The sequence below is a fragment of the Python bivittatus genome, unplaced genomic scaffold, assembly GCF_059951505.1.
Source record: "Python bivittatus isolate LINGU-HERP-01145 unplaced genomic scaffold, Pbiv_v1 ctg000520_np1212, whole genome shotgun sequence".
In the NCBI taxonomy this organism is placed as follows: domain Eukaryota; kingdom Metazoa; phylum Chordata; class Lepidosauria; order Squamata; family Pythonidae; genus Python; species Python bivittatus.
Window position 1 is genome coordinate 158,681 of NW_028277080.1, and position 127,575 is coordinate 286,255.

General features: G+C 39.2%; 4 protein-coding genes across 7 annotated transcripts; 2 read left to right on the forward strand and 2 right to left on the reverse strand.

Annotated features, from left to right (window-relative positions):
* The first annotated feature begins 9,442 nt into the window (after nucleotides 1-9,442).
* Nucleotides 9,443-36,985, forward strand: IGFBP7 (insulin like growth factor binding protein 7). The gene is made up of 5 exons (XM_007427011.4): nucleotides 9,443-10,032; nucleotides 30,398-30,507; nucleotides 34,657-34,773; nucleotides 36,216-36,339; nucleotides 36,809-36,985. Exons 1-5 carry the CDS (start codon nucleotides 9,582-9,584, stop codon nucleotides 36,826-36,828), a joined length of 822 nt encoding a protein of 273 aa, XP_007427073.1. The 5' UTR covers nucleotides 9,443-9,581; the 3' UTR covers nucleotides 36,829-36,985.
* POLR2B (RNA polymerase II subunit B) lies at nucleotides 36,965-60,520 on the reverse strand. Its single transcript, XM_007427010.4, has 25 exons — nucleotides 60,365-60,520; nucleotides 59,077-59,149; nucleotides 57,483-57,633; nucleotides 55,555-55,667; nucleotides 55,153-55,372; nucleotides 54,446-54,604; nucleotides 53,763-53,927; nucleotides 52,468-52,664; nucleotides 50,016-50,135; nucleotides 48,790-48,976; nucleotides 47,595-47,738; nucleotides 46,662-46,801; nucleotides 46,457-46,568; nucleotides 45,905-46,059; nucleotides 44,503-44,701; nucleotides 44,211-44,379; nucleotides 42,883-42,979; nucleotides 42,342-42,436; nucleotides 41,745-41,995; nucleotides 41,562-41,651; nucleotides 39,659-39,766; nucleotides 39,076-39,189; nucleotides 38,818-38,978; nucleotides 38,126-38,321; nucleotides 36,965-37,237 (listed from the first exon to the last, which is right to left on the reverse strand). Exons 1-25 carry the CDS (start codon nucleotides 60,381-60,383, stop codon nucleotides 37,148-37,150), a joined length of 3,525 nt encoding a protein of 1,174 aa, XP_007427072.1. The 5' UTR covers nucleotides 60,384-60,520; the 3' UTR covers nucleotides 36,965-37,147.
* Nucleotides 60,521-63,617: 3,097 nt separating this feature from the next.
* Nucleotides 63,618-85,430, forward strand: NOA1 (nitric oxide associated 1). Its single transcript, XM_007427014.3, has 7 exons — nucleotides 63,618-64,916; nucleotides 67,703-67,867; nucleotides 68,631-68,836; nucleotides 75,420-75,551; nucleotides 78,787-78,903; nucleotides 80,854-80,971; nucleotides 85,073-85,430. The coding sequence occupies exons 1-7, from the start codon at nucleotides 63,713-63,715 to the stop codon at nucleotides 85,291-85,293; spliced, it is 2,163 nt and encodes a 720-aa protein (XP_007427076.2). The 5' UTR covers nucleotides 63,618-63,712; the 3' UTR covers nucleotides 85,294-85,430.
* A 7,716-nt stretch (nucleotides 85,431-93,146) lies between these two features.
* REST (RE1 silencing transcription factor) lies at nucleotides 93,147-113,354 on the reverse strand. Of its 4 annotated transcripts, none has more exons than XM_025165930.2 (4): nucleotides 113,222-113,354; nucleotides 108,595-109,511; nucleotides 104,529-104,612; nucleotides 93,147-100,064 (listed from the first exon to the last, which is right to left on the reverse strand). In XM_025165930.2, exons 2-4 carry the CDS (start codon nucleotides 109,499-109,501, stop codon nucleotides 98,356-98,358), a joined length of 2,700 nt encoding a protein of 899 aa, XP_025021698.2. In that variant the 5' UTR covers nucleotides 109,502-109,511; nucleotides 113,222-113,354; the 3' UTR covers nucleotides 93,147-98,355. The 4 variants fall into 4 exon arrangements, with proteins under 4 accessions (XP_025021698.2, XP_007427074.2, XP_025021697.2 ...); XM_007427012.4 differs by lacking the exon at nucleotides 113,222-113,354 and adding an exon at nucleotides 112,739-113,045; XM_025165929.2 differs by lacking the exon at nucleotides 113,222-113,354 and adding an exon at nucleotides 112,732-113,045.
* Between the last annotated feature and the right edge of the window lie 14,221 nt (nucleotides 113,355-127,575).

The following is a 127,575-nucleotide window of genomic DNA, read 5'->3' on the forward strand; positions in this document are numbered from 1 at the left end:
AAGCAAGGACCATGCGGGTCATTAAGCGACTTCTGACTTCCTGCTGGCTTCCCCATTGACTTTGTTTGTGGGAAGCCAGCAGGGAAGGTCAGAAATTGCAATCAGGTGACTGTGGGACACTGTGATGATAGGAAATCTGGGCCGGTTGCCAAGCACCTGGATCAAGATCACATGACTGCAGGGGCACTGATGGCTGGAACCTCGAGGACTGATCATAACTACCACTCATTCAGTACTGTCGCAAGTTTGAATGGTCACTGAATGAGCGGTCATTAAATAAGGACCACCTTCTTCATAGTAATGGATACATTAGGTCAGAGTTGCAGAATTGTTTTTGGCTATAAACCATACTTTGCTTTTTGGCCTGCTAGGTGTTGCCCTTTGAAAAGTGGGTGAACCCCAGACAAAAATCTATATTGCACATTGAATTCATTAAATATATTTGATATCATTATTCACCATGTGTGGAATAATTTCCTCCTCCTTTCATACTAAAATCCGTAGCTCACTAGAGAGCCTCAAGCTGGGCACCTCCTTAGGCGCTTTCCCAACCCTCCAAGACCACCCCTTGGCTCTTCGTGGCAAAAACGGGGTCTCTTTTCTTAAGAGAGGCAGGAATTCTGCCTGGATTTGGATGGCCCCATCGCATCTGCTTTCTCTCCTCCAGGGGGAGCCATTTAGCTTGCTTATTCACTGTTCTCTGTGAGGTGTCCAAGCTTTTTTGTCTGTTCTTTCATTATGTTGTATGTTGGAGTCCCTGGCAAAGATACAATTGGTTGGAGCGGTATGTCAGGCTTGTGTATTTGGACTAAACTACTTCAAACTAAACTAAACTAAACTACTCAAACCCTGGAAACAAAGAGGTACCCGAACCAGAATGGGTAATCAACATGTCTAGCCAGCCACTATCTGCTACAATATCCTCCAGAAAGGCCTCAACTATAACATGGACGATGCCAATCAACTAGATTTCTGCGCAGCTCTAGAAGCAGCATTCAGAATGACAGGACTCAACCCAGAGACCCAAGAAAACATAAGGTAGACAATCATACCACAGATCAGAAGAGCACGATATCAACACCAACTCAAAGCAGAGGACAGAGCAGCCCTCAAAAGCCTAAGGAAGGACCAAACCATCATCCTCCTTCCAGCAGACAAAGGCTGAACCACAGTTATTATGGATAAATCACAATACCTGCAAAAAGCCAAAAAGTTATTAGAGGACAAAGAAACTTACATCCCTGTAAACACCAACCCAACCCAATACAGAAACTAGACAACCTAATCAAGAGAACCCTCAATGACCTAACTAAGAAAGGCCAGATCACAAAGGAAGAACAGTGGCGGATGAAAAGCAGTGGACCCATCCTCCCACACCTCTATGGACAACCAAAAATACACAAGCCTGACATACCGCTCCGATCAATTGTATCTCTACCAGGGACTCCAACATACAACATAGCGAAAGAACTGACAAAAAAAGCTTGGACACCTCACAGAGAACAGTTAATATTCTATCAACTCCTCACTACAGTGCCTGCAGAAAATCAAAGATGTACACATAGATGAAGATGAAATTATGGTCTCATTTGATGTCACAGCACTCTTTACGTCCATAAACCCAGAACTAGCGAAAGAATCCATATGAGCAGTACAACACATCCGACTTAACCAAATACACCCAGATCAAAATACCCAGAATCATGGACCTCATCAACCTCTGCCTCACTACCTATTTTCAGTTTGATGGACAAATATACCAACAAATCAGAGGCACACCCATGGGATCCCCACTCTCAGGACTCATAGCAGAGATTGTAATGCAACGCCTAGAAACTATGGCACTTCCACGCATACAACCAAAGTATGGATCCGGTATGCAGATGACACCTTTGTTATAATAAAAAAGGAACAGCTAGAGAAGATGCGTGAAACCATCAACAACATCTTCAAAGGAATAAAAGTCACCAGAGAAGAAGAAAACAACAACACGCTACCCTTCCTAGATATCCTCATCAGCAGAGGAAACAACAGCGAATTAGAAATGCAAGTTTATCAGAAGACAACCCACACCAATCAAGTACTCCATTACCAAAGTAACAACCCAACTTCCCACAAGAGGAGCTGTGTAAGAACATTATTCAAGCGAGCACAAATGCATTGCAGCAACCCAGAACAGCAGAAAAAGGAAAAAGACCACCTATACAACATCTTCCAACAAAATGGATATCCACGCAACTTTATCAAAAAGTGCCTAACCGCTCAACCTACTACAACACAACCAACACAAGCTATGAAAAGGATCACACTGCCATACATCAGAAATGTCTCAGAAACCATCAACAGACTATTGCAACCACATGGCATCTCTGTAGCACACAAACCAACAAAATCACTCCAAAACATCTTAAGTAAACCAAAAGATCCAGTAGGCCAAGAATTAAAAACAGGAGTCATCTACAACATACAATGTAAGGACTGTAACAAACACTATGTAGGACAGGCAGGCAGAAGACTGGCAGAGCGCATCCACAAGCACCAACTAGGAGTCAGAAGACATGATGAAAATTCTTTAATCTCACAACAAATGGACAGACTTAACCATAGTTTTAACTGGGAAACTGTCAGCATTTTAGACCAAGCTAAATCCAAAAATGCGAGGAAATTCCTGGAAGCTTGGTATTCAGGCAAGGCAGGCATCAACAGGCACATAGAGATAAACTACATCTACACACTATTCAAAAGAGACAATAGAAAGGAAAACAAAGGACCAGAAGATCGCCTCACCAGCAGGCATCACCCAGATAACCAAAGGTTACCACCAGGCACACAATCAAGCAGTAAACATATGCTAATCAAGGAACTACCAGAGGAGCAAAACAAAACCCCCACCCCCACCAGCACTGGCAAGGCAGGCCACAGTATATAAATAGAGAGCAAACCCCATCCCATTTTAGCACTGAAGATGTTACCTAGCTGGGTCATGAAACGTTTGCAAGAAAAGAACCAAGTTCAGAGAACCCCAAGGACTCCACAGTTCAACCCTGAGCCACACATATTAGCCTCTATTGGTAGCACAAAGGGCATTTGACATATACTTAAAAAAAGCAATGAGGCTAAGCTTTTCAATTACAGCCCTCAAACCCAGCAAATAAAAATTAAAAAGTTAAAGACCAGTGAATTACTAGAGCAATCAGAGCAAAAAGCACTGGCTTTTTGCCTCGTGATAAGCGACATAACCACATTGCAAGAATTCTGAGAACTTACTGAAACAGCCCCTCTATTTGTCCTCCTTTGTTCTAAAGCCAGCCACTTTGGCCTCCACATAATTTCATCTCAAAACTTAGCTTCTCAAGTCTTTGAAATGAAATGTTTTAAAACAATCCTTCCCCCTTCTTCTTTCTCACTTGCCTTTATATCACATATTTTAAATTGTAAGCCGCTAGACATATATTGTCATATCACTGATCTTCTAAGCCACTTTGGGAGTTCCTATAACTGTGCAGGCTCCAAACTCTGACATTTACATCTGGCCAACCTTACGCCAGTCGGTCAATTTGCATCTGCAAGTGTGTTCTTGGTCACACAGAGAGGGAGTCTCCCCAGCCTCTCTCCTGCTAGAGATAGAAAAGGTTGAGTTTTTAAAGAACGAAGCATAGTTGAACTGGGGAGGGAGAGCCTAAACAGTATGGTGGTTCACTGTCTCCTCAACAGCCTCTGATCTTTGAGTCTAGCCCAAAAGCTGAAGGAAATTCAAGTAAATGAAGCAGAGAAATTGCTATTTTCTTTAGAGATAGGTATATGTTTAGCTAGGAAATTGTGTTAGATTTTTAATTTCTTTTTCTAACAGTTGAAGAAAAAATAGTAAAATAACAATACGTCGGTGGTCTGATTGGGATGAAAGCTATCATGGCTGAATTTCGAGAAGACCCTACTCCAGTGTTGTCCAAACTTGGCCACTTTAAGATGAGTGGACTTCAACTCCCAGAATCCCCCAGCCACCCCATGCTGGCTGGGGAATTCTGGGAGTTGAAGTCCACTCATCTTAAAGTGGCCAAGTTTGGACAACACTGCCCTACTCCTTTGTATGGGGGAGGGGGGATTTTTAACAAATGAAAACCAACAACAAAGAGATGGAATGTCTTGAAAAACCCACTTCTACAGGGCTACTTTAGATTCCTCTCTGTGCAGGTATCGAGAATTCAGAGTGAATACTATGTTAACCCAATATTCTGATTTTGAATGACACAAGCAAGCACCTTAAGGCAAAGGTTAAGGCAAACACCTACAAGTTGTGATAAATTACCCGTAAGTAATTTAGCAACAAGGCAGGTTGACCAAACTGTGAGTTGGCAACATGGAAAAGACCAGATAAATCAACTCCTTCACCAAGAGCGAGTTTGAGCCCCACCCAGACTTGCCACTTCTACTATAAACTTTTACTCAGATACTAATAGCAACACAAGCTTGAAATTGCATGTAAGATTTGCATACGATTTCACTTGTGAAAATGTAAAAAAAAAATGTAAAAATGTGTGGCATTTCAGTCTAAGCAAACCAGTCTCTTCTTAGTTTTGTATGTTATGACTGTCAAGTTTTGTTTTCCCTTATAAACCACAGCACCAAAAGGAGAACACATTTAGATAGATATGGATTAGGAATCTATCATCCCTGGGTACAAATGGGATAATGGGAAGTTTTGATATATTTTTGTAAGGCAGCAAGATTATTGATTTATGTATCAATATGTATGCTTCCTCAATTACTGAAGTAATTAAAGGTAGTCCTCACTTATCAACTGCCTCATTTAGCAATCATTTGAAGTTATGATGGTGGTGAAAAACTGAGTTTATGACTGGCCCTCAAACTTGCAGCTGTTGCAGCATCCCATGGTCATATGATTGCCATTTACAAGCTTCACTGCCGGCTTCCAACAAGCAAAGTCAATGGGAAAGCCAGCAGGAAGTCACAGGTTGCAGTCATGTGATGTTGCACTTAACAACCTGCGGTGATTCACTTAATGACCACAGCAGAACTGATGTCATAAGTCCAGCATGGTCATGTGACATTTCACTTAACAACCATGTTGATTAGTGATGGAGTTGCCAGTCCCAATTGCAGTCAGGAAGTGAGGACTACCCATATAGCTGACTCTAGGGCCTGCTGGAAGAGTTGAGTAAGCCGAGCTGGATTAAGGCCATGCAAGCTTCCACAGAGCAGGCACAGTGATAGAGAAGTGTACTAGGTGGGTTGTACTACTTTACATAGGTGTTACTCTTTCCTGCTAAGTATCCAGTGGAGAGACGATGTTTATACAACATATTCTACTTGGTGATGGAGATAACTTGCTTTCAGGGTTAACAGTACATATACTAACCAATTTGGCTAGTTTCACACAACCGCCTAGACCACCACAAAAATAATTAAGGCTAGAATAAGCCTATTTTAGCATGTTGTATAAATGCAGCTGCACATGCTTGAACATGGTATGTCTTGAATTGCTAAGTCTTGAACATGCTTAGCATGTGGTACAAAGTCAGCCAATATATTTCATTTTTAAAAGAAAGTTCCCTGCATGTTAAAAAAAGCATGTCAGAGAAAAATGGTTAACTCTTCTGCTAGATGTGCTGCTCTCTGCACGCAAGAGAAGGATTCATATGCATCTTTATTTTAAATCCGGAGCATTCCACCTTGCATTCTGAAGTGCTCTGCCCAAGCAAAGTATTGTAATAACAGCTGTTAGCTTGAGTGCCTTTTTAAAAGGAATGGGCTGTTTCATGGAGAACTGAGAATTTGCTTGATCAGCAGCTGCTACAGACAGGCTATGCACTGCAGTGTTTGGCAGAAAGGTCAGTGTATTACACGTTCAACCATTGTCTCAAAATATAAGAATGGACATCCATCAAGGGTCCCATAATTTCAACTATCTCATTCTTTATCACACTTACTGACCAGTCCAAAGTAAAACAGAACAAACAAAATATTATTATAATCACACATTAAAAAGTATTTTAACAATTGGACTTCCCCCAGGATTCTCAAATCTACCTCATAATAATCTATATACTACTAAAACTCTCATATCTGTAACATTCAACTGGGTGAAACGGCGCATCATAGGGCAACAATTTTTGAACCAAGGTACCTCAAATGGGCTAACTTACAGAATGCGTCCAAAATCTGGGATCCATTATTCCTGTGGGGTTAAAATTTGGGAAATTTGTGGCTGCTTCAGCAATGCTGTGATGCTGTGCTGCCATGGTCAGCCACGTGATCATCATGGGCATATCTCTGACCTCTTTCTCGCCTCCCTCTGTCCCCTGCACCCAATTAGCTGGCAGCAAGGCCCAATGGATGAGTGGCAATTGTTTGCTCTGGAAACAAGACAGAAATTTGACATCTCTTAACAGCTGTGGGCATTGACGGACTGACGGATGCCTGCTGGTGAGGTAGGGCTGGCTACTGGATGTCAGTGGTCGACAGATGAGCCCTCTTCCTCCCTTGAGGGAGGGGACCCTTGGGGACATGCTGGAATGGGGAGCAGGGGTGCAATTTTCCTCATGGTCTGTGACTCCCTTTGTTCCACCTCCCCCCAGCAAAGTGGCAGGCAATTCTGCAGGTCAGTTGAGGAGGAGGAGGAGGCTTCATAGGGACCCTCCTGAGGAGTGAGGGGAAGGCAAATGACCCAAGCCTATATTATATGTGGGAAGGAAGGGAGGGAGGGAAGGAGGAGGAGGAGGAAGAAGAGGAGGAGGAGGAGGGAGGGGAAGGAAGGAAGGAAGGAAGGAAGGAAGGAAGGAAGGAAGGAAGGAAGGAAGGAAGGAAGGAAGGAAGGAAGGAAGGAAGGAAGGAAGGAAGGAAGATGTCTGATGCTCCCTGCCAGCTTCCTACAAGCAAAGCCAATGAAGAAGCCGGCAGCAAGTCGCAAGTTGCTCACACTCCCACTGCTTTTTTGCCCTTGGTCATTCTGTTTCTCTATTTAGGTAAGGAAATATATCTGAAACGATGACCCAGTGGGTCACAGGTTGTCTACTTTAACCTTTAAAATTGTACTACTTAATAGCTAAGGATTATTTAAAATATATAGTTTCAATTCTTGCACCAAGCAGGAGGTTGGATCCGATGGCCTGTCTACCCCTACTTCCAATTCTGTATAAATATACATGCAGATTTTTAATGACCATTTAATACTTTACTATTTTCCAACAATGATCTCAGGCTGAACAAACAGATGGGGTGGATCTTGTTTAAAGTTCTTGGCAAGAACTTAGAAGTATTATTTAGATCAAGACATTATTCTCACAGTCACTCATGCCTTAGTCACTTCCTGTTTGGACTACTGCAATGCACTCTACATGAGACTGCCCTTGAAGACCACTTGGAAGCTACAATAGGTCCAGAATGTGTCTGCAAGAGCAGTTAGGACATTCCTCATTTTGCCCTATAACCCTCATTTTGCCCATTGCTGCTCCATGAGCTGCGCTTGTTACCAGTGGGATTCCAATTACAGCTCAAGGTATTGGCTGTCCCTTATAAAGCCTTCATTGCTTAGGACCTGGTTACATATGGTGCCATCTTTCTCCCATTATCTCTGCATGACTAATAACATCTGAAACTGCTGGAACACTCCAGCACATTGCTAATCTGGGGGACCCAGGAACCATGTCTTCTCTATTACCATGCCTGCCCGGTGGAAGCTTCTATGGCCCTGACCCTGTTGAGTTTACTCAACTCTTCCAGCATGCCCTAGAGTAGGGTATACAGGTCATCCCCACTTACCAACCACAATTGGGACTGGCCACTCCGTCGCTAAGCAACACGGTTGTTAAGTGAAATGTCACATGACCACGCCAGACTTACATCAGTTCTGCTGTGGTCATTAAGTGAATCACTGTGGGTTGCTAAGTGCAACATCACGTGACTGCAACTTATGACTTCCTGCTGGCTTTCCCATTGACTTTGCTTGTTGGAGGCCAGCAGTGAAACTTGCAAATGGCGATCATGTGACTGTGGGATGCTGCGACCATCGTAAATATACCCCAGTGGCAAAGTGCCTGAATGGCGATCATGTGACCATGGGGATGCTGCAACAGCTGCAAGTTCAAGGACCAGTCGTAAACCTACTTTTCAGCCCTGTCATAACTTCGAATGATTGCTGAACGAGGCAGTCAGTAAGTGAGGATTACCTGTAATTACTTCAGTAACTGAGGAAGCATGCATACTGATGTGTAAATCAATAATCTGGCTGCCTTACAAAAGTATATCAAAGCTTCCCATTATCTCATTTATATTCAGGGATGATAGATTCCTAATCCATATCTATCTAAGGTGTTCTCCTTTTGGAGCCACGTTCTATAAGGGAAAACAAAACTAGACAATTAAAACATACAAAACTAAGAAGAGACCGGTTCACTTAGACCAAAATTCCACCCATTTTAATGTTTTTTTGCATTTTTACAAGTTGAACCCATATGCAAATCTTAAAAGACGGCAATTTCAAGCTTGTGTGGCTGAGGGCAGCCCCTGCCTTGGAAAAGAGCAACTTTTCCTTTTAGGATTGATGGATAAACAGTTAAAGAAGAGCCAGGTGGGGAGATTACTATACGCACAAAAATGGAAAGATTTGGCATTACCCACCATTGGATGAATTGTTGGTGAAGTTGACAGAACTTGCTGAGATGAACAAATTGACTTCTTTGATTACAGAAGCATCATTATGGACATTCATCAATGACTGGAAACCCCTTCTGGACTTTTTGTGTGAGAAAGAAAATGATTCTGTGGTTTATGGTTTTGATGATTAGAAAGAAGGGAGTTGTGATGAAATTGGAGAGTGTGATTTGATTAGAATTGTATATATAACTACCAAGAGGGATATTGGAAGCCATTTTTTAACTTTTTTTTCAAGCTTTCTGCTTTTTTATTTTCTTCTTCTCTCTTCTCTTTTTTTCCTCTTTTTTCTTTACTATTCTTTTTTCCTTTTTCACACCTATCTTGCTATATTTTTTCTTTTTTCTTTTTATTTGAATGTATTTCTTATTAACTATGTAAAATCTATTAATAAACTTCACTTGAAAAAAAAGGAAAAGAGCACTGCTACTGACAGAGAGGTTCTCCTGTGTTTAGATTCGCTCTTGCTTTCCAGTCGGCTGAAAGTAGCACAAACAAAACGAAAGCCTGGTTAATTTCCAGTTGACATATGATCCATCAGCTCTTTAAAACTAGCAGTCAACACACATCTGGCGGCAGGGAATTTCAAAAGCTAATAAGCTACGCTAATAACACGCCTTGCGAAGTAACTCTTTCTGTGCCGTTTAAACTTACCGCCCAGACCCCCGATTTATTCTCTTCTCCCACCCCTTACCCCCCCGCCCCCCCCCCCACAAACCCGCTCTCCATCATTTCTGTTTATAACGGCGAGCCTGGGCAGGCGGAGAACGGGGCGGAGACTTGACTCCAGTCTTATTTTCCTGCCTCTTTTAACGCAGATCTTGCACTAGCAATTAAGATCCTTCGCAAGCCCTTGCCAGGAAGAGGAGTCCCCACCACCTCAGGCCTGTCCAGCCCAGCCTCTCTCAACGATGTGGCGTATCTGGTGCGCTCCATCTTGCCTACTCTTGCTTCTCTGCTCCGCGTCTCTGGCGGAACCAGGCGTTCCCGCCGGCGATTGCCCTCCCTGCGCCCCCGACGATTGCCCGGCGCTGCCAGCCTGGGGTTGCCCTCTGGGCAAGGTGCGTGACAATTGCGGCTGCTGCTGGCGATGCGCTCGCGGCGAGGGAGAAGCGTGCGGCAGCGGAGTCTCGGGCGGAGCCGCCGTCGTCTGGGGACGCTGCGCCGCCGGCTTGGAGTGCCGCCGCCGAACCAAAAGCCGCGGGGCCACCGGCGTGTGCGTCTGCAAAAGCCGCTACCCGGTGTGCGGCACGGACGGCCTGACCTATCCCAGCACTTGCCAGCTGCGGGCCGCCAGCCTGCGCGCCCAGAGCCGAGGCGAGCGCCCCATCGAGCAGCGGAACAAGGGGCCTTGCGAGCAAGGTAGGCGGAACAGGGAGGGGGCAGCGACTCTCGGGGATTGAAGGTGCGAAGAGGCGAGGTTGGGTTGGGGGCCGCGGGCGGTGAATCCACGGAGTGGGGCTGTCGCTTAGATGCTGGTCCGCCCGCCTTCTCTTGGATGTAAGCCCAGTGAACTCGGTGGAGCTGATTTCGGCGTAAGCGTATAAACAAGATCTAGCGTCCAGTTGCGCAATTTCTGAACAAGTCTGTCCTAGGGCATCAAGCAGAGCAACCCGCTTTTAAAAAAGCAACATCCAACCAACCATTGATGGCCGTTTAATCTCATAAGGGATGTAAAAAACGGTTTGTGCGTATATGGATAAGAGTTTACAGTAGAAGTGGGCAGCTTTGGGTGGGGCTCAAACTCCCCCTTGGCGAGAGAGTTGATTTATCTGGTCTTTTCCATGTTGCCAACTCAAAGTTCAGTCAACCTCCCTTGTCGTTTTTTAGGACAAATTCTGGTGTCCTTAAAATAATGGGTGGTTTGGATGGGGAAACTTAATTAATGAATAAAGTTAAGCTTTTGCTAAAGGCTTAATTCTTTTAGACTTGATTGACAAATTGAGCAAAACCTTGGTTTCAGCTTTCTGCAGTGGGTACACCATAACTTAGATGACTTTTTACTGATTAATTTCGGGCTGAGAATATTCAGGCCTTTTATCATTTGTCTCCAGTGGCTCCCTGCAATTCTGTTATCTGCACCAAGCTTAACAGAAAGTGGGATTTCAACCCCATAGTCCTAAACACCCTTATTTGGAAGGGAATCGTGTGGCTAATTTTGTAATTTTGGCTGTTATGTTGTATTTCTTACCCTGCCTGCTGGCAAATAGGTTCAGCTGAATTTTATAGAATTTATTTTGAGGAAAACATCTGGTAGGATTGCGCTACTAAACTTGTTAGTCTCTTCAGGTCAAGACTTTAAGGAAAATTCTCAGGAAAAGTTATCATTCTGGGATTGGAGGTAGGGCTATGAAAAAAAAAAAGGAAACCACTGTGTGATCTTCACTGAATTGTTGTACAACCATCAGGGATTAGGTGTGGCTGCTTGGTAATTTCAAATTATGAAAACTACTGAAATGTTGAGGTAAACATCTGATAGGATGGTATGTCTGTGTTTTGCCTTGGAAAAAACACTTGCTAATATATCGTCAAGATGTCAAACCTTTTATAAATTGTGCCTGATTTGCTTTATTCTTTTTTTTTTTTTTTTGCTCATCCAGCAGATGGTATTTTTTCCACCTTTGCCTTGCATACCAGGAATGTTAATATGTGGGTGGAAGATTGAATGTTATGACAAGTCTGCCTGGTCTGATTATCTCCAGTGCAAAAAGCCATTCCAGGTTAGATTCCAACACAATGTTTCTCAAACTTCAGCAGTTTAAATGTTTGGATAATGCAAGGACCACTCAGTTAAACAAAACCTCTCCTTACTTTTTGTCTTTAAAGGCATGGACATTCACATTTTTGGTGATTAAAATAATGATTATGGTTACATTTGTATATGCCTTCTCATGCCCTCCATTTTAAAAGGCCTTTTAAAACTTTTATACCAAACCATTTACTCCAAAATTAAGTATTTATTCACCATTTACATTTTCTTTTTTGTACTCCATGCTGTATGATACCAACACTTAAAACTTGCTGGTGAAGAATGTTCTTTGAAAGAAATATCTGAATACAAAGTTTTTGTATCAGTGAAAGCTGTTTCTGTTCTTTTATCAGGAGGTTAGTACCTGGATCAATGTTAGACAGGAACTACATGTCATCAAAAGAGCTGATTGGTGGTGAACATGGAGAGATAGTGGCTGAAGTAGGACCTAGCCGGATGACTGGCAATGAATGTAGTAAGGTGGAGGCTGAGCTTCTGACTGATGACTACAGGGAGACAGCAAACCACCATGGTACTCCATAAACCACTAATGGTCTGTGGACCCACTTTGAGAATCACTGTTTTAACTTATAGTGAGACTTTTCATCACACAGTTCACGTGATATTGGTATCATGGAACCATCCTGTGCATATTTTCACAGGAAAGATAATCAGTATGAATTAAAATACACAGACCCTGTGCTTTATTAAGAAATAAATTTCTTGTCATGCTGTGACTCTAAGAAACATCAGAAATATATCACTCAACTTACAGTACTTCAGTCTTTTTGATTGATTTTGTGCCATCAATCAAACTTATCAACCACATACAGCAGATAGATTTATTTCCGTGGAGTCCTTGGGGTTCTCTGAGCTTGGTTTTTTTCTTGCAAACATTTCATGACCCGGCTAGGTAACATCTTCAGTGCTAAAATGGGGTGAGGTTTGCTCTCTATTTATCTGCTGTGGCCTGCTTTGCCAGTACTGGTGGGGGTGGGGGTTCTGTTTTGCTCTTCTGGTAGTTCACTGATTAGCATCTGTTGACTGCTTGATTGTGTGCCTGGTGGCGACCTTTGCTTATCTGGGTGATGATTGCTGGAGATGATTGCTGGTGATTGAATGCTGGTGAAACATCTCCTGATCTTTTGTCTCTTGAATAGTATGTAAATGCTGTTTATCTCTATGTGTCTGTTAATTGCTGCCTTATCTGAATACCAGGCTTCCAAGAATTCTCTTGCATATTTGGATTTGGCTTGGTCTAAAATGTTGACAGTTTCCCACTTAAAACTGTGGTTGAGTCTGTCCATGTGTTGTGCAATTAAGGAATTTTCATCATGTCTTCTGATTGCTAGTTGGTGCTCATGGATGCGCTCTGCTAGTCTTCTGCCTGTCTTCCTACGTAGTGTTTGTTACAGTCCTTACACTGTATGTTGTAGATGACTCCTGTTTTTTCTTCTTGGGCAACTGGGTCTTTTGGTTTACTTAGGATATTTTGGAGTGATTTTGTTGGTTTGTGTGCTACAGAGATGCCATGTGGTTGTAATAGTCTCTTGGTGGTTTCTGAGACATTTCTGATGTATGGCAGTGTGATCCTTTTCATTGCTTGTGTGGGTTGTGTTGTAGTAGGTTGAGTGGTCAGGCACTTTTTGATAAAATTACGTGGGTATCCATTTTTTGGAAGATGTTGTATAGGTGGTCTTTTTCCTTTTTCTGCTGTTCTAGGTTGCTGCAATGCGTTTGAGCTCACTTGAATCATGTTCTTACACAGCTCCTCTTGTGGGAGGTTGGGTTGTTGCTTTGGTAATGGAGTACTTGATTGGTGTGGGTTGTCTTCTGATAAACTTGGGTTTCTAATTTACTGTTGTTTCCTCTGCTGATGAGGACATCCAGGAAGGGTTGAGTGTTGTTGTTTTCTTCCTCTCTGGTGAATTTTATTCCTTTGAAGATGTTGTTAATGGTTTCATGTGTCTTCTCTAGTTGTTTCTTTTTTATTATAACAAATGTCATCTACATACTGGATCCATATTTTAGGCTGTATGTGTGGCAGTGCTATAGTTTCTAGGCGTTGCATTACAATCTCTGCTATGAGTCCTGGCAGTGGTGATCCCATGGGTGTGCCTCTGATTTGTTGGTATATTTGTCCATCGAATTGAAAATAGGTGGTGAGGCAGAGGTTGATGAGGTCCATGATTCTGGGTATTTCGATCTGGGTGTATTTGGTTAAGTTAACATTTATTTCCGTCACAATCTGTCTCCAACCTGGTCATTCAGGTCTTCCAACGGTGCACCCATCACCACTGTAACTGAGTCCATCCACTTTGTTGCTGGTCATCCTTTCTTCCCTTCCACCTTTCCCAGCATTATAGCCTTCTCCAGAGAGTCTTTGCTTAATGTCCAAAGTAGGATAATTTGAGCCTGGTCATTTGTGCCCCTAGTGAGAACTCGGGGTTGATTTGTTGGATGATCCATTTGTTTGTTTTCTTGGTTTTCCACAGTATTCCCAGGGGTCTTCTCCAACACCAAAGTTCTAAAGTGTCAATTCTTCTCCTATCCTGCATCTTCAAAGTCCAACTTTTGCTTCCACAGAGTGTCGCAGGGAATACTAGCCACTTCTGTAAAAATAGCTAATTCATTTTCTGTCTTATAATTAACTGAAATAAAATTGCATCTACTAAAAGGTCAGTATAAAGGCCTTTTTAAAATAGTGAAATAATGGCTAGCTAAAGTTATATTTAATAATTTAATATAAACAGAAGCAACTGTGTATTGTTAGAAATCAAGGCTGTCTTTTAGGCCTAGTGCAAATGCCCTGATGAATTCTATCTTAGATATGAGAGCCACAACCCAAACACCACATATCAAATGACTGTTTTGCTATGCTGATGGTAACGTGAGGTGCCAGTTTAGGGCTGAATAGATTATTATTGTGCATATCCCTGATATTAATGTCTCCTGCTCCTGTTGAGTACCATTTAGTTGTTCACTTGTATTTTGACTAAAAATTTTTTTAACTAAAGTAAAGTTTTACCTATGTAGGCATGATAGAACAGGATGCTAAATGAGCTTGAAATCACTGAAAATATGCAACCTTGCTTTGTGTAATATGCTTGGAGTTTGCATTTGGGTAAAAGCAAAATTAATCTTTACAAAAATTCAAAGGTACCCACTAAACTTGGCACGTACCTGAGGTTCTCTCCTAATCCATAGCATACTACTGTACTTGCTTTTGAAGAGATCTTCTGTTCATTTTTTAAATGTTCAAGGTGTCTTTGTTTGTTATATTTATAGCCTGCTTTTCCTCCAAAAGCTCAAGGCAAAATGCATAACATGCCTGCCTCCAATTTTTCCCCACAGCAACCTGTGAAGTACATTAAGCTGAGAAAGAGTGACTGGCCCAGAGTTAGCATGTGAACTTCCACTGCTGAGGGTGGACCTCATCTAACACCATAACCATTTTCAGAGTAAACTATCATACTTGATAGTTGAGAATGAAATCCGAGCTTTTCAAAAGGTATCAAAATTAAATGAAAGGATTTATTTGTTGCTTTGTAATGCTGAGTCTCACAGACCAATAAAAGGAAATGGGAGGACAGGACCACACAGGCTTGAGATATGCTTTAAAGTTGCCAAAGAAAAAACTCTAAGGAAACAAAATACTTAGTTGAGCCTCAGATGACCTCTAGACCCTACAGTAAGTCAGAATATTTGCAAATGTTGTTAGTGATTTAAGTCAACAGTACTCTGAACAGGAAATCTTGTAGTTGAGAAATAGTTTGAGGAATACCAAGTCATTGCTGATAAATAGGGCTTTAAGACTTGAGAAGGTAGCAGCCCTCCCCACCTCCCCAAACCAAGTTTCCAAACCTATTATCACTTCCATGTATCAAAGTTGAACAGATGAAATATAATAACAATAACATTCAGATCTATCTGATCATGCATACTAAGAACCCCCATAAATCAAGACTGTAGTCAACTTGCAGGTGGGAGGATCTTCCAAAATGGTTTAGAAGCTTTGTGATAAACATGGCAGTTGCTTTCTTGAGTTCACCGAACTCTTCAAAGTATCCAGTATCAATCACATCATAATCATTACTGTCTGTGGCTAATGTGGCTATATAACCTCACCTAAGTTGATACAAAGAAATATTTACAGTAACATTGGAGACAAAAAGGACATTTTTTTCCTCTTAACGAATACTCAAACAGCTTCTAATATATACAGTTTAGTCTTCATGTCCTATAAAGGTGACATTTTTACAGTATATCCTTGTTGCTAAGTAACAAAATTTGGCAACCAATCGGTCTGAAATAAAGTGACTTAAATTCCTTTCTTTGACCAGGCAAGTTTTTTGTTTTGTTTTTTTAAGGAACTGAAATTTCTTTGTCCCAAATAGGAATAAAATACACAGCCTAGAAAAACATGCTCCATAGATTTAGCTTTACCTGATGCATCAGCTTGGTGATAATGGAGTTTTGCTAAATCCATCCTCCAGAATTACTGAGGGGGTTTCTCTAAAGTTTTAAAGCCATGAAGAAGGTTCATCAATAGTTACAGCAAGTAAGAGATGAAAGATATTTTGCTGGGATGAACCTTTAGGTTTCCTAATGGGATGGTGGGTCTGTGATTTAGCTCAGCTGGTTTGGAAGTTCAGTATCACCAATTTCCTAATTATGTACTTGGCCTGATCCAGCCTCAATATTAGCAAAACTGAAGTGATAAACCTCTGGAAGAGAGTTTATTTCTAATATTTGCCCACCACTTCGTTCTATAATTATCCCTTGTAATTAGTGAAAGCAGCCCCATTAGGGCTGGACTGAGCTTCAGCCAAATGAAGAGAATTGATCCTGGCCTCTTTTCTGGGCAGTCCTGCTTCCAATCTGAGTGTTGCATTTAACATACATCTCAATTTTTTTTTTTAAAAAAAGCATTCTTAGAAAACCAGATTATACTTCCTTGCAGAGGGACTTGATGGTACCGAATAATAGCCAGTCCCTGTCATCATCTTTGCATACAACACTGATTCTCTTGCCGCATAAACAGTCAAATTAATGGTGCATTTTCTTTCATTCCCCTTCTGTGTATACGTATAAATAGATTTATGCATGAACCATGTAACTGAAATAGACCTTTTTCTAAACAGACGCTCACCAAATGGATCTCCAAATGGCCCAATCGCTTTTTCTTTAATCTCTTACTTCATTTTCATCTATCCATTCATTCATCCATAGAACAATTCCCTCCCTCCAAAAAAGCATTCATTCAGAATGCTGCATAATTTCCCCAAAAACTCAACCCTGTTTTTTCCATCATCATCACCATTTACAGAAACATAACATACAACTCTCACCAGCTATGGATTCCTACAGTAAGTTACATGACCCCAGCAGGCCCACAGATACTGATCTCTACCCTCATGGCTTTCACATAATATTTGCTAGCAATATCAGTTTAGTAATATTGAGAAGGTATAGAACATTCCAGGCCAAACTGGAAAATTAAGTGAGGGCTATCTGTATTTCTATGGAGAGTAGGATTTGGGCCCATGGCCAACTAGGACATATGCCTAATTAAATTATAAAATGTTAATTAAAGTTTATTGCAAATTTTATAAGGCTGGAATCACATTATACAATTTGTAGCTGCATGTGTTGTAAAACTCCTGTTTAGATCATCTAAATGCTTTTAGACCATATTTTACAAGTACTCCATCCTTGAACTATTCTTGACAAGGGTGCAGAAATGTTCTTGAAGCATTAACAGTAAGATAGGGCTGAAAACAATTCCTTGGCATCCATGGCCAGCCTGTACAAGAGGCATGAAAAGTGCGGAAGAGATTAGATCCTTCAGATGTTTTTCAGGCTTGTTTCAAAGAGCTTTTTGAAATGTTTCCTAGCTTTCTTTGGCACTAAAAATTCCAGGACAAGTTGTCTTCTAAGTCCCAGAGATTTTTTTGAATTTTTGAAGTGGAATGCAGATAGACTTATAAGGCAGAGTTAGTTAACCAAAACAGTGTCAGTCTGAGAAAGTAAATAGCTGTGTGTGTGTGTGTGTGTGTGTGTGTGTGTTGCACAGTTTCTACTAGTTTTTGTCTGGGTTTATTTTTCTTTTTCATTCTGCTTTTCTTTCCTTTCTTTCTTTTGAGGGTGGCTTTTTAAAGTTTTTAATTTTGTCTTGATGAGTATTTGGATGGAAGATCTCCATTGATTACTAGGGCTAGACTGGGAAATTTAAAAAAATATCTCAGAGGAAAACAGTGGCAAACAACTGCATTTGTTGCCAAGTAAATACTGTAACATGAGTCAACTTCCACTCAAAGGATACTTGATTTCTTTAATAGAATCAATAGCTAGCTGGAAATTTGTTGGCTTTTTTTCCTGTTTTATTTCCAAATGAAAGGAACAGTTCCTTCCTTCTAGCATTATGCAGGGGAAAGTTGCTTTCAGATCCTTCCATGTCAGGATTCCAGCTAAATGTTAGCTTTGTAGGATATTAAGGAATTACCTACGCTTCAACATCAGCTAGGGTTATCAGATCTGGGCTGCAAAACTCTGGATGACCACTATGTGGCAACAAAGAGCTTTGATCCAGAATTTTGAAGCCCAGAGATGGTAACCCTAACTTCAGCCCATTAGACTTGAGAAAGGACTGCCTCGATGAGTCAGTGTGGTGTAGTGGTTAAGGCACCAGGCTAGAAACCAGGAGACATAAGTTCTAGTCCCGCCTTAGGCACAAATCCAGCTGGGTGACCTTGGGCGAGTCCTTCTGTCTCAGCCCTAGGAAAGGAAATTAGAGTAAAGTAAACTTTACAGTGCCAGAAGGTCACATTGCTTGGACTAGTGAAATGAATGACATGGTTTGAATTCTGGGAAAAGGAGATTCCTGTGCAACTGCAATAGAGGAAAGATGTTTGGATCTACTGCAGCAGTTAAGTAACCGCTAGATATGTATGGAATAACAAACTGGCACCTGAGAGTCCTAAAGACAAATCTATTACATATATAAATTGATTCTGCAGCAAATGACTAGAAGCTGCAGACTGGGGTTTCCCAGTGCTATTATCATGGAACAGCAAGCAAGCTGTTGTGACAGGTCATCAGGGCCGCCCCAAGCAGGTGTGCAAGTTGTGCACTGCACAAAGGTGCCATGACTCGGGGGGGGGGGCAAATAGGGAACAATAGTAGCCCAATGCCACATTGCAGAGTGCCAGGCTGGGGGAAGAAGCCCATCCAGTTACTACTCCACACATCTGCACATGCACTGTAGAAGAAAAAGCACCAGGAAGCCACAGCTGCCACATGATGTGACTTGACCTTCTGGTGGCAAAACACTTTTTGCACACAGGCGCCTTACAGGCCAGCAGCGTTCCTGTAGGTCATTACTCCCAGCAACACTGCTAACCTTTTTCACTCTTGGTGGCTTCCTTTGGTTTCCTATGACTTTACTCCTTCCCAGCTTACTTCTTTACTGTAATACAAAAGGGTAGACAGTAGATCTCTATTTCAGTGTTCCTCAACCTTGGCAGCTTGAAGATGTGTGGACTTCAACTATGCTGGCTGGGGAATTCTGAGAGTTGAAGTCCACACATCTTCAAGCTGCCAAGGTTGAGGAACACTGCTCTATTTGATCTGCAGGGTATCAGCAACAGTTTCTGGCTGCCCATTGCCTAACTGTATCAATAATTTAGCTTTTAAATTGCTGAAAAAGAATGTTCTGGGGGATTCTTGAACAACTTTGGTAGTTACTACACATTGCTAAACTAAAAAAACCTTGGACAGTTTTTTCATAACTCAATAATATTAGCTTTCGTGGAAGAAGAGGAAAAAATGTCCCTTTTTTAAAGATTGCCCACTGTTCTGTAATGTATTAATGTATGGTTATCTCCAATAATCCCCTAAGCATTTCCATTCTTTAGATATTTTCAGAAAAGCATGCAAATGACCTTTGATGAATCAGGATTTGGATTATGCTGAGTCCACATGCTTCCTGGTTTATGAAGTTGCTTGTTTTCATTCTTTAAATCCATGGTGCATTTGCATAGGGACTGAACATTTGTGCTCTATAAAAATGTTTCTGAGAGAAACAATCCACTTTCTCTAAATCCAGCTGACATTGTTCCCAGGCAAACTACTGGATTATCCAGACCTCCTCATGAGACCTTTGTGCTGGCCTGATTTGAGGAGGCGTTCAGACTGGTTAGCTTTCCAGATGCTACAATATACTCTCACAGTAAAAACTCTCTTCTAATCCTGTTGCTTTCTTTCCAGAAAGCACGATAGTTTTCTGAGCGACAAAAGGGGGTGTGATTTTGGAATAAAAACAGTAAAGAGTTCCCACAAACAGATGAAGGATAATCAAATAAAAATAACTTGTTTGTTGGGGACAGTTCTTCTAAGAGCAAGGTCTAGAGGTGTTTTGTCAAAGATTTCATACCACTCTTTACCTTGGAAGTTTACCAGAAGAGAACCTGCTGATGATTTCCAGTCACAACAGTTGAATTTTGTGGATAGAGTCAGTGCCAGCTGCAGAAGTGTGTTCAAGATGCTTGTCCTCTGAATTATAACAAGTGATTGCTTACATGCTTTTCAGTAAGGCTGCACCAAGCGTTCAACAACTTTCATTTCTGTATTGGTCAACTGAAAAAACCCAAATTAAATGGAAAATCTTTCACCAAAAAAGTAGTTTTATCTGCAACAAGCTTTTCACAGTTTGGTTTCCATTTATGAAAATTCAAAATTTATTTGAAGAATGTGATTGTTTCTTTCTAATGAAATTGGCAACATTGTGGCAATAGTTATGAAAGCACTTTGTGTAAAGGAAAAACAAGACATTTATCCTCTTGACAAAAAAAAAAAAAAGGAAAAACATTCTGGAAACTAATAAAAGAGACATTTGGTAGACAAATTTAGTTACCCTTCCTCAACTTAGAACTCTTTCAATTTCTCAGATTCCAAGTCTTCTTATCCATAGCTATCATGGCCAATAGAGCAGTGATGGGAACTACAATCCAACATGTCTGGAGGAATACAGACTGGGGAAAGCCACCTTTGCGTTCATCTGCATTGGAGAGGACAAAACTCCATAGCTATTTTCCAGTGATCTTCTCACAGGACTAGTAACTGATTACTGTATATCCATTAAACTTGTTTTTAAGCCTGGTCATAAAACTTCCAGAGCTGCTATATATTAGTGCTTGCCCAAGGCTTCAATTAACAATCATATTAGCAGTACAAAATTTGATTCTATAATGACAGGGCAGTAGTGATATTAGTGCAAGGATTCAGAATAGGCATATGGAAAAGATTATTAACATTTAAACCTTCAGATTCAATATTTATTTTTGTCACTTATATCTTGCTGCTCTCATCACTCACATATAATGATACTATGTCTCTATTCACATTTCTATAATGAAATTGGTATGCATCTTTTGCCTGATTGTCACTTTGATCATGGGCAGAGCTTTCATATTTCTGCTTCAAATTCTCTGAAGCCTTGGGTCTCAAAGAATGTGCCTTATCAGATGTGGAATCATCCAGATCTGTTAGACCTGACTTTTTTATTTCTCCAATCAGCATAGCAGTTGACACCAAACTGAGAAGGTTGCTTTAAGGTTCACTGAGAAAAAGAATACTAGGTATATTTTGAATACAAGGTGTGGGCAGATAAATTGTAGAGAGACAAAGACCTCCAGTAGCTCAAGCCAGAGCTTGGTTGTAAGAAGTTGAAACTCTGCCTGAGGTCCATTAATCCATAGATGGAGAGCTATGGGTAGACCACAGGTGGCAACCCAATACTGTACCTCAAATCACACCACTGAAATTTGTCAAAATAGCAGAATTTGGGGCACATTTTTAGGATTTTGCAGTGTTTTAAGGACGGAAATGTGAGAACTTTGTCTCTGAGAGGCCTCTTTGTCTCTCAGGCCCTTCTTTAGCACCCACTATACAGCTGAAAATGGACAAAAATCCCATATTTCTTCCAGCAACATTAGTGTGTCAACTTATGGATTCCTGTTGCCTTTCAGAAGGTTGAGAAGTTGAGTTGTAGTCACTGAACCCTCAAATACTGCCTACTCTGGCTTAGGCCGACATTCCATACTTCCTTCAGGCTTGAATCCAAACAGCTTGACCTAGTAAAATAAAATTATTGCACATTTCCCATATGTATTGAACTGTGACCCCATTAGGGTATAGTAAGGTCTTAATCAGAAATTCAGATCTCTTTTCTGGGAATCACCCATGAAGCTTTAAAACTCTTCCAGCAGAATTGCTTCACACAAGTATACATAACTTGGATCCAGTACACAATAATATGCAGCTGATTGGAAGCAGCTTGAATATCTTCTTGCATCATTATAAAACCATTCCAAAATGAAAAAAATATAGTTATTTGGGGCTATTTTGCCATGTATTAAAAGCATTATTGTCGTCCTCGTGGGATAGGAAATGCCGCTTATGGAACAATTCCATAAACAGCAGGATGTTAGTGGAGCATTTGCATCCTGTTGTGTTGTGCTCAGAGCCATAACTGTAAGAGGCTACACCAGTGTTGTCCAAACTTGGCCACTTTAAGATGAGTGGACTTCAACTCCCAGAATTCCCCAGCCAGCATGCTGGCTAGGAAATTCTGGAAGTTGAAGTCCACACATCTTAAAGTTGATAAGGTTGAGAAACGCTGCTTTAAGGCAATCAAACAACAGTCTGAAGCAAAGTTTTAAGCAAAAACTGTATAAACAATAGAACTGAGACTTGATTTATTCCTAGACCAGGACTATCTTACTCTATAAACTTTTCATAAAGAGAGCAAAACATATCATGTTTTTTTCCATGTTTCTTGCAATATTGTGCACAGATATTGAAAATTAACCCTAACAGTGATTCCAGTACTGTCAAGATTCCAATGAAGCCAATTACAGGTGGTCCTCGGGTTACAACCATTCGTTCAGCTACCATTCAAAGTTATGATGGTAGTGAACAAATGGTATTACCAATCCTTGGAGTTCCAGCTGTTGCAGAATCCCCGTGGCCACATGACCACAATCCAGGCAATTTCTGACTTTCCCTGCTGGCTTCCCACAAGCAAAGTCAATGGGGAAGCCAGCAAGAAGTCAGAAGTTGCAATCACATGAGGTCCTCACTTAACAACCTGTGTGGTCCTCACTTAACAGGGCATCTGAGACTGCCAGAATTGCCATCACTTAATGACACAGTCACATGACATTGCACTTTACAACCGTGTCACTTAGCCAGAGTTCCGGTCCCAATTGTCATCATAATCCGAGGACTGCCTGAAATACTGTAACACCCAGCTTTAGCCAAAAGAGGAGTTGAATTCAGAAATATTTCATTACAACTTACAAACAAAGTTAAAATGAAAGTGTGAAAAATTAAAACCACCTTCCCCAGCATGAATCAATAATTTATGCAATGAAAATCTACCTCATACTAAGAAGAGATTGTAAGGCCAAAAGAAAAGAGAGAGAATCCATGGTGTATGTGTTCATTTAAAGTTTTTAATCAGGAGGAGGCACACCAAGCAACAAATCATATATTAATAATAAAAAGTAAACTTTGTGGTTATATATATCTTTGCCTGGATGTGCACAACAGCAAATCAAGGGACTTTTCCATGATTGTGTTAACATACGTTTCTCCAGTCCTTGAATCAGCAAAAAAGTGTGTTGCTGAAAATGTTCTTCCCCAATTCTGCCTCAGTAATGGGGCCAGCTTACACCTTCATGTGGGACAGATTATTTATTTTCATTCCTTTCCTAGGCTTATATGCTGCCCCACTCATATCTGACTCTTTGCAGCTTACAAAACCACCACTCAGTAATTAGATGAAAATGAGATTTAGAAAATATCCCGAACAAAATCTCCAACACCAAGGACCATCCTGCATATAGAACATTCACTCTTGGGAAGGCAGAAAGCAAGCTACCCCGTAAACCCCAAAGGCTTGCTGGAAAAGGCAGGTCTTAACAGCTTTGCAAAGGCCAGGAAAGCCTGAAGCTGTCTGATATCAGAGAATGTTCTGGCAGACTGATGTTCCTCTACGCTGGGCAAGACATCACTGGCTGATTGCTGGAGAGATGGGGATAGAGCACAGCCAGCATCTTCCTGCTCCCTGCCAGGGTGCTCCAAGTGACAGTGAATCCTTCCTTCCTTCCTTCCTTCCTTCCTCCCTCCCTCCCTCCCTCCCTGGTGTGTCTGCACCTCCATAGTCCTCTGTCCTTGGAGGCCACCACTCTGCACAACTCCTACCAGCCCCTGCCTCGTTTTAATGAGCCTCTCAGGAGATGGGAGCAAGGAACCACATTTTCTTGAAAGTGTTGCTGAGGTTTTGAAGCTCACTGCTCCCCCTCTGCAGTAGTTCCAGGGCTAAGTCTTGCCCCAATAATTCTCTTTTCGTTCATGAGGCACGGCCCAAGCCATGAAAACAGCATCACTGACAAGATGCAGAGGGCCTTTCATCACAGTAGAAGCCACCAGCTTTCCATATGGGAAATAACAGCACCCCCATGCACACATACATCCCTCTATCAAGGGAACAAGGGAATCGTTTTTAATATTTCTTTCTCTGTTTTGAAGTAGCTGTGTAAATATCCAACAAGCACTTGGAAAGCACTGATCAGGCAGAGGTGAGCAGATGCCTGCACAGAAGTCAGGAGTCCTGTCCCTCCCATAGCCCAAGCCAGCATAATCATGGAGGAGAGTGCCCAGTGAGACGATGGGAGGTGCATACCCACAGCAGCCTAAAGGAGCTGGCCACAACCAAGCCCTGATTGCATCATCACCAACTGTAGAGGACTAAGGAGATAGCCTCAAAGAAGGAATTCAACTGCTATTAGGTAAAAACCAGCTGTAATGGTATGCAGGGATGACCTTGGGAGACAAAAGGAAGAGTTGCAGACTAGACAATAGTCAGATAAGAGGCAGATGAGCCCGCAGAAGTAATGGGGATGTAGCAAACATCTCAGAAGGGACCCTTCTTAGCTTCTTGGACTGTAAAGGTGAGGGGGCATAGATGTACTTTCAGACTTGCAAGGTTCTGTTAATGTAAACTTGCAATAAAGTTAGAGCTAGTACTCCTCGGTGTGCTTCTTGTCTGCACTACTTCTCGAGGCTGACACTAGCTGGAAGGGAGGAGGGAGTAAGAAAAAAAGTTGATTGTCCCACCTTGATTCTCTTTGGTATAATGCGGGGGGAGCAGGGAGAGAAAGAGAGAAAGAATCTTTGTCAAGCTTTCAAGATTTTGTCTTCATACCCTGCATCAATGACCAGAGAGTTCTAGTAGTTGAAGATGACTTTAAGCTGCCTTGCTTCTGGTTAGGGATGAGAAACATGAAAACATGTTCTTTAAAATAATTAGTGAGGCATCTTTGGGCCACTCTTAGTGGGAATGAGGATGAGCCCTTTGTCTATCAGTGTGTTTCTGAAACTATGTTCCACTCAACACTAGAGCTCCCCAAACAATTTGACATTGTTCCATGAAGACCTTCAATGGCTTTTTCTGTGAAAAGTGGATTTTCAACACCCACTACAACCAAGACCAGGTAACCAACCAGGCAAAATGTCGCAATGACCGTAGGGCTTCCTTTGACAAATGAATCATGCATATTTCATATTAAAATATTAATGATGTATACTTTCATGCTTTAATATGAAACATGCATTTGTTTTAAAGTTTTTCTCTTTTTTTCCTCCTTTTTAAAAAACAATCATTTGATGTTCTCCTATGAGTGCGAGAGAGAGTGTGCTTGGTGTTTGTTAGTGTTGAAAAGTTTAAAAAATGACAATATCTTTGTAAACCAGAGTTATGGTAACCCAGTTTAACAACATACTAATTTCACTATTAAATATACACTGTCTAAGGATCAGTGACCGAAATGCTTATTATAGGAATATAACAGCTCTCAGGGGGAAACAGATATAATGTTCATCATACAAAAGTCACTAATTTCAGAGTCCTGAGAATTTCTTGGTTTCCCAGACTTCAGCTATGCATATTTTAATTTCCCAGAGAGATCCCAGCAGGTCTGAATTCCTTTCTGCCTTGGGAAGGCTGCGCATAGACCATAGGCTTCTTTATGATTATAGAAGGAACAAGGAGCTGTCCTCAAATGTCTTAGGCATTGCATTTAAATTAAACAGAACTGAAAGGTGTAGGAGAATCTGTTGCACTTTTTCAACATTCATTAATCTTTCATCTAGTTCCCCCCAAATCAAGATTTTTTAGATATGGCAACAGAAGGGCAACTTATGCGACAGCCCTTTCCCCGCAGCTCAGGTGAAGGGTCAGCCGTCACTCTCTGGGCAGCAAACTATACCAGTCTAATGTTTGTGGTCATCACTGTAGATTACTTTCCTGACCCTTTAGCCTCTGCCCTGTGGCTTGCTGATGAATGGTGGCATTCTGATATTGAGGTTGTAGGATGTGTTAAGCCAAGCCATTTCTTAAAGTACTATAATTGGCAGAGAGTCTTCACAGAGGGCTAGACCGTAGGATTAGCAATCAGTCAAAACTCACCACTTCTACAAGCCTGCTGGATGGCCAAGCACTGGGCTGGGGAAAAGCTTTTCCACTTTACCAGGCAGCCTCCCTCTACTTGGTCATTCCCTCAAGGGAAAAGGAAGGGAGGGAGAGAAGGAGAAGGAGAATGAGAAGGAGGAGACAGAGACCTGTGCCAGACAAAATCCTGTGGACAGGTACCAGGAAACAATGAATATCCTTTCTCACGGTGCTTCTGTGCTGCAATAACTGAACAGAAAGTAAACTGTCCTCAGCAACACTGGAGAATCACTGATTTCTGGAAATGAGATTTGGGCAGAGAAGCGAAAGAAAGAGAGAATCAGTACTATATTTAAATATTATCAATACATTAATGGGAAATACACATGCTGATGCTTTTAGATTTCTGCTTTGTCTGAAGGCTTCAGAACTAGACTTTAACTGACAGGATCACTAAGTTGCAGGCTTCAGGCCAAGAACTTCTAGTGGGTCTTCTGCTCATTGAGGTCCTTCTTACCAGAGGTGCTGGGAGCTAAAATTGGAGATTTGTAAATTCACGGCATTTTGTGATACTATTTTGTAGATCATTTTGAGCTTTGGAGAAAAATATAAACATAAGCCATTTTTACAACACAGTCTTCTCCTACTGTAAATATTTGTCACACAATATATCTGGACTGGAAGCCCTTGGGAATAAATTGCAGCTGAGAGTGAAATGTGAATGGATGCTGTAGAAAAGTACAGTTTTTCATTAAACCTTTTAAATGAGGGGAGAGGGATGCATTTCTATTTTCTTGAGGCATGGGATGATTTTCATCCAGTCCTACCTACAACATCAGTCATACCTTCTTCTTGAGGATAATCTGACTGAGCATGTGTCAATATCAGCAGGTGTTCTAAGACACCAAGTGGACAGATCAGATAAAAAGCTCAGAACTAGGCCACATCACTTCCATGAAAATCTCCTCTCTCTACCCAGCCTCTTCGATAGAGCAATCTGACTCATGGTGTTCGGATGCTTTGGGTTGGCAGCACTTTCTCCTGAAGAAAACTCTGGCCGATTTAAGTTGGAAAGTCTGTCTCTTCCCATGGTAATAATATACCCCAGGGACATACTTCCTTGCCAGTGCTGAAGGAGATCAGAGCAGCATAGAACAAAAGGTCACAGCTATGCAACTTCAGCTAAGCCACAAAAAAATCTAGTAATTCTGGCCAACAGTCTCAAGAACAGGAGATTGTCTCATATTGCATAAAACTTGATCTCAGGATAAGAAGTCTCCTTTTCTTTAGAACTTAGAACTAAGTTCTAGAACTAAAACTAAGACAAATATTCCTTACTGAGAAAAAATAGCATACACAAACCAGGTTGGTAGATATCTCTGAATACCAACCTCCCTAAAGCACACTACAAATTTTCAAAAGGAGAGTGTATCACTGATTTCATCAAAGGCACAATACAGTAGTGCTTACAAATAGGAAACAGCCATTCCTTTTTGCTATCTCAGTTCTGCTGCTTAGGTGAATCTGAGGCTCTAAGCAAGAGATGCAATAGATTTCTTTGCATAGTTTAGGAGCTAATTGGGCATCGCTCAATCAGTAGGTCTGAATATTACTTCCAGGTTACTTGCAAGACTGCCTATCCCCTATGGCAGTGTTGTCCAAACTTGGCCACTTTAAGATGAGTGGACTTCAACTCCCAGAATTCCCCAGCCAGCTATGCTGGCTGGGCAATTCTGGGAGTTGAAGTCCACTCATCTTAAAGTGGCCGAGTTTGGACAACACTGCCCTATGGTTTCTAGCCATCCTACTTTTTTTTTTTATAAAAACTTTATTAGGTTATTAAAAAGCATACAGGTAAAAGCAAACAAGAAATAATAATCAAAAAGAAAAGCAGACAACAAAAGAGTTAAAGATAAAAAAGGAATACAGAAGTGATGAAAATTAAAGAAAAAGGAAAAAAAGAAAAATTACAAAAAGAATGATTTCTGACTTCTTATACAGCAGATATAAATGAATCATAAATTGACCTCTTAAGCTACATCTTAACATACATATTTTGTATAACCTATTATTTTAACTCATCATCAAATCCATAAATCATGATTTCATTTTTTTTCTGTCTCCTGCAAAAAGTCCAAAAGGGGCTTCCAATTGGCAATAAAATTAGTCAATTTTTTTCTCTAAGCAAAGCTGTCAATTTTGCCATCTCAGCTAACTCCATCTTCTTCACGATCCATTCTTCCATTGTGGGTAATATTGAGTCTTTCCACCTTTATGCATATAGAAGTCTAGCTGCAGTTATCATATATAGAAACAAAGATCCATGAGTTTTTTCCAATTGTTAGTCCATCAGTCCCCAAAGGAGAGTCTCTGGTTTTAACTGTACATTAACCTTCAAGATCTTCTGAATTAATATATGGATTTGAGTCCAAAATTTTTTAGCCTTATTACATGTCCACCAAAGATGATAAAAAGTCCCTTCTTGTTGTTTGCATTTCCAACTTTTCTACCCGTCCTACTAGATGTGGCAGGGTGGGCATGGTCTGGGTCCCCTTGATGAAACAGTGTCACTGGTGGTGCCTCAGAAGCATGCCTTCTCTGTCATGGCTCCTGCCTTATGGAACAGCCTCCCCCAGAGTTTCTGACTGCCCTGACCCTACTGGCCTTCAAGAAAGCGGTGATGACCCAGCTTTTACCCAAGGCACTGGGGCTAGGAGTTGACAGAGCTGGCATAGGATGATTGATGGATGGATGGGAGATTTTATTGGGGCCTCAACATAATTTATTGTTTTAAATGTTTTTTTAAATTGTATTATGTTTTTATTTTGTTTGCCACCTAGAGTTGCTTTTGGTAGATGGGTGGCTATATAAATTTATTAAATAAATAAATGTCTGTCTATGACTATTAGCTATTAGAGGCCAAGCCAGAACAGATTTTTGATCCCTTTTAAGGTAAAGTTTTATGGAGAGAACATGTCAGCTCTTCGAGGTAGTCCAGACAAGCACAAACTCTGAGTACCAACACTATCTTTATTGTAAGGTTATAATAACAGAATCTTGCACGTCTGAAAGCTCTTCTCCCTTCCTTTCCTTTTACTCTCCAGAAAACTAGGGAGGGTCCCTTCTGAAACACTCCTGACACCCCCTTTTCCTTCTATGGGCTGAGATACCTTCTGCATGATGGTTGTCTAGGCTGCAGTTCTTCCTCTTGTCTTGTAAGATCATTCCCACATACCATTACAGAGCAACAGTTGGGCTCAGCTGTTGAAACTTGGTAGAACAAAAAAGTAATGTCAGGGAAATGTCCTGAATAGTTGCTTGTTGTTTTAAGAGCAAACAGTGTTTTCATTTAAGGACTAAAGGTGGGGGTGTCTAAGTTTTGAAATGTCATAACAGAAGTCCCTGAAACAATCTGTGTTAATATTTAGCTTCCTGTTGGGAAGTCAACTATGGGCTTGAAGGACTGTTATGCATGGATTGTTCTCTATCAGTGGTCAGTGCTCTGTGTTGATGCTGATGTTTGAAAATATTTAATGCTTATGAATAAGACCATAGGATAGGCTTGTGTGAGCTTTCTGGGTTGTAGAGGAGAGTTGAAAAGCACCTGTATGTAAAGAGGATACAAGACACAGCTCTTTGGTCCTTATTAGCACTATGTATATCTCACACTCACATCTTTCTCTCTCTCTTGCTTGTTTTTTGAAGCCACATACTTCCTCACTCATTAATCCCCCCCCCTTTTTAAATTTAAATCCAGTGTGATTAGTACAGCTCCCTTTTCATTGGTCAGGATGAGTACTTTGACTTTGATCTCTAAGATTAGTTGTCATGTATTAATAAAGACACAAAAGAGGAAGTGTTGGCAGGCGGAAGTGATCTTAACTCAACATGTCAAGCAGCCCCTGTCAAAATTCTCTCAACTGCAAAAGGGGAACAGCATCCCCTCACTCTGCTTCTGGCATTCCCACAACAACATAGCTGTCTGCCTGATTATCTTGGGGGAACTTAAAAGCAAGAACTCAAATAGTTGCTCTATTTTGAAGCAGTCCAGTATATATTCAGTAGTATTGGGGAAAATTGACTTTCTTTTGAGGGCAGTTACAGGACACAGTCCAAAAACCAAAGAACTTCTTCAGGTGCCCCCAAGGTCCCAGGCCTGTCCTGAATGAGATCCCCCTCCCATTTAAAGAGCAGACCAGAGCCATCACTCAAATCCATATCACAAGCTGCTTTCAAAAGTCCTCTCCACATCTAAAGCACTGAGCTAGAGAAACAGAAGATTAAATCCTTTCAGGGCACATGGAACTAGTTGATTCTTGGGCTTCTGAGTATGGTCACCAAACAATAGAGAGGGATTGGTTTCTGTTGGGCAATCTTTGGCTAATAATAAAATTGCTACTTCTTTTTCATAAATACATGTATACCCTGTTTACTCTTTTAAAAGGTTTCTTTTTTATTTCTAGGCCCATCCATTGTGACCCCCCCTAAAGACATCTGGAATGTCAGTGGGGCCCAGGTTTATCTGAGCTGTGAAGTCATTGGAGTTCCAACTCCAATTCTCATCTGGAACAAGGTTAGTGGCATCTGAGGCAAGTGTTGAGGATGATCCACCAGAAGATTCTCTTGGTGAGATTCATTTGAATAAATGAGTGCCATGCCAGCATCCTGCCAAGTTCATGCCACAAAAGTGAAGGGCACTCCCAGGTTCCCCAGCACAAGGACACTTTAATTGCAGTGGGTCCTACACATAACTCCCTTAAAAGCTGTGCTGTTTGTGATGCTGAGGGGTACAGAAGTAGGGCAGAATGGGGGGGGGGGGAGAGAACAATTCATCATATTAATGGCTCATTTAAAACCATTCTAAGTACATAAGGAAAGGGATTAGAATAGGCATGATATTACATGAATTGGGTATTGGATAGAGGGTGCATTGCCAAGCCAAACTTTCTGTAGATCCTTGGAAGTGTTATTTAAATTACTAGACTGTTCTTTTCAAAAATAATGCTACCACCTCTGTGAAGAAAACTAGTTCTGGATTCAGTTCTGTTTATCCTTTTAAAATGAGCTCTGTTACACTTCACCATATTAGGTCTTCAAAAGGAGCAAGTACTAAGGAATGACTCAAAAAGAACACCAGTGTGTTTCTGGAGACTTTGAAACATTTCAGGCAACAAATGCAAAGGCCTATTTGTGATGCAGATTTCTTTGCTGCCTGTGAGTGAGGAAAATAGAGGAACTGGAAGGGAATTGTTGCTTCAGCAGTATGAAACTAGATAATATAATACTGATGCCCTTGATTTGTTGTGGCTAAGAATTTGAGCCATGTGTCAAAAAGACCTTGATTCCCAAGCTTTACCCATCTCCCTAGTTTCTAGTTTCTCCTTACACATGAATTTAGCTTGACTTTCCTCATGAGAAGCCAGAATCTCAGCCTGTGCTCCTGGATGTTCAGAGAGGTAGATAGTCGACAGGGTTACTGGATCTGAGCTGCAAAAATCCAGTTGATCACTACACATGGTACTTCCACAAATGGGAAATAACTGCTCTAAAGTCACTGACTGGGGTGCTGCCTTCACTCTATGTTTTAAGCTGAAAACCATGTTTGCAAAGATGTTAACTTGGGTTTAAATAAAATACTAGCATCTAGCCAAACCAACTTTCATGGCTTACTAATTGTGCAGTTAGCGTGCACTGTCTATGACAACAATTAAAGTTCAAAAATAAAGGCTTTTATATCATCACATGTAAATTAGAGGAGAGTAAAAACCTGTTTATTTAATATACCAGCCCTGTAACATGTAGACTAGTGTGCACTTCTGATAGCCTTAGAAGACAGAAAGCAGACAAACCATGGGAGAAATTATGTTGGGAATAAAGAAGGCACTATGGAAGTGTTTAGCTCAAGTGCTGCTGATAAAACACACAGTAAGTAGTGTGGTGTAGTAGTTAAGGCAGTGTTCCTCAACCTTGACAACTTTAAGATGTATGGACTTCAACCCTCAGAATTCTCGAGCCACCCGTCTTAAAGTTGCCAGGCTGAGAAACACTGAGTTAAGGTTTTAGACTATGACCAGTGAAACCTAGGGTTTTTCCCCACAACACATAATTAAACTTTGGAAGATGCTACCATGAGATGTGGTGCTGGCTACCAGCTGGGCTGGCAGCTTCAAAAAAGGGGCTGGACCAATTCATGGAAGTCATGGAGATCAATGGCCATTAGCCTTGATGGCGATTGTGACTGCATCTGAAGGCCTTCTGCTGGGAAACTAGTGGGCTTCCTTGTGCAGGTGGTTGGTCACCATGAGAACAGACTGCTGGACTAGATGGGCCAGGGGTCCAATCCAGCAGGGCCCTGCTTAAGTCTTTATGCAGGTTTGGGTCCAGCCTCAGCCATGGAAGCTCACTGGGTGATTTTGGGCCAGTTGTTCTTTCTCAGCCCTACCTCCCTCATAACATTGTTGTAGTGGGGATAAAATGAAGCAAGACCTCTTAATATAGAGATCAATTTAATTATCTCTATATCAAGAGATGAGTTAAATTAATTAATATATAATTTAAATATAATTGCCTTGAACTCATGCACAAAAGGCAGGTTATAAAGCTGTAAGAAAGGATAACCACTTTCAGAATAAGGAGAACACAAAAGGGTCTCACTTCCTAGTGGGCTCCAGATAACCACAATTTTATTATAGAGAGGCCTAAGATACCTTCTGATTTCTCAGGATTTGATATGAATTTAAAGTGAGCAGGACCCAGGAAGCCTTTAAACAAGCCATGAAAACCTGACTGTTCGCCCAGGGATGGGTGTTGGGCCCTTTAGGTTGGGTGTTGTATGAGAAATAAGGTGTTTATTGTTTTCCCTCTGGGCAACTTCCTAAGTACTGTGATGTTTCTATGTTTCTTCCTTTTTTTTTTTACTTTGCAAGCCTCTCAGAATCATTGTGGGGTCAGGCAGCCTTGGGATTGAGAGAGAGGAACAAAGAGAGAGGGGGATGGATAGATGCCTTTGAATATGAGGTCACGGGTGCACAATGTTCAGATGTGGATTGAGACACAAGGCAATAATGGGATACTGAATGGAGGCTCAGCCTTAATTAGAAGACATAACAGCGCCAAAATAGGATTTCAAATAGAATCTCTTACAACGGGGCTATTTTCCAAGGCATATAACAGAGAGAGGCAAGGGCACTACGGACAGAAGAAAAGCAGGACTATTTTATCACTTCTGCTGAGAGACCAGCTACATTTGGCTCTTCCTCAGTTCCTTCTAACAACCTAACCTATTTCAACTGTAATTTTAGGAACTGATGCCTGTGTGTGTTTTCTTCCATTTTTCCACTCCTCCACCCACCCACCCACCCCCAGGCAGTCTTTTTTCTTATGAGTCATGTGAGGAACCGTCTTAAAACTGGTATTTATAAATCAGTGTGGAATCCTTTTTGACTAAAGAGAAGGTTAAAAAGAAGCTTTGAAGTTACTCAGACGTCCACAAATAAGTGGTTGTGTTTGATTTGTGATCCCTTACGGCAGCTCCCACAAGGCTCTCATTTTCATGCTTAGTAAAGTTGGCTTCCAGCTGACTGATTGCATGGGAACATTCTTGCTTATTTTTGGCAAGAGTATGGAAATGGGGTTTTGACCTCTCCTTCCAGTCTACAGTTTGGTATTCCTGGTGGTCTCCATCCAAGCACAAACCAGGCCAGACCTTGCCTAGCTGCCATCTGCTTGACCAACCAGCTGCTGGACCATCAGGGCTCTCTTCTGGCTCTTAGTGGCTTCTAAATTATTGCCTTGCCTGATCTTTCTGGGTCAAGGAGATAGTGATACCAATTAAATTGCCAACCACAATGACTGTACTCATTTCAGTATTCTAGCTTTCTGCTCAATAAGCTCTTTGTCAGAGGGGTAAAATGCCTAAAAATGCCTGTTTGGCCATGCTGAAGGCGAATTCTGGGAGTTGTAGTCTCATCTGAAGGGCACCAGATTGAGGCTGATCTAGGGGGGATTAGCAAGGCTTACATGTTGATTTTCCACAACTGGGAGTGGGTATCAAGTTATTTATTTATTTAAAAGATTTATATGGCTGCACACAATTCTGGGCAGCTAACAACAGTGATAAAAACAAGGAAGGAAGGAAGGAAGGAAGGAAGGAAGGAAGGAAGGAAGGAAGGAAGGAAGGAAGGAAGGAAGGAAGGAAGGAAGGAAGGAAGGAAGGAAGGAAAGTCTGCTTTTATTTGAACACTTGAATTCACTCATTCTCTTACTTACCCCATGAAGGAGTGAGTTTCTAATGCCTTGACTGCAAAGTATTATCTAGGCAATAAAATGTGGTGCATCTCCAGCTCCAAAATAAAAGCACAAAACCAGTAGATAATTGTTAATATTCACATGGCTGCTTTTCATTAGTCACACTGCTTACTTTCTCTTTGAGCAACTGGCAATGTTATATAAGCAATTCATCTATTTTAAAAATGTAGTTTGTTGCATAACTAAGGAAAAAAGTTGCTTTTTAAGGAAAGACTTGTCTATTCTAAAGCCCATTGGGTCTCATGAAAATACCCTTGTGTTCTAATCAGCCTTAACCAACCTTTTCAGTGTTGACGGACTGAAACGTTTTAACTATATGGCATCTTAAGCATCCAAGTTCAGTCCTGACACGTCTAAAATTCTTCCTTCCCCCTCCCTCCAAGTCTTTACTCCCATCCTTTCTTCTCATATACAGGTTACAAGAGGACAATTTAGCATCCAAAGAGTGGAACTTCTTCCAGGAGACCGAGACAATTTAGCTGTTCAGACTCGGGGTGGTCCTGAAAAGCATGAAGTGACGGGGTGGGTATTGGTAAGTAGAATTCTCTTTCAGGTTGAATTGTCATTTTGAGAATTTTGCGGCAGGTGGAGAAATAAGATTTTTCTTCTTGGAAGTTGGCTGAGGAATGTTAGTACATCATGAGGTAATGAGATGTTGGCTTTCTAGGCCTGTTGGATGATGATCTTTCACCTAAGGCTTATTTGTATATAATGTACTATGGTTATGCCACAACTGTACAATTTACATGTAAGATTACTGAAGTGCAGGCGTATATCCATAGGACATACTGCCAATATTGCATCCAGATGTAGACCTCTAACAGATCTAAGGACAGAACAAATGCAAGCAAGGAGGCAGGTACCATCTCATTTTCCCCAGATCCGTCAACATGTGTTATAACAATTGGGGGATGCTGTGAAATACATGAATACTTCAAGGAATGTAATAAATTGCTTCCCTTTACCACTGCCACAATTAATTCATTCACTGTATTTGAATTTTTCCTCTACACTGTCTCACACACACACACATATAGTGCTTCATTTTTTTATTATTGTCCTTAATTGCTCCGTGAAGGACTATTCACTTCATATCTTCCAAAGCCACATGCAAAATCCAAGTCTGTTGAGTGTGTTCTTGGAAGCACTTTGTGAAATGAGCTAGTATAGTTGAAAGGTACTTACTACATGAAGTTCAAAACTATTCTAACTGCTAATCTGCACTTGCTTATCATAGGAAACATCTTTTCCCACAGGGACACTTAATCCCATTTCTCCATCTCCCCCCAAATATACGCTAAGATTTTTCTAGTGAGGCCCAGATTGTTTTCTGACAATCACCAGTTCTATTTCCTATGGGAGCTTCATTTTGGGGCTTACTAAATCAAGCTGTGCAAAGGGACTTTGAAAAGAATTGTTTTTGTCTTTTACAGTGAACTGTTTAAGAGGCTAGAAAAGTAAAATGGTGGATGTAGATTATTGCTAGAATCCAAACAAACATACATTCATATATACATTTTTCTGTCCAGCTCGTATGCCTTCTAGTTAATGGCATAAGTGGGTGGGGGATACAATATGAGAAACATCCATGAAGAAAAGCCCTACAGCCCCTAGTTCTATGTTATATGAGAACACAACTACTCCATCAAAATGTTGTCCAGAGCTGCTTCTAGAGTTTTGCTGCAGATGTTTCTAGAAAGTCCAACATGTCTATTCTGTCTTCTCCCCACTCCATATAAAGCAGCTGAGGGTGGGAGATCAGTAAATACAAGGCTGAGCTCTTAGCATCTGATATTAGATGTTAGTATCAAATGCTTTCCACTATTAGCAGCAACTGCTGAAGTTGTTCTTAATCCGCTTGGAACTAGTACATAATGAAGATGCAACGATTTATTGAGGGCCATAGCATGTATGATACAAGGGCATTATCAACAACTTTGAGGAATGAAATTAACTATAATTCTACTCTGACAGATATCCCCATTGAGCAAAGATGATGCTGGAGAATATGAGTGTCATGCATCTAACTCTAAAGGAGAAGCCACAGCTTCTGGAAGAATTACTGTGGTAAATTCCTTACACGAAATACCTGCAAAAGGTAGGTAGGTCTGTGTAAGCACTCCCTTCTACTGGATCTGATTATGAAAAAGAAAATAGCTTGAGTTGATTAACAATTGGTAGCACATTTTGTCATAGTTTCGGACCAAAATAGTGTCTCACATCTTTTGTAAGCTTCAACTGGCTTGATATATTTATTATTGTACACCATCTCCCCATGAAATTCTTGCTCCATCTGGTGGTATCACTGCATCCCTGTTGTGTCCCCTACTACCAGCAGCCATTGAAAAAAAAAGTCAAATACAGAAAGTTTGCTTGCTCATTATCTATGACTTTTAAATGAATTGGAAATAACCTGTGGAGGAGGAAGGAACTGTTATCAATTTCTGTGATTTTTATTGCTTCAAGGAAATACCTTGGATTATCTCTAGAGCATCTCATTTCTCTGAAATGCACCTCAGGAATAACACATTTCCTTAAATTAAAGCCCACTCTTATTTTCTTGGCAGGTGAAAGTACTGAGCTGTGAAAGCTGAACCATATATACTGCATATAGAGAGACAGTGGCTTTCATCTATAACAAGTTTATTTTTTGGAAAACTACCAACCAGTCATGCCTCTCTAGTCCCTTAATTCCTACTATTTTTGCTGTAATTTCAATAAAGTATTTAGTGAATGTCTGAAAAGCTTTTATTTCTATTTACATAAAACATAAAACTCACACATACATAATCTGAAAAACTTCAACAATAAAATGCAACACCGGTTGGGATTTAAAACGCATTTAAAAAGAAAGATTAAAGCAGACAATAAGAATTTCAGGAAAACAGTCGGGAATCGTTTGAAGGCTACACACTCATCATTCGAGGTGCAATACTCATCGACATCAATTCTTGGAAAAGGAGTTTGCAGGCATACGGCATTCTCACCAGAGAAATCTGAAAAATGAGATTAACAAATATTAACAAAAACATTTCATTCAAAAAATGTACTTTATCTTCAGTTTAAAAAACTCATAGATGTGGGTAGGGAGCTCAGAAGAGAACACCATGAAATAATTCTTAAAAGGCTTCAAAGGCCATGGAAGTAACAGAGTGATAGAAACATCTTCAGGAACAAGCTGAGAAATGTAAGCAAATTTAGAAAGACATTGTCTTTCTACTAGTTCTAAGCTAAGCTAAGTGGGGCTTAGCATTGGCCAAGCTTCATTGGGCAGGCCTTCAACATACAGCATGCTGCAAATGAGAAAGCAGCAAGGAGGTATCAACCTCCTAGTCTGGATGGGGAAGGACTTAAAGGTGATATAACATTTTGGCTGATTTATGTGATACACCCCTTGAGGTATTAGGGGTTCCAAGGTTTTTTCAAAAAGACTTTGAAATGTACATCTAACTGGCCCTGGACCTGCAGCCAATCATTGCTTGGAAGCTGAGTCCTGTCTCCCCCCACCCCCCACATCTGCATATCAACTTAGCACCTCCACTCTCTTTGAAGTGAAGGTGAAGTAGAGCTTGGTGTCATCACCATAGTGTGTTAAAGAAAGATACCCTTTAAAAGCAAAGAGTATTGCAGTCAGTGACATTTTATAATACTGTAAGATACGGTGTTTTCCATATTTTAAAATTCATTGGCATTATTTCAGAGATCTCCCTAACTCCTCTGAAAGGATCGGTTTTATGCTCTCCCTCCTGCAGCTAGTGACCTCTGAATATAATGGATTCGTGGTAGATAGACAAGTATTGGAAGAAGTACCTCAAGGGGAGATGAAGATGAATGTTAAAGGAATGGAATGGAATGGGCAGCATTTTCCTACCCTCTTTACATACCTGTGTCTTATTACGACAACCCCTGCATTCATAGGTGTGGGTCCTGGTGTTTGCTATTGCCATTAGCCCACACAAGTTGCACACGTGAACCTGATATGGATCTGAGGCTTCAAACAATCTTTCTCTTAAGAACTGCGCTGCTCCATGAGCAATCTGACAATCTCGTTCCATCTCTCCAAAACGAAGTCCTCCATCACTGGGGAAAAAAAATCAAGTCCACTTCCTTACTTTTCCAAGTTAGAAGACGACCAATTGTGCTGCCCATCATTCCTGCCCCCAAATAATGCAATAAGCTATCAGAGGAGAAGCCAGCTCATGCACAAAAAATGTTTCTAATGAAATGAAAACTTAAAAAAAAAACAAAAAAACAAAACAGAAGATACCAAAAGCTCCAAAGAAGTGCTACATGTGCACATTGTCAACACAAGCTACACAATGGAAAATCATCAAAAGGACATTCTCTACCATATACTTTAACACTCCCATCAAGGTTCCTGAGCATTTCTGGTCTCACTGTTATTATGTTCCTTGCCCTCACAATTGCAAATATATGACTGAAAGCTATGAAAAGGTCTGGGGAAATCTCAGAAATCAGGGGCATTGTTGAATAAGATTGCTAAGGACTATGGCTTCAATACTTTACTGAGATAAAAACAAATTGGAAAGCATATAAGCAGGCAGCTATTTCTTACCGAGATCGACCCTCCATAGGTTGCCTGTTAAGGATCTGAATAGGTCCTCTTGCCCTGGAATGAATTTTATCATCTACCATGTGTTTTAGTCGCTGGTAGTAAGTGGGGCCAATAAAGATCTGTGATGTGATTTTGCGACCAGTAAACCCATTGTACAAAACCTGCAAAAAGTAATTACTCCATGAATACCGTTATAAGAGTGTATCAATGCAGGGACCAAATAGAATGAGACTCATCACAGCCATTGTGTCAACTTACCTCATTTCCTCTCAGGTGGTAGCCATAATCAGAGAGCAAATTTGAAATCTTCTGCACATTGACCGCATCATTGAAAGGTGTAGCATCGCCTATCTCCCCTTTATTTGCTGACACCTGGAAAAAGGGAAGGAGAGATTACTACAATGTACCTCATGATAACAGTATGGACTGAAACTGGGAAGATTATATTTCAACTCCCATTGAGGTGTAGCACTCACTGGGTCACTTTACTTAAACTGAAGTGCTTCTGCAAGCCTAAAATCAGGGGAATGGACTATATAGTACTTACTCTGACTTCCTTGGAGGAAGGGAAAAATGAACATATAAAGAAAACGTTAAAAGGAGTTTAGACCATATTATGCAAGTTTATGGGTTGTGTTCAAGCCTTTCCCCAACATCTAGAATAACGCCACAGTCCAGAGAGTTAGCTTTTTAACTTGAAAATAAAATGGCTTCAGATTGCAAGAGGTAAAGACAATCTGATTCAACCTTTGCTGTGTATGCTAGAGTCAGAGATGCCCCTGGAAACTCTCAAAGAGAGTAAAATGAAGATAATATCTCAACTCTAAGTAGCAAGACCTACCTTTCCTTGAAGACATTCAATCAAGTGACCAATGGTCATTCGTGAAGGGATAGCATGGGGGTTGATTATTATATCAGGGGTGATACCTTCACAGGTAAATGGCATATCCTAAAGATGAAAACAGATCAGAATCACGCTTCCTTTCTTCACAGCAACATCTTATCTCAATTATAGTTTGCTTAATCTATAATCAGCCTTCTGCTTTTTTGTATGATGTAAGTCACAAAGTAAACTGTACAATTTCTTTATTCCATCAGGTATTTGATCTATTATGAATTTCCCACTACCTAGCGTATACAGTATACTCATGGATAAGCTGAGAATTTTAGGTGCCAAAATACACCCAAAAATTGGGTTCAACTTATCTACGGATGGGCTTATTCTCGAGTATATACAGTACAGTTAGTTCTTGTTTAGCAACACAATTGGGACTGGCAACTGGGTCCTTAAGCAAAGCAGTCACTAAATGAAAAATTGCATGACCACAACTGTGGTTACAATTTTATTTCAGCTTATGTTTGCTTTACAGCATCAGAAGGATATGACCTCAAACAGCCGGGTGAGCCCAAACAGGGAAGGTTTTCAGAACTTGACTCATGAGGAAGATGGGTAAAGGGCAAATCTTATAGCCCTTTTTCCTCACTCCCCCACCTTTGGAATGCTCACCCCGACACTGGTATAATTAGCAAGAAGAGAATTGATGTTTTTATTTACATTCATTGAAGAGGAAGGGATTACAAGAGAGTAAGCAGGCACAAAATGGGCAATACACATTGAAAGGAATACACTAGCACCAGCTGTTTGCCTAGCTGGAGGTAGCAGCTTAGGAGGTAAACAAAAGCCTTTAGGGTGAAACTAATTAGCATCTTGTCAATTTCAGGCAGCAGCTGGAAACCCTGCTTTAGGACTTTAAAGGAGAAAAGCAGCTCAGAAAGAGATAGCTTGCTTAGGCAATCTCTCTGTTCTGGGGGGGGAGAGAAAAAAAAGGGACAGGCACAGGGCAACACATATTAACTGACTGTAATGGTGAACATGTGGCTGAGAGAGATGCTGCGAGGGTCGTAAATGCAGTTACTTTTTAATCACCATAGTAACTGTGAATAGGTATCTGAAGCAGTCACTAAATGAGGACTACCTGTAATACTTTTTTAAAGTACCTGTATATTTTCCGTATATACTCATGTATAAGCCCATCTGCAGATAAGCAGACCCTTGAATTTTTAACCAATACATGAAACATGTGGGTTGGCTTATCTGTGGGTGCATTTTTCATGGTATTTTGATTAAAAATTCAAGGGTCGGCTTATACACAGACAGGCTTATATGTGAGTACATATGGTATATGCTAATTCTATTCTTACTGTAAAATATTTTCCATGTTTTGATATAGAACAACCTTTGAATTCTCTAATCTCTCTCAGAATTTTAGCAATCCAGTCTGAATAGAACAGGAAACATAATAAATTGATATTTGTGTTGGCTTCTGGCATATTTCAGACCTGGTTTAAAAGCCCGGTGATATCCTACATGGCCTAAATAGCCTTAGACCAATGTCCCTTCTTCATATGAACTTTCCTCGACCTTAAGGCCCTGCTTGGTATAGTATTTCAAATAGGCCCTTTTCAGGAGAGGTGCAGATTCAGAACTCCTTATCTCACAGAAGTCCACAAAGTTCCTTCACTGACTTCTAAATGTATTGTTTTCTACTGCTTTACTGTTAAGGTGCTTTTGCTGGCTAAAAATTGTAATAAAATCGATGTAATTGTTAAGGTGGCTTGACCGCACTTGAGTACCGATGTCAAAAAGGCAACTGTAATGTAATGTAAAGACCAAGACATTATCTCAAATCCAATCTTCTAAACACGATGTCCTCTATATCACCAATAAAACTGGAGGCATTTACCTCTTGCCTATACTGGATACCACAGGTACCTTTCTGACCATGTCTACTAGCAAACTTATCTCCAATTTGTGGTATTCTGACAGACCGGACCTGGAGAGATAAGCAAGATAATCAATTACCCCAACTATTCATGAATGCTGGATTTATTCTTGCAGACAAATCATGCATACCTCCTATACTTACTCTTATCTTACAAAATTTGTATCCTTCTTGGTTCAAGGTAACCATGACCTGATCAACAATACCAGTTTCACTAGTTCGTAGAAAAGTGCTGCAATCCCTCTTGGTGTAACGACGATTGGTACTCTCCAGTTCATCTTCGTTCTCAGGCAAAGTTACTGTCTTGCCAATGATGACATCATCTCCTGAGACGCGTACGCCAGGTGCAATCAAGCCATCATCGTCTAGCTTGTCATAGATGGCATGCCTCATCCCTGAGAAAAGAAGAAAATATTATGTGCTTCCAGACCAGTGCTTTTGATTGTTCACTCTTCTAAGAGGTTAACATTTGAAGGCTAATACTGTTTGTTTTTACTGCAGTGTCATTCTGAATTCAGAAAGAAAAATCCACTTCTGCTAGACCCCTTTATAGACTAATGTTACATCTGCATAACTTTGTTGCTGTCAGTGACATTCAGTTGTAACCCTTGTGAAATCATATTCTTCTTTGCAGATTATAGTAACATAAGCATGTGAAACTTAGGAAATTCTATAACTCAGCAGCTATCTACTGTCCCTGTCTTCAAGGGGTGTTCCTAGGCACTGTCTGGCTATTCTTACCCTGGCATGTTTCACGACTAGGCTTCTCAAACACTTCTTCTTGATCATATCCTTTTTTGGACTCCTGTTCTTTGTAAGAGCGATAGAACACAGACCTAATTGAGGAGAGAAGTGACATCATCAGCTCCAAGTCAAACAGCACTCTTTCAATTCAGGTTGAGGCACGATCTAACATTCTTCAGCAGAGGGAGAAAACGTGATGAAATGTGACGTAAATTGCTAAAATATCCACTGGAGTTAGAGATTTGAAGCCTCTGAACTAACACCACTCCCACAAATAATCTTTAATCTAAAAGTGTAGGGAAAAGGTAGGTTTCTGGCAAAAAAAAAAAAAAAAATTAAAAAGTAGTTGATGATTAAGACCTACAAAGAATATGTTCCATTGAGGTGAAACCTTTGATAAAACAGAATGCTTCAAAAAGCATACCAAGAATGTTTGAAAGCCAGTGGCATATTTCCTATAGGCATATGAAGTATTTAATTTATCTAACGGGGTAAACAGAAGTGGGATAACGTGAAATATTTATTTAACAGGCCAAACCTGAAAAAACCTCTGTCAACAGCAGAACGGTTCATGATAACAGAATCCTCCTGATTATATCCTGTATATGAAGCTATGGCAACTATAGAGTTGATGCCTGTAAGAGATTCAAGAATATACTTCAGTTATCCTACACACACCCCTCTTCTCACTCTACAGAGAGAATATTAATGCCAGATGAGCTCTAATTTCTAAGTTATGTGCTGCTTTCTACATCATGATGGGATGGGCATATAAACACACCCAATGATCTCCTATGGAGCAACCTGGCAGCATTATCGGTAGAAGTTAGTTCTGGTGTGGAACAGGCATGGAATTTACTACTCCTGAATAGTCTCCAAACACCGTTCCTTTGCTGTCCACAGTCCAAGAAGACTGGACCGTCTTGAGTGTAAACATCCTGAGAATTTTAAACTGGCTAATTAAGCCATACCTGGAACTTTTATAAATATTTTATGCTTGTTAAAACTGAAAAACAAACATTGCCTTCTGTGTAAAATGTAATAAGAATGGGCACACCCAAATACAATCAATAACTGAGATAGGTGTGAACAAGATGCATAAATAGAAAGAATGCATCTAAGGAATACTAATAACAGTTTTAACCACTGCCATGCTACAATTTATGCCAATTTATGCCCTGACAAATATATCAAACAAACAGGGCTAATTTAAGGAGCAAGCTAAGAATTATTTCAGGTACAAAAGTTGTTAGCACATATGAAATGTGATTTACAGATTAACAAGAACATATTGTGGAAATTTTGAGAAACTGTGAAGCAGAAAACTTGATTATTCTTCTGAATACTCTTCCCAAAAATCCAACTCACTCATATCAGCTGAAATACCTTTCTGCTCTAAAACAAAGAAAGAGGGCAATCTGCAGAGAGATGGTCCAGGAAGAACAACATGCCCACTGCAGGAAAAGCCAAGTTGTAATGCTTTTTCTCTGTGATCCAGACATACTGGTGTTAATGCTTCTCAATGTATTAATGAAACCTAACTGATTTATGGTACATGGCAAAGTTATATTCTTAGCTAGCCAATCTTGTTGAGATGAACCTCTTCTCACTACCAGTGTTAAAGATAACACAGCTGCTATTGCTAAATCATCAACTGAGAAACACCCAACCATCAAATCCAAAAAACATCTCAGTGATAACTCATTACTGGTACTCTGGAATCATCAATATTTATAACAATTCAAAAAAGACACTTTGGCAGATTCCTTTAAGAAATGGAGGCCAAGGATGCTGGATTGCTTCTCTAAATGTCCAGTTTTTATACCTGAAGTATCAGTAATACTACTCAGCAACTTGCAATCATACCTGCTGGCAACTCTCTGAACCTCAAATATTCCATAGAACGTGTGGTCACAAGGGGTTTCTGAGGATAATATAAGACATGGGCAAGCGTATCCATACGGACATGGAAATTGGTGATATAAACTCCCATAGCCTGTTTCCCCATAGCAGATTGGTATGTATTCCTAGGAGACTATTAAAAAAGAAGAAATAGTGTTAGGAATGAAAAAAAAAAACTTCAAAATAAATGTATAATAAAACATTATTCTATCAAGATATAAACTCTTAATTTACCATAAAGTAAAGTCCAACAAACCTGATTGTGATCTGGAAATGGGATAATAGATGCACAAACTCCTAGAATCATGGAAGGGTGAATCTCACAGTGTGTATATGTTGAACAATACGCCACACCTTTCTCCTGCAGGTCATCTGGAGTCATAGCCAGCATAACAGTCTCTTCTTCTAGAGTGTCAATGTATTCTACTACACCACTGGCCACCAAATCCTGCCAGCTAAACAAAACATCTCAATTATTTTAGGACTAGGATTAGGATTAGGCATGACCCTTTTGAATCCAACTAACTTGCTTTCTTGTTTTTTTAATTAATTCAACTACATTCAGAGCTCTCATCTATCTCTCTCTGAGTTCCAAGAAGATGCATATCATTCAGTTTAATGAAAAACTAAAAGTGTAGCATGCACATAAGAAATATTACGATGACATTACACATAATTTTGTCCATGTACAACTACGAACAGGTATTTGCCCCATTCCTTTATTAATCTGTGATTTTGTTTTGTTTTTGCTTAAAGCATATACTGCAGAAACCAATGTCTCAATTTCTTAGAATTCAATGCATTTCTTAACTTGCTCTACCTTCTTAGCCTTCCAATCCACGAGAAATCAAATGTACTGAATATTGCCACACTACAACTCTGAACATAAGAATCTGTAATGAGCCCATTTATCCAGCTGGCTATCAAAAGAGGATTGCAAAAGGGAATCTCTAAAGCAAGCTGGGAAAAGAGACAGGAAGGGGAAGTGCTGCAACATCCAGAAGTTCACATATATTTCCTATCTTTTGGCAGCTTCCATATTTAGCATACAGTAACTCTGGTGGTTTCAAAAATGCCTTTGTTGCTTTGAGGAATGGAGGAGGAATGCAAGCAGGTAAAGATAGAACTACCTTCCACTTAGTGAGGAGATCAGCAAATTGGCTGCTTCCTACCACAACTCTCCAAAACGGTGGCAGGAATTGCTCCTAGTAGCACTTGGGCTGTACTAGCAAAGTCAAATCACTCTAGAAAATGCCCACTGTGATCTTGCAAAACAGTGCAGGGCCTTATCACACAAACAAAAGCTGTTTAACCTCAATCCAGAGCAAATGTTTCAGACAAAATATTTCTCATTCCTAAAACTGCATTCAAAAGGGAAGGCTTTATCCGCCTCTTCTATAATTTGGACCTTAGACTAAATCATCAATAACATAACACTCTTTTCAATTCCTATCCATTTCCACGCAACACTGTAGCACACACAATTAATTTCCCATGAGCTGAACTTGTTTGGTTATGCACTTTCATTGGCTAATGACCCTTCCAGCTCATGCCTGGAATTTTCTCTTCTCTTCCCATGAAAAGCATTTTCTTTTCATGGGAAGAGGAAAGACAAACATTAATTCCCACAAAAAGAGAATGTCTGGGGATAGCCCCACCTGTAGTTGTTATATTCACGTTCTTTCAATTGGTCAATATGCCTCTTCTTCAGCAGCAATTTTTGTTTTTCCACAATTAGAAGTGGGCGGCAGATCCTACCAGCATCAGTGTAAATGCGAATTTCTCGTTCCCTGATATCTCTGATCATGGACACCTGCGTGAGAAGACACCATTCTCATAAACACTTTAAACTGGTCATTTTAGAAGGCAGGCCAACACAATGAAACACCATGTCCCCAGATGTCCTCCTGACATTTTGCAAGTTGGGAAAATGGTGGTCTTCAGGCAAGCTTTTGAAGCTTAATGGTGATTACCAATCAGATAAAAGCAAATGAGTATCTGAAGAGTCAAGGGGAACAGCCCAAGGTTTTGAGTCACACATGGCCTTCAGAGAGATAATCATACTGTTTTTAATTCATCAAAATTAAATAAAAATTAAATTAAATCGCAAATCTTTTTCTAGCTCCACATACTTTATTGTCTGTCCCCAGCCATTTTTTTAGTCTAGCATGACACCTCTACAGGACAGCTGGAATTACAACAAAATTTACCTCTGATACAATGATGTCCATTTGACGCCGCAGTTTCCTCAGCGTATTCATAAGCTGCTCTGGGTCTTTGTGAATTCCAACCCAGCAACCATTTACAAATATTTTTGTGGCACTTAAGGAAAAAAGGAAACAGTTAAGAATGCTGCTTTAGAGTGAACCATGTAGAAGTTAATGAAATTCCACTGCATTTAACTTTTATTCTTACTCTGCAATTGCTGCTGGAGAGATTTCTTCCAGGTTTTCCATACTCCATTCTTCTAAAAATTCCAGAATTGGGGATGGTTGAGACCCCACAGAGATATAGGCCATTAGAGCAAGATTTTTCACAAGCCCTACAGCATGACCCTAAGGACACACACAGAATGGCTTAGTTTTTACAGTCTTCGCAAGCTCTATTATGCACAAAAGCTCTGACAATTTTCAAAGTTGTAACACCATTTAGGGCAAGACTCAACAGTTGTATGACAACAGATTCTGAGGTACATTTGGTAGCAGGCAAAACCTGTGAAACCCTTTTTTAAGGTTTCTGGAGCACCCCCTAATAGTTGCCCTGAATTTTGGCAGCTGGTTTATTAAAACATTCCTGCCATTCCAAGGTAGAAACAAACAAGAAATGTGTGGCAAAAGCCTGAAAATAAAACTAACATTTTTTAAAAATCAGAGAAATCCTCCAGGTTCCCCAGAAATGGGAGAAAAGGAATATCCTAGCCTAAGTTGTTTTGCATTACTGCCACACTCGCTGCAAGACTTCTATAAATGTTCCTTGTGGCTAACAAAAATGTGCCTGCCTCTGTTCAAGGATAATACTCAATTCACAGATCCCTTAGACTAATTTACTGGGTTTCATTACCACCAATTATAACCTGAGAAGATGTTTAAAAATCTGAAAAGACACTCTACTAAATGCTGCAAGGGAAGATGATAATAATAAGGGGAAGGCATCTTTCATGGAAACTCTTACTTTCCACATATTCTTTTTCACCAGACATCATTTATACTGCAATTTTCCTATGCAAACCAAATTACCCTATGTAAATTAGCCTAATTTATATGGAAAAATCTTACAGTTCCAATTATGGAATGGGGAAATTCCATTCACTGATGGTATAGAGATACTTAAATACAATATTTGCATTACCTCTGGAGTTTCAGCAGGACAAACCATTCCCCACAAGGTGTTGTGCAACTGCCTGGGCTTTGCTAGTTTACCATCTCTTCCAATAGGAGAATTTAAGCGTCGCAAATGGGAAAGGGTAGAAGCAAAGGTGAGACGGTTCAATACCTTCAAGAGATGCAATCAAGGACATTTTTAGGCTTGTTCATAAGATACAAAACCTAAATCTTGTCACTACCAGCTCTAAAAGATATGTTACTAAGGTAAGGATTACGATGTAGTTATAAGAGTTTTATTTGCAGCATTTATCACACATAACTTAAGCATCACATTTTACTAATGTAATTAAACATAGTTTAATTCTGACCTATTGAATGATCAAGAAGCACCAGGGGGCACACTTAATCAAGAATGAAATCTAATTAATCTCTCAGGTGGAAGATCACTTGAATCCTATCACAGAAGTGCAATTTTATTTTCTTTTTAAAGAAGGATGCATTCTCTGAACATTGTAATTCCTCAGCTGAATTTAATTTTCCTCACCCAGGCAAGATTCATTCTACAATTCCTTTATAACTGCAGCAAATTTCTTGGGCACCCATAAAATTATCAGAATGAATCAGAGAGCCTCAGCCATTGTCTGCAACATGGAAGATGGGGAAATCTAGAATTTTTAATTCTAAAAAAGCTTCTCCCCTACAGATTAAAATACTGGCTATTCTTCCCACCCCCCACCTAAATATCCGCAGTAACAAAAGAGGTCACTTTAAGTCCTAAGAGGGAAGGAAGAGGCACAAACATAGATATACAGTACAACTGGTATTAAGAAAAGTTTGGATGAAAGCTCCATTTGGAAGCAAATAATCTCATGCCAAAGAATTAGGACTGCTGCTGGTAAAAGGAAGGGGTTGACTCAGGGTTAAGATACTGAGGCCCTGAGAAGAGAAGCTAAGGCAGAGGGAACAAGTAAAGGGTGGGCAGAGGATGGGGCAAAGAAGGCTAGTAAAGAGCTATTTATTTAGGAAAGAACAAATCAGGGAAATAAAATTAAAATTCTCATATTTCAGCCAACCCATTGACTAGAATAGCTAGCATTCTCTAAAAAGAATTCTGGTGATATAATCAGGTCTCCTCTGAGCTGATAACATTAAGAACCTAAATTTGAATGGCAGGAATATCTAAAACAAACACAGTTTCATGCAACAGACAATACACTTACTTGTGATACTCCAGCTCTAGCCTGGTGAGCTTTCTTCTGATCTCCCCAGTTGCCAGTTGCTAATGAGTATTTCAAACCGTCTGATATAATCCTTGTTTTAATTGCCAGCTCCAAGTTAAAATCTTTGCCTCTGTCAATAAATTTCTGGGCATATATTCTAACCTCTTTCAGCAAATTCTTGAACATTCTGTTTAAGAAAACAGAAACATTGTATAACAATAAGTCCAGTTTTGCATATTTCCCCATAATGTTCCTCACAAAATACTAAACAGAAAGGTCTCTATTTGCAAAAGATTAACCACAGTTAAAACTAGACTGCGATGGGACTAACATTCTCAGGATGGATATTGGATGAATAGTCTTTTCAACAATCCCAGAGCATTTAAAGCACTCAGATGCAACTATGAAACCTCACATTCTACAATGAAGTATTCAAAATAAATAAATCTGTTCAACTGTTATGTTTCAGAAAAAATTCTTAAGTAAAACACCAGGCTGAGCTGCAAACTCTTTCATGCCTTCCACTATTTTCTATCTCTTTGATCATCTAAGCAGTGTTTAGAAAGAAGAGTTGAACATTCTTTCAAATGGTCCAGAAGAGCAATGTGTTTCAATAATCCTGATACACCTCAGTTGGTTTGACAGTTAATGCACAATTAAAGGGTCTTAACACAAGACTTCACTGGATGTAAAGTCAACAAGCCCTGAAACATGCATTATTCTATTCTTCCAGGATAAGCAATGTTATGCAAAGGACAAGGGGGAAAAAAACTAGAAAGCAAAGACATTAAAGGAAGGAGATAAAAGAAAAGGTATAATTAATAGATTAGTTTACAACTATACTATGAATTATACCTATCCTACCCTGGCAAACCAGCTTTGCTTCCATGCACTTATCAATGTACCAATTCATATATTGCCCTGTATTCTTTAAACTTGTCATTTCTCTCTTTTTGAGGATCCCATTAACTCTAGCTAACCTCCAGCTTGACCCATTTACTCTTCCTTCATATATTTGTCCCATGGTTTGATCTTCTATGATCAAACCACCTCAATGCACTTCTTTCATACTCCTTTCATACCAGTAACTCATTTTTGTATTCAAACCACATTCATCCATCAACCATCTTACCCTGCAGGCCAACATATTATTTATGCATAACTTTCCAACAAAGGGAAGTATACTTACATGATCTTAAGTAATAATGACCACTTGTTGCACTTACCCTCTGAAGAGGAAAGCAAGTAATGGTCCTGCAAGGTCAAGCCGTTTGTTGCCATAGTGATCTCTGTCATCTAGCTCCCGCCTCCCTAAGGCTGCTAGCAACAATCTATGAACCATGTACCTGAGAAACAGAGATTGAGGTAGGTTACAGGAAGGTAGAAGTTCAGATTTCAAAAACTTACATAATACAAATCAACAATTTACCCCAATGAAGGAATCTGCCCAATCTATCCTCTATTCAGGAAAACAAATTGTCATCCCATCACAAGTATCTCACTGCATGCCATTTAAATCTGCTACCAAAAGTTTTAAAGCTCTACTTAGCACCATTCAACTTTGTTTTTAATGCAGTTCTATCCAAATCACACAATTCATTCCTGCAAGATCACTGCAGCCTCCGTTATTGCTCCTTATGTAAATCCACAACTACTTCAACTCCCTTGAAATTATGCAGTATGAACAATTCAACAGAATCAAGTCACTCTTCCATTCTTATTAACCTCTTTCTCCACATGAAAATTCATGCCAAGGTAAGATGATAGTATGACATTCTCATATATCTCTTGCTATTCTCACATTTGGAGATTCCTTACTATTTTTATATTACATACTAATTAAATATAATGAGAATTTGAGCTCTCTAGGCAATCTCTTGAATATGGTGCTTAGAATCATGAAGGACCAGGAATTTTGTAGATAACAAAACTCTGAATATGTGTACAGTCATTCAGGTATACAGATTAAATTCAACAGTAGAATCTATAGTAGAAGGAAGAGATTTTATGCTACTTAAAGTTGGGTGATTATTCACTATTTACATATTGTGCTAAGTGACAATTTGTTTCATGTTTTTTAATAAGCCATAGCTGTCTAGTTCATATAAAATGTTAAACTATAAACCACGGCTTACAAATCAAAACGGTTGGATTCATACAGTATATCACACTATACAGAATCAAACTTAATGGCTTAAAGCAATGTTTAAATCCAGTATCTGAGGACATACTCCACCCTTACTGATGATTTATCCAATGTGAGATCTATAGTTTTTTTAAAAAAATTAATTATCTATATACTACTAAAACTCTGGTGTCTGTTTGTAACCTTTAACTGGACAAAATGGTACATCATAGGCCAACAATTTTTGAACCAAGGTACCTCAGATAGGCTTCCTTACAGAATGTATCCAAAATCGAGGACCCATGACCCCCATAGAATTGAAATTTGGCAAATTTTATAAAACATTTTATGACATAAAATTATCATAAAATATTTTATGACATAATACAAAATGTCATAACACATTTCCTATGTCAGCTCCTGATGTTCGTCTGTGCTAATCAGTTGAATATGAATGACATGGGCTATTTTCAAGGCAGATACATCTCTGAATTTTTAAGAACTTTTCCAGTGAAGGCAACAGATTAGAAGCTCTGCCATTATTGAAGGCATTGAAGAATCTGGTAAGGCACTGAGGAATCTTCTTCCTTTGGGAGGGAGGGAGGGAGGGACTCGGGGAGGGTCTGCGCGTGAGGAATTGGTCATTCTGTTTCTCTGTTTAGGTAAGGAAATATCTCTGAAAGAATGATCCAACGAGTCACAGGGTATCTACTTTATAAATATTTCCAACTTCTTTTTTTATATCAGATTGTCTAGCTTCTGTTTTCTATATATCAAGCAAGCTTTCTATGTAAGGATGAAGACAGTTATGATTAACTATGGATTTTCTATTTTAAAAATATGCAGGATGAATAATTGTTTCCAAAACAGAAACCTTAGAAAGCATCCTACATTCATCTGGAGCAGTCCAATTTCAATGCCTACACCAACCTCCCCCATTTCATCTTAGATGATGATTTCATGAATTATAACAAGTCTAAATAAATACATAGGTCTGAGCTTGCACAACTTGAGTTCTTCTTTTTATCCTTTTCTGTGCAACCTGCAGCAAAGTCCAAATATTTTCTGTAAAATTCTCTAAGAAGAGAGAAGAAATCCTCAGGGAATCACATACTATCAGATGCAATTCTCCGTCTTCTTCTTTCCTGTTTTGATTTTGTTCACCATGTACCTAATGAGAAGTTCTGAAGAATATTAAGACTTATACTCTATTCTGGGACCTCTGACTTACCTAATAAAGATACTGTAAGTAGGTCAGTTTTCCTTTCTAAAACATTAATGGTAGAATCGCTTTTAAGACACCATTTCACTGCATCACACTGAATCAGTTAAGGAACTTTTAAATACATTGGATCATAAATAAATATACTTTTATATATTCTCTCCCAAAGCAGCAAGAGGATGCTTCATTCTTATAATTTTTCTCCCCCAACAGGCCTCTGACTTCATATTATAACACGAAACCCCCCACCCTTTACCTATGTTGATTTCAACTGTCATAATCCCTAGCCAATATGAGCACATAAAGAATAGTATTCTTTATCAATACATACCCAAGAAAATAAGCCTTTTTTGTTTCACAGAAGTCACTGACTCCAACATGTGGAAGCATCTCTTTCTGTAAAACTTCTTTGGCATACTTGATTCTTTTCTCTTTAGTGACACCAGGCTTTGCACCTCTTGAACCAATGAAATTCAGTGCAACGTTCTGTTCTTGAATGACAAATGCTTCATCCAAAGAGGGCTTAACCTATTGCATGCATAAAAGGAAAACGACAGAGTTACCATCTACAGGGAACTTCTTGGAACCTAGAAATATATTATTAAATGCACAAGAATAGCCAAGAGTCACAAGTTCCACTTCTCCACTGTTCATCCTTGTGAAACAAAAGTTTATCAATGGTTACAAGTCATGATAGCAATATGTAATCTCTAGGTTTCGGAGGTAAAATTAGGAAATTATAGTTGGACTTACTATAAAGTACCTTTCTGGTCATAAGAAGATGAACTCAACAGGAAAGAGCTAATTCTACCTCTTCTAACTAGAAGGCAGGGCTTTAGACTGATTGATTGATTGATTGACTGATTGATTAAATTTTTCAACTTCCAACTCTTAGGCCACTCTGTTTGGCCATGGGGCCCTCTTGGCTGCATGATTCTCCAGGTGCCCTGACAACACAGCAGAGAAAGCGCTGGTGGTCTCTTCTCTCTTCTTTCTCTTTTATTATCAGCCTATTTTTTTCAAGACAGAGTTCACAGAAAGCCACTCCTTCTAGAAGGCAGAGCAAAAGCTTAAAGAGAGGTGGTTTTCACAGGAAGCAGCTTCAGTCTTTGTCTTGTAGCTAGAAGAGGAGTTCAACCTTTCCTGTCAGCTTCATCTCAGGTGATCAAGAAGATCACATATTCTAAGAACAAAATCAGGCATTCTTTAGCTTGGAAAAAAGGGAGCATGGAGGAAAGAACAAACAGAGTATAAAACTGTGCATGGCATGGGAAGATCAGTAGCATGGGTGCTATGTAGCAGCAATCAAAGACAATGTCACAACAGCTATATATCAGTAGTACCAGAGCTGGTATGCCTCTGTGGGGAACTGTAAGGTCATACAAAGTGGAGGATGGTTGAGGAATTTCTAGGGGAATCTGGTTCACCACTGGGAGAGTCAGAATTCTAGGTGAGACAAATTTGTGGTCTGATCTCACATAACTCTTCCCATTCTGTATGGACAAGGTAAACATGAAATTGTATGCCACTCATTTTGATTTTGGGGTTTCATCATGCAAGAAAAACGTATCTAACAATACACACTGTTTTAAGTCAGCAATTAATATACAGAATCATGTACTTTACCATTTCCATCATCTCAGGATCTTCAAAGTCATAAATTATATGCTCCAAGATGTCTCTGTCAGATACAAAACCTAATGCACGGAACACAATAATGATGGGCACCTCCTGCTTGATATATGGCAAAGTTGCCACAATGCGTTGACCTATTGCACTCTTCTTTGCACCCTAAAGACAAAACAAATACAACACATTTGCAAGACAATAATAGTCAGGCTCCCTCCACCCAAGTCACCACAAAGTATCCACAAGAGTAACCAATGCAGTTTCTGCCCATGCCCAGGTTTGAATCCAAAGTGCCAAAGGTCTAGATAACCCACATCCACAATTCAGGAATTGTTGTAACTGTCCCATTTGAGGGTTTTAAGGGTGAAATGGTGCCTTAAGGTACCCAGTTCTCCTTTTAACCTTCTAAAAAATATATAAAACCAAGCAAAATTGTCCTTCAGGGAGGAGGGGAGAGACTCTGGGAGATCTAACAGGACTTCTAACTGACCACTTTTGGACCTTGGGCTGCATTTTTTACCCCTGCAATCTAGACTGGGAAGGTAAAAAAAAGATGAAAGGAATCCAATATCCTGGCAAATCAAGGCAAGCCTAATACCAACAGGAGAGTCAGGATGATCACCTGTCACTTGATCATTTATCAATCCCTAGGTTTTAAGGTATGAATTGAAAATTCTCACCTGCCCACCTCTGGCCAGCATGCTAACCCATATGGTACTTGTTGGTCGAGAGGAGTTCTCCAGGCAAGAACGGCACTCTCCTGTGTATGCATATTTAGAATCTTTCTTTGCAAACACATATACTGTGTTTGTAGCCATTTTCTCTTGAGCAATCAGAACCTTTTTGGAAAATATAAGCAAGCATTAAAATTGTTTAACTGCTAAATGTTTTACTGTTAATACATAAATAATCCATTGGAATACTTCAAACTGTAATCACAGAGATGCTGGGAGTCATAATATACATACATTATAAATGTAATTATTTATTTATAATTACATTTATATTATTATTATTTTCACTTGTGAAAAGAACCATGACAGAACAGGCATGGTACAAAGAATTCTGAGTCCCAACCTCCAGTAAAAAATGAAGCACTCTATATGCCTTTCAACCAAAACTGCCTCTCATGTTTATTCTAATATTCTAAATAACTGTGAAAAACTTGCAGCTTCCTCACATAAAATGTAATCTTAGACACCCAGACACCTAGAACACTAGATGGTTAATCAAAGAATACGGTAGGATTTTTTAATCATTTCTTTTAAGAAAAAAATGTAAATTTAAAAGTTAAAGATGAAAGTTCAAAAGGGACTGAAGCTATGATATAGCAAGCACATAAAAGATGCTTATTCGTGCTTTCTTCCTGAATATATCTAAACCTTACCTTTTCTGATCCATTAATAATAAAATAGCCCCCAGGATCAAGAGGGCATTCATTCAGTTCACAAAGATCACGATCAGTCAAACCATTTAATAGGCAGTATGTGGATCGCAGCATGATTGGAATTTTTCCTATGAATGTTTTTTGATGCTGTGTCTGCAACTGGTCTTCTCCTTCCTTAATAACTGTCTTGGTTATGTCCACATACAGTGGTGCAGAATACCTTTGGAAGAAAAATTACAATATGTTTCAGAGAAAACGTTAAAAGTCAAACAAATATCTTCTCAAATAACTCATCATTTAAATACCAATATAATCAGGATTCTTTTGCACCAGTGTACTGTACTTCAAATAAATATATAACCCTTGCTTGTTATAATAAATAATAGAGGAGATGGTTCTTACGTAAGATTTCTGAGCCTGGCTTCATTTGGCATCATAGGTGAAGGGGCACCATCTCTTTCCCAATGTGTAGGCTTGGACAGATAAATTTGTTCAAATTTCAAAAGATAACGTGGCTGAAAATAACAAACACTTGGCATCAATTAGACATCTCATTCAACAGTACCTTTCTCAAAAATATGAAGTGAGGAGAAGCTGTACAAACATTTTCATGAGGGTCAAGAAACTGAAGATGAATCTTGACAAAAAAGGAACATTTTGGAGAGCCAGTTACATTCTCTGGGAATTCAGAAAGTTATATCATCTGCTTTGGAAGAGCTTGCACTGGATATATAACTTGGTGTTGCTCCTTATTTATTTATTTATTTATTTATTTATTAATATTTCAAATTTGTCACCACCCATCTCACTACAGAGCAACTCTGGGCAGTTTACAGTAAAAGCAGAATAAATATTAAAATAAAATAAATATTAATTAATTAATTAAAATACACTACAATAGCAAGATTCCTGTATAATACTTCCAAGAGGCTGATGTTAATTTGGTGTTAATAAACTTGGGGAGCCCTGCATGCGGGTTACCTATGAAGTTGGCCTAGTAACTGTAACTAGTGCAATATGTTACAGCTATACTGATGAACTGGATAGCCTAACACAAACATATCACAACTGTTTTGGGGGGTTTTTTAATATAATTGTTATTAAAGATTTCTAAAAAGGAAGATAAAAACTAATACAATGAATATAAAGTAAGGAAGAAAAAAGAAAAAGAAAGAAATCAAAGAGAAAACGAAAAGTGCAAGGGGGGAAAGGTAAAAGAAAAATAGAAAAGAAAGAAAAACAATACAAAGAAGTAACTTCCAATCTTCTTTACAGCAGTTATAAGTACAATTATAAATTTATCTCTCACTCTATGGTTACAACATAACTCTTCTTTCTATAAGCTGTCTAATCATCAAAACCATAAATCATAAGTTCTCTTTCCAACTCTCTGTCTATAGCTTCTGTCTTACTCTCCAAAATTTCCACTTTGTCATTGATTTGTTTTAGATCTCAAACACTTGTTTTACAGAGCTTTCCATCTTCTTAGCTTCTTCTTTCAACTCCTCTTTCATCTTTACAAGTCTTTCATCCATTCTTTTTTCAAAAGCTGTCAATTTAGTATCAAGTGATTCAGCTTACTGACTAGTTCCTCAAACATTTTCTGAAGCAAATCTGGTGTAATTCCTCTCTCTGCAGGCTGCTCTAGCCATCCTCTCCTCCCCTCCATTTTTGCCTCCTCTTCCTCACCACCATAATAGTGGTTGCCATTACGATATATCCAAAAATGAAAATGCCTCAAACAAGGGAAAAAGAAAAGGCAAGCTTAGTACACCTGTTCTGAAAGCACTCCACTCACTGCCAGTTTGCAACCAAGTAATTTTCAGGATCCATATAACAGCATGGCTTAGGACCCAGATATCTGGCAAAGTATCTTCTCTGATATGGATCTGCTGAACACCTAAGTTCTAGAAGAAATACCTAATGGCTATTCTTGTTATATTTATAATTTACCACCCAGATGTCTTTTTGATGAGAGGCAGCATGTATGTGGGGGTATATATGTATGTACGTGTGTGCATGATTTCCTTGCTATTTTGTAACTAATATGCTACAACCTGCTGTGTGGGGCTTTTTTAAAAATGAAATAACAGGGTGGAATATTTGAACTAAATAACTGTTAATGCCCTGCATAGCATACTGCCCATAATTAATCAAATCAGATTTATTTTTTAAAAAATGGCAGAGTTATATCTTCTTCTTCAGACTGCACATTTATTCTTCCATTATAAAACTCTCAGCTAGTACTTTTAGTGTACACAACAAATGGCTGTGTGCAGTCATCATAACTTGTGCTTTATACTGTCTTTAAAAACAGAACTGTCTCTTACCGGTTCTTCCACTTCACCAGTAGCATGTTGAGCTTCTGCTTGTAAATCAATTGGTGGGGCATCTTCTACAATTCTTTGCACAGACATCTGAATGAACTCATCAAAAGAATCCAGCTGCTGTCGAACTAGACCCTTTTCATCAAAATAGGAGCTTTGGAAAATATTTCAGAGCCAGTCAATGTTTAGATTCACATCTTTATTATAGCACAGACAATCTAAAAAGAAGCATTCCCACCTATATGAAATAAGAGATGAATACATCTTGGTGGCACTTGCTATCTAAATTTTTTACTAGTAGCTGCTTTAATTTATTATAGCTTACAATCAGCAACACTTTTAAAATGTACTTTTGTCAAATAAGCATAATGAATGGATCAGTCAAAATTATAGCTGTTATTGTCAACATATAAAAATATATAATCTACTTTTAATGCTCTTCAAACAGTTTTTTCCCTGTTACACTGGCAACAGAATAAAACATGTGTCTGTGGGTAAGAGGATTTTCACCAAGAACCCAATCCTATTCACTTTGTCATAGCCTTTTCTCTAGACCAACAATTGTGCAACAAGCTTTCTTTCTCACATATATATATATTTGAAATGACAGCATGACATTTAATCAAGATATTTAGGCACAGAAGCCCTTAACAAAGGCATTCTGGGAAAATGTAACAAAACACAGAATCAAAACACTGAATAAAAAACAAAAATAACATTTAAATGGATTAACATATTCATTTTAAAAATTCCTCTAGAACTGTTTTGAAAGTAAGCTCAAAAGTTTTCATATCAAGTATAGTGAAAGTATTTAGCATTTTACACGGAATATAAAGTGATTTACAGAAAACAGAATAAAATGTACGTAATTTTAAGCAGTGTACAATCAGTGATAACACAATGCATATCCCCAACCACATGGCCTTGAGATGTATTGCCATTACAGTTTCTATAAATTCCAACATGGCCAAATGTTTATGCTGGAAGTACAATTCTCCAAAGGCACCAAATTAGAGAGGATTAATATAGTAGATAAAATGTACACCTCACTGGAGTATAATCACTGTTTTATAATTATCATTTCAAAATATGTATTATGCTACTTTATCAACATACTCCTGCCTTGATGCAAAATATCATTGCCTCTATTGAGAAATACTTTTCCAATCTGGCCTAAATTAAGGGCTTCAAACCTGTAATCCCATGCATATATATTCAGAACTATGGCTGTGTAATGCATTCAAAACACAAAAAGTAGAACAAAATGACTGGGCATGTATATATATGCAGAGATGGTAATAAGCAGGCCAGCTTAGTAAAAAATTCAGCTATTTTAATAATTAAAAAATATATTATTTGTTTACGCTTGCATACTCCACAAGGCACTTCTTTTGAATATTTTGCTACTCGGGAGTAGTTTCTACTGAATTTAGTGCAACGTCTTTGAATAAACATGCATCGTTAGGTTGCCTGCCCTGATTTTGGTTGAAAAAAGTTGTGTATGTGGTTTTCTTTTCTCCTGAAATGTAAACAGGTTATAAAAAATCTTTAATTCTGGGAATACAACATATTTTATCTTTGCAATATGAAATGTTACCTGATGACAATCCAGCATGCTTCTTGCCACAGGTCTGGAGTGATTTCATCATCATCCTCATCATATTGCATATCTGTCAAAAAAAGAAGGGGGAGAGAAAATGCAAGGAAGTTATGTAGCAGCTTTCTAATCTTTTGCATACAACGTATTATTTTTAATATTAATAGTTTATTATTCTTGATGTTTATTTCTAAAATCTTTGGCTAATAAAGTCCAAGTAGTAACAACTTTTCAGTACCTTGAACACAGGTATAGAAACAGAATCTGAGATCTCTTTATAAATTATTTACCAGTAAATAATTTAAGTAATGCATTTGTTTTTAATATTACAGAAAATTTCTAACTATATTACTACTACAGGAGTAAGAAAATGTCTTCTGCAACTATCTGGGAATAAGTTTCATGTAACACAATAGGACATTTCCAAACAATTGTGTGTGCATTTGTCTGCTAAAGCAAACATGACAAATACAGATTAAAAGTTACAGAAAGATTGAATAACTGAAAAGAAACACTAGATATTGTTTCTGGTCCGGTCTGTACCGGTTGAGAAAATTAATACATATGTTAACTTATAAATCCTATGCCAACAGCCTTCACCATTTGTGCCAAATATCTTTTTTCTAACCAAAGGAGGGCCTTATAGTTTGTAAAGTTTGTATAGTTTGTTATAATATATTGGTGAGAGATCTGAAAAGAAGTTTTAAAAATCAGCTCCCACAACAAAAGCAGACACAGCTGCACAGAAAATGCCATGCTATCACTTAACTGCAGCACAGCTATTCTCAAGAGTTTAGACACGGCATACTTTACACTATTATGCATTAAAACAGACACTTCATAAACCAGGCTTTGAAGTTGACTTGTTTTCCTGAAATACAATTAAAATACCCAGTTTAACCTGAAGTTGAACAATGACTCTTATTCAAGCAACTTCACTTATATCATTGCATTACAATTCTACAAGGAAAAAAAGCCTATGGGATTCATTGATCAGCCCCTTGGACCTATGCTACAGTATCGTCCTCCAAGCCTAAAGCACAGAGTAGCAATATCGGCCTGACTTGATTAGATCTTATAATAATGGCTGCAATAATGTAATCGAAACCCTTTGGATTCTCAAAGTGTATTCCCACGATCTTTAGCAGTATAGTAGAATGATTAATAGGCAGCCAGGCAGCCTCGGATTCCACCAGGAAAACCAACAGTTTTTAGGAACCAGAAATGTTGTGGAACAAAGCCCCCATATAGAGGTGAAGACAGGCAGCTTTCTTAATAAAAGACTCACCTTCGTCCGCATCATACATCTTGGCAAAGGTACCTCAGGGCTGGTCACAAAATTACACGCAAGATCACCCGAGAGAGAGCTGCCACAGAGACCGCTCAGTTCTGAAACAGAACCACAGAGTTATTACCACGCTTGCGCAGAGCTCACATTTCTCAGCTACTTCCTGTCGCTTCAAAACGTCACTTCCTTTTCCAGGACGGTCGCGCAAAGGTTTATGGTCTTTCGGCTTTTGAACGTGCGTAGGTGAAGAGCAGGGTTTCATATCCCTCCTTTGCCCGTTATATTGAATGAATGACCCACCGGTGCACTGCAGACTGAGGAGGGGCTGCATAGGCGTCCCAACATCCCCCCTTCCTAATATGCATTTTTGTGCGCAGAGATAGAAAGAATCGGGGTTAGACAGATATTCTAGGTTATGGTTTGATTTAGGATTTCTCCCTGCTAAGCAACGGTAAAAAGCAAAGCGTCCCATATGCAAATGAATGCCGCCCTGGTTTGGCGGGTGAGAGTCTAGGTAGGTCGACATTTGCTGCAGCCTGAAGTATGTTTTGCTTTGGCGATTTTCAACAAGACTGTGATTATATGTTTTTCTCCCTATCTTCCATAATGTGATGTTAATAGTAGTTCATTGCGTTTACAGAATTCCCCTAAAACACGGTCCATCTAGAGCAGGGTTTCTCAGCCTTGGAAACTTTAAGAGTGTGGACCAACTCCCAGAATTCCCCAGCCAGCATATGCTGGCTGGGGAATTCTGGGAGTTGAAATTCACACATCTTAAAGTTCCCAAGGTTGAGAAACCCTCCTCTAGAGTCATTAAGTTTATTAGCTGGAGCCAGAAATACAATGGTGCCTCATGAGTCACAGTCTGTTATTGATCCGCCTCAGCCATACAAATAGTGTCCCACATGAATACAAATAACAAATGTTGATCAGGGACACTAATTTAATTTAGATATTTAAAAGTGCTATTGTTAAACAATCAGGGCTTGAGAAACTTTCCTATTCTACAGTAAATTTTCCAGAATCTACCTGTAATTGGAATCAATAAAACCTAGATATATGAAACAGAACACCTCCTTGGCTTAAATTCTTGACTGTGGAATGCCTTGTCCTGGGAGGCCAGGCTAACACTAATACTGGCGGAATTTCATTATGAAGTGAAGACCTGATCATTCACCTAAGATTTGGGCCTTGGTGACCATAGCTTTGCCTTGCTATGTGTGATGATTTGTTTTCTTGCTACATATTGTATCTGTCTATAGGATTACAGTTAGGGGTACAGAAGCGCTGATAAGGAAAGGGCTATAAATATTTTAATAAATTAGGAAAATTACTGTAGTCATTAAGGAGATGTGACAACTACAAATTAAAATGGGAAAGATAGAATAGCTATACAATATTCTTTGGCTGGTAACACTACACATCTGGAGGCACCCTCCACCCTGTTCAGTCTGCTGTAATGCTGGAATAGAATGCAGGGGTGTCATAAACCTACTTTCAGCAGCTTTTTCCACCACTTTAGCATATTTCAAAGTGTCTTCAGTAAAGCTCACCATTTCTCTGTTGTGTCCTCTGATATCTTCTGTACCAATATCCAGTTATCATTTTGCTGTCAAACTAGTAAATAACTTAAATCTAGATGGAAAAATTGTTTATTCCTTCAAGAAGAGCAACTGTTTTAATGCTCTTTAAGACATCCCATGCTTAAGAGAAGCAATTTGCTTAAGAGAAGCAATTCCTGTGGAATGCAGTAGAGTATGCACTTAAAATGTGCATTTGGGGAATTAATTCCCACTATGTTCAATGGAATTTATTCCTAAGTAAGTGAACAAATGAGTTTTAATACTCTAAATAAAAAAAATAAATGTATTTTCAAATGAGCAAGCAATACCTAGACCTGAATCTGCTGGTCACAGATTTCTGATTCCAAATTGTGGGTCAGTAGCGACAACAAAGGGTCTTCTATGCCCTGTGCCCCAATACTGATTATGTGCCATCAAGTAGTTTTCAATATCTAGAGACCACATAGATTTTCTCCATGATGATCTATCCCTAACATGTTCTTTCAAGTCTCCCAAGAATGTATTCATTTCTACTGTACAGGTAGTCCTCAAGTTACAACTGCAACTTGGACCGGGATTACTGTGACTAAGCGAAGTGGTTGTAATGTGCGATGTCATGTGATGGCAATCCAGGCAGTCCAGGTTGTTGTGTCCTAATGGGTCATTAAGCGGGAAGTGGAGGGAGTCCCAAGTAAAGAGCACAAAGTTGCCACAGAGGGGTGGTGGAGGCCCTGGCAGGCTGCACCCAAGTTGGGGGGAGGGGTTGCTTGGTGCAGCGTGAGCCCAGGGAGGCCAGGGAATGAGGGTGCAGGGTGTGTGCAATCGCAGAGAGGCCATGGAAAGAGGGTGTGGGGTGTGTGCAAGCAAAGGGGGGAAGGAGGGCATGGTGCATTCAAGCAAAGAAAGAGGTGGGGGGGAAGACTTAGCGACTTGCAACCTTCCATTGACTTTGCTTGGGGGAAGCCAGCAAGGAAGGTTACAAATGGCCATCATGTGATCATGGGGCACTTGGTAACCTGTCATAAGTGCGAACGGGTTGCCAAGCACCCAGATTGTGCTCACGTAACCACGGGGGGGCAGTGTGCTGGGATGGCTGCAACCTTGAGGACCAGTCGTAAATCTCCTTTTTCAGCACCATCATAACTCTGGTCACTGAACGAATGGTCGTAATTTCATAACTTGAGGACTACCTGTAACTAAGTCCATCCACCTTGCTGCTGGTCATCCTCTTCTCTTTCCTTCCACCTTTCCCGGTATTAAAGCTTTTTCCAAGCCTGGTCATTTGTGCCTCGAGTAAGAATTCTGGGTTGATTTGTTTGATGATAAATGTGTTTGTTTTCTTAGCTGTCCACGGTATTCTAGGAGTCTCCTCCAACACCAAAGTTCAAAGACGTCAATACTCTTCCTAACCTGCTTCTTTAAAGTCCCACTTTCACTTCCATACAGAGCCCCAGCACCACAGGGCTGAAATTTTTCAAAGCTTTCAAGGCAAGAGAAGTGGATCGTTGTCCGGAACCCTTGTGAACTCTGTTCATTTCTAGCCCTTAAAACCAATTCCTGAACTCTGAATTTTTTCGGTCTATTTGGACCTGTGTTTGGCGTCGAGCCATCCCACTCCCCTCCCCCCCCTCCCCAAGACGACTCAAGCCTGAAGCCCGCCCACTCCTGCACAGGAAGGGGACGAGCTCCAGTATTTCGCTACCCTTCACTCCTCCGGCAGGAGTCGAAGGTGGCCGGAGCACCGCGTGGTTGGCTCGGTTCCGGTTTTTGCAGTGCGTGCGCGGCGATGAACGTCTTCCGGCGGGTTTTTGCGGGGGGCCTTCCTCGCTTTTGGCAACCGCCGCCGCTGCTTTCCGCGCCTGCTTGCGGCAGAAGGGTCGGCGCGCTGCTTTGCCGCGCCTCGGTGGGCGGCCCCCGTCACTTTCCACTCGGGAAGGAGCGCCGAAGGCACTGGGAAGAGGCGGCGGTAGCAGCGTCGCCTGAGTTGCGAGAGGAGGAGGAGGAGGAGGAGGAGTTCGTCTTCCCCGAATATGTCCTTGAGAAGCCGGCCGTTGATGAGGAGAGGCAGCGGTTGGAGGCGGCGGCGGAGGAGGAACTGGAGCAGCAGCGGCTTCAGAGAAAGCGGCGGCAGCAGCTCCGAGAAGGACGCCAGAAGGCACCACGGAGTCACCAGGCGGCGGGGCGGCCGGATCCCTCGGTGCGGTCGAGCGGAGTGAACTGCTCGGGATGTGGCGCGGAGCTACACTGCCGGGACCCGGCCGTGCCGGGATACCTGCCCAGCGAGAAATACCTGAGCCTGGTGGGGCCTGAAGTGCTCCTGCAGGCGGAGGAAGACAAAGGAAGGCCGAGAGAACCGAAGGAGGAAGCGGAGGCCGCGGCGGCCTGGAAGGACTCCGTCAGGAAGGCGCTGGAGGGGACCGTGTGCCAGCGCTGCTGGCTTCTGGTGCACCACCAGCAGGCCCTCAAGGTGGAAATGACCCGGGAGACATACTACAACCTGGTAAGTGCCGCCTTAAAACGGCCTCCTCATCACGGGCGCTCACCCCTCGTGCTCTGCATGGTGGATGTCCTGGACCTACCTGACTCACTTCTGCCTGACCTGTCCAGGTTGGTGGGGACCCATCCCCACATATTTGTCCTAGGCAACAAGGTGGATCTCCTGCCTGCTGACTCACCGCAATACCTAAAGCGCCTCCAAGAACTGCTGTTGAAGAATTGTACAGATGCTGGCCTTGTGGATTTGAGCCAGCCTTCAGGAGCCCCAAACAAGCATGTAATTGAGGCACACCTCATCAGTGCCAAAACAGGCTATGGAATAGAAACGCTGATCTCCAAATTGCAGCGGTCTTGGAAACTAAATGGGGATGTATACCTTGTGGGAGCAGCCAATAGCGGAAAATCAACTCTCTTCAATACTCTGTTGCACTCTGACTATTGCAAATCCAGGGCTTCTGATGTGATCCACAAAGCAACCATCTCACCTTTTCCTGGTAAGAAGTTAAGGCATGCTTTGACAACTTACTTACTTATTTATTTATTTGATTTATCTCCACCCATCTCCCACTAATGGGGGGCTCTGGGTGGCTCACAATACAACGTTTACTTATTTACCTATCTAACAATTTATTTATCATTAACTTATCCTTAAGACTATTCAGGAGAACCCAAATGGAACTTCTGAGCACGCTGATTAAATGTTACAGATTGTATGATGCTGGAACTACTCTTGAGAAGATTATGCTTGTCCTGTTCTAGGCATACATACGGTTGGGAGAAGATTTACATATTTTACAATTGATTTTTTTATACAGTCAAGCATTACTTAAAGACCATCCAGGGCATGGTCTTTTTGTACAGAAATCCATTTGCTGAGATGAAATAGAATTGTGTCTCAGCAACTGGTGCTAAAAAAACTTTAAATCAGAAAAGTGGGAAGTCATATACCCAGTGCATATTTACATGAGCTTTTAGTAACAGATAGCTTTATAGTTCTTGAGGATAGTTGTAGAGTTGCTTTGTTTTATTTTTTAACCATAATGTATTGGCATAAAGTTGGGGTGATTCCTGTTCATATTGGAAGCAGCTGGATCTAAAATGTTTGATATTGAAACCTAATGCTGATAATTTTGGAACAAGTATGTTGAGAAAGCTTGATGCTAGTTGTAAGTTTCACAGTGAGTTAACCAGTAAAATGAAATGTTATTGTTGAATTCATTTATGATATATGGTTGTGGAGAAGATAATTTCTGAAAGAAAGAACTGTTAGACATAATTTTGACATAAAATCTCTTAAATGGAAGTTATTCTGAGACCTGTGAAAGCTTTTGTATGGTATCCCTAAACACTTATGTAATAATGTAATGGATACCCTATAAGTATTTTTTTCTAAAAATCACTTTTTTTCTTAAAACTCTTACATTATTTAAATTTCTGCCTTTTGAGTAAAATAACAATACAGTAACATGTGAATCTGGCTAAACTATTTGTGGTTTTGTCCCAGTAGGTGGCACCACCTAACCTACTATACTGATTTCAGAAACATTACTTACAGCAGGCTTGGACCTGATTAGTACAGTACTCGAATGAGGGACCAGCAGGAAATATGAGATTTGCTAGCTAGAATGGGAATGAGGGGAGAAAAAAGCTAGAAGGAAGCACTGGCAAACTCATTCTGTGTTCTTGTGAAAATAACTCACGGGCATGTCCATAAATTCACTTGGAGTAGAGTTCAACTTAGCGACTTTATTCATAGATTAGCAAACTAGGATTACCTGTAACTGAACAACACATTAACCAGCTGTCTGTTACAAATTGCTACTGAAAGCTTTGAAGGGGAGCACATAACTCCAAGATTATTTAATTTAAAAGTGAGTAGGTTGCATATAGTTCCCACCATGCCATTTTTGGTCCCTGAGTTGGTGGTAGTGATTTTTTGGAGTTGATTGTTTAGAGATGGGGATGAAAGGGCAAAATCAGTGCACTAGGTTTTACTGCATTAAGCTGTCCATTGCCCTTAAAAGAGGGGGGCTAAGGGACAAAATGGCCACTTATTGTGTCTCCCGACAAAGCAAAAAATATTCCCACCTCTGTTCCATTGATGTCAGAATATCACTAGCCACAGACTCTGGAATCATCAAACTAGGCAAGAAATCATAATGCAGCCCTAGACCAAAAAAAGTTTATCAACTGCTGCTTTAGTTTGTGAATATAATGATAATGTATGCTTTGTAATTACATTTGGCCAGTGTAAAATAAGCCAGTATTATATTGATATTGCAGACTTGCTTAACACTAGTCATGGTTGAGGCAGGATTTGAAGTAGGAATTTATTGACCCAATATTTCTCTTTTTAACAATTATAATATTGTTGGGTTCTCAAAATAGCAAATCCTTGATCAAGCTATTGCTATCCATTATCTCATTTTCTTAATAGAGTTACAGTTTCTTTCACATACTTCTTGTCTGACAATACTTGAGATGCTAACAAGAGCTGTATAACTCACATAACATTTTTGTGGCCTATATTGTTTAAACCTATTCTAGTATCTTAATTCTCGGCCAATTTATTCATATATCAAATTTGTCACTGCCCATCTCGTCAAAAAGCAACTCTGGGTGGTTTACAAAGGAGATAAAATCAATTAAAATACAATATAAAAACAATCTTAAAAATAATGAATACATTCCAAGAATGATGGAATTGGCAAATAACTCAGGGTGACATCAGGGCACCAGCCACCCCCAGGATTGATTAAAACCCCATGCAAGCTGGCAGAGCCAGGTCTTATTCCTTTCCAGAAAACCGGGAGGGTAGGGGCCCGCCACCCTTCTGGGGGGAGAGTATTCCAAAGGGCGGGGGCAACGACAGAGAAGGTTCTCCTGGGCCCCACCAGCCGACATTCTCTCAGTGACAGGGTCTGCAACATGTCCTCTCTGCCTGACCGGGTGGGATGGGTTGATGTAATGAGGATGAGATGGTCCCTCGGACAACCTGGACGTATGCATGTAGGGCTTTAAAGGTAATAACCAACGCCTTGAATTGGACCTGGAAGCAAACTGTCACCCAGTGCAGCTCCCGCAACAAAGGTGTTATATGTGCCATCCTAGGGGCACCCAAGATTGTTCGCACAGCTGCATTTTGAATCAGTTATAGCTTCCAGATATTCTTCAAGAGTAGCCCCATGTAGAGTGCATTGCAATAATCTAACTGGGAGATTATTCAATTCTGTATAGACTTAACCATGGACATTTATGTGTTTTTATTTTTTTTCCCTAGGCACTACCTTGAATCTCCTGAAATTTCCAATTATTAATCCTACACCTTATAGAATACTCCGGAGGCAAGAAAGGCTAAAAGAAGATTCAGAGAAAAGTGAAGAAGACCTCAGTATAAATGAACAAAAGCAGCTTAATATTCTCAAAAAGCAAGGATACTTAATAGGTGTGTACAGTACACTTTAGGAATTGTGCAAGTACTGTAACTCACAAATATTTCATAGGTCTTTCCAAGACTCTGCAATTTAATGCACAGATCCAGTTGAAGTTGGATATTGTTGAATATTCAAAGTGGATCTTTTTTTAATTATTGGACTTAATAATCACTTAAATAATCAAATTAGATGGCTCCAAATTGCTTTGGACAGTTTAGATGCTTCTGTGCATATAAAGAACCAGATTTTTCTAAATTGATTCAGAACTTAAAAATTACCAATTTGAAAATTTTATCTGAATTTCCAAAACAAATCAAATCAGTTTTCCAAATCAAGTATTTGAATTAGATTTTTCCTGATTTTCACAAGTGCAAATATATTAACAGAACCTGAATCTGATTAGAAGACTTCACATCTATACAGTCAAAATGTATTTTTTAGTTCATTCATCAGAAGATAAAAATATGAGGAATGTTTGTTCACTGGAGTTAGAACTTGTAGAGTGAGAGACTGATTGATTGTTGCATCTGGATTCCATATTACTTTAAGCAATGGGTTGTTTAATCTTTATTGAATGAACAATTGATTTGTCGCAATATACTATACCACACCAAAACCAAAAACCCTAATATAGCCTAATGCAATGGGTGAACAAACTCTAGGCGTTGATTTTTGGCTGAATTGTTGTTGCATCTGCTATCCTCAGAATGACATATCACAAAAGAACAGAAATCATCTATATGTACCTGTGTATTTCTCCCTTTTTTGATATAGGAAGAATTGGAAGAACCTTTAAACAACCAGAAAAAAATGAGGAAAAATGTACAGTTGATTTTGATGCAGAAGCATTGTCTTTTAGTATGGAGGAAGAACCCTCCCCTCCACTCAAAACTGCCACCACAAAAGTTGAACTGACATATAATGAAGTGAAAGATTGTCGTTGGTTTTATGACACACCAGGGATTATAAGAGATGACTGTGTAAGTAAATCATTATGTTTGTTTGATATCTAGAACAGAAACAAAACCAGTATTTCAGCAGCTTCCTGTAATCTAATGTCTCCTTTGTTTCAAATATTGAGGAGCTGAAAATGTATTTCATATAAGGAATGGCTGGGCTATTTGGAGCATTTGTGAGAAAAGTCAAACTATAAATAGCATAACCATGTATAGAAATAGAATAATTGTAAAAGTCCTTGTAGCATTTTGTAAATCCTTTGCAAGCATTTTCAAAATAGTGATAGCTACTACTTTTATTCCTCAATTTACTTTCAAATCTCGCCAGTTATTATCTTGAGGAAAACATCTGAAATAATTTAGTATTTAGGTTTAAACAGCTTAGGCCCAATATTAAATGTGAGATTTCTTATTACATATATGATCTATCAAAGCCTTGCAAAGTTATGGTTATACAGTTGCTGTGCTTTGTAAAAGTGTATGAGAAAGGTTTTTCCCCTTTTCTCTGTACATTATTCCAAAGATAATAGTGGAAGCATGGATTTTATGCTATTTAATTACTGAGTGTCTAGCTCGCTTTCCACCAGTGATCCACAATGTAAATAAAAAGGAAAAAGATAGAAGTCAAATGAATTCAGTATATAAGTAATATAGAACTCTACAGTTAGTACTTTTACATAACACTTCTGAGTAAGAGAAGAAAAGAGTACACTAGGTTGCCAGCCTTAGTCATGCCTGTTCCATGTGTAGCGTTCCCTGCTGACAATAAGGATAGTTCCTGTCAGCATTAGTATGTTTTGACCAACTGCCACAAGTGAAACCAAGCTAGTTTTATCCCATGTTCATGGTATTCTATGCAAGCTAGGATCTCTAATCTAGACTAATTTACAAGCCAGCATACTGTTGCCTGTATTCCACTAGCTAGGAGGTACAAGCAGTGTTTAGACATAATTAGTATGCTGGCAATGATTCAATTGGTGTATGAATGTGGTGGAAGCCAGAATGATGTGTAAAGATAGAAAGGTATGCAAACACATAGTGAATGGTATTAGTGCAAACTAGATTTAGTTAGAATTTGTTTGCTTTTTTCTTTTGCTCTTTTTCTACACTTTGCATACCTCTGCTTACCCAGAAAAAGAATGAACAGAATGGGTACGTACATAAGTATGCAGAATAGGCGATACATACCTAATATGGGATACAGATAGGCCAGTACTGTTTATGAAATAGAGAAAAATGGCTTGTTTATTATCCAGTGTAACGCAATAATAAACAACAGCAAAAAACCAACAGTATTTATACAATAAAATAATTAAAACAATTCCAAAGCTTAAAGTTAAAATATGCTTTGATATCCTTCTTGAAAACAGAGACAGTGGGGCTAATCGCATCTTCAGAGACAATGTTTAATTGCTGGAAGAAACTCAGAAGAAGTGGGGAAATCTTTGGAACACCTCTCCTGTGTATATAAGAGTTACTGGCCTTATAGTAAGACCAGTAATCTAAACTATTTTGGCCTTTTAAAGGATGAGATCCACATATAGAATAAAGATTGAATAACTAGTAGCTGGTGCCAATATTTCAATATAGACAGTAGTATTGCTGTTATTATTTATTTGTTGGTTGTTTGGTTTGTTATATTTGTACCCTGCTGCAATCAAACTACACCAGGTGGTTAACACGTTATAAAGAAAAACAACTTAAAACCTCCACAATAAGAAAAAGTTAATAACAATAAAATAACAAGTCAGAGATAAAACAACTAAAAAATGAAAGCAGATATGGTCAAATTTCTGCTTTCAGCATCTTTCTGAATGCAATCAGGGAAGGGGCCAGTCTGATTTCCATAAGGAAACTGTTCCAGAGAACTGGCATTGCTACTGAAAAGCAGTGCCTCATGGCCTCAGCTCCCTTTATCTCCTGAAAGTGAGCAATTAGTAGGACAATTCTCATTGGAGCAAGCAGTCCTGTAGGTATCTATGTGCCAAGCCATAAAGAGCAAGTAACTAAAAAAACAGCACTTCAAATTGTACCTGGAAGTTAACTGGTAGCCAGTGCAGGGCCTGTAGTATAGGTGTAATATGCTCCCAGTGTAAAGTACCGGTTAGCACACAGGCCATTGCTTTCTGGATTTACTGCAGCTTCCAAGTGGTCTTTAAGCACAACTCTGTGTAAAGCATGTTCCAGTAGTCTAACCAGGTGGTAATGAGGCTGTGAGTCACTGTATAGAGGTGCTGTTACTGCAGGTGAGGCTGCAACTGGTACAGAATCTGAAGCTGGACAAAGACTCTTATAGCCATCATCTCTGCTTGCTGCACTACCAGTAGCCATGAATCTAGAAGGATCCCCAAGTCGTGAACCTGTTCCCTTAGGGATAATGATTACCCCATCCAGAGATAACACTGCCTTGATGGAGAGCCTCAATGAACAAATAGTGCCTCTGTCATGCCTGGGTTCAGCTTCAGCCTGTTCTATCCTACCCAGATTCTGACACCCTCCAAGCACCAGGAAGGGACACAATTAAGATGCTGGCCTAGAAACCAGGGGACTGAGTTCTAGACTTCCCTTAGGCATGAAAGCCAGCTGGGTGACTTTGGACCAGCCACTCTCTCTCAGCCCAACCCACCTCACAGGGTTGTTGTTGGGATGTGTTCACTACCTTGAGTTATATATTAAAAAGGCAGGATAAAAATCTAATCAACATAATCATCACCTTCCCTACAGCCCAGGGTGGTGATGTAAAGTGTAAATATCCACATACTGATGATACTGCACCCCAAACTGTTGGAGGACTGACCCCTGTAGAATCTCATAACTCTGCTGATCTTTTCTCCCCTGCTAAAACTGACTATACCTGCCCATTGAGGAAGAAACAGAACCCCTGCAAACAGTGCCTCCTATCTCCAGCCCCATAAGGCACTTCAATAAGATACTTCCCTCATTTAGGTCCTGTCAGTGCCTTCTCTATCCCATACCCAGGTCTGAACCTTGACTGAAAAGGATCCAGATAATTCACTTCATCTAGAGGGTTTTACCACTACCATCTCAATCAACTTCCCTAAAAGGAAAGATTGAAGATCAGGCGATAATTATCTAAGACCACTGAATCCAGGGAGGATTTCTTCAGGAGAAGGTACACCAAAACAGTGTTCATGAGGAGTCAAGATTCTGACTAATCTGAGGATTTTATTGGCAAAATATTATGCAAATTACAGCACAGCAGCCAGGTCAGTAATTATTATTCCTCAATATAGATATTATTTGATCCTGCTACTATCTCTTGGATAGAAGCTTATCTGCTGTAATTCCATCAATTCAAGCTTTCAGACAATTTTCAAGAATTCAGATTTTCACCAATTATTTCATATAAACAGCATTGCTGTAATTCAGTCATAGTTTAATAAATAATTGTTAATCGTTGAGAAGTCCAAATTGCTCAAGAATGGCCACAGCTGGAAAGTAAAGTATGATTTTATACATTGGCTTCTTGCCATTACTTTCACTTATCAATCTGGAGACAACAAAGGATCAAAATACTTCAAAGCTATAAACCCGATCTTTCATGGCTACTACAACCCATCTAGAACAGATTGAGTCAAAATCCCTGAACCTGACTTTCTTCTGACCAATAACACTTCTGTTTTATCTGGATTTCAGATAAAATTTCAGATTTTTTTCACTTAACTCATTCATTGATGTTAAGTGACAATAATGCTGGAAGACATCAGCATATTGGTGGCATTATCTGTCCAACTGGTCTTATGTAAATGTTGAATAAAACAAAGGACAAGGAAGGACTGTAGTCAAAAACTGTATAGGTCCATAAGATGGTGCTTGGACCAGGACCAGTTCAATACAGTGCACCCAAATCCCATTGCTGTCAGGTAGTCCAAAAGAATACCAGAATAATTGGTCTCAAAAGCTGTTACATAGTCCAAGGGACCACATTCCCCTACCCATTTGCTGGTGTAGCTCATCTATTTATATATCAATATCTATAGGTCTTTACCCAGGTTTTTGGCGAGGAAGAGTGAGACCCGTCACATAATCTTTTATCTTTATTTTTTTTATTGATTTTATTGTAATTTCTTAGTTGATTGTTGTGAGCTGTCCAGAGTCGTTGAGAGTCGGGTGGCATATAAATTTAATAATTATTATTTATTATTTACCAAAGTTATCAAAGTCATCTCAGTCCTGTACCCCATATGAACACTCAGTTAAAATAGTATATGTGTAATCCATATCCTCCAAATGTGTTTGAAATTATGAACCTACCACCTTTCAGTCACTTTAGCCAAGAGTAATTTATCTGAGACTGTCATATAATCAGTTCTCCTGGATCAGAGGAGAGGTTTTTAAAATAAATAAATAAACTTTTGTTACTGTTATCTTTCGGTAGAACAGCAAAATAAATTTAAAAAAATAGGACTTAATTGTTCAAAGGTATTTTTTACTTGCTTGAAAGTAATCTAGTTTTTGAGAAAAGAACATTCCAAATGCCACAACAACAGAAAGGATATATGGAAAGCCACAATATAATTATATTTCAATTCCTACTAATTTAAATTTGGGGTGTTTTTAGGGCTACATTCAGAGATATGATTGTACCAAGTTAAGTCTTCACAATTTTTATCTCAGATATACTTTACCATAGGAGCTGTTCCATGTTACATTTACTAGTGGGGGGAGTTAGAAATGATATGCACATTATAGCTTTTCTTGCCATTAGTCCTGACTTTCACTTCCAGAGTCCCAAATTACCACTTTTTCAAACTTTAAATCACAGCTTTTTGAAAAATGTTAAAACTTCCAACATTTAACTTGATTCTAAACATGATGTAAAATGCCACGTACTTTTGAAGAAACTGGCCACAATCCAAAGATGTGTTCACATGGAAGCCAACTGGACTTACCATTATAGCTTTCTTTCCCTTCCCCCCTCCCCATAGCAGTTCCCAGAGCCAAACAACTTAAATGCCTATCAGCCATATCAGTGGGTGGTTGGTAGATGGGCAAATAAATCACTATTCTGAGCCAAGATTTCCAAATAACTACTTTTAGTAGTTTAGCTCACTTTTAGTGGGTGGCAGCTGTTCAGTGGAATATTTAACTCTCCCCCTGTCCTACTACATTGAAAAGTAAACACTAGGCTTTCTGAAACTGCCTATGATTTAAACATTGTATGCCCTGCATTATTGGAAAGCTGCTGATCAACTATTGTCCTTCAGCATGCTGAATTTGGCTGTGTATTATATAGAAGGGGATATTTTATTTGGCACTTAAGGCTGCAGAAAATTACAGTACAGTTCCTAGTGGGAATATTTATCTTTGGATTAAGGCCACTGTGAATTACATTTTTCATTAATTCAGTCTTAACTAAGTAAGCATTTCAGCACCTGAATAGCATTTACACAAGTATTGTCTTGCCATCAGTAGTATTAAGACACATTATACGTTTCATCATTTTTTCTTTCAGCTGTAGATGAAATCCTTTTTAACTGCCACGTATGTCAGGCTGCTTTCTCTGTTATAAAAAGTAGAATAATTGAAATTGAATTGTATTTGTCTTGAATTATCACTTTGCAACAGGAAAATGGATCCTGGCTATTTCAGCAGTCCCTATGACTGCTATTCATGTATGCTCCTATCTTCATGCAGGTAGTCCTCCACTTACACTCACAATTGGGACTGGAATTTCCATCGCTAAGCAATGCAGTCGTAAAGTGCAACTACATCACTTAGCGACAGCAATCCCGATTGCCATTGTTAACTGAATCCCATGGTCGTTAGGCAAGGCAATTTCCTGCTGGCTTCCCACAACCAAAGTCAGTGGGAAAGCCAGCAGAAATTTGCAAGTCCCAGGCTGGCAGGCAGGTAAGTGAGGGAGTGCAGAGGGCTGCATGAGAGGCACCATGTGAGTCAGGGAGGGTGTGTAAGAGGTGCAGCGCAGGCTGGGGAGAGTGGTGGGGGTGTGGCGCAGGTTGGGGAGGGTGTGCAGCGGTGCATGAGAGGCGATGCGTGGGTCGGGGAGGGTGTGGCGTAGGTTAGGGGTACATGAGAGGTGCGGGTCAGGGAGAGTGCACAAGGGTGCACGGTGGTGCATGAGAGGTGCAGGTCAGGGAGGGTGCATGAGAGGTGCTGTGTGGCATGGGTCGGGAAGGGTGTGTGAGTGGCCAGTATGGCACAAGCACAGAGGGGCTTGGGAGAGTACACCGTTGGGGGACACTTACCCCAGTGATTTGCAACCTTCCCTGCTGGCTTCCCCATTGACTTTCTGGAGAAGCCAGCAGGGAAGGTTGCAAATGGCGATTGCAGGGTCCTTGGCAACCGGTTGTAAGTGCAAATGGGTTGCCAAGTACCCAGATCACGATCACATGACCAATGGGGTGCTAGGATGGCCATAACTTCAAGCACCAGTTATAACCATCATCCATTCAGCACCATTGTAACTTCGAATGGTCACTGAATGAATGGTTGTAAGTCAAGAACTACCTGTATTTTAGCCCCATCCAACATTCTATCTGTTTGTGAGTCCACATAATATTCTGCAGGGACCAGTTTAGCATTTCAGCCCCTAATTTCCATATGTTTTCTGATTTACTTTTAGGTTTTAAATCTCCTAACAGAAAAAGAAATCAAATTTGTTTTGCCAACCTGTGCCATTGTGCCAAGGACATTTATACTTCAACCTGGGATGACTCTGTTTTTGGGTGCATTGGGACGTATAGATTATTTAAAGGTAAGAGTTGCAGTGGGAATTCTGAACTTGGTATATATGATATATACAACAAAGTACGATTTGGACAGTTTGAGGGTTCCAGTAATCAATTCTCTTTTGTTCTCCTGCTGCTGAACAACTTCTGCTTTATCAGAGTTGATGGCTGCCGCTTAAATGACTCTGAATGTAGCCATTTCTTTTACAGGATCATTAAAATCTCTTAGCCCAGTGTTCTCTTCCTGCATTCTGGGTAGAGATCTAGCTTCCAGGAATCATTCTGAACTAACAGAAGCCAGAAACAGACTGTCTGTTGGACTGGTCTCTGGATTATAGAGGCTCCTCTTCTAGCAAGAAGGCAGGAACAAAAATAAATTCCTTTCTGTCCCTTTGGAAGAATCCCTCTTGAGTGTTTGGTCTGCCTTCTCAGCATGAGTAATGCATCCCATTCACTCCAGCCTCTGGAGCCAATTAAAAAATAGGAAGAAAATAGAAGGGAGTCAAGCTGCAGAACAGAACCAAATTTAAAAAGATCACACAGCAGACAGGGAAACAGAATTGGCCACCTCACTCCTGACTTCATGACCAATCACTAGATGTCCCGTCTCTGTGGGTATAGAAGGGTTTTGTAGCATCTGGAGACACTGACTACTGTGTCCTCTGGCAGACTTCTCCAGAGAGCTTCAGGCCAAAGGAGAACAAGCAGTAAGTGGCAGGTGGAAAAATGGGGAAAAGAACATGCCAGAGTTTTGGAAGCAGCAGCTGGATAATGCTTTTGCATGCACTTCTCCAGCAACCTCAGAGTAGCAACATCAGGAATTCCACATGCAGAAATAGCTTCCAGTGATGACCAAGAAAGTAAGCACCTGTATTAGTTCTTTCTCCAAGATGGCTAAGGGAGGAGGAACAACAACAGTGCTACTAAATCTGAGGAGGAGGACAAGAGTCAGTACAGAATACAAAGAGCACAAGCAGTCCCAGACACGCCAACCATATCCAGAAGAAGGAAGTCATAGCAACATCCAGGCATTCCCCCCGCCCCTGATAGGGGGAACAGAATCCAGTGCTCTCCCATCTTTCACAAACAAAATCACCATACAATTTGAACATGTGCAACTTTTCAGCCAGTTTTTAACCAACAGGGTGAGCAGCAAGAAGAAATCCAATACCCACACCCCTTAGAAGCAGCAGCACAGACTCCACCCCAGGATAAGGAAGAATATTACACTTCAAGAAGCTCTTACTACTCCTTGAATTCCTTGCTCATCTGCTCCCACCCTACATCCTCCCAATCTTGTGGGAAACTCTGCCTGCTGCAAAGAAACATGAATGATCTCAAAAACAATTAGTAGAACAGAATCTTTAAAAGACTATAAGCCAAGCCAGGGCAGAATCTAATGGCAAGTAATAGCAAGAACTGATCCAAGGGTCTTATCCACTTCCTTGAGGGACAAGGAGTGAAACTGGTTCAAACGCATATTGTTTGATGGTGTACTGGGCACTATAGTTGTGATACTCCCTTAAATAATGTCAAGTTTGGCAAACATCTGAGCAATGTAATATGTGAAAAAATGCACAAATTGATTATAGCAATAGAGCTCTGATGGCATTATGGTCCAGGCCAAGGCCTCTAAGGTCTGTATCATCCATCCAACAGCCCTAAAGAACTCCACTGGCCAGATTATCTTCCTTTCTGATTGCTACAATATAGACTTTATGATAGTGCCCATAATTTACCAATCAGATTTATCCCTGGATTTGCACCACAGCTATTCAAGCCACTTGCTATCACATTTCATGGAGTGTTATGGGCTCTGAAATAAGGAGCACTTAGGAATCACTGGGGACTATTATTCCATGCCTCAACCTGTAGAGATTAAGGAATATGACCTTGACAGAAATAGACTAGATTGGTTACCAAAGCAACAAGTGGAAAAACAATCCATGCCAAGTCAAAAACAAGGCATGTGCAAAAGACTTATTCACATACTCATGGGTGGGCTGGGTGGTGGGGAGTAAAGCACAGTCAGATTTGCAAGATTCTGTTACTATAGCCAATATTAATAAATGCAGTTTGGTCTACATAGTGGAGCTGACATCAGTCTTGAAGTCTAATGACACAAAACCTACTTGGCATAAACTGGATGTGTGTTCCACCTTTAGACTATATTTAAAATACGTCCTTGTAGCACAGTCCTGCGCAGATTATTATTGGTTTTCAAGATCTGTATAAGGATATTTAATACATCCTTATCTGGTGACCAAAAAACTAGTGGATTTACTGTGTAGTAGCTTTGGTCACTGATGGGCTCAACAGTCCTACCTATAGAATTAAAAGTATATAAAGGGGCAACACTTACTCAGTGCATAACAGAATAGTGGTGGAATATGAATCTCAGTGGTGTTTTGTTGTACTCTTTTTGATTATGTGATTCCAAGCAATAAAAGTGGCAATTCCATATAGCAGAAGTCAGTTCCTGTAACTGAAAGTTTTGTCCTAAAGGACAAGAAAAATGTTCTTTGGGGCCTTGCTTTCTCACTAGAAAAGGAATTAATCCTGTCCTGTTAGGTCTGTAAGATGACCATCTTGGTAAGGTCAACAGCTCTTTGCTGTGAAAGAAGAAATGAACTGGAAAGGAAGAGCAAGGATGGAATACCAGACTATGAGTTGTTCTTATGACTCAGGTAATATCTGTTTATTCAGAACTTCAGCATCTTAAAATATTTTTAAATTGTCTGGTCCTCATCCATATGAACTAGATGAAATGTTTTTCTTCAAAAAAAACTAAGCTAATTACTTCTTTTTTAAAGAGAGTAATAAGAGTAATTTAAGATTACATTATTGCAATAAAAGTTGAATAATGCAACTGAGGGGACTAAAAATGCCATAGTTTTTCTAAATCGTTTTATTTACATGACAAAGTGACACTCTTCCAAAGTGAGAGACTTCAATGTTTTTTTAAAAAAATTTAGTGTGTCAAAATAAGGATGAATAAATATACAAAGACGTTCAACCAAACTGAAATATTCTTCCTCTTAGGAACAGGATCTAGGGATGGTTAAAAGAATGAGAAGTTTATCCAATTTGTTTCATTAGACTAGCAGCCTTCAAAAGCTAAGTTATCAACAATAGAGAATGGAGAATTACTTGCTAACTGAACTGGCATTATGCTAGTTAATGAAGCTGGCCTTTAAAACTTAACTGAATTAAGAAATAGAATTTTTCAGGCAATTTAATTTCAATCTTTTTATTCCTTAGGGGAATAATTCCTCGTGGTTTTCTGTTGTGGCCTCTAATTTGTTGCCTGTGCACATCACCTCAACAGAAAAAGCAGATGCCATCTATCAAAAGCATGCAGGTCAAACACTACTAAAGGTAAGCCAGCACTAACAGTACACTACTGGAGAATCTATGAGCCTTGTGATTCCTCTCCGTTCACAGGCATTCATTATTGTGCCTCTTGGGACTCAGACAAGAGAAGCTTTGTTCTGCTCTTAGACAACACCATGACTGTGTTGTCTCAAATGAGTTTTCCCTATCTTGGTGGTCTTCTACTTTATGCCAAAAGAAAATAATACTGCACATTGTTTTGTTTCTTTCCAATCTCTGGAAAGTAAGATAGTTAAAAAAAAAAAAAAAAAGCCGTTTATGTAATTTCTAGGAGCAAAAAGATTGCTCCCTGCAAAGATCACATTAAAAGAAAAGGGCTGCCTCATGGGATTATGGGCATTTATATTCATTGCTAATTTTAAAAGATAGTTCAAGATATAATACTAAGAAACAGTCATTCAGTAGGTTCATGGAAACCAGGTCTTTTATGTCTAAACTTAACTTAATTGCCGAGATTCAGCCTTTTTAATTGATAAATAGTAAAATGTTCCCCAGATGTTGATCTCTACCTATTAAACAATTAATGGGATTGCATGTTCTGTTGAAATTAGCAACTTTTACCCACTAAACAACTTGAAGCAATTCAAAGAGAAGTTTCATTTTAAGCAAATTTAAGTTCATTTTGTCTAACTTAATAGATAGAAGGATTGGTCCAGTTTTCCTAACTTGGGATTACAGGTGGAGAAAAGACTGTCTTGAGAGAGATACTAAATTTGTCTAGGAGTTTGATCAATATGTTAGCTTTAATGCTGAATATTTACTGAAGGTTTGGCTTTTATATGTGCAGACCCTGTATCCTTGGACAAAAACAAAAATACTCTTATCAGTATCAATTTCTGTATCAAAATCATGTATTATTTTGCTTTACTTTAAACAGATAGTTTAAATTATCAATCCACTTTATCTTTTAGTATTTATCACATTTCCTGTTTGGGTTATCTGCTTTATTTTGTGTCTGGCATATTGGAGTGTTTATTTCATTGGCTTTATCTGCTTGTCTCCATTCTTTTCATTCTGTTAACTGATTTTCATTTTTCTCTGACTATTTCAACCACATCTCAGAAGTTTCTCTATCTTTTTTTCCTTTATCCTGTTCTTTCTCAGTTCAGTTGCTTCTAAATTTCTTTAAACTTTCATCTTGTCTTCTGACTTCTTTCTAGTATCCATGCATATTCAGCTGTAGTTTTTCTCCCATGAAGTCCCACTACTCATCCTCCACCTTCATCTAAATCTTTTTTCAGAGACACCCTTACAATTTCAATGCTTTTCTTAATCACTGAACTTATTTCCAGCATTTTCAGTTTCTTTTGCTTTCCACTTTTCTCATGTTTTGCTTTTACTAAATTATAAAAACTGAAGACAGAAACTGGCTATGTATAGTACCTAACTGGTATATATACAGGTAGTCCTCTCTTAGCGACTGTTCAGAGTTATGATGGCACCGAAGAAAGCTATTTACAACTGGTCCTTGCACTTACAACTGTCATAGTGCCCCCACAGTGACATGATTGTGATCCGGGCACTTGACAACCAGCTCGCACTTACAATGGTTACAACGTCCTGGGATCACATGATTGCCATTTGTGACCTTCCCAGCCAGCTTCCAACAAGCAAAATCAATGGGGAACCGCATGATTTGCTTAATGACCTCATGATTTGCTTAACGACCACATGATTCATTTAACGGCCACAGTGTTTTGCTTAATGACCACCACAAAAAAGTTGTAAAATTGGGTGAGGTCACATGATGCTTCACTTAACAACCATCCCACTGAACAACAAATTTTCCAGTCCCTATCGTGTTAGTTAAGCAAGGACTACCTGAATTTATGAAAATAACTGTTTTCACTTAGTGTATAATTTGCTAATTAGCATTACCAGCTGAATCTTAATTTTTACTATTTAAAACTCTGTATTTCTAATTTGTAACACAAGGTTCCGATGGGAGGTGAAGAACGAATGAAAGAATTTCCACCACTTGTTCCTCAGGAAGTGATGTTGGAAGGAATTGGGGAGGGTGAGGCAGTAGCTGACATAAAGCTCTCATCTGCTGGTAACGTATTCTCAAATGTTCTTTTGAGTAGGTGACCTATTTCAGGTAGTTCTCAAGTTACAACCATTCGTTCAGCAGCCATTCAAAATTATGGCGGTCCTGAATGAGGGATCCTTACAACTGGTCCGCAAAGTTGTGGCCCTTGCAGCATCACTGCAGTAAAATGATAGCAATTTGGGTTCTCAGGTGCCTGGCTTGCAATTACGTCACAGCAAGCCACAGTCACATGAGCACCATTTGTGACCTTCCCTGCCAGCTTCCCATAAGCAAAGTCAATAGGGAAGCCAGCAAGGAAGGTTGCAAGCTGCTCGTGTAAATTGCTTCCATTGCTTTTTCTCCCATGGAGCCCCAGGGATCTCCTACTCTGTAGCAGCTACCCGCACTCCCTAGCGACCACCCATGGCCCTCGCCAGCTCACCCCTGCTCCCTAGCACCCGCCTGCAGCCCTTGCCAGCCCGCCTGCATTCCCCAGCGCCTGCCCACAGCCCTTGCCAGCCTACCTGCGCTCCCCGGCTCCCACCTGTGGCCCTTACTGGCCTGTCTACAGCCCCCACCGGCCTGCTCACATTCCCCAGCTCCCGCCTGCAGCATCCCCTACCCCCCTGCAGCAGCCACACCCACCCAACCATCCCCCATGCTCCTTGCCTAGGACTCCTGCCTCTTCCCACTTAACAACCCGCAGAGTCCTGGGATTACGGCAGCAACTGGGACTGCCAGGATTGCTATTGCTAACTGATAAGGACATGTGACATCACACTTTACGACTGCATTGCTTAGCGACAGAAATTCTGGTCCCAATTGCCATTGTAACCCAAGGACTACCTGTAATGAGACACTTGCTTAATTGTGATGATGAATATGAGTGGCATATATAGTGTAGCATCTATGCTGAAAAATGGGTCTTGTTTCAGAGGGATAGTCTGAAAACTGGTTGGCTCCTCCCAGTCCAATATAGGGGGCTAAAAGATTTGCAACACCCCATAGAGTGAGAGAGCATCCTCCCCTTTCAGTTCTGTTCTTACTTAGCTTCAGTTTAAGGCATGTCACTAAGAGTTCCACTGTTCCCAAAACCTTTATTTTTCTTCTATTGCCTTCTCCCCTGATTAGGGAGTGTATGGATAGTCCATAGCTGTCATTAGAAACCGGATCTTTCTAACAACTAGGAACATCATTATGGGGTTCAACCGCAGGTGCTAGTAAACTTAGGAGACGTGGCCATCTGCTTCAAGGATCTTCCTGTTTTCCTCCTAGGTATATCAGTTCCAACTGTGTGCATCATTTGAGGACAGGCAGACCCCTCCAGTGACTTAAGGAGCACAAAGAGACAGGACAGACCCCAGTTTCTCTACCACCCAAAGTTGAGGCATATGCATTTGCATACTGCATATGGATATATCAGGTTGTTAGTGCTGAGCGTTACTTGTCCATGACCCAAAGTCCTTCCAAATCCCATGAAGGAGGCCATAGGTCCATTGTACATACTACAACTCAGCAGCTCAAGCTCTTCCATTAAGGATATCCAGAATCTGCCATTTTATCCCAATATTGTGAGGTCATCTAGAGTTTTGACCCACAAAAGAAGGCTGTGCAATTGAGCAAAATGCAAGAGACTTGCATCTCTCTTACATCTCTCCTTATTGTTAGACTCTTGCTGCCTTGGCAAGGGGATTGCCACTGAGTGTTGTTGGGAGAGGGACCCAAATTATCCTAAGTAGCATTGTCAGGACCAATTGTTTTCCCCTTCATTTGGGGACTTCAGTGCCTCTGCTTCCCTCTTGGCATCTCATAGGGAAGAGAAAAATCTCTGTGGATGAGGAGGCAACAAAACAGGCAAGTTGTTTCAAAAGTTAATTTTCCTCAACTGGTTGAAAAGCTTGTTAACTCTGGAGGTTAAAGTTTTAGAATATGGATTTCTCTCTGTCTTCAGTAAGAATGATTGTAATATCCATGGTGCAGAGAGACCACTGCATATCCCAGGTAGCTGTGATTTGCCTCAGTACAAGGAACTAGCTTTGCCAGACCACTCACCTATAGAAGTGTGTGAACTCTGAGAAAACCAAAGAAGGCAGTTAATCCCTTCACCAAGGAGATATTTAAATCCATTTGTTCCCCTGAGTCAAGGTTTGAAGTACCTGGTGAGATCACTAAGTCTAGAACCTTGGGCACTTTTAACTCACTGGAGAGCAAAGAGAAAGGCCTGGGCAGAGACAGCAAGTTCCCTCCTTTGGAAGGAGGAACAGAATTGTTTCTGATGCTCGCCAGGCTCCAACAAATTCGAGGACATTTTCAAGGGCAATGAGAAAGAGATCTTGTTAAGCCCTCCAATTATTTCTTAACTGGCTGCAATTAAGAAATAAATAAATCATCTAGTAAGACTGACTTCATTTGCTTCCATTCTCCCAGAAAGTCTGTGAAGTAATTTTAGGGGTAATTGCAGGAGCAGCTGTTAACTCCTATTGTGGCTACGGTATTTACTGCATGTATAAATCACTAAGAATTTTCTGTTAGGAGTTCTAAGACATCCATAGCAGATGTCTCTATGTTGATTGCTGTTCCTGAAATCTATTTTAACGAGGTTCAGGTCTGTAACTTGAAAACTTCAAAATTTGTACCACAGACTCCTTCATAAGATTTTGACTATTCAGTAAAGTGTTTTAACAATAAATCTAAAATTAGTATACAAAGAGTAGCATGCAAAGGTTTTGGCACTCCTGGTAAAATTATAAATTTCAGTTAATCCATAAGTGAACAGATGCCGATACAACCTTTATATGGTACAAAGTTAAATATAGCATATTACTGCACATTGGAATACATATTATTTATGTAGTTTTTTATAGATCCAAAATAAGAAAATAGCAAATATGCCACTGTTTAGCTACCTACAGGAAATGTTTTGAAGTTATTTCTGCCAGAGGAGGTACAGGTAGTCCTCGGTTAATGACTACTTGTTCAGTAAATGAACTTATGACAGCACTGAACAAGGAGACTTACAGCTGGTCCTAATAGTTGTGGCTGTTGTAGCATCCCTGTGGTCATGTGATCATGATTTGGGCACTTGGCAACCAGTGTGCAATTACAATGGTTGTAGTGTCCCACAGTCACGTGATCACCATTTGCAACCTTCACTGCAGGCTTCCAAGAAAGTCAGTGGGGAAGCCAGCAGGTCACAAATGGCAATCACATGGTGTCGTGCCTAATGACCATGTGGGATTCACCCAACAATCACAACTGGAACTGCCATCTTAAGTCAGCACAATCATGTGACATTGCGCTTTATGACTGCATCACTTAGCTATGGAGTTGCTGGTCCCAGTTACTGTAGTTAAGCAAGGACTACCTATATTCCAAATTATTGAATGAAAGGATATCTAAACTTTTGTACTCACTATATTCACAATGTGAATCCGGATTTGATTGCAGTCAGAAGTGGTCCAACCTCTTAATCTCCTACTTAGAAAGCATCTTCTCTTCAGCAAATAATTCTATGAGAGAACTCCAAGCAGAATACCTGAGTTGCTAGTTAACTGGTGGGAAAGAATTACATGTCACTGAGCATTTTTTTTTCCTGATCAATAGATTTAACTATGTAGCAAATCCTTGTATTTCTCTATTCAACTATGAATTTGGCAGATTCACATTAACAGGAAATTTAGGATTATTTTCCTAAGGATTAGGAACAGGATTATTTTCCTTTGAATTGCCTGTGTAGTTCCTATTGGTTTTCAATCCCACACCTGAAAAGGAGAGTGCTCTCCCCCAGGCAAGGAAATATTATGCATGTTTTAGATCTGCCTAGTGCACCACATGAACGGAACCACCAGTTTTCAGAACTCTCCTTCCATTCACTGCAGAAAAGGAATCTTCATGCTTAAGACTAATGTTTGCTCTTTTGATTTAGTTACAAGTTATGTTGACATTAAGCATGAAGAGACTTTTTTGAGACAGACACTGAAGAGAATTTTTGAAGAGAGCTGCTGCTTTTAGCCCTAATGTGGAAACTAATATGACTTTTATCTTGCTCACCCAAATTGAAGTTCACGGTAAATCAAATGGACAGTTTTTATTTTGTTTATAAAGTGATGTATTTCTTCTCTTTAGGATGGGTTGCAGTTACGGCTCATTCAAATAACAAAATGCAATTAAGATGCTATACTCCTGAAGGAACACTGGTAACTGTACGTAAACCACCTCTCCTGCCCTATATCATTCATTTAAAAGGGGAACGTCTGAAAGGAAGTTCATCCTATAAGACTAAAAGACCACCTTCCTTTGTGCAAAATTTAAAATCTAATATAGATCAGAAAAAGCACAACATATAAAACGTTATAAATAATGGAATCCCCAATGTAATTTTTACCCCAAAATAGCAAATAGCTATTTGCTTAAAAACAGCCATTTTGTGATGGTTTTGTTTTGGTAAATTGTCACTGCACATTAAAGGTCATGTTTACTTGCAGTATTATGGTGTTGTACTGTTTTATACTGCAGTCTGTTATATTTCTTTTTATATTTCCTCACTTTCATTAAAGACCAGTATTCGTTTCAAACTTTTTTTTCCCCTAGTTTTGGTAGTTGAATGCTGTCAGAAAGGAAAGATTATCTCTTACAACTCCAACAATATACAGTGGGACAAAAAAGTATTTAGTCAGCCACCAATTGTGCAAGTTCTCCCACTTAAAAAGATGAGAGAGGTCTGTAATTTTCATCATAGGTATACCTCAACTATGAGAGACAAAATGAGAAAAAAAAATCCAGAAAATCACATTGTCTGATTTTTAAAGAATTTATTTGCAAATCATGGTGGAAAATAAGTATTTGGTCACCTACAAACAAGCAAGATGTCTGGCTCTCACAGACCTGTAACTACTTCTTAAAGAGGCTCCTCTGTCCTCCACTCGTTACCTGTAGTAATGGCACCTGTTTGACCTTGTTATCAGTATAAAAGACACCTGTCCACAACCTCAAACAGTCACACTCCAAACTCCACTATGGCCAAGACCAAAGAGCTGTCAAAGGACACTAGAAACAAATTGTAGACCTGCACCAGGCTGGGAAGACTGAATCTGCAATAGGCAAGCAGCTTGGTGTGAAGAAATCAACTGTGGGAGCAATAATTAGAAAATGGAAGACATACAAGACCACTGATAATCTCCCTCAATCTGGGGCTCCAATCTGGGGCAAGATCTCACCCCGTGGGGTCAAAATGATCACAAGAACGGTGAGCAAAAATCCCAGAACCACATGGGGGGACCTAGTGAATGACCTGCAGAGAGCTGGGACCAAAGTAACAAAGGCTACAATCAGTAACACACTATGCTGCCAGGGACTCAAATCCTGCAGTGCCAGATGTGTCCCCCTGCTTAAGCCAGTACATGTCTGGGCCCGTCTGAAGTTTGCTAGAGAGCATTTGGATGATCCAGAAGAGGATTGGGAGAATGTCATATGGTCAGATGAAACTAAAGTAGAACGTTTTGGTCTAAACTCAACTTGTCGTGCTTGGAGGAGAGAGAATGCTGAGTTGCATCCAAAGAACACCATACCTACTGTGAAGCATGGGGGTGGAAACATCATGCTTTGGGGATGTTTTTCTGCAAAGGGACCAGGACGACTGATCCGTGTAAAGGAAAGAATGAATGGGGCCATGTATCGTGAGATTTTGAGTGAACACCTCCTTCCATCAGCAAGGGCATTGAAGATGAAACGTGGCTGGGTCTTTCAGCATGACAATGATCCCAAACACACCGCCCGGGCAACGAAGGAGTGGCTTCGTAAGAAGCATTTCAAGGTCCTGGAGTGGCCTAGCCAGTCTCCAGATCTCAACCCCATGGAAAACCTTTGGAGGGAGTTGAAAGTCCGTGTTGCCCAGCAACAGCCCCAAAACATCACTGCTCTAGAGGAGATCTGCATGGAGGAATGGGGCAAAATACCAGCAACAGTGTGTGAAAACCTTGTGAAGACTTACAGAAAACGTTTGACCTCTGTCATTGCCAACAAAGGATATATCACAAAGTATTGAGATGAACTTTTGATATTGACCAAATACTTCTTTTCCACCATGATTTGCAAATAAATTCTTTAAAAATCAGACAATGTGATTTTCTGGATTTTTTCCCCCATTTTGTATCTCATAGTTGAGGTATACCTATGATGAAAATTACAGGCCTCTCTCATCTTTCTAAGTGGGAGAACTTGCACAATTGGTGGCTGACTAAATACTTTTTTGCCCCACTGTACTAAACTTTTCTTCAGGGCTTAGAAAATTTATGCAGAGAAATGAATTGTATCTGTTTAGTACCAAGTAATTATTTTATTACAAATTGTTCACAACTGTCCTTTAAGGATACCAGTTCTCCAAAATGCAGCTTATATGTTAATATAAACAACTGGAGATGATAAATACAATACATATTTTAAAACAAATTGCTAGGTTCTTTTCAACAAGGCAGTTGTCAGTAATCAGAGGAGGGAGCAATCTATCTGTGCAGGCTTCTGTGACGATTATCACCTACTTTTCTCCCTCTTATATCTGAATTTCCTTGAAAACAGCATAGACTCTGCTACTTTTATCTGTGAAAGTTTACAGCGACCAAGTTTACAGAGACCAATAACTATCAGTTATTCCAGAGGATAACTGAGAAATTCAGCTAATTAAATGAATGTACTGCATTTTGAAATTCAGTTGCTCTCTAATATGCAAGACATCATGCCTTGCTGCCAACTGCAGAAATAAGTGAACATGGCTGCCAAAGTAGGTGCATATTCAGGCAGCTGTGGAATGAAATCTGATAAGCTTGTTAAGGAATGAATTAGGGGACAAAAATGTATGGATTTATAGGAGATCCAAAAGAATATGCCAAAAATCTGCTATTTCATATTTGAATTATTTAAGTTATTTTGCAGGTATGAGACTTTCTTAGAGATGATGATGATGATGATTGTTATTAATTTGACTTGTCCCCCCCCATCTCCCCACAACGGGGGACTCTGGGCGGCTTACAACAAACTAAAATCAGAAATACAATTAAAAGTTATAAAAACCAGACATTAAAAAATAAAAAAGCTAAAAAATCCAAGAGGCCAATAGGGGCCACACTAGGCCGCTAAGGGGCCAGCCAACCCCATTTCTGATACCCTCCCTCCCCGCCCCAGTAGTAAATACTGTGTGGAATGTTGCCGTTAATGCTAAATACAATTAAAATTTTGCCTAATTTTCACTGGCTGTGTTATTCACAGAAAAATAAGATTATGTCATTCATATCAAAGATAATAATCTATGGCCTCTTAATCCCCTTGTGCTCGTAGAGCCCTCAAAATTAATTTGCCATCAAATAGAAACAGGAAAGGTAATGATACACTTATTTGCAACAGGAAAGAAAACAAAATTAAGGTTAAGCCTCAAGATAGGTTAACAAAAAAAAAAAATCCAATCCCCGTTAACAAACAAACAAAAAAAAAGAATTGAGGGGAAAAACCAAACCCATCTCCTTTTTCCCCGGGTGATGCCACTCCGTAGGTGCTAAGAACTTATTCAGCATTGAAGTCTTCAATACAGTAGTTAAAATATTGGAAAATTGTTACACATAGCAGTTGTACAACCTTCTCATTAAACATTTGGTATAAGTAAGATGCTTAGCTAACACTTTTAGTTCTTTTAATAAATGAAGGACAAAACATTTCATTTGTCTACTGCTCATTTCTACAAATTATACAGTTGGAAATTTACAGTAGTAACTAATTGGTTAAAGACAATTGCTATAATAGGTGATCAATACTATTTTTAAAAAAACAGAAAAGTCTCTCACCACCTCAGAACTCTTGATCTATCATTTGAGGTTACTACATTCAAAAGAATATGGTATGGATTCTATAATCTAAATTTTAAAAATTGTTATCCTGAAAGCAAATTAAAACACTTTTGATTTTACATAAAAATACAGAGATAAATGGCTAGATTGTGTTTTCAATAAGAAACTGAGTTACAAAATTTTGAAGAACCTTGTCAAAACCTTAACTGCAGTAAATGTCCTCAGGCAGTTTTAGGTAAACCATTCATGGTTTCAAATGCCCATGATAGTGTTTGGAGATGTGGCATAACCACGCTATCTTATCCAACAGGCTTCTGATAGTAGTGACAAAATTACACTAAATTTACATCTTAATTATATTACAGCCCATTTTAACATGCTATAGTGTTTTAATTTGTGCCTTGAGTCAGCATTGACTCCTGATGTCTGCCTGGACAAGTCCCTGCAGTTTTCATGGCAAGATTTTCAGAAGTGGTTTGCCATTGCCAGGGCTGAGAGAGAGGGGCTGGCCCGAAGTCACCCAGTTGGCTTTGTGCCTAAAGTGGGAGACGAACTGAGTTTCCTGGTTTCTAGCTTGATGTCTTAACCAGCCAAAAGGCCCAGAAACCTGGATAGGAGTTACTAAAACAAAAATAGTTTAATTCTCAGTGGTTAACCAATAGAACAACTAAATAGTTCTAAAACCAATCCCAAAACTTGTTATTTTTCCAGATTTGTATGGTTCTCTTCCCTTATCGCAATGTAAAGCACACTATTGGTGGATATTGTAGTAGAGAGGGCAAAAGTGCCTTATACCAGAGAGTGCGTAGACTAAGATTAATACAGATCCAGCCTTTTTTGTGTATTGTTATATATGTTTAAATCAAACCCAACATTCTGTTCTATGTCAGGGCAGTAATTCAGAAAACAGGCTGTGCAAATAAGGTCTTGTTTCAAACTGACACTAGTCATTAGAGGCAAAAGAACTGAGATGTAATAGTCTTTGAAAAGACAACAAGACTGCTACTATTGGATCCACTGATACAGGAACACATGGTAGGGGCTATTTAAAAATCAATACTTCATCAATCAGGAATATGTGAGTGGGGAGGATAAGAAGCAAGGCTTTACTCTCACCAGCGATTGTTTGATTCCAAATAGACAAGATGGCAAGAGGCTGGAATTAAAACTCTTTTCCCATGCTCCTGATCAACAATGATATTTGCTAATAAAAACAGTGAAGGGAATATAGCCATTTCTCCTATAATTAGTGGTGGGGAAAATTATATTGGGCTGTTTGGGGGTGAGGCAAATCTGAGCACAGACAACATTGATCCTATTGCTGAGACAGTCTTTAACCTACCAATGAAAATTATGCTAGGGGAAGGTATACAGGGATGGTGTATATGAAGTGGAAATATGGGCAGCATTCAACTGTGTTCATAATTCTAACTATGATAAAATTATAACATTTTAAGTACTAAGGATCATCAGAAAGGAGGCTGCACTATATTGCTCATATGTACATTTAATCAAAACTAAACAAAGCAGCCTTACCATTAAGAAAGCGTGTGCTACCTGATGAGACAGAAGTTGGGCTGCATACCTTTACTTTCAAAAAAGTTCTTAGACCACCAGCTGGACTTTATATACACACACAGAGCGAGAAAGAGCGCGAGCGCAAATCCACAAGAACATAGTTCGGATGTTCTGAAGACCTATTGTTAATGGGACCTATTTTTAGAGACCTTCAATTCCCTAAGGCTTTGAAGACATGTTTGAAAATCTGTAAGAAATCCTTGGAAAAGATATTCAGGTGCCATGATGTGTCTATGCCTACAAAGATCAGAATAGTGCAAGCAATGGTACTCCCTGTGACACTATGGAAGCAATGAAGAAGCAGGATAGGAAGACTATTGGCTCTTCTGAACTTTGGTGTTGGAGAAGACTCCTGAGAATACAGTGTATAGCTAAGAAAACAAATGGATCATCAAACAAATCAACCCAGAGTTCTCACCTGAGGCACAAATAACAAGGCTCAAATTATTCTACTTCAGACACATTATGCAAAGATAGAGAAGGCTCTAATGCTGGGAAAGCTGGAAGGATGAAGAGGACTAGCAGTAAGGTGGATGGACACAGTGATGATGAGTGTACTATTGAAAGACCAGATTAGGGAGAAAATCTATGTAGCTGCTAAGAGTTGTCACCAACTTGATGGCACATAATCATAAAGAAATCCCAAAGGCAATCTCAAAGCACAAAAGTTGCTGAATAAGATTACAAGGAAACAGTTCTTCAGAACTAAATAATACTTTTTCACTACACGTGACAGTTTGAACAGAAAGGTAGGACAAAAAACAAGTTTAAAAATTAAAAAACAAAAGTATACAGGATGATTAAATGCAGTATATTTACATAATTTATCAGTTCACAGATATCAAGGTATCTCAAGAGAATATAGCTTTGAACAACAGCACTGAATATTAAAATATGCTAGGATTCCACTACTAGCAAGAGATTCTTAGAGCAGGAATGCAGAGAATATAAACATACAATGGCTGCTAATGAGCTAGTGTGAGAAACAGAAAAGAATTACGTTACACGGGGATTTCAAAGATAAAAGCAAGCTTTAAACTGGTTCTTCTGGTAATCTGCAAATTTAGTAATCATTAAGTATTTAAATGAAGAGATTGGTGGCAATACCAAAACAAAAAGTACATGTTCCTTTACTAATATGGCACCTTGATCTGAACTCTCACAATTATGATACACAATTCACTATTAGGAATTATTAGTGTTTGGCAATCACTGTATTATCACTAGTGTTGCAATCTTGAGTGGATTGAAAGGCTCTTAAGAATAGCTTGCTGCCAAATATGCACTGTCCCAGCAGTGCTATGGTTTCATTTGTTGTCTTTTCAGTGGCATGATACACCATTTCTGCTGCAGATATATCTCCAGCTTCAATACTGTTACATCCTTCCACTTATCATGTAGTCAATAGAATGAAAAGCCCAAAACATCCATGGATTTCTCCTTTCTGCTCCCTGTACCAGGATCACAGGAAACAGCTGAGATCAAACAAACTTACTAAAAAATAGAGACTGAATGTATCCATTTCTGGACCTAAAAATACTATTGATAAATATGTTACAATTTTATTTCAACAAAGAAAAATGCAGAGTCTATTTTGATCCAATAAATACACCACCATTAATTGGATGCCGACAAACAGTTCAATAATTGTTAATTAATCATACAATCCAAAGTTTTTAACAAGAAAACACCAGCTCTAAAAAAGTGTCTGCAATTAAAGTAAACAATGCTTGGTTGCTGAAGGTTCATATTCAAAATGAATTTTAGATCAAATATGATTTAAAAATGCACATCAATATGGCTACAATCCTATGAAAATGTTTTGGATATGAATAAGGAAGATCCAACTGAATAGGCCTCCAAAATAAACTTAGTATTGAATTGTGCTATAGGTCATTTTAAAAGTTATTTTCATAATTGGTAGTTTTGTTGGATCAATATGCCTTAATTTTTATATCACCTTCCCTTTTAAAAACTGCAAATTTTATTGTAACTTTTTCACATAATAGGAGAAATCGATCTTGCCCACCTCTCCTCAGTCTATTCTGGGGAGTTCCTTAACCTTCCAGAGAAGATAACCAAGTGAACAGTGAGAGCTGCAGGAGAGGAAAATTCTCTTTCAGGTTCTATGGAACAAAGATAACTGGATTTCACCCCAATACTGTACTGTTTTAATTCTGAAAGTTCTCTAATACCACGTATTTTCTCTTCTGAGTTTATTTTAGAGAACTAAGACTATATGTAAATAAGAAACAGCACTTATTTGTATACCACTGATTACAAAGAACCAAAGAAGTTACTAATCCAAGTATGTTTGTTAACTATGTTTTATAACAGGGATAAACCATAAGAAATCCTAAAAACTTCTTGAGAAAGGATAAAGATTACAATTTAGAGATAAGCTCTAGAACTGTCTCAATTATTTTAATGAAAGTAACACCCCACTCCCTCAAGACCAGGAAAATAACCAAGAAATTCAGGCTCACCCAAGTGCAAAATACTGCAATACTGTACCCTCTTTTTAATTATCATTCACCCAGTATAGGCTTTGGCATGCAGAAAATAAAATAAATGCAGTCCTAATCACCAAAAAGATTGGCCATCTCTGTTCTACAAGCAAGTGTATTGCAGTCTGGTTCTTTGCAGGCCATGGATCCATTATCCATCTAAATGGGTATTCTTAGTGAACAACTGTGATTGACTTGGCCAATGTGCAACTATCCTGATTTTCTTACATTCCGATATATATACAAATGTCTCATCATCATTCACTAAGGCAATGTAGATCTCCATACATGAATTCAGTCATCATAGGCATTTGTTAAATATGAATGAATAAAAGACAAATTATCAGTATGCATATTCCTTAATAAAGTTTATTGCCTTATAACTATGCTTAGGAAAATACACTCAAGGGTTAATATGAAATTTAGTTTAACACTTTATAATTTGAACAAAGGCTTGTACATAGTTTAGGTAAATAAAAAACCCAGGACATGTGATCTGTTCTGATTTTACATCTATTACAAATGTATAAAAGCACTTCATGCACTACAGTAGATAGCAAGCACGAACAAATTACCTTTGGTTTAAATTGAGAGAATAATACAAGTATTGCACTGTTAAAAGCTTCAAACACGGTGCAACCAAACATAAAACATTTCAGTGCCAGCTTACAAAAAGTTCTTTAGCTAGTGTGATTTGAATTTTAGAGGTGGAAAATTATATGTTCATTGAAACAATTCCTGAAGCTATTTGGATATAATTAATATTGTACCTCAGCATGTTAGCTACACAATGAAGATTCAATACATTTAAATGAACCTGTTTACAATTCATCAGCAAAACTTACCATACTGAAATCATTAATGTTATGCATAAACTGACCTGTCAGTTTGTTCAATAACAAAGATTTGAAAGTTCTAGGTCACAGGTGGCCCCTCAGCACCCTGAGACTGCACCACCAAAATTCAACAGCAAATGGCCAATTTTCAGCAGTGCAATTTTTCAAATTTGTACTCCCATCCCACCCCGAAAGAAAGAATAAGAATAGGAACAGGAGGCCTCTTGGAGGCAAACCACTCCTTTTTAAACGCTCCAAAACAGCCTCAAATCACACAATCCTAACGTGGCAGCAAAGTTTTAGGCCACTAGAGGGAAGTAAGGGTGAAAATGGGAACAATTTGCTACTCTGAAGCCTCCAGCTCCCATTCTGTCTCTTAGGTCTCCTCCAAAAGGCCTAAAATGGATTGAAAAATAATATTCATTCCAGTGATAGCAGTGTATCATTGGAAAGCATCCTTCTTCCTCCAGCTGGCTGGGGGTGTGAGTTCCAGCCCTCAGTTTAAAAAAGGTTGCCACTCCTGCCTTATGTATAAATCAAGTTCCAAATAGCAGCAATATTAAGGTGTATTGCAAGTTCCTAATTATCCTTTAGTTTACTTGTAGAATTGAGTTCAAGTATTTGTTTCCACAAACACTAACAGTGCTACTAACTATACTGTTCAACATGACATACTAAAGTATTTGTCAAGTTGAGATGTTACAATAAGCACTGCTGCTAAAAGAAGCCTTTTAGTATAGAATAAGTTGGAGAAATATATCCAAAATTCTTGTGACCTTAATGTTCAATTTAAGAAATACCTACTTTAAGCAAACATACATTGTTATGTATACTTTTAACCCTAATTTATTCATCCATTAGCTACACCTAACGTGAGGATAGGAGTGACATTCCATCTTTTACTGGCATACCTTAAAACATGTAATTCTGTCTTTTTTCTAAATAGACAACATGGATAATAATATATTGGAATTTCTGATAGTCATAAAGCCAATAAATCTTGGGACAAATCATCACATCACTGGCATATTTGTTCTTTTAACACTTCATTGCTTTGCATTCTCATGCTCAAGAATACAGACGCTATTTTCTAATCCCTTCTACTGTGAAACCTTTATTTCTAATCATTTTCTAGTACCTATTTCAAGTCACATATCATTTTAATACAATGTCAAGTTATCTGATGTCATTAACACTATTACTACATATCTGCCTTTTTTCCCCCAACCAACTTGGTTTAAGAAAATTGATAGAAATGTAGGCCAAGGCCACAAAGGCTCTTACAAAATGGAAGCATCTCTCTTAAAATAGGAAGACATAAAAAAAAAAGTCCACAGAGTAATCGAGTTTCCAGTCTCTGTCCACCCTCGTATAAAACAATATTTTACATCTGTCAATAGAACCGTGAATAATGCTACTTTAGCTAATTGGTTAGGAAGACATTTCAGCAATGTTTAATGGATCAACATAAATATATTTGCAACTTGATTCTCAGTTGACAATGATTGTCACAGCGAAGGTAAGTCTTGACACAAGCTTTCCACACACAAATAACTAACATTACACAATTTGTTTCTGCCCTAAAGGGTTTTTCTCCCTCAGATCTTTGGCCTCTATTGCAAATCTGCCACCCACACCTATACAAAAGTATTAGGTTTCTCAATTCAGTCAAATTATGTTGAAACAGAACTATAAAAGTTTCCAGGAGAAAAGAGGGGAATACAGAAAAATTAAATATAATCCAAACTATAATGCAAGATCAGCAATCTCCAAGGGGAAAAATTAAATATTATAGTTTGTTTCAATATTTTTGAAGCAGCAATTAAAACTCTCTTGATAGCCATCTGGAGATATAACCTACCAAGAGGTTCTCATGCACACACAGTAAGAAATGAGCCAAAACAATTCAAGAACACAGCAATGGGGCTTCCCAGCAGATTGTGGACTTCAACAGTGCAAGTGTTCATATCTGCTAATTTGCTGTATTGCAAAACACACTTATATCCACAAACTTACAAAAAAAAATGTTTTGAAAATGAGCAAGAACTGAAAGAAGGTTGCATGCTCAGTTTTGCTATGTGTAGCTTTTCACTGTATTTTCAAAAAGCTCAAGCGAATCTTACCTGTTAATAAAGTCTTTAAAATAAAGTTGTGCTTCTCTCCCCGTGCCTGAAAATGTATTACTCGGATATCTGATCATTTCAGTTTCTCTTTATGTGAATTATAAAAGGACCAGGGTAATTATAACTTGATTGAATAGAAATGGGAATTTCTACAACCGACGAAATTCAAGGTTTGTTGCTTACCAGGATTTTTCTGATTTATGAACATTGAAATGAGCAATCTGGTTCTGTCAAGACAATCCCACTCTAGCAGACAAGGAGTATAATTAACACTCACTGAAATTAATGCACATTGGGCAAAAGCATAATGTAATGTGGGCTATGTTCCAAGCCATTCATTTAATTTAATTAAATGCCATTAATTAAATTGCCAAATTATTTTTGCATTAATTAATTATGCAGTACAGTAGATATTCTATTTATAATGCTAGCGATGTCTTACAACTAAACAAGTACCCTCTATTAATACTTTTAAGTTCCCCAAGAAAGGTCTCACATATAAGTCCCTTAAAAGACAAATTGAATTCTAATGTATATCCTATTCATTTTAATTTTTCCCCAGCAGGAGCATGCCAAAAATTATAGCAATACAAAATAGCAGAAGTATTTTTTAAATAAAAACAGAATATATACAAATATAATGGGCTGGATCCATAATTCTAATGAAGAAAGCTCCTCTAAATGCAAACTTATATGTGGACTTAAGTTTTAATAGTCTTCTTGAAGGAGGGTGAGTTCCCAACTTTCATTAGAAGGCATCCTCTATAAGGACATCATGCACAGTTCTACTGAAGCTAATAGGAGTATGTGAATTGTCCATGCAGATCTAACAGTAAAATTGGAATTGTACAATAGGACTTCCTTACAGAAATATTATTTGTTCCAAAATCATATAATTAAAAGTATTAAAGCAACTTTATGGTTCTATTACCTTTTCAAAAAACCCTATCAGCCAACATAGATTCAGAAAGTTATAGTCAAAAGAAGCAGAGAATACTGGCCATGATAAGCAACAAACCTGAAAGTGTCAACATTAAGGGAAGAAACTGATTAACAAAAGTAAACATGCATATATAAAATGTACATATACAACAAAAATACTAAACTCCTAAAGACTTAAACTGCATAGGTAAAAATAAAAACAATTATGTGCAACATTTTTCTTGTCTTAAAGCACAAAAGGAAATGACCTTGTCTTAAAGTAGTATTTACCAAATTATGGATTCACCAATCAATAGATGGAAAGAACTTCAAGATTTTGGCTTGCTGATCATGATTGGGGGACCTGAAATGTATATGCAAATTAAAAATACAATCATGACATTTTGTTTACTGCTAGTGAACCTCAACATTTTTTCCCAAAAGTGCTCTTTTTACAAAATAAGCTACTGTATTTCTTGTATAGCTAATGAGTTTTTTAAGCACTCACCCTACCAATACATTAAGATAAACAAGAATCAAAACAGATTCTACTAGGAGCATCAGAGATATATATATATATATATATTTCTAAGATTCCATTTATATAATACTTTGTTAGCAAAGATGGCCTGTGTACTTGGCACATTTCCAAGGAGTCATTAACCATGGATGAGCAGCCTCAGGATTTTGCATCCAGAATTCATGCTCACCACTTCAAGGAAAATGTTCCACATGAAATAAGCTGTTAATGTAATAAAATTGGTATTTCCCTGACCACACAATCTGTACCTAGAATGTCCCCATTGTATACTGGCAAGTATTCTAATAATCAGAAACGTATGGGCACAGTTGGTCACATAAGATGGACTCAAACAATTGTCCTTATCCATGTAGTTCTGGTATTCGCATATTGCAATGGCACAGTACTGCATGACACTAAAATAATTCCATACTGTGGCAAGTGTGCATAAATGGGACTCTAGACTGGGCGATCAGAAATATAGCACACTGAAGTATACTCTGAATATTTTACTTTCTCCAATTAATAAGGGAAAGAGAGGAGCAGAATATGCTTGAGACTTTTTCAGGTTAAAATTTCTCCTTGCAATGTATTAAATGGACAGGCGCAGACTGGGGGCTTAATCAACTGGTACCATCTACAATTCAAGCTCTATGGAAATAAAAAGACCTCTGCAACAGCATAACAGTGGTTTTGCATACTTCTATGCATTTTCAGCTCATTCCTAAAGAGCTTGTACAGGAGCAACTCTCATGAATGTTGCCCTGGGGTTTCCATTCCTAAACCTATGAAGTTGTACATATATATCTGTTGCAAGTCAACAGAAACACTCAAGTGATTCAAGGGCTCTATCCCAAGGACTTTTGTCAGCTTTGTAAGCCACAGCATTTCATACCCTATTTGCCTTCTCTAATCAAAGAGAAACAAACAGTTAATTAGTTCAACATTTCTTCAAAGGTCGGGGGGAATAACCAACCAACAACTTAATAGTATAAGCAAACTGAGCTTAAGCAAAGATTCTACAAGAACTGTACCTAAGCTCTAAAAGATTTTACAAAAGAGGAATAAATTGTCATTAAACTGCAGTTTGGTTAATCTTGCTCCTTTGTTGCCTTCTCAAGATAGTATACATTTACCAAATGTCGGTTCAGATGCTTACTGTATTCACCCTTTTTTTTAAATGAACGGTCACAAAATATACACACATAGTTCTCCTTTGTAGCCTTAGCCTCTGCTACTTCTTGGGATGATTTCTGACCTGTTTTTTCCTGTGCCGTCCGAGCACCATTTAATCCAGAATCATCACTGCCTTCTGATATGTTGTCACTGATATCGCTGCCATCATGACTATGGATGCCTTCATCCTCTTCCACTTCCTGATTTTCATTCACTATTGTGCCACTAGGTGATGATGAAACCAAATCTGCTTGAGTATTTTGTTCAAGTTTTTCTGGTTTTTGGTGAGGTGGAGTTCCTGCTGGGTCTTCAGCCTGTAATTGTTTTGTAGAACAATCATCTTCTTGATGTGCTTTAGTCACTATCTCTTTCTCACATGTTTGCACTGATCGAATTCCTTGTACTAAATCTGGATTAGTCACACTTTTCATCTCACAGGTTTGTGTTATCTGAATATCTTGGCATAAATCTGGTAAAATGTCCCTTGGCACTTCTGCTTCTTTTTCCATGGTGGTATTTGAGTCCACAGAGCTGGTCCCAGACATAACTGCTAATTCTATTTCAATGTTATTCTCTGAAACAGCTTTTACAGTCTCTTCTTCTCCTGTAAGCATTTCTTGATTTTTCATCTCTAGAGGAATATTTGTGCCTACATGCTGCGCAGGCAGCAGCTCTTGATCCTGTACGTTCATCCCAGGTACAAACTGATTCTCTCCGTCAATGAGAAGTGCAGGCTCCTGCTCACTAGAAGAAGCATCAGATGTCTTCCTTTGTCTTTCATGGATAAGATGTTCTTTATGAACAGAAGTGTCATCTGCAATCTTTTCACAGTCAGGGCTGCTGTTGTTCTTAGCAGTCTTACTCTTCAGATATTTCTTTTTTTTGTTTTTCTTAAGGCAAGAATTTGATTTTTTGGTCACCTCCAATTTGCTTTCACCCTTTTGGGAATACTGACACTTGGGTGGTATTTTTTCAGTTTTCTTTTTCTTTCTCACCATTACATCAATATCTGTCAATAAATCTTTTGTCAAAGGAATAGAGCTAGTCTCTGCTTTTCTTTTTGCCTTCTTAGTTTTAATAGTTTTTTCAATTTTCACATTTTCTTCCTTTCTTTCACCAACTATTTTGCGACTTCGTGTTGTGATTTGGCCTACACTAACATTACCAGTTGGCTTCTTTTCTTTTGACAAGCTCTCTTTCTTCTCCTCTTTTACAGCTCTCTCATTTTTCTTTTCAGTCAACTCTTTCTTTGTTTGTTCTTGTTCTACTTTATTCTCAGCGCTGCTAATGTTTTCAGAAGTGTTAACCTCACTCTTTTTAGTTCTTAGTCTTACTTTTGAGACATCCATTGTGATGTCACAGCAGTCCGGGTGCCTGGATTTGATGTGATACTGCAAGTTACATTTCTTGGATGCGGCATATTCACAAACTGGGCAAAGGAACTGACGAGGGCTGACATGGAGTTCAACATGCTTCTTGAAATTGCTTCTGTCAGCTGTTTTGTAATCACAGTGGGGACAAGCCAGTGGTTTGGGCCCATCATGAACCTGCCTTGCATGTCGGGTCACTTCATGCTGGTTTGATGCCACATAGCTGCACTGTTCACATTTGAATGGTTTCTCACCTAAAGCAAGGAAGAGGCAATTACTAACCATTACATTACAAATCACAAATTATGTACAGCTACAAATTTATATAGTTCATCATGCTATTGAACTTCTTGCATTTAAAAATAATTTGATTTTTCACTTAACATGTTCACAAAAAGCAACAAAATACAAAATAGAAAACAAACATGCAAGAAATCATTAGACATTCCATCTATGTTAAATACATACCAGAAGATCACTCTACAGTAATATTAGCATTTGGAATCCAAACCAAACTGGTCCATTGAAGGCAATGTAGAAAAACGGAAATTATAGATGAATAGTTATCTTAAACAATTATTATACATACCCTAAAAGAGAATATACTGTCATGAAGGAAAAACATTTTTACCATGTCCCCCAACCCACCCGCCATAGCATAATGCTTAGTTACAGAATGTAAATCAAACCATTAGGATGATCAGTGTTTTTTACATTAATACTCTGAGCAAAAAAAGATGCTCAAAAATAGACTTAACAATAAAAATAAATGTTAAACATATTAATTTTCGCTGCTGCAATTTAACTTTCATATTGTTTTAAAATTTTTGCAAAATTATGTAGTTAAGCAAATTGAATAGAGGCCTCTTAAACATTTTTTCAGTAAAATTAAATTAAACTGATGAGTTATCACTCCAAGCAAATTTTCTACAACAGGTCTCTCACATTTAACTAATTCCTTTTTACTGCTATAAACTCCTTTTATTTCCATGTTGGTAGTTCCTAGACAAGAACATCCTCTACTAAATAGTCAAGACAGAACTGTCATTTTATGTCACTTTAGATTTACTAAAAAATCTAATTGATCAACAATGAGGAAACATAAACACACATACAGAGGTATTAAAATCAAATGGGTAGATGGCTTCTTTTTTTTTTGTACTTAAGAAAATTTTGCATTTCTCTCAAGGAAGCTTATATCACTCTTCTGATGCTATTCTCCCAAATAAAAAATGACACTCACATTTGAACAAAACAAATAGAAGGAACAAAGAGGACTGTTTATAATAAACTGCTACAAGTAGCAATCAATCTGGACTTCCACTGTCTCCCAAGAAAAGTTTTTTCCTTGCAGGAAGCTTGTAATATTTGAATGGGATAAGAAGTGAAAGTAATTGCTTATTATTCCAAGCTATTTGAATCAAGTTATTTTATAACAGATACCATCCTCACACAAGATACCCACAGGGTACTTGCTACATAAGCTCCACTGTGGGGAGAGTACAGAAAGTAATAGCTTCCTTTAATTAGTATTCATCATTATGCTCTTTAATATTTAATATTATATTAATATTATATTAATACTGATATAGTTCATATTATATAATTAATATATAATTAATAGTAATAATATAATTAAATAATATAATATTATGTTGATATTATTAATGTTATTTATATCATAATATAGCCAGCTTGGTCTAGTGATTAAGGCACCAGGCTAGAAAGCAGGAGACTGTGAGTTCTAGTCCCACCTTAGGCATGAAAGCCAGCTGGGTGACTTTGGGCCAGTCACTCTCTCTCAGCTCAACTCACCTCACAGGGTTGTTGTGGATAAAATAGCAGGAGGAAAGAGTATTAGATATGTTCGCTGCCTTGAGTTATTTATAAAAATAATAAAGGCAGGACAAAAAAAAAATCATATAAATTTATTTTATTTTTTTTTTAAAAATCACCCTCACCCTGCAGCTCCCCATGTATCCTCAAAATATCCTTTGGAGGACTAGGAGGGAAAGAGAAAGTCCAATTATATGGGCTGAAGCCCATATAAATCCTAAGCAGTAAGCAGATTATTAATATTTAATTTAATAATTAGATGACTTTACTGTAGAGGCTGGGTGGCAGAAATTCAAATAAATGGCATGCCATTTTATTCTATTAAAAACAATGTAAATTCTAAAATTTTTAAGTAAAACATTACTAAGTTAAAGTTCTATTTCCAATTATATCCATTACCTTTTTTTTTAAAAAAAAATCAAAAATATATCCAATGATACATATTTCAATGTGTATATTACATTGCAGTTGCACTTAAAAGAAGCAGTGGTACTTTACAACAGAAAATTAATGAAGTTGAATAGAATGTATGAACTGCTACATTCTACATGTCCTAGCCCTGAAACTTTGCATGAAACTATTTTCATGTATCTTTGGTTTGAGCCCCTATTTACCTTGTAAACACAGAACTGGAAGCCTGAAGGGTAAAAGCAGATTGTGGGAAGGGAAAGAAGGTTGCCAACTGAAGGCTTAAGTACTCTCTTCCACACTGCCCCTATGGACTTTTTGAAGAAGAATAATCTGCAGTACAGAGTTAAATTTGTCCCAAATGATGTAAGGGTCTGTGGCTTTTAATAAAAAATAATTTCAGTCTTAAAATCATTCCAAAATGTTTACTTTAGGAAGAGGCAGAAAATTAAACAATTCACAAACTCTACTTGTAATATTTCAGTTATCAACATTGTTATATCTTTAGCTGAATGACACAGACAACCCAAAAGAAAACACGTACAAACCACAAAATCTATTCATTATTTTCCTTTCAGAAGCTGCCTCTCCCCAATCCTGTTCTAAATCATTCTTTCAATCAAAGTTCAAAAAACATCCTGTGGATTAGGCAATAAGAGTTTAAAAATATTGCTCACAGGCTTCAAATTGCTTGCCTTCCTAATCCCTAAAACTAGTGCTCTAACTAACCAGACTCTACTCAGGCCTCCACTGATCCAGGCTCATGAACATTCTTTAAATTTAATGTCTTGAGCCTCAGAAGATATGGCAAGAGGGGATAGCGTGAAATGGTGAAGCAGAGTTTCAATATTACTTAGTGAGTTGTGGATTACACTGAGTCTAAGGAATTTGGATAGTGAGAGGTAGCAGAGATTACCAGCACTCTTCCACAGTGGCAAAATGGAGAAAGGAGCTGAGCCTTTTCTCCACCAGAACAGATATCACTGATAGCATACTGTATACCATTCACTCAATTCTGTAATAGCACAGGTAAGACGTGGTAATTACAGCATCTCTATATCCCCATAATTGATTGCCTTCCTACTCTAAAAAGCAAACTGCAGCTGTTGTAAGAGGCAGTAAGACTAAAAACAAAGGCAAGAATCTAAGGGCCAGGCTACAGAAGATGTTGCTGCATGCTGTGTCTGTAATAGGTTTTTTTTTCCCCCCAGAAGACCTTTTCAATAAGGCATTATCTTATAGGGTCATCAATTCAAATTGATATATAATATTGCGACGTGTAATTTTAGATCAGGGATCAGCAATATGGTATTCCTAAATGTCAGACCTTCCAACAATCCACATGATATCCTTGACTTCCCAAACCCCAAACTAAATTAAGACAGAATATTTTTCAAAATCACTAACAATTCACAAGATTTGGCTGAGTTTCAGAAGGACCAGAAACTTGAAAAGTTGTTAACCCTTATTTTAAACAGATTAAAGTAATCTAAGATAGATAAGCATTTTGAACAAGCACCTCATTTTTAAGGAAAGACTAAAAACAGCATAAAAATTCCTAACAAAGTTTGGAAATTACAGGGAAACATCTTCAAAAGGAAGATTCAGAAACAGACACACGCACAAAATATGCCTGCCTTCCTCCCACTTTAGAGAGTAACTTCATGTGTTCTCATGCATAAAAGAAAAATATACAACTGAATACATTCTAAGATAGTGAATAAAGTTTTCTATAGGATTTGAGAAAATAAGAACACATATAGGCTGACTTTATATAATTATCCTATTTTCTACCTGATCAAGAATTAACTTAATTAATTAATTGATTGATTCAGAATTAATTATTAGGTCATTCTAATAAGGCTCTCTTAGTTTGCAGCATCATCAAACATACAGGTAGTCCTCGCTTAACGACCATGCATTTAGTGACCATTCGAAGTTACAATGGCACTAAAAAAGTGACTTACAACTGGTGCCCAAAGTTACAACTGTCACAGTGCCCCCATGGCTACATGATCATGACCTGGGCACTTAACAACCAGCTTGCACTTATGACAATTGCAGTGTCCTGGGGTCACATGATCACCATTTGCGACCTTCCCAGCTGGCTTCCAGCAAGCAAAATCAATGGGGAACTGTGTGATTCATTTAACAACCATAGTGATTCGCTTAACAACCACTGCAAAAAAGGTTGTAAAATTGGGTCCGGTCACATGATTCGCTAAATGACCACATCACTTAGTGACCTAAATTCTGGTCCCAACTGTGGTTGTTAAGTGAGGCCTACCTATATGTAATACTTAACAGAGATTAGTATTACAAAATAACAGCCTGCCAAGGCTTTTTTCTTAGCTCACACAGCTCTGCACTGCTAGCTTTCAGCACTTAACTATAGTTGTTTTGGACAGAAAACTCTGAATGTAAAATGCTGCTCACATCTGCATGTAACTCTTTTGAACTGCCTTTTTACCAACCTGAATGAGTACGCATATGTCTTGTTAAATGAGTCTTCTGAGAACTTGAATAAGGACACATAGAACACCGATATGGACGTTCTCCTGGGAAAACAGAGCATTAAATTAAGCACAAAATATGTGAAGTGCAAAAAAAAAAAAAAGCTGCTTATAGAAAATTAAACTACTGGATCACAATTTTTTTCCCAGAGTCCAATACAGCTGGAAAATACTCCAAACATAAATGATCCTATAAACAGCTGCCATATTTCATCTAAAAAGTAATTCTCTTGCTTTGTAACCATAGCTCTTACTACACATACAAAAGAAATATAGTTTCTTTGCAAGAGGAAAAGTCAGCTAAGCATGCCTGCTTGAGCACTGCTGTTAGAAAATGCCCTCCCCCAGAAGCTTCCAATTGCCCCTCCCCCCACCTACACATAATCCTTTTCACAGCCATCCCATGACTATCAGCAATCATCAGCCTTCCTTTCCTAACTTTTAGAGTGACAGCAACTGTGAGAATCACTGCACAACTGGTAGGGCTATCTTTGCCCTATCCTCCTGCTTTAAAGCTGGGGAAAACGCTGATTGCCTTAGGATCACAACTTCCCATATCAAACAGAATAGTTGCATCCCAATAAAAAAGAGCAGGAGACTTTCCCGTTTTCTTATTTCTCTACTACAAATATATAAGAAATATTTCTTACTTCTCTATTACAAATGAGAGGAATACCAGAGGACTTGATAGAAACAGGGTGAGTCATAAGATCTGAGTTAGAGGAGGAACTCATAAGAAATTATAATATTTTCAAGACTGTATGCTGAACATATCCTATTTACCTCAAATTATAAAACAAATGGATTTTTCTCCAGTGAACAGATTCTAAATACAATCATAAAACCAGTAAAGGCTGAAAAGCAAAACCTTGTATCAACTGAGTTAAAGCTGATAGGCTGTACCTTACTTATAACTAAAGGTAAAATCCAGATAAATGTATAAATCCAATTTATATCAGAGGGAGGAGGTGAAGAATATGTTTGGGGCTAAATGTGACTCGTTTTGGTTATGTTGTTCTAACTAGTTTAAATCCATATCACTTTACCAAGCAAGACACAAATGGTTTGCATATACACATTCATATTCCCCCGAAGCATGTCATAACACTCTTACAAGGAAGATATTTAGGACTCTTAAAGCTGAATTTATTATAAATAATGTGAAAACTTGAATTAAAAGAATAAGCAATCTGAGAGAAATTATCTAGAATAGGTTTTTAAAATTTGCTTTTATTTAGAACGTTTAAATAATTTATCAGTAACTTAAATCACACATTTCCTTCAAAATTCATTTATGAATCAGACTGCAGTATCATTCTTTGTCCCTACTTCTAATATACTTCAGATTTACTCCACCTACTGGTTGGCTCTGTAGCATTAAATAAAACAGCCCTACAAAATGCCCAACAATTTATAAAGGAAACAGGATTCCTGTTTGCTTTAATGGGAACATTTTTTCTCATGCAAACTGAAGGGCAGGGACCCCCATCTTGACCCACAGCACAAGACAAAAAGTCAAAGTGCTCCTGACCCCAGTGGAATTCTGATCCATATTTGACTATTTCTGAAATCATGCATATAAGAGCAAGCCATGTGCTTAATGTCATAGGTAGCTTGGCTCACATAAATTTTCATCAGTTTCATTACAGCAGTGCAGCCAATGGCTTATTGTTCTTCATGGTTTGACCTAGGGTTTCCCTTTCCTCCTCTTCCAAGTTCAGTCTCACTTCTAGTAATACGTCATTTGGGAACTGTTTGACACAGTTTATATAATACTGTAGTACTTTGGAACTTCTTAATTTATCAGCCCGCACAAAAGACTATTGATGCTTAGGCAATTACTGCTATCAAAAAATCATATTTTACTGAGAAATTTATTTATATAAATTAAATATATATTTCACTTAAAACCAAGAAGACAATTATTTTTTAAGAAAGACTAGCACACTGCATCCAAAATCATTATGAAATTCTCCCAAACATAAGCACTTCCTTCTCTGTCCATTTCAAGCATACCGTGCCTAAAATCTCATTCAGCTGAATGTCTGTTGTATCCTTTAAGATTTTATACTTATTTTATACTTAGAAATGAACAAGTAAAACTTTTCATGGCAACAATATCACTCACTATTTCTTTCAAATCATCTTACCAGTGAAAAGACAGTTATGAGATTCAAAGTTCAATTCGGCCTAATAAACAAAATTCAGGTCTAGAGAAAAAAAACTGTTTTTTACCTTTCCTATGGAATACTCATTTGCCATTTCTTGTAGCAATACCAAGATGGACTGATTTCTGAATGTATTTTTAAAATCACAACTACTAAACATAAATTTGCCCTGTTTGTAAACTTGTTTGCTATCTTGAAGACTCTAAGCATGATGAATGGCAGTTAGTCGATTCTATTTACATTTTTTCATACCTGATTCTTGCATATTTATTTAAGTTGCTGGATAACAATTATTGGTATCACAGTTGCAAAAGCACAATGACCTATTTATTTGCTCGTAAGAGGGGGAAAGTGCCAGAACTAAAAAGGCAATAATGTTCCCAACAGCTCCTTGAATGTCATCTATTATGCAATGTTGGGCCTTCGCTTTACATTATCTCTGCAGGGTTTCTACAATATCTTAGGACAGAGTCATTATCAATGCACCTACATGGATGAACTAGGAGCATGAAAGCTGCCCAAATAATAGCATAATACCATATCTTGTGGCAGCAAATTCCAACATTTCACTATGTGCCATGTAAAAGTGTTTCCTTTTATTTGTTCTGAACTCAACTCAAATTCACTGGTGATCCTGGATTCCCAATGGAGAGCAGGGAAAACTGTAATTAATCACAAGTTCCTGAGAAAAACTTGTGATTAATTGAAAAATGATTCCAGCTAACTTTCACAACTTTTACTCAGCTTGTGACTGAATTTTAAAATCATCTTATTAATATATATTACTGAAAGTCCCTCACGATATGCAAGGTCAACAAAACCTGATTCTTAACTAAATGCCAAAAAGTTTTTCTCCTTTTGAGATATTTTTAAAATATTTTAAAAAGTTAGTGTCAAAGCTATTAATGTCAATGGAATAAAGAATAAACTATTTCAAAGCAATTTAACTTAACTATAATCCAATTATAATTTGCTGGATCAGCCCAAAGCTTAATTCAATATGACCTATCACTCTTTTTCCATCTTAATACTTCTGGAAGTTCACAATAGAGGCATCCATGGGGGTAGTCCAAAATGTCAAGATGGCAGCTGCAGCAATGCAACCAAAGCCCCACCCCTTTGTACAGGGATGTGATAACATGCATACAAAAGGGAGCATGGATTCAATCACACTTCCATGACTGCCACCTTGATTTTTCAGATTACCCCATTCAGCTAACAGCTTTTGCAAATATGTTTTTCTTAAATTGATCCAATCCTCATTTAGAGACCACAATAACATTTTACATTAAGAATCTACTACAAACTACAGTATGAACAATAGGTGAGTATTCTACAAATTGACTGCTCTGGAATAGTTATATTAAAATGAAAGGCTGTTCCAGAACAAAATAATTCTGAAATGAACTATGTACCACAGTTCAGTAGGAACACAGTAATGTGTGCTATGTGCCCAATTCTATTTCCCCTAAGTTATCAACTCCATAAATTACTTGGAGTGGAATCATGACTTCCATTCACAATGGGAGGTATCCTTTCCATCCTCCACTGGTCACCCTCTAATCTGCTCCAGAGGATTCTCCTATCTGTAAAGCAGATCTGGAACGCTGTTAGTTTGATGGAGTGAACATTGCAAATATAATCTATTTAATTGCTTAATTTTTTTATTCATTAACCACAACATATCACCAAGAATCAGCATATGATGTTCACAACTGATCACTTATTTCAAATAATGAAATGTTAAATCTCTACATCAAAATTTATCTTATGATGCACAAGCACGAATGTAACCAATTTCAGCACAAGCTCATTTCCAATTTCTTAGCAAACTTAAAAAACTGAAGTGCAACACATACCTGTATGAGTTCGAATATGCTGCACATAGTTATTCTTCCGATCTGAAAAGTAGGAGCACTGTGAGCATGTATATACTTTTCGTGGAAAATGGTTTCTTAGATGCTTTTTCCAGTGATATTCACTGACTGTTGTGTATGTGCAGATAGTGCATTTGTAGACTCTCTCATTTTCTCCTGCTTTGTTGTGGTGTTTCAAGTGAGCCAGATAATGATCATACCTGTTAGTGTTATAGCCACAGCGATCACATCTTATAGGCCCCTTAGAAAAATCAACCTCCTCTGTAGTGCTAGAGTCAGTTTCTTTAACCTGACCATGTTTCTCAGCTTTTTCTTCTACAATGAATCTCTTGGCACTGTGTACGCGAATATGATGGACAAACTCTTTCTCAGACTCTGCCTCATACTGGCATGGCTTGCAACGAAATGGTTTGTTCTTCAAACCCTTACATTTGTCATCTATGCTCTCTGGAACATCTGGTGCTTCCAATGAAAAGCCTTTTTCTTGATTACAAGAGTGAGGAACAGCAGACTCTGATAGTCCAGTTGTTTCCACATTACGAACCTCAGGAGCATCAAGGCCCATATCCATATCTTCCATTCCTTCAGGGCCATTCTCTGCTCCCTGTGAATCATCTATTCCTTCTCCATCGCTGTCTGAAAAATTGGTGTTGCCCACTGTTGTCAATTCAGCCATCTGCCTCTCTTCACCAACCATATAATCACAACAGTTGCCATTAACTTCTCCTGTCAGAGCCACATTTGCCAACATAATAAGTTGAGGTGCTGCCAGTTCAGCTTTGGAAAGTTCAGAAAAGTCATACATGTCATTTGACAGTGCCATACTAAGGTTAGTATTGCTAGAAAATAGGGTGCTGGCACCAGATTGCCCCAACACTTGCATTGCCATAACAACAATTCTGTTAAAGAAAAAAAAAATCTGAGTAAGTTTCATTTCTATGGAGAAGCTGTATATACTCTGCAAAGCAAATAATAATAATAATAATAATAATAATTCAAGCAATAATGACAATTTAATCAAGATTGCAATGTTATTGGTAGAATATCTAATTAAATTTCTCTTAAAGTCAAGCTTATTAATTGCATACTGAAATCATGTCATAGCAAAACCAGAACTGAAGGCTCACTGTTTAGTTTTACTCTCATATTTGTATAATATTAATTATAAATGGTTGCTTGTAACTTATCCAGGATTAATTTTTATTACTTCATAAAATGTTGTCCTTTGGGAAGTTGCAAACAGAATTGTCCTATATTTGTTTTAACTAGTAAACAGAACAATTGAAGAAATATATCTAGGATATAAACATGTAAATTATTTGGAACTCATGATACATTTCTTAAACTTCTGATGAATGTCAAGAGTGTGTGTGTGAGGGGGAAAGAGAAAATATACTTTAATGTAATTTACTACCATTAAATAACACTTAAAATTAAATGGTAGTTCATCTTTTTCAGAAAATTAACTATATAGGATCACACAAAGCTTGGTCATTCCTTTTATTTTGTAAGATACAGAATAATCTGTTCACTCCTTAAAACAGACCTAATTTGCAGCACCAAATACACTGCTTTAACCACAATTGGTTGAACAAGCCAGAAGCAAGACACAGTTAATCTTACAGACAAGCAAAGTAAACATAGATTGCTTGACCAATCTTGTGTCCTCACAGCAGTTTTCAGTTACTCTTTCCTTGCACCTTGCAAATTGGCTAGAACTTATTACAAAACAAATCATAAAGAATTTAGGAACTAAAAACAAAAAATTTGTGCCTCTTCAAATATGATACTAAACCAAGTCACGATTAGTAACAACAAACCAAATTTTTGAGATGCAATTTGGAAATAAGCCATAGTATACTCACTGACCTCTTTTGCACATCATGTTAAGAAAAAAAAGCACAGTATGGCTGACAGCGGTATCTAATCCAAATTAAGAATATTTCCATCAATGAGAAACCTAAGACACTTGAGTTAAATGCATGCATGTTCCTGCAGAGATGTCTCTATATTACAAAGACTTATGAGGGCCTCGTACTACAATATGCATTCCATTGGAAGAGAATGGACAAAGAATCCCAAAACATGGCTAATAAAGTTCATAGAGAAGAGCCAATTAAAGAGGATGTCCCAGAGAATGTGCATTTGTTAACTATGGTTCTTCACTTATCCTGAATACAGCCATCATGCCCATTTAGAAGTTAACTTCTCTCAGGCAAGTTAACTGCTCTGTATTTTACTCAGAGAGTGTAGTTAATAACCCCAGAATACAATTTCCAGTTCATATGGACAAATTTGAAAAGGTCTGTATTAAGGTACAGATTGTATGTGTATACATACAATATGTAATAATATATGTGTATATATACACATATGCATATATTATACATGATATACTTTAGTGACTGAAATTAAATTTCAAGCAATATAATGGGAGGTAAGGCCTTATGCAACTTTTTAAAACATTGACTGGGCTCACATATAATGCTAAGCCAGAACTTTTAACTATAATTGTTGCACAAACCATAATGGCCTTGTCTGCATATTATGCTAGGCTAAGCTAAAAACAAACAAAAACAAAACCTCACAGCCACTTACTGTGTTTGCACAGCATTTTATGGAATTAATCTAATTTTCTGTGGTTGGACAACTCACTGAACCATAAATGAACAACTCAGGCAGAGTTCTCACAACTTATTTGGTTAAAATGTGTTAGATTAGTTTGTTGCTCACTATGTCATATGAACACAGCCATTATGAAATGACTGAAAATTATTGTTTCCAGACTACATTTCTCCCTATCATGTAGGAATTCCTACTACAGTATGTAGGAATCCATAGCAAATAAGAATGTTTGATAATCGTGTTTGATCAAGGATTTATTTTCAAAAATTTAAACCAGGATGTACTTGCTAAGATTCTTAATAAACACATGAACACTTGTTCCTCCACTCATAAGCATGCTGGGTGGGCTATTCAGTCTTGAAATTAAACTAACAGCACAGAGTGATTTTAATTTACATATGCTTGCTTGCTCTGGTCTAAACACAAAAAGGTCAATAACTCTCATATTTATATTTGAAATTGCTTCTTAGCAAAGGGAGCAAACTATAGTTGAATTTGAAAGTTTTCAAAAGCCAGAATGAGTCTTTAAATTAAAGTAACAAGCTTTTGGGCCTTCAGTCTGATCTATATAGAATTTATTTTGAAGTAAGCCCACCAATCAATTTTTCATTTCTGCAAGTACATAAAAGAACCACAAACTTGGGACCACAGATAAACGTCCAAAAGTTTGCAATTCAAAAAGCCCACTACTAAATGTATCTATGCTGCCAGCCCAGCCAACCATCGGCAGCGGCGGCTGTTGCATTCCAGAAATAGGCATTCGGCCATTTTCTCAAATACCAAGTAGGAGCACAAAGCAGTTCTCTTTGCAAAACTTTTGCCTGCACCAAACATTCAAACTCAGCAAAGTTAGGGCTTCCACAGCTCGGGATAGACGCATCATCTACCCCTTTTCTTTTCCTCATTTTTGCTTCAAACCCTCCTCCCAAAGTTCCAGCTCCTCCACAACTTTCTCGTGGGCTCCCAGAAAAGTCACCGAAGACGAAGATTCGCCCAACTTTCTCTCGCCCGCCCGCCCTCCCCCCAAGGCGGCAGCGAAAGCGGGTGGGACTTTTCTTTTTCCTTCTCTCCTGAAGCAGCTCTCGACCTAATCCAAGAAAATAGGAGGGAGGAATCGGCGACAGACGCTCCTGCCTTGTTTCTTCCCCACCCAAAAAATCCCCCAAAACATCCACTCCACGCCTAACCCTAAGGCAAAAACCTTCCTCGACTCTTCCCCCCCCCCATAATCACATACGAAGTGGAGGGTGTGGGGCGGGGGGAAGAAGGGGGCTCCCCCCCCGGAAGACGGAAAAGGAGCGGAGCACGGATATGTGTTCATGGGAAAGTGGCGGCTTCCACTTTCCGAGGAAAACGTGGTGGGGGAGAAGAAAACCGAGGCCCACTCACACCTCCGAGGGGCCGAGGCGGCGGCGGCGGCAGTGCCAGAACCCCCCTCGGCTTCTCCATCCGTGCAGGACGCAGAGCCCAAGGTCACCCCCACCCTCAACCTACAACTCACAGCGACGGGGCCCGAAAGCGGGGACGGCGAGAAATCGCTGTCCAGCTCCAAGCAGGGCGGCTGCTTCAGCTGCTGCGGCCTCCTCGACAACTCTCAGCCCGGGAGACGACAGCGGAGGCGGCTCCTCCTCGCCAAACTTCCTTCCCTTCTCACTGCAGCAAGGAAATAACGGCCCGTGGCGAGGGAGGGGGAGCCGGGGTGGCAAGCCTCCCCGGCAAGAGGGAGACTTTTCCTCGGGGGCTCCTCCAGGGGCTTCCTTCCTGAGAGGCCCCGTAGCTCACCAGCCCTCCCCGCCCGCTCGGCTCGGCTTTCCCCACCCGCTCACTCCACCCCCTCCGCCGCCGTCCCATGCGCAGCAGCAGCAGCAGCAGCAGCAGCAGCGCAGCCTCCTCCAGATCAGCCCTGGACAGCGCCACACGCTCGCTCCCGCGTCTCTCTGCCTCCAGCGCAACGGGGCCCCCGCCCCGGCCGTGGGTTCCTCACCTCCCCTTCTTCCCGCCCGCCTGGGAAGCCCCTCGGGCGGCCAGAGGGAGTCAAAAGCCGGCGGGGCGGCTCATTCGCTGAGGGGGAGAAGGGCGGCGGCGAAGGCAAGGCAAGGCAAAACGGCGCCGCGCATTCCAGCGCTCACCACGCGCGTGCAACGGCAGCCGCCGCGAGGCGAGCGGGCTCCGCCCATCCTAACCCGATCCAATTACTGCCCTGCCCTGCCCTGCCCCTCCCCCTCACGCCAGGTCAGGTTTTGGCCTGCGCGGTTCGTGATCTTCCGAACCGGTGTTTGGCCACCAGCAGCCATGTTTAGTGGCCCTTCCTCCTCTTCTGTTTTTGCCGTCCTGGCGGCAGCGGCCGTCGCAAAGGGATGTATCCTAAAGGGGGAGGGGGAGTAGCTTGGTAAGAAGCAAAGTCATGCCATCTTAGGTAATTAGCTCTTGCCTCGCTCCTTTAGACTTTCCTATTCCTCCCCTTGAAAAGATGGTATATAATGCACGCAGATTGCATGGTTATGCATGGTCGCTGGATTTTCAGATCTCGGGAATTCAAGTCAGGAACCTCAGTTATGTTTACTTTGGAAAAAAAATCCGATGTTTGGGAGAGGCAGGACTGCATATTAAGTATGTTGGCTGTGTTCACGTACTGTACTTAGTTAACGTTCTAGGTTTATGAGACGCTGAAGCCATAAATTAACAACATGGGCTGAATTTGCCCAAGAAGGTTAAAATTTAGTTGGCTACAGCCATTGACGACTATACAACACAATCCATGGTTTCAATTATGGTTCAGAGAATCAGCTTAATGGGCTGGGTTCCACAACACAGTAGCTGTGTTCACTCAGCACACACTGAACTACAAACTAGCCAACTGTGTTTTATTGTTGCATGTATTATACAAATGCAGAAGATCAGATTGAGTAAACCACATGTACCTTCTGCACATTAAGCCACTGAGCTGCAGACTTACAAACCACACTAGCCAACTGTTATGCAAACCCAGCCACTGTTTCTGAGTTTTAGTGACCCAGGTAAAATGCAAACAATAGCACTATTGAGGTGAAGCTTGCTTTGCTGGTACTAATTCCTACTACTGTACACTTCTAGCCCATCTTTCCCAAGTCACAAGTCTCTCTTTCTGTCCCCCCATTTCTGTTTCTCAGCCAGAAGGACACAGGACGTCAGCTCTGTTCAGTAAGGTGAAACTTGGCTCTAAAGCAAACAAGTTGCTTTCTTATCAAATGCTTACGAGCAAGTCTATCAGTGTGACTTCCCTGAGGCAATTCCCACCAGCAGGATGGGGAGTGCTGATAAAATATAGTATTACCTAGACAGAGCAGTTAAGGTGCCTCAAGAAAGCTGATGGCAGACATGATTCATAGATTCTCTGCTCTAGCCAGAGAGGACAAGGTGTTGGTGGGTGAAAGAACAATAGGTTGCTGATTGAGTTACAGAAACTGAGACATAGAGGCAGTGAGCTGAGTTTGGACTCTCAGCTAATAGCAATTTGGAATGATTACTTGTCTTGCTAGCCATCTAATAGGGGAGCAAGGGACCTTAGCTGTCTGTCAAAATCAGACTTTAAGCCTGGCCTCCTAATGTGCTCAACCTTTATATTTGAAAATAACTCCAAATATTATAAAAATGCCAAAGTCTCCATGGCCTCCTTCCAAAGGAAACAAATATATAATTTGAAACATTTCAGAGTTTGAAAAAATAGGATGCAGATAACAATGTGCTATAGTTATGAAGTCCCAAGTTACAAACTTAGGTTACTGAATTTACCCCTAATCAGTAACTCTATTATTGGATCCCCCAGGGCTGGTCATTAACTCTTAGTATATTCTACCTTAGTAGGCTTATTGTGAAAATAAAATGTGAGGGGGTGGGTCATGTATGCTGCCCTGAGGGTTGTTGGTTTTTGTTTTGTTTATGTTAAGAAAGATGGAACAGAAATGGTGCACAAGGATTACAGCTCTTGGAATTAATGAAGTTAGTGAGAACTTCAGTGCAACTCTTCTTCCAGTGTAGAGGGTAGTGAGGAGCACTCTGGATCAGAACTAGTTTGGAATCAGTCCCCTTGCTCCATGCTACTTTCTACCCCAGTCCAGATTCTCTTCCCCAGTTGCCATTTACTGAAGAAAAAAGTACACAAGACAGACTTAATCATATAATTATTGTCACATCTATTTGTGTTCCATTGAATAAAATGAGAAATAATTCAATCAGTCCTGCCAAGTAAATACATATAAAATTGTAGCCCAAGTGTCATTTATGAAATGTTGTTCATTGCTTTGCTAGAAAAGAGAAGTTGAATTAAACTATGGAATCCTTGGGGTTCTCTGAGCTTGGTTGTTTTCTTGCAAATGTTTCATTACCCAGCTAGGTAACATCTTCATAATCTAGAATGGAGTGGGGTTTGCTCTCTGTTTATATATAGTGGCTTGCCCTGCCAGTGTTGGTGGGGGTGGGGGGTTTTTTTCTCCCCTCTGGTAGTTCCTTGATTAGGGTATTGTTTACTCCTTATCTCCTCACCAGCAATCATCACCCAGATAAGCAGAGATTAACACCAAGGTTATCACCAGACATACAATCAAGCAGTAAACAATATCCTAATCAAGAAACTACCAGAAAAAACAACAACAACAACACACACACACACACACAGCAATACTGGTAGGGTATGCCACTGTATATAAACAGGGAGCAAACCCCACTCCATTCTAGCACTGAAGATGTTACCTAGCTGGGTAATGAAACATTTGCAAGAAAACAACCAAGCTCAGAGAACCCCAAGGACTCCACAATTCAACCCTGAGCTATATATATTCTCTTCTATTGAATTAAGCTACTTCAGTCCATTCTTCTTTGTCTTCAGTCTGCATTATGGCAATAGGATTTCTCACTGGGTCCCCAGCAGAGCACCTGGGTATGCCAATGTGCCCTAGGATACTTCCTTAGTACCCAGCATGCTCCTTGATTCTCCCTTTTACATTTAAGGAAAAAAAACTTTTAATTAAAAAAAAAAGGGAAACTGACATGCTAACAAAGCAAAGGGCCAACCTCCAGCATTTATTTCCAGTAATGCTTCTGGAAAGGCTATTAACAGGCATCATAAATTTTGTTAGAGAATAACTTTCAAAGTCTGGTATCCTGCTTAGAAAAACAACAAAGGTAAACAAAGGTATTGTGTGGAGAAATGGGGATAAAGGGGATGGCAGGTAGCATTCTGGTAAACTGGTGGTTTGAAATGGATTATGTACCTGTGTTATCCATTTTGTAAATAGGCACGTTCCCAGCAACCATCTTATGAGAGCACTCATGTCATATTCAACATTTCAAATATCCTTACTAACCCCAAAAGATTAGGGGCTCCTGGATTATTATATAGGATTGCTGTAATACTATGTAGAGCTAAATATTTTATAGAGCTATATAACTTAATTGAGTTTAAGTGCTTAAACGTTTTGACCTTTGCTGACTAAATCTTTTTAGCTGTCATTGACTGTGTTTTTCAGATCCTATAGAGGAACAAGGAAGGCAGAAATATCAAGGAAGAAAAGAAGGAAGAGACGGAATCTAGAAAAGCAGAAAAGCACAAACTCAAGCAGCAAAGTTGAGGAAAGACTGGGAGCTGATATTTGTTGTAGGTTGTGAGATTTTGTGAGGTTGTCTGTGGCTGACACCTGGACAGTTCTGTCCTCAGAAGTAAAGATTGTCACCACAGACACTTGGAAGTATTGATTGCTTTATTAGAAGGGGTTTTTTTTTCTGGTTTTCAAAGCAGGACTATTGCCCTGTGTCCTGTGGATTTTCAAAATAGTGGTAGTGTTACTCTATTGTTTTTCCCCAGTGAAAGAGAAAGAAAGTTAAAGATGTTAATCATGAAGATTAGAGCCTGCCCTTTGAAACTGCCCCCCTACCCACCCCCACCCCCATCCCAGATCTGGATGCTCTAACTCTGTTGGCCTTCTGTAAGGCCTTGAAAACCTGTTTCATGTATGTGTGTGTTTGTGTTTCCCTTGAGCATTGGTCCAGAGTTTTGGATGAGCCAGTCCTATAATGGTTTTGAAACTGTAATATGTTTTTGGCTTGGCATCTGTTGTGCTGTACTGTTGTATTTATTTATTTTTGTCATTCATTATTTTCTTTTTATGCTTTTAACTCTATGTCAGCTGCCCAGAATTGCTACTTGCAAATTGGATAGCCATATAAATCATGCATGCATGCATGCATGGATGGACGGACGGACGGACAGACAGACAGACAGACAGACAGACAGACAGACAGACAGACAGATAGATAGATAGATAGATAGATAGATAGATAGATAGAGGCTACATGTTGCAATATGGCAATATAATGGCTTATTTATTTATTACATCAATTTATATAGCTTCCCATCACACAACTGCAACTCTAGTCAGTGAACATAGGATTGTGATCAACAGGACAACAGAAGCAAAAAGTAGAAATAATAACAACAACAACATAGGAGAAATTTAAACAATTCATCCAGAGGACTAGGTAGAGGAGTCTTCTTTCTTTCTTCCAAAGAAAGAAAATCAGAGAGAATAGCCCATAAAAAAAGGCTGGGGAGGGAGAAGGATACAGGAAATCACTTATAAATGAAGTAGTATTGGAAAATATTAGAAACAGAAATTTGGCTCAAGGTTGAGATGAAGGTAGCACAGCAACAGGCAAGGTATTTACATCTAAGCCAGTAATAAATTTGTTTTCACTGAAATATAGGCCAGATTGGAAATGATAGCAGAAAATGTGCCTCCTTAAATGTTTCTGAGTATGGAGAGCACTTTTTCAAGAGCATAAACAGGGCTGCGCTCCTGGCTTGCCTTCCTCCTGCCTATCCCCTGAGCTATTTCTTGCCAGTTGGCTTTTAGTTTTGCATTCACTGAAGACCATGCAACCTGCAAGATGTTGATTCCACACATTCCACAATGAGGAAGATTGTTGTTATGAGGAAGAATTGGGGAAAAAACTGCCCCTGGGTTAGTTTCTGCTGAAAATAAAATTGTCAAATAATAAGTACCGTTTCCAGCAATTATATTCCACTTCCAGGCTCTTACACTTTTTCAGGCTTAAATGGCTCTTGCTTGTGGGGCATTCTCAGATATTCTCTGATATAATGGAAGGTATTTTAGCAATGACATGGAATGGGTAAGCTAGTTGTTTTAAAGGGTGAGCCCAGATTTGCTATTACCATGACAGGATAACAGAGGGAATATTATAAATACTAATTTCACTAGTACATTTCAACTGTAAAATAAGTACAGTTCTTTCTATCAGATGAGAAATACTTATCATTTTACAAATGTTTAATGCCTTGACACAATGGAACATAGATGCATGTCATATCAAATTATATATATGTAGGTATCTATGTATGTTTATTACAGCCCTTAGGCCAGATACAGTCAAAATATCTAATAATAGCAGTATTATATCCTTCAACATACATACATACATACATACATACATACATACATATATATAAACAGAAAAACGACAAGTGTAATAAGTTCTAAAATAGTTCAGAATAAAAATACTAAAATAGATCAAAATAAAATACTATTGTACAAAAATCCAAATCTAGGTAATGGTGTGGCATATCGTACAGATGGTACCACAAAACTGGGCAACTTGGGCGGATATTTTCTTGTCCAAAAAAAGCAACATTAAATAAAAATCACATTTCCTACCTGGAGATTTCTTCCAGATCGGATATATAAGGGTCTGTCTAGAGTCCTTATATTGGGAGCAATAAAGTAGCAAATGGCTTAGAGTTTCTATTGCTACATGGACACAACTAAAGGTGCATAGGAGTGCCCTTAAACGTCCAAAAAGGGCAAAGCATCCATCCTGGCTAAGGGGAAGGCCTTACGAAATTTCAATGGAGGATTAATAAGAGGCTGCAACAAAGCCTTTTGGGAGAAAATGAGAAATATTAGGGTGTAGCACCTTACTTAAATTTGCTTAGAGATCCGTATCCCAAATTCATGGTTTAAGGGCGGTTCTAGCGTTATCAAAACCTAATGAGCACAGACTTTCCATAGAGAAGCCCAGCAAGTGAATTTTATCTAGGGCTTTTTTAAGCTATGATGATTTAATGCGATCTCTAAATACTAAGGGGGCTAAACCTATACAAAGTAAAATTAACTTTAACCGGAAGGTAAGAAGAAGAAACCATGCCCTAGCATCCAAAAAAACTACCTGTCTCTATACATAGGATGGCATTTTTGACACTTTTGGGGACCATCAATATGGCTCTAATAAACTTATTTTGAATGGTTTCAGTAATACTAAGCTTTGCAAAGGAGGATGCATGTCATATGTTTTATGCTTTGGTGTGGAGGAGATGATGTGCTTTTTTATGGATATTTCTAGATCTTGTGCTTCTGACAGAGTACTATATACTAGTTCAGATTATGGTAGATGTGACTCATGTGCCCTGAGGGAATGGTTACCTCCTTGAATTAGTATTCCACTCCTGGGGGGTTTTAAATATAACCTGTGAAATAGCCTGTAGGGATGGGGGAAGTGAGGTGATCTGTTCTGTTTGGCTGTCGAGGGAAAAACACTGGGTACTTCTACACCTAGGCCATTAATACATTAAGTTTTCAGATCCCAGGTTGCTATAAGTTAATAGAAGATAGCTTTACATTCAGTTTTACAGCTACTCCTTTTTAAATCATTTTTGCATTTTAAAAAATATCATTTTGTGTTTGCCTTAGATATAACGGTCTGCTGTCGTTCCATTTGCTTGTTTGTTTTGCAATTCTTTTGAAACTCTTTGACTTTAGCACACCCAGTGGAAACCAGTCTAACCTGAGTTTTAACTTTTGCACACAATTGACAAACAGCTCTTTGCACTGTCCACGTTAAATGTCTTTTACCATATATTCTCTGCCTATCAGAACTTTAAGTAATATCAGTTATTTGATGGAGAAGCTTATTTTAAATAAATCAAGATTTCATAGTTGTCCTCCAGCACACTACATACAAAGACACCAGTACTACACTATTTAAGAAACAACAGTAATGAACAATAATTTGTAATTATATTTTATATAATATAGACTTAAGAGCTTCCATTTTATTCAGTTTTTTATTCCACTATTCTGATGGGATAAGCAAGAAGAATTGATTGATTGATTGATTGATTGATTGATTGATTGATTGATTATGTGCCATCAATTCATTTTCAACTCCTAGCTACCAGATAGATAGATTTTCTTCATGATGATCTATCCCTAACTGGTCTTTTAGGTCTCCCAACGGTGCACTCATTGCCACTGCAACAGAGTCCATCCATCTTGCTGCTGGCCATCCTCTTTCCTTCCACCTTTCCTAGCATTAGAGCCTTTTCCAGACAGCTAGGTCTTTGCATAATGTGTCCCATCTTATCTTTTTACCCTCTCCCCCAAGTCCTGCTATGCTACCTCATCGTGGTGGGCAGATGTTTCTGGGAGTGATGAGTGAAGAACGTCAGGAGTGTATGCCAAGAGTATATATTCCCAGCAGAGTCACCCAAGGCATGAAGGTCATCCCAGCTAAAGCAAGCAGGCACCAATATTGGGCAGCAGCAATATAGGAAGATGATCACTTAGTGAAAATGGCAAAGGGCATCAATTCATACTGTGTGGGAGAAGGCAATGGTAAACCACTCCAATATTTTTACCAAGAAAACCACATGGATAGAAAATATAAAGAGATAAGAATATGATATATATACAGTAGCCCATAACAATCAATATAATCTATATGTATTAATAAATTATTGAGTTGTATCTACAACTATGTTAAGATCTGGAATCAGGTATAAACCAAAGGAATTTCAGATTATTCCCACCCTAACCCTGAGTGGCTCTACAGAAGGAGTATGGGTTCTGGCCAGAGTAGAAAACTAAAACAGAAGACACCATTGGGGTGTGTGTTAAAACATTTTACCATACTGGGGGGAAGAGATCCATTGACTAAGTCGCAGTTAATTTCACATTGTCACATTGATAATGTGGGCAGAATTGTTTATTACATTATATAGGAGACCTGATTTACAAAAGAATTGTGGAATAATGGTAAACTGGATTAATTGTGGACAGTTAAGCTGGCAGGATAATTTTGTCATTAATATGTCTTCTCATCTTGCTGTGAGCTTGCAGTTGAAAAATTGCTAGGCATGTACCCACCTGCCTGCCCATCCTATGGAAGATGTCCCTCTAATGGGGATCCCATTGAAATCCAATAATACTACTTTTCCAAAAATTGTGAAAAGCTCCTTTACTAGAGTACAAGGGGGACCAGCTAAAATTAAAATTAATCTTTGAACTTTTACTACATTTTTCAGTCAAGGGGATACCCACTTCACTTTCATGTCAAGAGGACCCCCTTCAGAGAATGCCACTTTTGTGGCAAACGTTACTGTGTAAAAATTTATAATGCTCCTAAGACTTTAAAGCCAAAAGCAGCACCCCAGCCTGGAAGTTTTTGGATCTGTGGACATAAGGCATATAAAGTTTTACCTCCCTCCTGGTATGGGTATGCACTCTTGTGACTCTGATTCCTCTTGTACAAATACATCCTTCTTCACAACTCCCAGGTTGGCACCCAAATGGGCACCCAAACCATCTTTTCCACCAACACCACCATATACACAGTCCATTGCTTGAATGGAAATCTCTTCATACATTCATTCGTTGGGCCATACCTGGGATTGAGGTGGGCAGAATTGGAAAATGCAATGCTTAACATTTCAGCAGCCTTAGAAGTTTATGTTGATGTGACTGCAGATGCCCTTAGTTGATTACAGGCCAAAGTAATTTTGGTGTCTCAAATGACTATTCAAAACCGAATGGCCTTGGATTTCTTATTGGGTAAGGGAGCATATGTGCCCTACTAAATTCAACCTGTTGCGCTTACATTGACCAAGAAAGCCAAGTCCTTACAGTTGTCCACACCATCTTACAACAATCATCCACCTTCCACAACATAGCCCAGACAGGGTCTTCCATACCCTTTTATAATCTTTGGGATACCCTTACTTCCTGGCTGCCTAATTTGGGATGGTTAAAAGGCATTTTTGTAATGGCTATTTTATGTATTATAATTGGAATAATTGTATGTTGCCGTTTGCAATGCTTACCTCCATGTCTTCAATTGTGTAAAGGCTTAATACCCAAGCCATCAAAGTGACCCTATAATGCTAAGCTTATGGCACTTAGGTCCTATACCTCAACTTATGACAAAGTACATTGTCAGGTTCAGCCCAAAGAACTCCAAGAGACAATGCAAATACAGTTCTGTTGCATTTATTAGCTTCAACCTCAGGACAGAAATCTCACCAGACTGAACCCTAGTTCCCAAGCCAGCCAGCCACAACACCGTGAATTCCTTAGGGAGGTGCCAGCCTCATCTTCTTGAACTTCCCACGCTCCTGTTAGGGGCTAAGAACACGCTTATCTCCCTGAGTCTGCTCCTCATAAGTCCATTCCATCACATACATAGAGCCTCATTGCAACAGCCTATAAAAGGTGATGCTGAAAGACAGAAGGGTTCTTTTCGCATCAAAGGTGGGAAACGATGGCCTATACTGGCTGTTGCTGGGCAGAAAGGGGGTTATGAAACTGAGGGGCAAGTAGGGAAACCCAGGACTAATGGTTAGAACCAGACAAGACTGGTTCTGCGGTTAGACTGATGAATTATTGTGATCTTATGACAAAAGGACCCTAAAACCACACCTCCTATGTTATAATTGCACCCCCACTTGCATATTATGGGATAGGCAAGGTGTTATACACATGTACAATTTGTATCAAATTTTGACCAATCGTATTCTTCCTCTCTGAATATTGTATGAAAAGGGTAATGTGACACGCACTGGGCATGCTCCCTGTGTAGTGACACTTGGATGTGTCCTGTTTTATTGCTGCAGTAATAAATGAGGTAGGTTGGATTTCTCTTGTCCTGCGTGTTGTTTGGAGACCCTCACGCTGGATCCTTATACCTACCCAACACCAGTTTTCTGGCCAACAGAACGATAGTGCTGGAAGAGACCTTAGCAACCTCTTCTAAAGCAACCTCTGCCCAGGGCAGGAATCCTCTATCTGGGCTGCAAAACTTTGGATGACAATGAGATGGCAGCAGAGAGATATAGAAAATTCCTTTGCTGCTATCCCATAGTCACCTGGATTTCTGCAGCCCAGTGCTGGCAGCCATACTTTAAGGTGCTACAAGACTATCTAATGCAGTGTTGTCCAAACTTGGCCGCTTTAAGATGAGTGGACTTCAGCTCCCAGAATTAGGAGATTCTAACATACTGAAGAACAGAACATTTAGCCTTTACAAGGGGGAAGACTGATGTGGGATATGATAATATTCTTCAAATACTTGAAGGATGTCACACAGAAGGTCTAGCCCTGTTTTCCATCATTTCAGAGCATGAAATAATTCCAGTTATGGGAAGGCAGATTCCAGTTGAGTGTTAGAAAAAAAATACTGTAATATGCAACCTTTCGGGTTCTTCAGAAATTTTTCTTCTGCAAGACAGTAATAAAACAAAACTGTGGAATAGGAATGGAAGGGAGATAGATGCCACTGTAGCCATGGAAATCTAATCATGACCTAATTTAACTATAGAAAGGTTACTCCCTACACTGCAGTATCCCTTATTTGCTATGGCCCAATCTTGAACGGCTTCCCATGGCTGATATTTTTAAGTGCAACACAAGATGAATGCATTCATATATTTAACATATCATCTAAGTGGTTTTCTGTTTGAACTCAGCAATACTTAACCACTGAGGAAACAAATACACACTAGCTTGCAGCATATTAAGCATTCTGATCTTGTAATCCATAAACATACTTTCCAAACACTTCAATCTCCTGATGACTAATTCAGAATTATGCATATTCTATTCAAATGAATTCAAGATGGATTGCAAGTGGTGCTAGCCTCTGATCAGGGGAAAAGCACTTCAGGATGACAAATGTAATTATGCCTGAGTTTGAACTCTGATATCTAAAGATTTAGAAACTATAAACTCCAACCTTCAGCATTACACCCAACTTCTCTCACCCTTCCAAATTTTTGTGTCCTGCCTGAGGAAGAGTTCTAATGCAGAAAAGTGGCTCCAGATTTTGTGTCATTTTAAATTAGGCTCCATAGAAGTATTACTGTTTTGTGCTGTTTGGATTTTTTATTATTATAAAATTGCATGATTCTGAATGGAATCAACACGAGAGCTCGTTTAGGTTGCAAAACAATGGATCAGCAGAGAATGAATTTAGTTTCATGCAAGTTATCATGGGAAAATTGTGTTGGTGAACTGGTCAGATACTGTCAGGTTAATATGATCAGAATTGCATTTTTAGGAACTGGCTTTCTTGCATGCTGAAGTTAACTCAAATTGGGTTCTATGTGGGATTTTGCTTTCTCTTTGATCTTGTGGGCAGACAGTCCCAGAGTGTTTGTTTATTCACATTTACTTTATGACAGTATCCGTATTATCACTTGAAAAGCTTTAAGGTCTTTGGCACTACAGATAGCTGCCTTGTAAAATTCATGGCTTTTAAAGGGTTGCAATTTTTAAAGGTATACATATATTTATCGTAAGTGTTAGACTGGAAGAATCTACACCAATATAAACAGACATATTCTTTGATGGCTACAGACCTCTCTCTGCACCACCAGTCTATTTTATATATAATTAAGTATAATTAAGACACAAGAACTTTTTTGGCCTGGAGACTTTTTTCCCCTATTATTGTGGACTCCAATGGCTGCAAGTTTCACTAGTGGGAGATTGAATCAAAAATGTTCAGACCATTTTCTGGCCTTGCTGGTGACTGAGAGAACAGCTAAATTTCTGTGTTAAGCTTCTGTAAGACAAATATGGAACCTCGTGTCACTGAAAATTAGAGATTTGGCCACTCAGAGCAATCTTGGAGTGCTCCAAGCACTGCAGAATTTGGGCTGTGAATTATATGGCTATATTAGAGAATATGGCATATTACAAAGCTAAGTGGCAGCTTCCGAATTAGATTTATTTCCAGTAATGCCTTGTAAACATCCTAGAAAACAAAAATTGAGGATAATCGCAGATCAATTATTTATGTCCACCGCCCCCACCCACCCCAATTAAAGGTAGATCATCTTGGAGGACTTAATATGGGATGGAATGCTTTGGGCTACTGGGTGAGAACTGAATTGCTGTTAAGCAGGTTAAATTCCAACCAATTAGGGCAAATTCCATTTCCTAATCCTCACAGAAGCTTTGGGGAAGGGGAAAGAATACAGTAATTGTAGGGGAGAAGGCATGGGAAGTTTTTCTTCTGTTTACTCATCTTAGTACAAGCCATTGTTTGGCTCAGCTTAATATCTTGACTAAACCAGGATAAGACTGGCAGACAAATTCAAAGGAAGGAATGGAAAAGTCATCTATTCTATTATTTTGTTCTGTTCTGTTCTATTCTATTCTCTCATTTTACTGCTATTGGACTTCATGCCTTCCAAAGAATCCTGGAACATGTTCTAACAAGCATTCACAGGGTTTTTACTAAAATAACTGGGACTAGTTGTCACCTGTATGAATTTAGAGTATACCTCAAACTCTCCCCTTAAATTGTGCATCACAGTAGGATAGTGATCCTATTGACTGTGATCATTATGGTTTTTTAAACAATTTTCTTGCCATTATAATGAAGAAACCTTTCATAAGCTTTTGAACAAAATCAGTTCCTCAGAATTCAGTTTGAAGAAGTGGTTTTACAACATTAAGGGAAATCCTAACATAGAGTTTCCAACAGCCAAATATGCTGGATTTCTATCATTACCAGCCATCAGCCATCTGAAGAAAGATGGTTTAAAATTTGAAATACAATTAGGCATTTATTTAAAAAGATAAAGGAAAGCCAGGATAGTTGCACCATCCCTGCCTGGTTATGCCATAGATCATATGCCATAGATCACTGAGAACTGTGATCAATACCTTCTCAGTGCTATCCCACAGCCTGTAACCTGACTGAATAGGATCCAGATAATCCATTTCCTACAGGGCCCTCTAAAGCTTCAGCCCAATTATCTTCTCAACCACCACCACCCCCCAGAAAGGGGAAGTTGGAGACTGAGCAAAAGTCGTCAAGGTTCTGTTGGGTCTAGCAATTGTTTCTTGAGGAGGAAGCACATTACTGTATCCTTCAAGGCAGGCAGAACAACTCTCTCTCTCAGAGAGAAAGTCACACCACATGGATTCAACCACATCACCTCCCAGGAGGCCTTCACCAACCAGGAAGGCACTTGTTGGCTGGGCTAACAGTCCCAAAAGATCTGTCTACTTCAGGAGTTATCACTCTTCCCAGATAACTGAGCAGGACTATGCCTCAGCCAGCTTGACTGAATTTTCCCAGTCAGAACCCAGCTCCAAGCAGATATGAGTGATTTTATCTATCAGATGCCAAGACTATTATTCACACTGGCTCTAAAGATGTTCTTGTGACCATCTCTCCCTAGCAAAGTTCACCTTAAAAGGGCCACTAGCCAGCCATCTGTGAACACAGTAAGAGCAGAAAAATTAATACATTTAGCCACTCTTAATTGCCATGGCATAATCCCTAATATAGGCTCATACTACAGGTGCTCAGTTGGATTTACTCTTCATCTTTCTCCAACAGCACGCTAGGTGTTCTTGTCTAGTTTTATTTCTTGGGACTCTTCAAAAAACCAGAGAACCCACTGGGATCACTGAAGAGAAGAGGCTAAATAGGGGCAATCCTCAATCCAAGGCCCTTGTCACACCCCCATTCCAGTTGCACACTAATGCCTCAACGAAACTGCCTAGCAGTTCCTCAAGCTCCCTCTGAAACTGATCCAGGTCCATTAGTCGCCTGGGGAGGGATTGATCAAACAGGTCTAATTTCCCCCTGGTAAGTGGGGGACAGCATCAGCAAGCCAAACAACAACCAGACTATAACGATTGCACCACCACCTCTGTCCTGGCTGCACCAGAGGTAATTGATAACAACAAAAGACTGATGGTAAGATTCTCCACCCTCAGATCATGTCACAACTGCCACAAGACAAAAACAGATCTTATATGCAGCCACCTTTGTGCACCAGGCACTCAGTGACCTGAATCAGTTCCATAATTACCATGGTGGCCATGAATTCCTGGGCCCCTCCAGATTCTATCTCACACAAGGACATTTAAGCAGCTCAGGCAAGGATGTCACTGCACAGTAGGGAAGCCAATAACAACAAATCTCTAGAGACCAGTATCAACCACAAGGTGTCACTTCCAGTTATCTGCAGTGCAGAACTTCTGAAAGTGGTTAGGG

What these genes read in the sequence shown, in the direction of transcription:
- IGFBP7 (XM_007427011.4), top strand. Translation starts at nt 9,582, where the DNA reads ATGTGGCGTATCTGGTGCGCTCCATCTTGCCTACTCTTGCTTCTCTGC. An exon ending in CAAGGGGCCTTGCGAGCAAG is followed by an intron (nt 10,033 to 30,397) that starts GTAGGCGGAACA and finishes TTTTATTTCTAG; the next exon opens with GCCCATCCATTGTGACCCCC. An exon ending in CAATTCTCATCTGGAACAAG is followed by an intron (nt 30,508 to 34,656) that starts GTTAGTGGCATC and finishes TCTCATATACAG; the next exon opens with GTTACAAGAGGACAATTTAG.
- POLR2B (XM_007427010.4), bottom strand. An exon ending in TTATTAATGGATCAGAAAAG is followed by an intron (nt 54,605 to 55,152) that starts GTAAGGTTTAGA and finishes TTTTCCAAAAAG; the next exon opens with GTTCTGATTGCTCAAGAGAA. An exon ending in CATTTCCAGATCACAATCAG is followed by an intron (nt 44,380 to 44,502) that starts GTTTGTTGGACT and finishes CTTTTTTAATAG; the next exon opens with TCTCCTAGGAATACATACCA.
- NOA1 (XM_007427014.3), top strand. Translation starts at nt 63,713, where the DNA reads ATGAACGTCTTCCGGCGGGTTTTTGCGGGGGGCCTTCCTCGCTTTTGG. An exon ending in AACCATCTCACCTTTTCCTG is followed by an intron (nt 64,917 to 67,702) that starts GTAAGAAGTTAA and finishes TTTTTTCCCTAG; the next exon opens with GCACTACCTTGAATCTCCTG. An exon ending in GGATTATAAGAGATGACTGT is followed by an intron (nt 68,837 to 75,419) that starts GTAAGTAAATCA and finishes ATTTACTTTTAG; the next exon opens with GTTTTAAATCTCCTAACAGA.
- REST (XM_025165930.2), bottom strand. Translation starts at nt 109,501, where the DNA reads ATGGCAATGCAAGTGTTGGGGCAATCTGGTGCCAGCACCCTATTTTCT. An exon ending in GCATATTCGAACTCATACAG is followed by an intron (nt 104,613 to 108,594) that starts GTATGTGTTGCA and finishes CTGTTTTCCCAG; the next exon opens with GAGAACGTCCATATCGGTGT. An exon ending in ACATATGCGTACTCATTCAG is followed by an intron (nt 100,065 to 104,528) that starts GTTGGTAAAAAG and finishes TCCTTGCTTTAG; the next exon opens with GTGAGAAACCATTCAAATGT.